This window comes from Rattus norvegicus, chromosome 4 (genome assembly GCF_036323735.1).
Source record: "Rattus norvegicus strain BN/NHsdMcwi chromosome 4, GRCr8, whole genome shotgun sequence".
Lineage (NCBI taxonomy): Eukaryota > Metazoa > Chordata > Mammalia > Rodentia > Muridae > Rattus > Rattus norvegicus.
Genome location: NC_086022.1, coordinates 165,680,484 through 165,824,662, shown reverse-complemented (window position 1 = coordinate 165,824,662; position 144,179 = coordinate 165,680,484). Strand labels below are relative to the sequence as shown.

The 144,179-nt window shown below is 36.9% G+C and overlaps 3 protein-coding genes and 1 pseudogene across 7 annotated transcripts in view; all 4 read left to right on the top strand.

The window, feature by feature from the left end:
- The window catches only part of Ly49s4 (Ly49 stimulatory receptor 4), a 22,863-nt pseudogene extending 5,495 nt beyond the window's left edge, over positions 1-17,368 (top strand). The window contains exons 5-7 of the transcript NR_172009.1: positions 1,317-1,459; positions 11,712-11,816; positions 16,772-17,368. The product of NR_172009.1 is annotated as a Ly49 stimulatory receptor 4, transcript variant 1, non-coding (transcript). The remainder of the gene's footprint in view (positions 1-1,316; positions 1,460-11,711; positions 11,817-16,771) is intronic.
- A 17,171-nt stretch (positions 17,369-34,539) lies between these two features.
- Ly49s6 (Ly49 stimulatory receptor 6) lies at positions 34,540-58,716 on the top strand. Of its 4 annotated transcripts, none has more exons than XM_017592745.3 (6): positions 34,540-34,670; positions 36,316-36,520; positions 38,150-38,230; positions 41,740-41,875; positions 48,719-48,823; positions 58,105-58,716. In XM_017592745.3, the coding sequence occupies exons 2-6, from the start codon at positions 36,409-36,411 to the stop codon at positions 58,277-58,279; spliced, it is 609 nt and encodes a 202-aa protein (XP_017448234.1). In that variant the 5' UTR covers positions 34,540-34,670; positions 36,316-36,408; the 3' UTR covers positions 58,280-58,716. The 4 variants fall into 4 exon arrangements, 3 of the variants coding, with proteins under 3 accessions (XP_017448234.1, XP_017448237.1, NP_001376158.1); NR_171199.1 differs by having other exon boundaries at positions 34,593-34,670; positions 36,354-36,520; positions 41,740-41,867; NM_001389229.1 differs by having other exon boundaries at positions 34,593-34,670; positions 36,354-36,520.
- A 22,921-nt stretch (positions 58,717-81,637) lies between these two features.
- Positions 81,638-103,061, top strand: Klra22 (killer cell lectin-like receptor subfamily A, member 22). The gene is made up of 8 exons (NM_173291.2): positions 81,638-81,746; positions 83,412-83,563; positions 85,481-85,561; positions 86,446-86,667; positions 88,422-88,564; positions 90,870-90,973; positions 102,635-102,790; positions 102,866-103,061. The coding sequence occupies exons 2-7, from the start codon at positions 83,452-83,454 to the stop codon at positions 102,768-102,770; spliced, it is 798 nt and encodes a 265-aa protein (NP_775413.2). The 5' UTR covers positions 81,638-81,746; positions 83,412-83,451; the 3' UTR covers positions 102,771-102,790; positions 102,866-103,061.
- Positions 103,062-130,010: 26,949 nt separating this feature from the next.
- The window catches only part of Ly49i5 (Ly49 inhibitory receptor 5), a 25,694-nt gene continuing 11,525 nt past the window's right edge, over positions 130,011-144,179 (top strand). Inside the window, exons 1-6 of the mRNA NM_001009501.3 lie at positions 130,011-130,077; positions 131,689-131,887; positions 133,263-133,352; positions 134,225-134,434; positions 135,461-135,603; positions 141,953-142,056. Coding sequence (NP_001009501.1) covers positions 131,776-131,887; positions 133,263-133,352; positions 134,225-134,434; positions 135,461-135,603; positions 141,953-142,056 — 659 coding nt within the window. The 5' untranslated portion in view covers positions 130,011-130,077; positions 131,689-131,775. The remainder of the gene's footprint in view (positions 130,078-131,688; positions 131,888-133,262; positions 133,353-134,224; positions 134,435-135,460; positions 135,604-141,952; positions 142,057-144,179) is intronic.

Below are 144,179 nucleotides of genomic sequence, written 5' to 3'. Positions count from 1 at the left end.
GTCTGAGAGGCCCACTTTGTTGCTGATATAACACAGAATTTCTTTTTTTCCCTTTACCAGCTTCACAAACATAAGTCCTCTGCCCATTCCCCTCCCCATCTACTTCTGCTTCCTTCAGCCTGAGATTCCCCTACACTGGTGATCCAGCCTTGGCACAACAAAGGGCATCTCCTCCCATTGGTGCTTAACAAGACTGTCCTGTGTTATACATGCAGCTGCATACTTGGGTCAGTCCACATATAGTCTTTGGGTGGTGGTTTAGTCCCTTAGAACTCTGGTTGGTTGGCATTGTTGTTCTTATGGGGTTGCAAGCCCCTTAAGTTCCTTCAATGCTTTCTCTAATTCCTCCAATGGAGATCCATTTCTCAATTCAATGGGTTGCTGCTATCATTTGGTTCCTCATTTGACACGTTCACAGAAGTTTTTAATAGAGTACATTTATCAAGTATTCATTCTAAAATACTTAAAGATTTACATGGTCGCAGTTATAAAAATAATTGTGTGTGTGTGTGTGTGTGTGTGTGTGTGTGTGTGTGTGTGTTTCATCTGACTTGTCTTTTGAAAGTTGGCCTGTTTATAAGAAAGGGATCCTCCCTGCAGTAGACAGGGGCATTTAACCATGGTGTGCAGATATTGCACCAGGGTCATTGATGTATCAATGAAACTGGAAAGATAAAATTTTAAGTGTCACAAGAAAACTTTCTTAACCTTCATTGCTTCTGGTCATTCTTAACTGATACTGTTTGTCAATCATCATTAAATATTTTTTTCAAGATTTAGAGTTTATAAAGAGTACTTGTTTTTTATGTCATCATGCTGAAAGAGTAGGATGTGATGGTTCTCATTATGTAAAAACTAAGTATATCTAAAACTGGTATATTATAAAAATTGAGAGAGGAAAAAAAAACAGCTCTAGATCGTCTTTGAAGTATTTCAAACCCATGAATAATAACAGCCTCAAATTGGTAGTATTCTTCCTGTCTCTGTCTTTGAAGTCCTCAGGTTATAGACTTAATCATCATGCCCAGCTGTTTCATTCTTTTTAAAGGATAAGGAGGATTCTTTTGTATATACAGGCAACATTTTTTCTATTGACTCATCCATGATTGACACATAAAATGTCTCTTTATTTCTAATGGTTTAACAATGTTATATAGATCATGAGTGTGCATGGTTCTCTGGGCATTATGAAATCCCTGTTTCGAAGAACTGTGACATTTTACTTTTTTTTTTTTTTTACACAGCCTTCATAAATACATTGTTCTGATAACACAATCCAAGTAAACAATGTTTAACTATGTTCATTCTTTCTGTAGGCGGGTGTGATGAAATGCACTGGTTCTGCTATGGTATAAAATGTTATTATTTCACCATGGATATAAGGATATGGCGTGAATGTAAACAGACCTGTCAGAACTACAGCTTGTCCTTTCTGAAGATAGATGTTAAGGATGAACTGGTACTGTAGATAATTACTTGCCCCTTATTCTCTTATACTCTATTTCTTCCCCTGAATAATGAGATACTGAATCTTGAATTTTTAAAAAGTATACGGTTTTCCTGTAATTTGAATAAAACTGTGGGACTCAGGTATGTTAAGAGGAGACTTGTTACTACAAAGAAACTAGTGTCTTTCAATCTCCTCCTTTTCTTAGGAGTTTACAAGAGAGTGCCTCAAACAGCATGCCTTCCCCTCATGAATTTTAACCCTTTGGTATAGCACATCCTCTTGCTGTATGTCATTTTTCTCCTTGGTGTTCCAAATAAGCCACTGATGTTTATTGTTTTCTCTTCAGGACCTGGAAATGCATATGCCTGAGATGAGTAATCAGATAACAACAGGGACAGTAGTTGAGCTCTGGGTCTTTTTTCAAAATGAGATGCTATGAAAAAGAGGGAAATAATTGGTTGACTAGTTAGCCCCATGGTGATTTTCTTTACTGTGTAGTATTCTTACATTTTGTAAAATGGAGATCTAAGTTTAGAAATCATATTTTCCTAGATTCTGACTTTTTTAAATAATTGCTAATGAAATCCTTTCCAGTATGAAGAATATATTTTTCTAGAGAAATTATTGAAGCATCATCTTGAATCCTTTGTTATTAACAACACAGTATATTTATACAGGAATTTAATACATATTTAAATAACATCATAAAAGAATTTTTAATGAGAGACAATAGTGCATTTGACACACTTAACGTAACCAATTTTTAAATTATTATTATTATTATTATTATTAGTAGTAGTAGTAGTAGTAGTAGTAGTAGTTGTTGTTGTTGTTGTTGCTTTACTTTACTTATCCATATTATATCTTGTGCACTGAAAACCTCCTGGGCATCATCTACCACACTCCATTCTGCATCCCCATCCCCTTCTCCTCTGAGAGGGAGGTGGATTCCTAGTTATTACTCCATCCTGTCATACCAGGTCTCCCAGAAGCTAAGTGCATCCTCTTCCACTCAGTCCAGATAAGGAAGCCCAGGTAGAAGAACATTGCATATATATATATATATATATATATATATATATATATATATATATATATATATATATATATATATCTGCTTTTGGGATATCTCCCATCCAGTTCTTTGGGACCCAAATGATGACCAAAGTGCTCATATTCAGGGAAATCTAGTTACTCTGTGTATGCTCTTTGTTTGTTGGACCCCTAGGTTCCGGTTTAGTTACTCCTGTTGGTCTTCCTGTCAAGATTCTATAACCTTTTGGGGCCTACATTCTTCCATAATATTTCTGAAATTCCATCCATTGTTTGGCTATGGGCGTCTGCGTGTGTAGGTGTCAGCTACTGGGTGGAGCCCCCAAATTCTTGTCTGCAAGCATAAACAAGTACCACACATAGGGCTAGGGGGTTGCTGTTTTTACAATGGGGTGGGTCTCAAGTTGAGCCAATTATCAATTGGCTGTTCCCATCTGGGAAGTCTTTGCTCCATCCCCAATCTCTGCATGTCTTGTAGACAATATCAGTTTGGGGATGAAAATTTTGTGGACGGTTGGTGTCCGTTTTTATTCCCCAGGGTTACTACTTAGCCGAAGGAAGCAACCACATCCGGCTCCATATCCCCATAACAGTGAGTCACAGTTAAGGACACCCTTATTGATTCTTGTGCACCTTCCATATCAAAATTCTGCAGCATATTCTAGAAATGCCCCTAACCTTCTCATCAGTATTAATTGGCCACTAATTCTCATTGTAATCATGTCATCCCTACTACACATTATGAAACCAAATCCTGAATTTCCCATTCCCCTTCTTCCCCCCCCCATTTTTATTAACTTTGGTATTTCTTGTATACATTTTGATTGTTATTCCCTTTCCAGGTTTATGGGCCAACATCCCCCTAGCCCCCTTCCCCTTCTATATGGGTGATCCACTCCCCATCCTCCCCGCATTACTGCCATCACCCCAACAATCACGTTCACTCCAGGTTCGGTCTTAGCAGGACCAAGGGCTTCCCCTTCCACTGGTGCTCTTACTAGGCTTTTCATTGCTACCTATGAGGTTGGAGCCCAGGGTCAGTCCATGTATAGTCTTTGGGTAGTGGCTTAGTCCCTGGAAGCTCTGGTTGCTTGGCATTGTTGTTCATATGGGGTCTCGAGCCCCTTCAAGCTCTTCCACACCTTTTTCTGATTCCTTCAACGGGGGTCCCGTTCTCAGTTCAGTGGTTTGCTGCTGGCATTCACGAATGTATTTGCTGTATTCTGGCTGTGTTTCTCAGGAGATCTTACATCCAGTTCCTGTCAGCCTGCACTTCATTTCTTCCTCCCTCTTATCTAGTTTGGTGGCTGTATATGTATGGGTCACATGTGGGCCAGGCACTTAATGGGTGTTCCTTCAGCCTCTGTTCTAAATTTTGCCTCTCTATTTCCTTCCCAAGGATATTCTTGTTCCCCTTTTAAAGAGGGAGTGGATCATTCGCATTTTGGTCATCCTTCTTGAGTTTCATGTGTTCTGTGCATCTTGGGTAATTTGAGCATTTGGTCTAATATCCAATAATCGATGAGTGCATTCCATGGGTGTTTCTCTGTGATTGGTTTACCTCACTCAGGATGATATTTTCTAGTTCCATCCATTTGCCTATGAATTTCATAAAGTCATTTTTTGATAGCTGAGTAGTATTCCGTTGTGTAGATGTACCATATTTTCTTTATCCATTCCTCTGTTGAAGGGCATCTGGGTTCTTTCCAGTTTCTGACTATTATAAATAAGGCTGCTATGAACATACTGGAGCATGTGTCTTTGTTATATATTGGGTCATCTTTTCAGTATATGCCAAGAGAGGTATAGCTGTGTCCTCAGGTATTTCAATGTCCAATTTTCTAAGGAACATCAAAACTGACTTCCAGAATGATTGTTCTAGTCTGCAATCCCACCAACAATAGAGGAGTGTTCCTCTTTCTTCACATCTTCGCCAACATCTGCTGTCACCGGAGTTTTTGATTTTAGCCATTCCAATTGGTGTGACATAGAATCTCAGGGTTGTTTTGTTTTGCATTTCCCTTATGAGTAAAGATGTTGAACATTTCTTTAGGTGCTTCTCAGCCATTCGGCATTCCTCAGCTGTGAATTCTTTGTTTAGCTCTGAATCCCATTTGGAAATAGGGTTATTTGTCTCCCTGAGATCTAACTTCCTGAGTTCTTTGTATATTTTGGATATAAGCCATCTATCGGTTGTAGGATCGATAAAGAACTTTCCCCAATCTGTTGGTTGCCATTTTGTCCTAACAACAGTGTCGTTTGCCTTACAGAAGCCTTGTAGTTTAATGAGATCCCATTTTTCAATTCTTGATCTTAAAACATAAGCCATTGGTGTTTGGTTCAGGAGATTTTCTCCAGTTCCTATGTGTTCGAGATTCTTCCACACTTTTTCTTCTATTAGTTTGAGTGTATCTGCTTTGATGTGGAGGGTGATAAGAATGGATTGATCTGCATTCTTCTACATGCTGACTTCCAGTTGAACCAGCACCATTTGCTGAAAATGCTAACTTTTTTCCATTGGATGGTTTTGGCTCCTTTGTCAAAAATCAAGTGACCATAGGTGTGTGGATTCATTTCTGGGTATTCAATTCTATTCCACTCTCTATCTGTCTGTCTCTGTACCAATACCATTTGGTTTTTATTACTATTGCTCTGAAATACTGCTTGATTTCAGTGATAGTGATTCCCCCAGAAATCCTTGTATTGTTGAAGATAGTTTTAGCTATCCTGGGTTTTTTGTTATTCTAGATGAATTACAATTGTTCTGTCTAACTGTATGAAGAATTAGGTTGGAATTTTGATGGAGATTGAATTGAATCCATAGATCGCTTTTGGTAAAATGGTCCTTTTTACTATATTAATTCTGACAATCCATGAGCATGGAGATCTTTCCATCTTCTGAGATCTTCAGAAGCTTGAAGTTCTTATCATACAGATCTTTTTACTTGCTTGGTTAAAGTCACCTCGAGGTATCTTATATTATTTGGGACTTTTATGAAGGGTGTTGTTTCCATGAATTCTTTCTCGGCTTGTTTCCCTTTTGTGTAGAGTAAGGCTACTGATTTATTTGAATTAATTTTATACCCAGGCACTTTGCTGAAGGTGTTTATCATGTTTAGTACTTCTCTGGTTGAACTTTGGGGTCCCTTAAGTATACAATCATATCCTCTGCATACAGTGTATTTTGACTTCTTCCTTTCCAAACTGTGTCCCCTTGGTCTCCTTTTGTTGTCTGATTGCTCTGGCTAGCAATCTGAGAACTATATTGAATTAGTAGGGAGAAAGTTGGCAGCTGTGTCTAGTCCCTGATTTTAGTTGGATTACTCTCCAAGTTTCTTTTCATTTAGTTTAACATTAGCTACTGGTTTGCTGTATATGGCTTTTACTATGTTTAGGTATGGGTCTGGAATTCCTGTTCTTTCCAGGACTTTTATCATGAAAGGGTCTTGAATTTTGTCAAATGCTTTCTCAGCATCTAATGAAATGATCATGTTGTTTTTACCTTTCAGTATGTTTATACAGTGGATTTTGGTGATGGTTATCCATATATTAAACCATCCCTGCATCCCTGGAATGAAGCCTAATTGATCACGATGGATGATTGTTTTGATGTGATCTTGGATTAGGTTAGCAAGAATTTTATTGAATATCTTTGTGTCAATATTCCTAAGGGAAATTGGATTGAAGTTCTCTTTCTGTGTTTGGTCTTTGTGTGGTTTTGGTATAAGAGTAATTGTGGCTTTATTGAAGGAATTCAGTAGAGCTTCATCTGTTTCAATTTTGTGGAATAGTTTGGATTGTATTGGTCTGAGGTCTTCTATGAAGGTCTGATAGAATTCAGCACTGAACCCTGGGCTCTTTTTGCTTGGTAGATTTTAATGAGTGCTTCTATTTCTTTAGGAGTCATGGGGTGGTTTGAATGATTCATTCGTTCCTGATTTAACTTGGGTAACTTTTACCTGTCTAGGAAATTGTCCATTTCCTGAAGATTTTCAAGTTTTGTTGAATATAGGTTTTGGAGTAGGATCTGGTGATTTTTTGAATTTGCTCTGGGTCTGTTGTTATGTCTCCCATTTTATTTCTGATTCTGTTAATTTGGACACACTCCCTGTGTCCTCTGTTTAGTCTGGCTAAGGGTTTATCTACCTTGTTGATTTTCTCAAAGAACCAGCTTTTGGTTCTGTTGATACTTTGTATAGTCCTTTTTTGTTTCTACTTGGTTGATTTCAGCTCTGAGTTTGATTATTTCCTGCCTTCAACTCCTCCTGGGTGTGTTTGCTTCTTTTTGTTCCAGAGATTTTGGGTGTGATGTCAAGCTGATGATGTATGCTCTGTCCTGTTTCTTTCTGCAGGCACTCAGAGATATGAGTTTTCCTCTTAGCACAGCTTTCATTGTGTCCCATAAGTTTGGGTATGTTGTACTTTCATTTTCATTTAATTCTAAGAAGTCTTTAATTTCTTTATTTGTTTCTTCCTTGACCAGTTTATCATTGAGTAGAACATTGTTCAACTTCCATGTAATTTTGTGCATTCTTTCCTTATTTTTATTGAAGACGAGCTTTAGCCTAAAGTGGTCTGATAGGACACACAGGATTATTTCTACCTTTCTGTATCTGTTGAGGCCTGTTTTATGGCTGATTATATGGTCAAATTAGGAGAAAGTACCATGAGATGGTGGGAAGGTGTTTCCTTTTGCTTTAGGATATAATGTTCTATAAATATCTGTTAAACCCACTGCCCTTCTTATACCATTTCCCACCATGTTCCAATTCTCCATTTGTTTTCCATATCCATCCATTTCGTCTTCCAAGTGGCACTGAAGCATCCTTGCTTGTTCTGCTCTTTCTTTCCATCCTACTAAGGCCTGTGTAGTATAGCATGGGCACCTTGTATTTTATGGCTAATAACTACGTAGAAGTGAATTCATACCATGCCTGTCCTTTTGGGGGCTGGGTAAAATTATTCAGGATTATATTCTAAAGTTCCATCCATTTTCCTGAAAAAGTCATGATGTCTTTGATTTCATAGCTAAACTGTATTCAATAATACAGATGTACCATATTATTTATACATTCTTCAGTACATCTCAGCACTCTCCACCATCTGGCTCTTATGAATTCATTTCTATGAACATAGTGGAGCAACTGTCTTTTTGGAATGGTGCAGCATATTTTGGATATACGCCCAAGAGTGGTATAGCTGGGTATTATGATAGAACTATTGCCAGTTTTCTGAGAAAACACTAAATTGATTTCCAATGTGGTTGTACAAATATGCACCCTCACCAGCAATGAAGGAGTTTTCACCATGCTACACATCTTTGCCAACATATGCTATCACTTGAATTTTTTTGATATCAGTCATTCTGCTTGGGGTAAGATGGGATCTCAGAGTTGTTTTGATTTGTTCTTCCCCAATGGATAAGGGATTTCAACATTTATATAAGTGCTTCTTGGCTATTTGAGATTCATTTTTTGAGAATTCTCTGTTTACCTCAGACATAGAAAATACAATAGAAAAATTAATACTTCAAATAAAATGTTAAATCTAAAAAATTCCTTACACAAAAAAATCCGTGAAATCTGTGATACCATGAAGAGTTCTAAGCTCAGAATAATAGAAACAAAAGTCAAAGGGTCCCACCTCCAAGTCAGAATACTTCAGGAAAGTTAAAAATAAAACTTTTCCAAACTAAAGAAACAGTCACCTATATAAAGAGAAGCCTATAAACATAGAAGATGCTTTTATAACAGACATTAGACTGAGATTGAAAAGAAAACACTCTCACAGCATATTGATCAAAACAAAAATACTACAGAAATTTAAACAATATTAAATGCTCCAAGAGAAAATAGGCAGGTAACGGTCGAAAGCAGAATAATTAGAATTACACATGACTTCAGATATGATATGTGGAAATTTCTAAAACATCACAGATACCAATCTAGAAAACAATACCCAATAAAATTCTGAATCACCATAGATGGAGAAAACAAGATATTTCAAGACAAATCCAAGAAAATACTAAAAGAAAAATTCTAATCCTAGAGGGTATCTACATTCAAGAAATCACAGGAAATAATTAAACCCTTACCAGCAAAATCAAGGAAAGCACATAGAATACGCAAACACACACAGACACTCACACACACACACACACCAAACACACACACACATACACACACACACACACACAAACACATGCACCCAAACACACACACATTCACTAACTCCATCAACATAACTACATTTAAAACAACCCATATTTTAGAAATAAAATCAGTTCCTTAATTAAATATTATGCCACTCCAATGTCACATGTATGACACCCTAAATGATACCAAGTAACTCTCCTTCAACAGTTCTGTCACTTCTGCATCTGAAGTATGGAAAGTTGCTTTGTGTAGCATGGAGCTTCATGCACATTATTTCACACAGCACTTTTTATCTTTATGAAATTTCTTTGAAGACAGGCTATTACTTTCCATACAAACACCTGCAATATCCTTCTCTACAATTCAGGAATGGAATTTGAATAATGTTATAGGTCATCAGAAATTATTCAAAGATCTATGATTTTATTGAAGGGGAGGGTTATAGAAGGTGAGGCATGCAACTTCTAAATGGAAATCAGAAAAAACTCACAGGTCGTATCCTGTTTCAGAGTAATGTCAATGATTTCCCTCTAAGGTGAAAAACAAGATAGACTACTCATTCTAGTCATATATATTCAGTGTTGTACTAGAGAGTTTAGCTATAACAAGTAGGCAAGAAAAAGATATAATTATAACTATATTGGAAAATAATAGTTAATGTATTTCTATTTACAGTTGACATTTAATAGATTGAAAATCCAATGGAAGCTTCATTAAATTATTAAGCTAACACATGAGTTTAGTTGAGCATTTAGAAAAGAAGATCAATATAATGAGCATGTTATAATATATATGGACAATCAGACAATGAAATTAGGAAATTATTAAGAAAACAAGTTTATTTATAATATCCTCAAAAACCAAAACACATCAATGAATTTAACAAAAGACATGCAAGATTTATACAAAAATGTACATATGTAGATAATTGGAAGAAAATTTCTATGCCTACATTGTATGTTTTTTATATTGGTAATAGGTGATACTCATTAAAGAAATAGATTATTAATATAATCCATAAGTATATTTTTTGCACAAATTGACAAAAACTGAACAGCTTATGTCATGTGTTAGGTCCTTGCATCTTCTGTGTTCTGTTTTTGAACGGTTAGGGAAAAGAGTAGAACTTTGAGCATGACAATTTCATTATAGTGGCCTAGAGCTAACTCACTGTATTTTCAGTCACATTCCTTTGGCCAGAATACAGTCGTTCAGCCTCATCTAGCTAGCTTCACGGTAGAAAAAGAAAGCAAGTTTGCTGAACTGGTGGCCAGTCTCTGTTACCCAAGGTAATCAAGATTAAGGAGGAGAATTGGAGACTACAAGTACAGATTAAGGGAGCATGTAATTTGTGGTCAGTCTGAGAGATGACTTGGTTCTTTTCTTCCATTGTTAATGTTAAAACGTTGCCAGATTGGATGCACTGAAAGAAGCACATACCTGCTAGTGAATGAGCTGAGTCTCCATCAGTAATTCCTGGGGGATAGAAATAAAGGTGAGGATAGAGTGTAGCACATTAACTTCTTCCTTGTAGAAATGCAGGCCTCCTGCCCATATTGACATTCACAGGGTTTGGGACAAAAATGTGAGGAATACACTGCTATTTTTCCACTATTCTTTTTCCTTTTGGTTACCTTTATTTACTTATTTTTTTATAGTCCATTAATCATTATACACTCGGGGTTGTCCCTCCCATAGTTTTTCACCCCAATCCTCCTCCCTCTCTCTCCAAAAAGAGTCTGCCACCATTCTCCTGCCAGGCCAGGCCTACTCCTTGGGTTTGAAGTCTCATGGACTTTTGGTGCATCTTCCCCAAATGAGGCCAGACCAGTGAATCCTCTGATGTATATTAGTCTGGGGCTTTTTTACAAATTGGTGTATGCTGTGAGGTTGGTAGATTCGTTTCTGGGAGATCTAAGGGGTTCTGATTAATTGAGATTCCTGGTCAGCTATGGGGTTTCTCTCCTCCTCAGCTTCTTCCAGACATTCCCTAATTCAACGACAGGGTTCCTAGACTTCAATTAAATGGTTGGTGTAAGTGTCTCTGCCGGGCGATGGTTCAGGTCTCTTTGAGGCCAGCCATGCTAGACAATTGTCTGTATGCATACTATAGCATCAGTAATAATGTTAGGTCTTGGAGATCAAAATTTGGTCCTGTCACTGCACTGCCTTTCTCTCAGTCTCTTCTCCATTTTTGTTTCTAAAGTTCATTTAGAGAGGAATAATTCTGAGTCAGAATTTTTTTTTACTGAAGGATGGCAACCCCACCCCTCTATTGATGTTCTCCTCTATTTCTACCGGATGTGGACTCTATGACTTCCCTTTCCCCACTACTGGGCATTTCATCTAAGGTCTATCCCTCTGAGGCCTCAGAGCCTCCAACCTCTCATGTCTATAGCACTTTCTAGAGGGCTCCCCCACATTCCTACCCCAGAGGTTGCACACTTTCATTCATTATGCTACCCATAAATGTTTCTTGCCCATTCCCCCATACCTGACCATATTCTGTATTTTCTCCTCTTATGTAGTCTGACCAAGGTAACCTCCTACTTCTGCCTGCAGAGAATACGTTCTTACTCCTCCCAAGTGGAAATGAACCAGCCTTACTTGGGCCCCTCTATTTTTCAACCTTCTTGAGGACTGTGGATTGTATCTTGGTTATTCTGTACTTTTTTATCAAATATGCACTTATTGTTGAATACAGAGCATGTGATTTTTGTTTTTAATGGGCCTTAGGCAGGAAGATTGTGAGTTCAAGTGCAGGCTTGTATTCATAGTGAGACTTGGTCTATGAATCACAGTCACAAATCATGTCATAAGCAAAGTATCACAAGACAGCTGAAGTTTCTATTTGGAATACATATTGAAATGACATAGTTTTGATATGAATGCACTACTAGTAGGAAGTCCATTTAGAAAACGAACATGATGGGACTAAGCAGTGGAAGGACGGGACAGCAGAGGATGACAAAGGAGTGCTGGGAAATTGTGCTTGCTCTTCTCTCATCAAACAGAGAGGAATTTCATCCTGAGGTGTGTTGTTTCCTTAACAGAAGTTCCTTCAGGACCACATTATTCGTGACAATTACTGGATTGGATAATCATATAATAACAAAAAAAAAGGAATGGTCATGGATTGACAACAGCCCATTTAATCTGTGAGTTTCTGAACCGTTCATACTCTAACAGTGGTATGGCAATTGGGAGATTGCAAACGCTTTTCTCTCATTTCACATGACTTTCCTCATTTTCTATGGAGTTCATGGGGAAAGGCAAGTTGCATAAGGAAGTGTCTGAGTCAGTGTTTGACAGATAAGTTTTGTGTTCAAGGTACTGACCAAAAGATGCTTAATACATCTCAGGATTTTATCTTCCAAGATGCCCAAGGCAATAGCAAGTCAATAACTTGAGATTCTGTGAAGTGACTGAATGATCATGAGAGATACATTGAATGTGATTCTCTCACACATTTATTTGACATTTTTACTATTGTTTGCTTATATAATTTTGGTTACTTATAAATAAAAGAACATGTTCATATATGCTCACATATGGATGCCTACCTCGCATTTGAAGGTGTTGCGTTGAACAAATTTCACATTTTTAAATGTGTAATCTGGTAGAAAACAATTTACTGTTTAATTTATTAATTATATATATTTTTTCTTGAGTATTTTATATACAACGAATAATATATCAACATATCAACCTCTGCTCAAACTAAAAGCTCTGACTTGTGTCTCACTACCTCATGTCTTCATTATTAACTGTCCATAGGTGCATGATTGTAGCTGAACTACTAAAAAAAGGAAAGCCATCTGGGCTTCACGCTCAATAAAGAATTGATTCTCCTTCCCCAGAAACTGTTATCTAAGAATAGTGATTTAATAAGAAGATATAATAATCTTTGAAGAAATTTAATCTTGTCCAGAAGGCTGCATTTAAGAGAGCTTTTTCACTTCTCTGGTTATTTCCTTTTTATGTTCCTTTCCTTGCTATTTCCTGATTCTCGGTTGTTGTGTGGAGGTGAAGAAGTTGATGTAGATGTCTCTTTAAGGGGTGAGCACATAAGAACTTCTCCTAAGAACTTTGACAAATTTTGCCTCCGTGCATGCATTATGGGACAGACAGTCAGGTAATACAATTGAAAACCCATCAGTGAACACACATATATGGTCACTTGATCTTTAACACAGGACATAAAACCATTCATCATTTGTATCAAATGGTGCTGGTTCAATGGGAGGTTAGCATGTAGAAGAATGCAAATCCATCCATTCTTACCTCATTGTACAAAGCTCAAGTAGAAGTTGATCAAGAACTTCCACATGAAACCAGACACAGTAAAACTAAAAGATGAGTAAATGGTGAAGAGCTTCCAACACATGAGCACAGGGGAAATTTTCCTTAACAGAACACAAATGTCTCTCAAAGATCAACAATCAACAAATAGGACCTCATAAAACTGAGAAGGTTCTGCAAAGCAAAGGACACCGCAAAGAGTACAAAATAGCCACCAACAGATTGGGAAAAATCTTTAGCAGTCCTACAGCTGATACAGGCAAACATCCTATATATACAAAGAACTCAGGGAGATAGACATCACAGAATGGAAAGCCCTAAAAGGTGTTCAAAATCCTTAGTTATCAGGAAAATACAAATCAAAACAACACTGGGATTCACCTACACCAGTCAGAATGACTAAGATCAAGAACTCAAGTTACAGCATTTGCTGGTGAAGATGTGGAGAAAGAGGAACACTTCTCCATGATGTTGGGATTGCAAGCCTGTACAATCACTATGGAAACCATTCTGGTGGTACCTCAGAAAACTGGACATAGAACTGAGGACTCAGCCAATACAAATCCTGTACATATACCCAAAAGATTCTCCAATATATAACAAGGACACATGCTCTACTATGTTCATAGCAGCCTTATTTATAATAGTCAAAAGCTGGGAAGGACCCAGATGTCTCCTAACAGGGAAATTGACACAAAATGTGGTATATCTACACAAAGGATTACTAATCATCTTTAGCCCGTGGTGTTCTTATAGGTTGCATGGGATCATTTCTGTCTTTCTGTATCAGTTGAGGCCTGTTTTATGACCAATTACATGATCAATTTTGGAGAAAGTACCATGCAGTGGTGAGAAGAAAGTATATCCTTTTGTTTTAGGATAGAATGTTCTAAAAATATCTGTTAAATCCATTTGGTTCATGGTTTCTCTTAGTCTGTCTATGTCTCTGTTTAATTTCTGTTTTCATGGTCTGTCCATTGATGAGAATGGGGTGCTGAAATTTTCTACTATTATTGTGTGAGGTGCAATGTATGCCATGAGCTTTAGTAAAATTTCTTTTATGTATGTAAGTGCCCTAATATTTGGAGCATAGATATTTATATTGAGAGTTTATCTTGGTGGATTTTTTCCTTTAATGAATATGAAGCGTCCTTCCTTATCTTTTTTGAAGACTTTTTATTGAAAATCGATTTTATTCGATATTAGAATGGCTACTCCAGCTTGCTTCTTCAGACCATTTGCGTGGAAAGTTGTTTTCCAGTATTTCATTCTGAGGTAGTGTCTGTTCTTGTTTCTGAGGTGTGTTTCCTGTAGGCAGCAAAATTTTGGGTCCTCATTACGTATCCAGTGCCTTAATCTGTGTCTTTTTATTGGGGAATTGAGTCCATTGATGTTGAGAGATATTAAGGAATAGTGATTGTTGCTTCCTGTTATATTCATGTTTTGATGTGAGACTATGTTTGTGTCTTTGTCTTCTCTTTGTTTTGTTGCAAAACGATTAGTTTCTTGCTTTTTCTAGGGTGTAGCTTGCCACCTTGTGTTGGGATTTATCATTTATTATCCTTTGTAGGGCTGGATTTGTAGAAAGATATTGTGTAAATATGGTTTTGGCATGGAGTGCCTTGGCTTCTCCATCTATGTTAATTGAGAGTTTTGCTGGATACAGTAACCTGGGCTGGCATTTGTATTCTCTTAGGGTCTGTATGGCATTGGTCCAGGATCTTTGGCCTTTCATAATCTCTGGTGAGAAGTCTGGTGTAATTCTGATAGGTCTGCCTTTATACGTTACTTGACCTTTTCCCCTTACTGCTATTTATATTCTTTCTTTCTTTTGTGCATCTTGTGTTTTGACTATTATGTGACAGGAGGAGTTTATTTTCTGGTCCAATCTCTTTAAAGTTCTGTAGGCTTCTTGTATGTTTTCAGGCATCTCTTTCTTTAGTTTGGGAAGTTCTCTTCTATGATTTTTGTTGAAAATATTTACTAGTCCTTTGAGTTGGGAGTATTCACTCTTTTCTCTACCTATTATCCTTAGGCTTAATCTTCTCATTTTATCCTGGATTTCCTGTAAGTTTTTGGCCAGCACCTTTTCCTGTTTTACATTATGTTTGACAGTTGTGTCGATGGAATTTTCTGCTCCTAGATTCTCTCTTCTATGTCTTGCACTCTGTTGGTGATGATTGTATCTATGGCTCCTTGTCTCTTCCTTTGGTTTTCTATATCCAGGTTCGTCTCCCTTTGTGCTTTCTTTATTGCTTCTATTTCCATTTTTATTTCGTTCACCTGTTTGATAGTGTTTTCCTTTAATTCTTTCATGGATTTTTGCATTTCCTCTCTGTAGGCTTCTGGTTGTTTATTTGTGTTTTCGTGCATTTCTTTAAGAGAGTTCTTTATGTTTTTCTTGAAGTCCTGCAACATCAAGGTCAAATGTGATTTTAAATCTAGAACTTGGTTTTCTAGTGTGTTTAGATATTCAGTGTTTGCTTTGGTGGGAGAATTGGGCTCTGATAATGCCATATAGTCTTGGTTTTTCTTGCTTGGGTTCCTGCGCTTGCCTCTTGCCATCATGTTGTCTCTGGTTTTACCTTGTTCTGATAATTCTGACAGTGGTTATAACATCATATATGCCTGTGTGTCAGGAGTGCTGTAGACCTGCTTTCCTGTTTTCATTCCTCCAGTTATGGGAACAGAGTGTTCGGCTTTCAGTCCTGTAGTCATTCCTGTCTACTGGTCTTCAGCTGTTCTTGGGGCCATGTGTCCTGAGTCAACTTGGAGCAGAAAGTTGGTCTTACCTCTGGTCTTGGGCCTGGAGCCACTTCTCAGAGCTGGGTTTCAGCTCTCCATGAGGGAAGCAAGCAGAAGGGTCTGCCCCACCTTTGCTCAGGATCCTGTGCTCAGGGGGCCCAAATGGTGCTAGGCATTTTCCTCTAGAGTCAGAAATGTGGGCAGAGAATAGTTTCCTCTTGCTCCCAGACCTCTCTGCCCCTCTGAAGGTCTAGTTCTCCCTCTCAAGATATTTAGGTGCAGGGAGCTGTTTGACTGGGTCCCTTCAGATCCAGGCTGTGTTTGGAACACAGCATTGAGTGCCACTATCTTCCTGTTCCCAGAGGCACTATACAGTTTCTTATTGGTCCAGGGATGTGTGCAAGGGTGGGCAATAGTGGAGGTCTCTCGGGCGCTGCAGTCTAAGGAGTGCCCACCTGTCTGGGTGGTGAGTTCTCTCTCCCATGGTGTTTGGGAGCAGGGAGCTGTGGGCATGAAAAAGCAAGGTTTGTGCCCCAGCTAGAAAACGCATATTTCTTTTCACTCTGTCATCATGACACAAAATATCATGAAAAATAAACTCAGTTTAAAATTATTCCTTATTATTTCTGCAATGCTGAAAAATAATCTTCCTTGCGGCCCAAAATTTGTGGTATGGAAAGGGTAATGCATTGAGTCATGGTCAGAGACAGTTTCAATGTTAATTTTAATGTTTATGTCTTTTTTGTGTGGATTTATGTGCATGTGCATGCACACATCACAACACCTGAGTAATTCATTGACAGCAGAAAGGACTTAGGTCTCTTCTTTATTGTGCAGCATCTGAGGGATAAAAACCGATGGCCAGGTTTGGTGTCAACAGTCCCTATCAATTCAAGTCACTGGCCCAAGACCATCTTTTAGGGAAACTAAAAATATTTTAGTCATACACATGTAATTCCTTCCTTATTCTCTCCATTTTTGTCAATAAAATTTGTTGCAAAAATCATGCCATTCAACAATATCAACTTCAAATTTTAATAACTGACAACTTTTTTTTATTTTATAGTGATTTTGTGGCAAGGAATTCGCTACGAAAAACAGGATACTGTATGTATTTCAGTATGGCAGGTCTACATGATGATGACTGTGGTAAAAGATATCTCTGTATCTGTGAAAAGGGAATGGACAAAATCCCTGCCCCATTGTGCAGTGTGAAGGAAAGGTCACATTCTGCTGTGTGAATAGAGAGATGAGCTGCAAAGGGAAGAAGTCTTCTTAAATTTGGCATAAGAGCAGACACAGTATTCCCTCTTGGCACATGGAGTAGCTTGCATGTGGAGAATGGACTTCCTTTTTTCCAAGACCCAAACGATTCCCTCACATTGTCTCCTGAATGACACACAGAACCACATGGAGAACTCAATACATAATGCACACATCACATCTTCTTTAGGATATTTCTATAGCCCTTGGCTGATAGCACAATTAATGACTAATCTGCTGTTGTGGGTTTTCATATATTGGTTAGTTGCTATTTGGTTTTTTTTTTGATGTACAAAAAGTTAGCATTTTAAAATCCTTTTGAGACGAGGATCTGTGGAAGGGAGGGCTGGAGGGGGCGATGACCGGACTGTTAATAAATAAAATAATTTTGAAAACCTTATGATTGCTGTAAAATATAATTTCAGACTTCATAACTAGATGCCATGACTAGTTCAAGACACTCAGAGAAACTTATGTAGTCCACATTTGTTCTTAATTTCTCATTTTCTCCTTCTGGTCCATTTGTTGGGAAGTTGTAACCTCACAGATACAGTAAAATTTATTGAGGTCAGTTAGGTATGGTAGCTCAGACCTATAAACATTCTGTATACCTGAATGTGACAGCAGCCTAGGCTACATGTAAATTGGAACATCATTTGCTCTAGAATGAGACTTTGTCTCATGAAGCCCCATGATGACAGTAATAATGATATGGATGGTTTATAAATATTTTTCTAGGGATAAGCATTTTCCACGGTTTAGTACTATAATGATAATATCTATTATTGATCTATTAGTATGTTCTAATCCATGCTTTACATTCATATCTGTCCATTTTGTGGATGATGTTAGTATGTCCAAAGGGTCAGTGTCAGGCTATGCAATTGTTTGTAATGTCCTCAATATCTTCAGTTTCAAAATGCTTAATGATTTGCAATTTCTTTGTGATTTTAATCATGACATTTAAAAATATCAGGTCTTGAATTGGAGTATTTGCAGTAAGTCATTAGAAATAGTAGTTGTATCAAATAAGCAAATCTCTTCAACCACAGTTGTGCTAACTAGTTTTTTGTCCATTTGACACAAAATAGAAACATATAATAGGAGGGAACTCAGTTCTGAAGTGACTTAATAAGATCTGACTGTGGGCAAGCATGTAGTTATATTCTTAAATAGTTGTATGAAGGCCAGTCAAATCATGGGTGCCACCAATGTGTTTGTGGTCTAGGAGATTCTAATAAATAAGGCTGAGTAATGGGAAGTCAATGATCAGCACCTTTCTTGACCCTCACATCAGCTTCTCCCTATTGGTCCTTTTCCAGTTTGAGTTTCTGTCCTGATTTCATTCAGTGACAGACTATAATGTGGAAATGTAAAAAAAGTAATCCTTCTCCCCTCCAAATTACATTCACCATGGTGTTACTTCACAAGAGAAATTCAGACTAAGAGAGCCATTAATTCCTACAAGAGAAACTTTATTTCCATCTGTTCTTTTTGACACAATGACCTGCCTGCCAGTCCTCAGGCAAGTAGGCATATGCTGTCTTGTAATACAAATTAGTATGGCCTAGTACATAGTGTAATATACTCTGCACAGATTAGTATTTGACACTATTTTCTCTGTATATTTTTTAATGATTTTCATTTAACTTGTACTTTGTTTTTACAAAGAAGTTGTTCAATCTTTTCGTTAATCAGCATTTTACTCTTACACATAGAACAATGCTATTCCTAAATTCCCATGTGAGCATTCAATGTGTTTATAAGTTTTAATAATTTGGATTTAAGTTACCATGTCAATGTGTTTTACTGTGTGAAATACTTTTCATACTTTTATTTCTATCTATCTAGCAATCATTTATCTATCTATATCTATTTTGGTAAACATTTAGAGCTATGATATTTTTCCAATGTTAAGTGAAGTTTTGTTTCATAAGGAGCTTATATCACATTGCCCTTCATTTTCACCAATATTTCATGATATCAATGCTTTGATTGAATTGACACGTTATTATTTCTCTGAAATCTAATGATACCAACCAAATTTCCATGAACTTATTGGTCACTCAAGTAGGTGGTTTATTTTCTCAAATGTCTGTTCATATTAGCTCATTTCCTATTAGAGTTTTCTGTCTTCAAAGTTTAAGAAAATATACATATAAATATACATACATACATACATACATACATACATCATATACATACATACATACACACGGAGGGACACACTCAAATAATTTGGATTGAAAACCACTGAGAATATGCCAGAAAAAGTTTCTGATGTCTCATTCAGCATTTTCTAGAATATATCACTTAATTACAAATAATTTAACATTCCGCTGAACATTGACTTACCAGTTTTTTGTGCTTTCCCCATGTCTTTGAGTACATTCAGCTACAGAGGTTTCATCTGTTAATTTTCCCAGAAAATATGTAGTTTCAATATACACCTTTATATTAGATAATATTTTCTTGTAATTTTTTATTCATAAATTTTGTGATGTTTTTTGGTCCTATGCATTGTGTGTATGAGTACCAGCAGAAGCCAGAATAGGACACTGCATCACCTGAAACTGTAGTTTTATGAGGTTGTGTACACATTGAGTGCTGGGAAATAAACTCATTTCTGATGTAAGTGCAGCATATGTCTTCTTCTCTTGTAAATATTATAGCAGAAATTTATTTAACAGATTCTGTGTGTTTCTCAATGTGCAGGACACTTAAAATTGACTTTCTTTTCAAAGAAATTTTATTTTACTTTATATATATTTTATTGAAACTAAGTTTTGTAATAGTATGCATTCATATTATGTTTTTCCATCCACACATCTCAGTTCTTTCCCACTTTTCTTACTCCCTCAAAGTAAAATCTTTCCTTTCTTTCTATTTTGGATACAAATTCTTATACCCAATTATAACAATCATATAAAATTACATAACATAAAAATCCAGTTTGGACAAAGCAAAGAAACAGAAGAAAAAACAAAACATAGAAAAAGCTTAAGAAACACAAATAGACACAGAGATATACACATTTGTACACACAGAAACCCCGTATCCACAAAAATTAGAAACATTAACACATAACCAAAGGGCCAATAAGGAAGAAAGAGAAAAAGATTAATGCAGGACATTTAAGACATTGTGAGACAAAGATCTTCTAAAAGTGACAGTGAATTCATTTTGTGTTGGTGTTTTACTGTAGGGCATGGGATCTGTCCTAAATGTGGTTTGTATACAAGTGAGACTCTATAGGAAAACACTAATTAATCCTTTACATACAGTTCTAGATGAGCTTTGTGTAAGGTGACATGTATGAATCAATTTTCATTTTTCTACATACCAGCTGCCAATTACACCAGCACCATTTATTGAAGATGCTTTCCTTTTTCCATCGTATGTTTTTGGCTTCCTGATCAAAGATGAAGTGTCCCTAGTTTGTGGTTTTATTTGTGAGTCTTCAATTATATTCTATTGACCAACTTGTTTATCTCTATATCATTACCATGCAGTTCTATCACACTTTCTGCACTGGAGTATAGTTTGAGGTCAGGGATGGTGATTCCCCTAAAAATTCTTTTATGCTTAAGAATTATTTTCTGGATTGATGGGGAGGGGAACACCCATATAGTAGGAGAGGTAGAGGGGTTAGGGGGATGTTGGCCTGGAAACCAGGAAAGGGAATAACAATCAAAATGTAAATAAGAAATACTCAAGTTAATAAAGATTAAAGAGGAGAAGAAAAAAACAGAAATTTTTCCTATTCTTTTTCATTTTATTTGTTTTTCAATGAATTTTCAATGAATTTGTGAATTGCTCTTTCCATGTCTTTAAATAACTCTGTTAGAATTAGGTGGGAATTGAATTGAACCTGAAGGTTGCTTTTTATAGGATATATACTTAATTACATTAATTTTGCCAATTTTTTATACATCACTTTTTTCTCTTTGTTTAACTTCTTCCATGAGCTCGACTATTTCCTGCAGTCTACTCTGCAAGTGGATCAAGGACCTCAACATAAAGCAATATTCACTGAATATAGGATAAGAGACAGTGGGAAAAACTCTCAAACTCAGTGGCATGCATGTGTGTGAGTGCGTGCGTGTGTGTGCGTGTGTGTGTGTGTGTGTGTGCGTGTGTCTGTGAAATGTGTGTGTGCGTTCATAAACAAATATTCAATGGCTAAAGCTGTAAGATCAAGAATTTTAATAAATAGAACCTCATGGACCTAGCAAGATTCTTTAAAGCAAAGGACGTAGTCAATAGAACAAATCAGCCACCTACAGATTGGTAAAAAATTTCCACTAACCCGATATCAGATAGAGGGCTAATATTCAAAATATGTGAAGAACTTCAGAAGCTAACCACAAAAAAGAAGAACAAACCCAATCAGAAAATAGGATAAACACCTAAAGAGAGAATTCCTAACGGAGTTATATGGAACAACTGAAAAATATTTTAGAAATGTTCAAAGTTCTTAGTGATCAGGAAAATGAAAATCAAAGCAACCCTGGAAATCCAACTAACTCCAATCAGAACGGCTAAGATCAAAAACTCAAGTAATAGCACATGTCAATATGAGGATCAGCAGAAAGAGGAACACTTCTCCAAGCCTGGTGGGATTGCAAACTGGTACAATCACTCTGGACATCAATCTGGAAGTTCCTCAGAAAACTAGAAATAGATCTACCTGAAGACACACCTATACCACTCTTGGGCTTATACACAAAAGGTGTCCTACCACACCACAAGGGCACGTGATCCACTATGTTCATAGAAGCTTTATTTGTGATAGCCCGAAGCTGGAAACAACCCATATGTTCCACAACAGAGGAAAAGTTGCAAGAATTTTGGTTCATTTACAAAATAAAATATTACTCAACTATTCAGCAGAAATTTTACAGTCAAATATTTGGAACTAGAAAATGTCATACTGATTAAGGTAACTCACACTCAAAAGGACATGTGTGGCACATACTCACTAATAAGAGAATGTCATAAAAAATACAAAATAGCCAGGATACAATCCACAGAACTCAAGAAGCTTAAGAAGCTGAAGGTCTCAAATGAGGATGACTCAATCCCACTTGGGAGGGTGAAGAAGGTAATCATGGGAATCTGGGGGGGGTAGCGGAAGGGGGCAGGACCTGGGTGGGAGACAGGAAAGAGGGGAAATGGAAATATGATCATATGATCATGTATTGGGAGATCAGGACTGAAGCCCAAAGGGCCAGCAGGAAGAATGGAAATGGGAGTGTGTGTGCAGGGGGGTGAGGTTGTCATTCAACAGCAAATAACACTGACCCAGAATTTTCTTTTCTAAAAGAACTGCAGGAACAAAAATGGAAAAGAGCACAAGGAAAGGATGTCCAGAGACAGTCCCAAATTGAGATCAATCTCAAGTGGAACATCCAAGACATGACACTATTACTGATGCTATTTTAATCTTACAAACAGGAGCTCAGCCATGCCTGCCCTCTGATAGGCTCAACAAGTAGCTGAAAGAATCAGATGCAGATTCCAATGGAAAGCAGTCAGGGACTACTCTGGCTTAATTAGGGAAAAGCTGGAAGCAGCTGAGAACAAGAGCTTGCCCAAAGGAAGACACAGCAGTCTGAAATATATTGAACTCAAAAGATCTCCCAGATAATGTGCCACTAACCAGGCATGATACAAGAGCTGATATGAGGTCCCTGACACAGATACAGCCCAAGACTGCCTGGACTTACCTCAATGAGAGAAGATGCACCTATTGCTCAAGAGAATTGAGGGTACAGGTAGTGGGAAGGTCTAGTGGTGTGGAGGAGGCTGAGTTGTTACATCTGCTTGGAGACCAGGAATGGGGGAGGTTTGGGATTAGGAACATCAAGAGGGCCAAGAAGAGGATAAAGACTGAAGAAAAAAAGATAATCTAATAATAATAATAATAATAATAATAATAATAATCCCACATTCTTCCTGTTTCAGATACACCAGACCATCTGATTGCACTAGCTTTTTTGTACGTATCCATGTGTCTCGCTTCATTTGCTCACTGCCCCAGTTAGGTTAACCGTGCATCCATGCAGATCATAGGTAGAGAATTATTATCAATTGAGTATGCAGTGGTTTCTGGTAGGGACACAAATGAAAACAATTATGAGCTGCATTTTTCAATGCCAATAGTTTCCAAGCAGGTGCTAACGACCCATGAAACTTTTCCCTATAGAAGACTAAGTATTGACATTGTGAAACTTGTTCAGTTTAAGTACTGACAGTTATAGGTGAATAGCGGAAACTTTTTGATGGTTGATAATGACTGTTCAAGAAGCAAAAAGCCATAAAAAATACCACAGCCAGATGTTGGTCATAAAGATCCCAGAAGTCACCAAAGCCACATGGGATATTGTTTCGATTTTAGTTTCTCACTAGATATATTGCTTTTGCTTTTAGTTTCTCACCAGATCCATATTACAAGACTCTATTGCTCAACACTTGGCTACTGCATATATAGAAATCAATTTGGTCAATTTGGAAGATACCCAGAAGATTTCATGCTGCTGGCTTTTTAACGGAGTTAATGAAAGTGACCTATATGATAAGAAGGAAAAAAAAATCTACCAACACTCTTATGCAGCTATGAGCCATGATAGTCACCAGCCTCCCAGACAGGACTTATTTTGGGAAAAGTATAAATATTTCTATCTTTTAATTTGGTTAAATTTGTCCTTTAATGTTGGGAGTGATTCCCTTGAAACCCTCCATTATTGATGTTATTATTATGTTTAGCATTAAGTATGACTGCGTTCATGAAACATCCCCAGCCAGCGTTCATGAAACATCCCCAGCCAGCTGCAGTGGAGTAATACAAATCTGGTTGTCAGGATGAATAATGATATGATAAAACTCTGACCATGCTGAAAAATACATCTGACACAATGTGATGACCTGTAACCTTTCTGAAAAGCCAACATCCTGCTGACCAATAGATAAGACAAACCTGTGACCTTTCTAACATCCTGTCAACATCAGCCAATTACCTGACCACATGAATATTGTGTCCTTGGCCCACGTTAATGTTTCATACTTCCCCCCCTCCCTCTGTTAACTATGCTATGGTATAAATTCAGCCTTGGGAAAAAATAAAATTGACGCCATGATCAGACTCTTGTCTTGGCTTCCTTCTTCATATTTCTTGTGCCCCATTCTCTTCCAGGTACCCTCAGGACCCTCATTGACACTTTAGTATATTGTGACTTTTCTTACATTGTTAGATTTCTGCTATATTTTAAATATGTATTAGTTTCTTATGGTTATTCTAATGAAGAGCATGTACTTTTTCTATGAAAGAAAAACAGTGCTTATTTGCTTATTGTATGGGTTTTACATTTGCTTTGTTTGTTTGGTTTTTCTTTTGTGAGATCAGGATTCCTTAGGCCAACCCAGTTTCAAACTTACTCTATAGTAGGAGATGGATTTAACTGGCTAATACATCTTCAATGATTTTCTGAGCACCAGGATTGCAAATGTGCATCCTTAGTTCCCCTGGAAATCAGATGTGTACCTGTCAGTTATGATTTTATTTGATCATTGACATTACTTGAACCAGTGAAACTGTGCTCACCAACAGAAGATTCTTATGACATGTTTCTCAATTACTTTCTTTGAGGAAAGAGAGTAGGAGTGGTCAAGAACACTCATAGGAATACTGGGCCTTGAAGAAACCTTTTGTAGACTAAAATGCAATAATCAGTAACATCAGGGTATAAGGAAAATATTTGCACAATATTTATCTATACCTTGCCAGTGGGTCCGCATTTTCTTGACTGGACTGGAAATAATTTTTCTAGGTCATGCATTTTCCTTCGTCAATTAAGAAGATGTGTAACATACCTTTAATCAAATGGCAGCCACAAATACGAACTTTGAATTTCTAAAGTCTAAAGAGTAATTCTCAACTTCATATGAACAAAAAAAATCCATAAAGTACAGGACAGCTAAAATTATCCTGTATAATAAAATAATATCTGTAGATATCACCTACCAGAATTCAACCTTCAATATAGGGCTATAGAAATAAAAATTGCATAGTATTGATATAGAAACACATAGGCTGATCAATGGAATCGTATAAAAGACACAAAAGTAATCCCATAAATTTACAGACCCTTGATTTTTTTCAAATATTTTTGCTAAATAATACAAGGAAAATTGTAGAGCATGTTCAACAAATTTTGCTGATTTAGGTGGACATCTGCATATAGAAGAGAGGAAATAGAACCAGCTTTAATATCCTGCACAAAACTCACGTCTCAGTGGATCAGTATAAATCCAGACACACACATTTTAAAAGAAAGGAAGTTGGGAATAGCCTTAAGTTAATTACTGTAATAGACAATATGATGAAGAGAACACCCATAGCTCAGGCACTCAGATCAACAATTAATAAGAAGGACATAATGAAACTATATTCTCTTGAAGGAAAACGTAGGACAAAACATACATTACCAACTTCACAGCTCACCCAAAAGCACTAGAAGAAAAAGAAGCAAACACACTTAAGAGGAGTAGACTTCAGGAAATAATCAAACTCATGCCTGAAATCAAGCAAGTAGAAACAAAAAGAACTATACAAAGGACCAATGAAACCAGGAGCAGATTCTTTGAGAAAATCAGCGAGATAGATAAACCTTAGCTAGACTAATGAGAGGGTACAGAGAGTATATTCAAATGAACAAAATCAGAAAAAAAGGGAGAGATAAAAACAGAATCTGAGGAAATTCAAAAGTCATCAGATCCCACCACAAAAGTCTATTTCAACAAAAGTAGAAAATCTCAAGGAAATGAAAAATTTTCAAGACAGACACCAGGTACTAAAGTTAAAAAAAATCACATAAACCATCTAAACATTTCCATAACTCCTAAAGAAATATGTGCAATTATTAAGAATATCCCAGTATAAAAAAGCACAGGACAAGATGAGAATAGTGAAGAATTCTATCAGAACTTAATAGAAGATCTCATGCCATAACTGTCCAAACTATTCCAAAAAAATAGAAACAGAAGGAGTGCTACATAATTCCTTCAATGAAGCCACAATTATGCTCATACTTAAACCACACAAGGACCCCACAGAAAAAGAAAACATCAGGCCAATTTCCTTATGAATATCAACACAAAATTACTCAATAAAATTCTTGCAAACAGGATCCAACAACCCATCAAAGCAATCATACAACATGATCAAGGAGGATCTTTCCAGGGATGCAGGCATTGTTCAATATATGGAAATCCATCAACATAATCCACCATGTAAACAAATTCAAAGGAAAAAATACACATGATCATCTCATTAGATGCTGAGAAAATATTTGGCAAAATCCAACACCCCTTCATGTGCAAAATCTTGGAAACATCAGGAATTCAAGGCCCATACCTGAACATAATAAAAGCAATATATAGCAAATGGTAGGGAGCATTAAAATAAATGAAGAGAAATTTGAAGCAATCCCACTAAAATCAGGGACTAGACAAGGCTGCCCACTCTCTTCCTACTTTTTCAATGCAGTACTCGAAATCCTAGGCAGAGCAATCAGACATCAAAGGAGGCCAATGTGATCAAAATTGGAAGGAAAGAAATCAAAATATCACTATTTGCAGATAATAAGATAGTATACTTATGTGACCCCTAAATATCCACGAGAAATTAACTCTGCTTGACAAACAACTTCAGTGACGTAGCTGGGTATGAAATAAACTCAAATACATCAGTAGACTTCTTCTACTTAAGGACATTCAGGCTGAGAAAAAATAAGGGAAATGAAACCCTTCATAATAGCAACAAATAATAGAAAATACTTTGGTCTGTCTGTAACCAAGCAAGGGAAATATCTGTATGAAACAAATTTAAAGTTTCTGATGAAAAGCCTGAAATGTTAATGGATTGGCTGGATTAATAGTATAAAAATGTCCATTTGACCAAAATGCAATCTATATATTCAATGTGATCCCCATCAAAATTCCAACTCATTTCTTCCTATAATTTGAAAGAGCAATTTGCAATATGATTTGGAATAGCATAAAATCCAGGATTGCAAAATCTGTATTCAAGAATAAAAGAACGTCTGGGTAATAGTGATAAAAACTGTATCGTACTAGTACAGAGAGAGGCAAGTCTATCAACAGAATAGAAACAAAGACCCAGAAATGAACCCAAACATCTTTGGTCACTTGATTTTGACAGATGTGCTAAAACCATCCAGTGGTAAAAAGATATCATTTTCAGCAAATGGTGCTGGTTCAACTGGAGGTCAGATAATGCAAATATACCCATTTTTATTGCTCCATCAAAAGCTTAAGTCCAAGTGGATCAAGGATCTCCTTGCAAACCAGATACATTCAACGTAATAGGAGAAAAAGTGGGGAAGACCCTCAAACACATGTTCATTTAGGAAAATTTCCTGAACAAAACATCAACGTGTTATGCTCAAAATCAAGAATCAACAATTGGTACCTAGAAAACTACAAAGCTGTAGTAAACAAACGAAACTGTCATTAGGACATAATTGCAACCAACAAATTGGGAAAACATCTTCATCAATTCTACATCTGATAGAGGGTTAGTATCTAAAATATACAAAGAAATCAAGAAGGAGGACTCCAGAGAGCCAAACAATCCAATTAAAAAGTGGGGTACAGAGCTAAACCAAGAATGCTCAGCTGAGAAATATCAAATAGCACAAAAGTTCCTAAAGAAATGTTCATCATCCTTAGTAAATCAGGGAAAGGCAAATCAAAACAAACTTGAGATTCCACCTCACAGCAGTCACAATGGCTAAGATCAAAACTCAGGTGACAACTGATGTTGGCATGGCTGTGGAGAAAAAGGAACACTTCTCCATTGTTGGCGAGTTTGCAAGATGTTATACACACTTTGGAAAACAGTCTGGAAGTTCCCTAGAGAATTACACATCTGAGGACCAAGCTACCCAATTTCTGGGCATATACCCAAAAGATGCTCCAACACAAAACAAAGAAACATGTCCCACTATGTTTATAACAGCCATATTTATAATAGTCAGAAGCTTGAAAGAACCTAGTTACCCTTCAACCGAGGAGTGGATACAGAAACTGTGGTACATCTACACATTGGATTACTACTCAGCTATCAAATATATATATATATATATATATATATATATATATCCATATATATATATATGGATAATAGCTATAGATAGATAGATGTAGATTAGATAGATAGACAGACAGACAGATAGATAGATAGGGATATGGATATAGATATAGACATAGATATAGATATAGATACAGAGAGAGAGCAAATGAAATTAGACAATATTTAATAAGCCAAAATACATGCTGACAAGAGCCTGATATAGATGTCACCTGAGAGGTTTAGCCAGAATTTGACAGAGGAATAGACAAATGCTAGCAACAAACCACTGATCTGAGAATGGGGTCCCATTGGAGGAATGAGAGAAAGTAGTAAGGAGCTGAAGGGGCTTGCAGCACCATAAGAACAGCAGTACCCACCAACCAGACCTCCCAGGGACTAAACCACAACTGAAAGAGTACACGTGGACAAATTCAGGACTCTAGATACATATGTAGCAGAGGATGGTCTTGTCGGGCAAAAATGAAAGTCTTATCCCTTAGTCCTTCCAAGACTGGACCCTCCAATGGAGTAGAATATCAGGGAGGGGAGGTAGGAAGGGGGTGTTTGGGAGGGTGAACACCCATTCAGAAGAAGGGGTAGGGAATAGGAAAGGGGGTTTATGGACTGGAAACCAGGAAAAGGAATAATATATGTAATGTAAATAAAAATACCCAGTTAAAAAAATGTTCAATATTTAGAATAAAACAGTAATAACATGAAGAAAAAAATTAAAAACCACAGACATTATGAAATTTGCAGTAAATTAATGGAACTAGAACTTATCATCCCAAGTGAGGAAACTTAGATCTAGAAAGACACACATGCTATGTACACAGTTATAACTGGATATTATCCGTAAAGTACAGGAGATACATTCTACATTCCACAGACTTAAAGAAACTAAGTTACAATGAGGAATCAAGTGAAGATACCTGTATTTCACTCAGAAGGGGAAATAAAATATATATCAGAGGTGGATGAATGGAGGATACTTGATGGGAGAGTGGTTAAGTAGGCTAATGGGGATAAGATTTAGTGTGGCGAGGAAAAGTAGAAAAGGATTGTGAGAGAAAGGGGAACTCAGTTAGTAGGCATTTCTGGGAATCCTCTGAGACCTGGGTTAAGGGAAGCACCTGAATCCTTATGGAGATGACACTAGTTGAGACAACTACTAGCTGGGGATATGGAAACTAAGTGGCAACATCTAGCACAAAGAAGGGACTTCCGGTGGAAAGAAATGGACACCAACATACCCCCAAATGCTTTGACTGAACATTTGTCCAGTCTATGAAAACACTTGAATAAAGATGGCGCAGACATTGTGGGAATGGCCAACCAATGACTGCACCAACTTAGGATCCATTTCTTAGGAAAAGACCCAAACCCTGACATGATTAATGATATTTTCCAATGCTTGATATTGGTGCCTAGCATAACTGTCTCCTGAGAGTCTTCATCCATCATTGGGTGGAAAGAGTTGTAGTGTCTCCACAGTCAAATATTAGGCAAAGCTCAGGTAGTATTGTGAAAGAGTGAGGGATAAGATAGGATAGAGGGAGTCTGAAGGTCAATGATATCACAAGAAGATGTACATAGTCAATTAACCTGGACCGATGTGGCCTCACAGAGAATGAACAACCAACGAAATCCCATGCTTGAGCTGGAACTAGGACCCCTATATATTTTTATCCTATGTGTGACTTACTTTTCATATGGTTCTCCTAAACATTGGTGTGGAGGCTGCTGCAATTCTCTTGCTTAACTTTGGAACGAATTCCACAACAGGGACTGTCTTTTCTAGTCTTAAAGGCAGAAAATATGACTACTGTAATTGGAGGTAGGAGGGTCGGTTCTTAGCCATGGAGTGTTTCATATTCTTTGAGGAAATGTGGAAGCGATAATGGGGTAGGGGCATGTGAGTGTGGGTACATGAGTAGTGGAGAGAGTGGTGAGTAAGTGTACCATTGTATAAAAGAAAGGAATCAGAGCAGGAAAGGATAGATCTAGGAATAAAGTGGAATTGGTGGATTGAGAGGAGAGGAGACCATGATCTGGTATTTGGTGGGGGAAAGAGGTGAAACCATGAGGGCTAGCAGAAAGAATGGAAACAGGCAAACTCGGGAGTTAGGAGTTTTAGAGGATCTTCCATAATTTATCAGCGACCTTGGAAGCAAGAGAGTCTTAAGACTCAAAGGAAGAGACTTTAGATGAAATGCCCTACAATTGGGAGAGGGAAATATGAGAACTCACCTCCAGCAGGAAGACAGGGCATCAAGTGAGGGATGGGGTTGCCATCCCACGTTCAAAACTCTGACCCATAAATGTTCTTGTCTGAAAGATATGTTGTAATGGAAATGGAGAAGAGACTGAGGCAAAGGATGTCCAGTGACAGGACAAAAGTGGGATGCAGCTCAAGAGGAATCCCCAATTCCTGACAGTATTACTGAAGCTATGGAGCACTCACAAAACGGACCTGTCATGACTGTCCTCCGAAAGAATCCATCAAAGACCTGAAAAAGCAGATGTAGATATTTGCACCCACCAACTGACAGAAGCTGCTAACCCCTGTAATTGAATTAAGGGAAAGCTGGGATAAGCTGGGGAAGAAAGTGACTCTGTAGGACGACCAACACTCTATATTAATCTGGACCCTGAATAAGTCTCAGACATTGGACCACCAACAAGGCAGCAAACACCATCTCATATGAGACCGCCGCCCCCAACACATATACAGCAGAGAAATGCTGGTCTCTTTTCAGACACTGAAGATGCACCTCACCTTTAATAGATTGGAAGCCCCAGGGAGTTTCACGTTGTGCTGGGGTAGAGGGTTTTTGGGGTAGGATAATCATCTTGGAGAAAGGAGGATCAGGAGGAGGTATGGGATGGGAACATTCAGAGGGTGGAATCGGGGAGGAATAAAATCTGGGATGTAAAAAAAAATAGAAATTTAACATTCAAAAATCAAAAAAGTGGAGAAAAGAAAGAAAAGAATGAAAAAAAAAAGGTAAAGTGAGCCATGCAGCAAGTCTGAAAGAATGTAATTTCTGCTTTGAACCGTGAAGTATATGCTTTTTTCCATATTCCTTTAACATCTACCAGTAACATGTGCAATGAATTAAACCATTCCCTTCAATGTTTGTTGGGTTCAGTGTCCAGGATGAGACAGAGACTGGGGTTAAGAGAGGGGCACCCAAGAATCAATGGGTGTGAATGTAGGCATACCTAAATAAGTGTATGAGTGCCATTTTTATTCAAAATAGTGTATTTGATGGTTTTACGTATCATCTTGAGACAAGCTGGAGTTATCACAGAGAAGGAGCCTCAGTTGAGGAAATACCTCCCTGAGATCCAGCTCTAAGGCATTGTCTCAATTAATGAGCAAGGGGGGAAGGCCCAGCCCAATGTGGGTGGTGCCATCCCTTTGCTGGTGGTGTTGGGTACTGTTAGAAAGCAAGCCTAGCAAGCCAGGGGAAGCCAGCAAGTAAGTAACATCCCTCTATGCCCTCTGCATCAGCTTCTCCTTCCTGACCTGTTTGACTTCCAGCCCTGACTTCCTTTTTTTGATGAATAGCAACGTGGAATAAACCAAAAAGTCTAATAAACTCTTTCTCCCCAACTTGCTTTTTTTTTCATGATCTTTGGCCAGGAATAGAAAGCATGAGTAAGAGACATTGTAGTCCTAAGCTAATATATGTAATGAATTATTAGTTCTGCACTTGCTATAAAATTAACAACATCTGAATCACAATGGAGAATGGTTATTGCACTTAATAGGTTGATCCTCCTGGTAGTTATTTTGACACTTGTAGCAGTTGCACAATATTTGCCTCTGAGTGGAGAGCTGACAACCAAGTGGGTGTTTAATACACAAAGCTGCTTTGCTTAGTCCCTATTTGGGCCCCATTTTTCATTAGTACATTCCTGAATCATCATCGTCATTTCCTCTCATTGCTTCAATCCATCTAGGACTATGTGGGTAGGCAGGGAATGCAGAGTGTTAAAATAACTGTCGTTATAAATACACAGGGTGGGCACAAGCACAGGAAATCTCAAAATACAGTTGTTTGTGGTTTCCTTAAGACCTGTGAATTATAACATATTTCATGGTAGTAAAGGTTCCACCTTGAAAGACAGCACCATGTGGTGAGACACTAACCATGATAAGCCAGTTCTTCCAGTGAAGCAAGTGATCAAACCATAATTTCCTGTGTACTGGTGGCTACTTCAGGTGTCCATCACCACAGCCAGGGACAGGAAGAACAGCTCACAGCTGTGTAATGGTGGCACTGTGGTCTGAGGTTCTGACTGGAAGATTTGAATGTAGGATTCTGATTGTTTCTTTCTCAACATAAAGGAGTTGGCAGTTGTGATTTAACAAATAAAGGTTTCTGAAAGAAAACAGCCATGAATATGAATATGTGTGTGTTGAGTGTGGTGTGTTTGTGTGTGTGCATGTATGCGTGATGTGTATGTATGTATATTGTTATTGTTTTCCACAATATAATTTACAATAGAAAACTAAAGAAAACAATACTGTCTTTATATTTTTCACTTCTTTGTTTTATTACTTGGTCATGTGAAGTACAGGACTTGCTGTTTTATGGTGAACCTTGGTCAAAGAAACAAAACGGGAGTGTCAGTTAGTTCCAATCCTTCCAAAGTCACTCTATCTTGAAAGCTAATTATGCTCCTTTATAGTTTACCGTCTTCTATAATTTCAGAGCTTAGCTCTACAGAGCTTAGAGGAAACTGCTGCTCCTTGGCTTTACAGTTACGGACATCCACTTGTCTCTGACATACAAAAAACAGAGAAAAACCAAAATCTACGCACTGTCTGTCCATTTTCTATTAACTGCCCTCTTCCCTCATTAAGTGCACTTGTAGGTACTCTATGTCCTGTCCATACTGTGGTCCCAGTAATGACCAAACATCTCTTGCATTTTTCCCCACACATGTTGCATGATGTTAGAGGAGCCTCCATGGTAATGATGACAACCTCTCAGCAGAGATAATAATGCAGTAAAGTCTCAACACATTTAACTGTCTGTGGATAGTAAGATGTTAACCTCCCAGATTCCAGAGTGATAGATGTTTTCTAGAACAGCTATGGTTCAGTGCTGTTGATTTGAAACACTCTCACTTTTGCTCATATACCCTCCTTTTCTTGACCTTCTAAACACATGCACTCTTGGAAATGATCAGGTAGAGAATCTAGAACTTTTTGTGACATAGACTAGACACACACCATTTCACAGTTTCCTCTTCCCTGTTGTTTAAATCACTCTTTACTAATAGAGCTTCTTCCCAGAACTTGTCAACACAAAAACATGAGCAAATCTCATAGAATAACAATTCACCTTTTCTTTAAAATCAATTGTAAATTTGTTCATGGCAGTTGATATAATATAAATTAACTAGATGTCAGGTGATGATAGATATTAGCGTTTCTCATATGCTAATCTGCTAAAATTCCAGGACTATATGCATAAAATGACTTTTTCAGTATTTTCTAAAGTATATCCTATGTAGTTCTTGAAAAAACAAGAAGAAAATTCTAATAAACATCTAAGATATTCAGCATTAGAGGATTATCTATTTAATTTATGCCACATATAATTGATTAATTTTTACAAACGGCTTTAAAAATCTTGAGATCCATATTTATAAAATGCAGAGCTTCTTTTTATTTGTTAGAAAATATCTACCACAAACATGGGGCAAATTGGTGTAGTGGTATACAGCTATACTTCTAAGACAAAAAATAGCACAGAGTTCTGCAAATGTGGAGTCAGCCTGTGCTACATAGTATAAGATAAAACAGTTACATTAAAAAAGTATCAACAAACAAACCAAAACCAAAACACCAGAATACATTATAACTCAGGGAATGAGTATATACTGAGCATGGTTATTTTCTTAGATTTGATATCCCAGCACCTTGAACAAACCAGCATTATTGTCACTTCATGTGAAATGACAATGTTCACATTGAATATCTATGTTTAAAAAGCTAGAAGAGTGTAAAGAAAGTCCTTCCCAGTGGAAGAATGAGATCTTTAATGGCATTCCTAATCCATACATTGACCTGCACTTTGCATAAATCAAAATCAAGAAGTAACTTTAAAATTAGTGACATAAGACAAAATTTCTGACAGCCCATTTGAAGTCTAGGCACAGAACAACTCCATTCCCCGTTTTTCCTATTGTTTTTCCTATTGTTTTGCTAAGGACACTGGTTTTGCTCTCTCCACATTTTACATCTTCTCAGTCTTCCAATGTTAATTATTGACATGTATTTTGCAGCAGCACAGTATGTTGCTTCTTTGCTTTACCCTCAGAGTCAGCTTTCATTAAACAATTTCCTCTTTTCGCTTTGGTCAAGAGGAGGAGCAGAAAGTTATGAGGTTGAGTATCACTCAGAGGAAAGTTAGTTTTGTCATTCATGTGGAAGCCTCTTTGTGGATACAGACCAGGAAAGGTCAAGGCTATCTCTAATTGGGAGACGAGTACCTTCCAACAGAATCACTTTGGGATAGAGACACAGGTAACAATACCTGCTTTTATTGATTTCCTATCAGTGATCAAGTGAATTTCATATGGCCTGACATGAAAATAGGATTGATGAAGAAACCCTGCAGGTTGTGTTAGATCAAGTTAACTCTGGCAGCATGTGAAAACTGTTATTCTGCACTGATTATCTTCTTTCACACTAAACTGTGAATTTTTTTGTGTGTGTGCTAAGAAGTTAAGATAGAGGTATCTATGGAGTTCTTTACTCTTTAACTGTGTCAAATGTTCATATTTCATTCAAATGAAAATTATCTCAGTTGGACCCATGTTAGATGGATCAGTTTGTAAATGTATTTGATAAATATCCTTGATCTAATACCTGCATTTGATCCCTGGAACTAACATGATTGTGGAGTGAGAGAATGCACTTTTTAAAGTTGTCTTCTGGACCGATTATAAGTGGCTCAGCCAGCTCCACCCTAGGGACAATAATAAAAAAATAACAATTTGGAAAGAGATTTGCTTAATGGAAGGGTTCCTTTTTGGTCAAAAAAATAAAGGAAGAGGTAAATCACCTCAGAAAACTTTATATATTAAAATAAGGGAAGAATGATTTAATATATGCCATTTGTTACCTTTATTACGTACTGGATCACATCTTGGTGATTAAAGTAAGGGTAAGGTCAGTTACCAATACTTACTATTTACTAATACATTGATATGTATTATCAGATTGTATTTTTCATGGGCATTAGTTCATATATTCTGCATAGTGATGGAATTTATTTTTCTACATGCTCTTCTTGCCACATCATGTGCGAGTGTGTTATATGTGAAATGGTTGTGTAAATGGAATGCTTTGAGATTAAAACTTCATATTGTATCCACTATGATTCTCTCTGCTGCTCACACATCCATCCAGCTATGTCCCCTTTTTACTTTTCTTATTGCTGCAGTAACTAGGGGCAACATAGGATTTCTGAAGACTTTGAGCCAGGAGCCTCAGATGAGAGACAATATTTAGTTTTGTCTTTCTGGGTTTGGATTATGCCACTCAGTAGGATCTTTTCTGGTTGAATCCATTCACCAGGTTTAAGCATAGAGAGGAATATGTACATTGTGGCTAGATGGAGAAATCGTACATATCAGCTGATTGTAGCTTCCATGAAGATTTAGTTACATGACTTAGATCACCTGAAATAATAATTTTCTAGTATTCCTTGGAAAGTAGTGTCTGGGAAACTCTGTGAGCCATGTATAAAAAAATACTGAAAGAATATTTAATATTTATGTGTTTGCAACAATGTGTAAATAATTTTAAAGCAACATTTTTATTACTTGCTAATGCTTTTACTCATTTTTGTTTTGATAGTTTGTTTAAAAGGTTTGTTTTATTATAATGATTTTCAGTAGTACCACTTTTACCTAAGATTGTATGTGCTGAATATTTAGAACAAAGTGTCTGCGTCAATATTAATATGACTTAATAAATTTTTAATTCTGTACATATTTCTTAACCAAAATTGCTGTGAACATTAGAAATATAAACAAATTTAACAGAAATATGCAAAGATTCTCACCTGTAGTGGAAATTGGGGCAATTCCAGGTCAGGGTGTTTGGATACTTAAGTAAATTATTCATCCTACCATTTCTCAACCCTATTTATCATCAAATCCAGGTACCATAACAAAAATGGTCATTTCAACTTGTTTTTAGAAAAAACTCAAGGCCCGATTTTAACTGAAAACAGACTTCATACATCACTCCCAAAATGAGTAAGCAGGATGTTCCTTGCTCAACTGTGAGATTTAAAAAGTCTTCAGGGTTGCTTTACCAAGTGAGGCCTGAGGAGACTCAAAGGCCCAGGGAAGCTGGCTGCAGAGGTAAGTGCTTTAAGTGTCTAAAATCTCTTGCTTTTTAGGCATTTTAAACTTACAACAATTGAAAATAACTTACTGCCTTCTATCAAAAGCTATCATGTTCCATTTCATCTGGCCTTGGTTATGCACAAGTGAAGAATGAACTTTTAATGTTAGTTGGAGGGTAATCAAATAAAAAAGTACTTAACACTAAATTAAAAAAAAATAAAGCAATGAAGTTTTAAAAACCGAAAAGGAGAGAATTATAAATTATTGGTATTCTTCGGTTTTTAGTCAGTTACATATAGAGGGACACATGGCTTCAGCTGCATATGTAGCAGAGAATGGCATTGTCTGACCTCAATAGGAGGAGAAGCCCTTGGTACTGTGAAGGCACATTTCTCCAGAGTAGTTGAATGCCAGGTTGTAGAGCTAGGCATGGGTGACTGAGAGGGAGAGCATCCTCACAGAATGGGGAGGGGTAATGGGAGAGGGTGGAAGCTGTGAATGGAATAACATTTGAAATTAAAATACATAAAATAGCCAATAAATTAAGAATAGGAAAAGTTGTGAGAAACCATAAGGAGATTTTTTTAATTCAGTCTAGTCAAGAAAATTTTGAAAACTTTGAAACTAACCAACAAACTAGCGTCTGAAAAAAGACTGAGTTTTCTAGAGAAAGAAAATCCTAGAGAAATGAGGCTTATGCATTAGAAACAATATTTTTGTTCTCAAGGAAAGTGTTTTAATTGTCATATATATCACCAACATTTAATATAACAGGGACCAACAGTTGTCATCAGAAGATGAATACTCTAAATGGTAATAATGTTGCAGATGAAGGAACAGGGAATGGGAGGTTAGAGGTTGTGGGAATGACTAAACCTTATTGTGAGTTCCTGAAATGTCAAAGAATAGTTTAATTTATTAGTGAAAAAGCAAAAGTATCACTTTATTTTCTTTACAATTTTTCAGTTGTTCGATATGCACTGTCATGACTCTGTTCCATGCTGAGATAATTTTCTTCATTGATGTTGTGGTAATCAGAAGCATGAGTTTCAGATACTAAGTATCATAGATGCAAAAAATATTTAGTATTATATAGAGCAAAATCAAATTACATGAAAAAGAAATAGTTGAGCTATAGGACCTTTCAAAGATGGGGATTTATACAGATCAGGTCCAGACCAGCTGTGACTCCCTACCAGTTCTCAAGAACATCCATCTTTCTTTCATTACTCTGTATCCTCAATTTTCTTTCCTGGTGGACTCTATACTCCAGTTGGTATTCTTGGATTGCATTGCAACTATTCTTCAAATGCCTTCTCTAGAATGCATATTTGTTCCTATAGAACTGGGTGAAGACACAGGTCTGTCACCCAACTACTTCTAGTCTGATTCCAGAGGATTCACAATACAACCAGAAATAAGTTCAGGATTTTGTGAAACTTCACACATGTAGGATTTCATCAGCGGGTGCATTTTAGGGAGAAATCTACAATTCTGAGGGCACATTTTCATTCAGTTTGTATCATCAACTTATGCATAATTTCCCCTTTTTCTCTGCTAAACAGAATTTTAATTAGTATTGAGATGTGCGCTTTTAATGGTGTTGATTTTCTTGCTATGTTTTGTTGACTTAAGTGTGTTCAGTCCCCTGGCAGCTCACTGTGATTGCTATTGGAATCCTCCTTTCCCTTCGGCTGGTTGCTGTTGCAATGCTGGTGACAAACAGTAAGTAACTGAGATACATCTTAATTGAACTTCTGCCTAAAAATAGCTTTGGACAGGGATGATGCAGTTATACACTCTGTTGTCCTGCCTATAATCAAAGATGAGTGAGAATCAAGGACTTTTATAACTTATCCTGACACTCTTCATTGCTCTGTTCTCTTTCATAACTAATCTGCTATTTCTGGGGCGGTTAGCAGCTGCCCTGCTCTTTCTTACTCTTGGACATGCTCACTCTGAGGACTTGGTGCTAGTCTACATTTCTGAGCTAAAATGACTGTTAACTTTACGCAAACATTTTGTGAGTTATAGCTGTGCAAATAATTGATGACCTTCTTTTCCTTTTTCTTCAATGTATTGAGGTCATGGTTAAGTAAAAAGACTTCATCTGTTCTGAGACATTAAAAGTTAAACTTTATTAGATTCCTTCATATTTACAGAGTATCACTTCAAGGCTATGCTAAAACAAAGCTATGGAGGAGGATAGTTTACACACTTTATGTTTCAATAATCATCATCCCCTTTCTTAACTATTTCTTAGTTCAATTTCCATGACATGTTAAGTATTCACGAAATATTTTACTTAGGTTTTTATTTGTCTAATCATGCTGTAAAGTATTAAGTAATTGGAAGTTTCCTCCACCATAATTTCCTTCAGCTGTATTATTTATTTTACAGTCAGCTTAACTACAGAGAAAAAATTATGTATCTGTTTCAATAGTGAGTTAATAGAAGTGTTAATTTATAAATGTTAAGTACCAATGAAAATAATAATGAGTTGTCTGTCAACATGAATTTTTTCTTGAATCTTAAATTTTAATATATATACTTTATGAACATTTATGCTGCTATACCTGTGACTACTTTAGTTTTTCAGTATAATCATGAAACACATGAACTGCAAAAAACTCGAAACTGTCACCATAACTGCAGCACCATGGAAAAGGACATCAATTTAAAGGAAGAAATGCTGAGAAATATGTCTGTAGAGAGTGTTCACTACAATGCTCTTCTGGACTTAATAAGCAGAGAAGAGAACAGATGGTACAACAAAACTAAGACTGTTTTAGCTTCCCCTCAGCACATACGTATGTAGCAGGGGAGGACCATGAATTCAGAATTGCATTATCATCTATTGTTGGATGATCTTTTATGGAAGCATTGAAGGCCATACTTCAGCTTAAGATTCTGGTGATCTCTGGGTTAATCATTTGAGGGTTCCTTATTTATGTAAGGTCTTGGAAACACAGAAATCCCTGTCTGGGTTAGGAGAATATTATAGTTTCTGTATTTGGGACACTTCTAGCTACCTGAGGGTGGACTCACAAATCAGTAATTGTGATAATTTTTTGGTCCAAGGGAAAGTCTGAGAGTCCCTCTTTGTTGCTGACATTACACCCAAGTTCTTTTTTCCCTTTTCCGGTTTCACAGACATAAGTCCCCTCTCCCATTCCCTTCCCCATTCAGTCCCCCTTCCTGCACCCTGACATTCCCCCACACTAGTGATCCAGCCTTGCCAGGACCAATGGCTTCTCCTCCCATTGGTGCTTAACAAGGCCATCCTATGTTATATATGCAGATGGAGCTATGGGTCAGTCCATATATTGTCTTTGGGAGGTGATTTAGTCCCTGGGAGCTCTGGTTTGTTGGCATTGTTTTTCTTATGGGGTTGCAAGCCCCTTAAGATCCTTCAATCCTTTTTCTAATTACTCCAATTGAGTTCCTGTTCTCAGTTCAGTGGGTTGCTGCTATCATTCGCCGCTGTATTTGACACTCTCACAGAAGTTTTTAATAGAGTATATTTTTCAAGTATTCATTCTAAAATAGACTTAAAGATTCATATGGGTGCAGTTATAAAAATAATGGTGTGTGTGTATGTGTGTGTGTTTTTGTGTGCATTCACACTTGTGTGTGTGTGTGTGTGTGTGTGTGTGTGTGTGTGTGTGTGTGTGTGTGTATGTATGTATGTGTCATCTGACTCGTCTTCAGAAAGTTGGCCTGTTGGTAATAAAGGGATCCTCCCTGGAGTGTACAGGAGCGCTTAACCATGGTTTGCAGACATTGCACCTATGTCAGTGACACATGAATGAGACTGAAAAGATGAAAATATCAAGTGTCACAGGAAACCTTTCGTATTCTTCATTGTTACTGGTCATTCTCAACTGATAACGTTTATCAATCATCATTAAATATTTTTTCAAGAATTAGAGTTTATGAAGAGTTCTTATTTATTATCTCATCATGCTGAGACAGTAGGATGTGATGATTCTCATTATGTGAAGACTAAATATATCTAAAACTGCTATATTATAAAGATTGTGACTGGATGAAAAGAGCTCTAGATCATTGTTGAAGTATTTCACACCCATGAAAAATACTTTGTGTCATTAGTTTAAAATAACTTCATTATCTGTAAAGGGTAGCACAATGATGTAATCCCTAAGATTAGGATACTGAAGAACAAAGATTATAACTCTCAGGACAATGTGGAAAGAACAGCAGATTCCAGACAAACCTATGCTACATGAATATCGTGCTTCACAGAAAAATAGAGGTAGGACATTAAGTTTGTAAACAAAGCATGGATATTCCCAGGACCTCAGTAAATAAAATATTCATATTCAGGTGATCTTGCTACACAAGTTGTACATATTTTAATGTATTTAACTTGAAACCTTGGGCATGTGGGGACATCATATAAGGGTTCAACATAATCAAGACTACAGAGTGTCAACATCAAAACTTCTCCTGTATCTTTCTTTTAATCTTAAAGTATAGCATGTAACACAGACATTGTCATGGTGCTAATTACCCAGTATTGTATGCACCAATGTGGCAATGCATTACTGCAGATCTAGAATTCTGTTATCAATTTAATTGCCTCTGAGTAGCAAGTGCTCATTTCATTCCCTCCAGCCCCTGTTATCTCCAAAGTGTCTGTTTCATAGAACTGGGATGATTTAGATAACTGATTTGTATGGAATTGTAATGTGTGATTTTAGGCCCGGTGTGTTCCACTTTACTCACCATCCTCAAGTTCATCCATGCTTGTCATGTAGGTCATCATCTCTCTTTTGGGTTTTGTGTGAGAAATGATATCATTCTGTAGCCAATGGACAGTTGGATAGCATGAAATTCATCACTTAGCCTATGGTGGCCTCAAATTGGTAGTGTACTTCCTGTCTCTGTCTTTGGAATTCTCAGGTTATAGGCATAAGTCATCATGCATAGCTGTTTCATTTTTCTTTAAAGGATAAGGGAAATTCTTTTTATACACAGGCTACATCTTCTCTACTCATTCACCCATGTTTGACACATAAAATTTCTCTTTATCTCCAGTGTTATTTACAGTGTTATATAGATCAGGAGTGTGCAGAGTTCTCTGGGCATTATAAAATCCCTATTTCTGAGAATTGTGAGGTTTTATTTTTTTTACACAGCCTTAATAAATACATTGTTATTCTAACACAATCCAAGAAAATAATGTTTAACTATTTCATTCTTTTCTGTAGGTGGTTGTGTTGAAATGCATTGGTTATGCTATGGTATAAAATGTTATTATTTCATCATGGACAAAAGAACATGGCGTAAATGTATACAGACCTGCCAGAATTACAGCTTATCCTTTCTGAAGATACATGTAAGGATGTAAGATACTGAATTTTGGATTTTTAAAAAGTATATGGTTTTCCTGTAATTTAAAAAAAAAAAACTGTGGGACTCAGGTATGTCAAGACGAGACTTGTTACTATAAAGACACTTGTGTCTTTCAGTCTCCTCCTTTGCTCAGGAGTCTACCACAGAGTACCTCAAAAAGTATGCCTTCCCCTCTTGAAGTTTAACCCCTTGGTATAGCACATCCTCTTGGTGAAAGTCATTTTTCTCCTTGGAGTTCCAAATAAGCCCCTCCTGCCTAGTGTTTTTTCTTTGGAACCTTGAAATGCAGATGCCTGAGATGAGTAATCAGATGATAACAGGAAATGTAGCTGAGCTCTGGGCCTATTTGCAAAATGAGATGCTATGAAAAATGGGGAATTAAATGGTTGACTAGTTAGCCCCATGGTGATCTTCACTGAAACTGTCCCTATCTTTACTGTGTAGTATTCTTACGTTTTGTAAAAAAAAATCATGTTTAGAAATCATTATTTTAAAGAAAACAACTTTTCCAAGTTTCTGACATTATTTTTAAATAATTACAAATGAAATCCTTTCTAATATGAAGACTATATTTTTCTAGAGAAATGATTGCAGCATCATGTTGAATCACATATTGAATACAACACAGTATGATATTTATACACAAATACATGTTTAAACAACAGCACAAAAGAATTCTTAGTGAAAGAAAATAGTGCAATTTTTCCATTTGATACAGTAAACATAACCAAATTTATATTTTTTATTATTATTATTATTATTATTATTATTATTATTATTATTTGTATTTTACTTATCCATATTACATCTTGTGGACTAACCTCTTCCTGGGCATCACTCCCCACAGTCCATCCTGTATTCAAATCCCCTTCGCCTCTGAGAGTGTGGTGGATCCTTAGTTATTACTCCATCCTGTCACATCAGGTCTCCCTGAGGCTAGGCGCACCCTCTTCAACTCAGTCCAGATGAGGAAGTCCAGGTAGAAGAACATTGCCTATATATATGTAACTGCTTTTGGGATATCTCCCATTCCAGTTTTTTGGGACTCACATGATGACCAAAGTGCCCATATGCAGGAAAATCTAGTTCCAGCCCTGTGTATGCTCTTTTATTGTTGGACCACTAGGGTCCAGGTTATTTCCTTCTGTTAGTCTTCCTGTCAAGTTTCTATCCCCTTTTGGGGCCTACATTCTTCCATAATATTCTTGAAATTCCATCCACTGTTTGGCTAAGGGTGTCTGTGTCCTTATGTGTCAGCTACAGGGTGGAGTCTCTAAACTCTTGTCTGAGCACCACTAGTAGGATCAGTGATTGTGTCAGCTACTGAGTAGAAACTGTAAATTCTTGTCTGCAAAGATAATCAACTATTACTCATAGCGTTAGGGGTTGTTGCTTTTTCCATGGGGTAGGTATCATGTTCAGCCAATTATCAGTTGGCTGTTCCCAACTGGGGAGTCTGTGCTCCATCTCCAATCTCTGTATGGCTTGTAGAAAAGTAAGTTTTGGGATGAAAATTTTGTGGGTGGCTTGATGTCCGTTTTGATTCCCCAGGGTTCCTCCTTGGCCGAAGGAGGCAACCATCTCAGGCTCCATATCCCCAATACTTTGAGTCACACCTAAGGACACCTTTTTTGATTCATGTGCACCTTCCATATTCCAATTCTCCAGCATATTCTGGGAATGCCCGTACCCTTCCCATCAGTCGTAGATGTCCACAAATTCTCATTGTAATCACTCCATAGTGATTAAGCATTTGCAAACCAAACACTGAATTTCCCACTCCCTTTCTTATACCCTTTCTAACCCAGTTCCAATTCTCCATTTGCTTTCCATGACCATCCATTTCCCACTCCAAGTGGGACTAAAGCATCCTTGCCTGTTGCCCTCTTTCTGTCCATCCTACTAAGGCCTGTGTAGTATAGCATGGGCACCCTGTATTTTATGGCTAAAAACTATGTAGAAGTGAATTCATACCATGCCTGTCCTTTTTGGGACTGGGTTACCTTAGTCAGGATTGTATTCTAAAGTTCCATCGATTTGCCTGAGAAAGCCATGATGTTTTTGTTTTTCATAGCTAAATTGTATTCTATTACAGACATATACCATATTATTTATACATACTTCAGTTGAAAGACATCTAAGCTCTCTCCACTTTCTGGCTCTTAAGAATAAGTTTCTGTGAACATAGTTGTGTGAGTGTCTTTTTGGTATGGTGCAGTTTATTTTGGGTATTTCCCAGTCGTGGTATAGCTGGATCTTATGATTGAATTATTGCCAGTTTGATGAGGAAACATCAAATTGATTACGAAAGTGATTGTACAAATGTGCACCCCCACCAGCAATGGAGAAGTTTTCACCATGCTCCATATCTTTGCCAACATGTGCTATCACTTGAATTTTTTGATATTAGACATTCTGCTTGGGGTAAGATGGGATCTCAGAGTTGTTTTGATTTGTGATTTCCCAATGGTTAAGGACTTTCAACATTTATATAAGTGCTTCTTGTCTATTTGAGATTCATTTGTTGAGAATTCTCTGTTTTCCTCAGACATAGGAAAAAAGCAGAAGAAATTAATACAACAGTCAAATAAAATGTTAAATCTTAAAAAAAATTCCTCACACAACACATCCAGGAAATGTGTGATACCATGAAGAGTCCTAACCTTAGAATAATAGAAATGAAAGTCAAAGAGTCCCACCTCCAAATCCAGAATATTTCAGGAAAGTCAAAAAATAAAACTGTTCCAATCTAAAGAAACAGTCGCCTATATAAAGAGAAGCCTATAAACATAGAAGATGCTTTTAGAACAGAAATTAGACCAAGATTGAAAAGAAAACACTTCCTCAGCATATTGGTCAAAACACAAAATCTAAAGAGAAAGAAAGAGTACTATCTGCTCCAAGCTAAAATAGGCAGGTAACAGTCAAAGGCAGAATAATAAGAATTGCTCCTGACTTCAGATATGATATGTTAAAATCTCTAAAACACCACAGTTGTCAACCTAGAATGCAAGAAATAGCGAGTGAAATTCTGAATCACCATAGAATGGAGGAAAAAGGATATTTCAAGACAAAACTAAGAAAATACTAAAAGGAAGCTTCCAACCCTAGAGGAAATATACATTCAAGAAAACATCGGAAATAATTAGATCAATACCCGCAAAATCAAGGAAAGGAACAGAACCCACAGATATGCACACACACAGAGAGACACACACACACACCTTGTTGTAATACTATAAACATAATACAGAGTAATGTTGTCTTTTACCCCGCTTGGTCAGCACCACGGTGCCCCAAGATATCTGCTAGATATCTTGGCGGACACACATCTCAGCCGCATACTTTCCTACACTCAAACCCTCACATGAAAGAACACACAACACAATAATATTAGATCCAATTTGTAAGATATAATTGCCCACTTAAACATACAAAGCCCGGTACCATCCATCCCTTAGGAACATTGAAAACAACCTGTAAATACACAGAGAAGAATCTTAACATCACCTGCCATGGCTTCTCCCCTCTTTCCCTCTCTCCTTCTCTTCCTCTCTCCCTTAGTCTCCTCCTCTTCCTTCAAACTTCTCTCCTGCCCATCCTTTCTTCTCCTCCAATGACAGGCCTCCTTCTATCCTGTACCTGCCTCACCTGTGACATCATCCTACACACACACACACACACACACACACACACACACACACACACACTCAATCAATCAACATAAGTATGTTTAAACCTACTCATATATTAAAAAATAAAATCAGCTTCTTAATTAAATATTATGCCATTCCAATGTCACATATATACACCCTAAATGATGCCAAGTATCTCCCATAATCAGTCCTGTGTCTTCTGCATTGGGAATATGGAAAGGTCCTTTGTGTTGCATGGAGCTTCATGCACATTGTTTCACATAGCACTATTTTTCTTACTGATCTTTCCTTGAAGACAGATCATTACTTTCCATAAGAACACCTCCAATATGCTTCTCTACTATTCAAAAATGGAATTTGAATAGTGGCATAGGTCATCAGAAATCAATTAATGATATATGGGTTTTGGGGGGAGGGTTATAGAAGGTGATGCATCCAAAATCTAAATGGACATGATTAAAAATCTCACAGGTGGTATCTTACTTCAGAGACAAAGTGAATGGTTTCCCTCTAAGGTGAAAAACAAGATAGATTGCTCATTCTGGTCATTTATATTCAGTGGTGTACTAAAGACTTTAGCTATAGCAATTAGGCAAGAAAAAGAAATAATTTTGTCTACATTGGAAAATAGAAGTTAATATATTTCTATTTACCCTTGACATTTCTTAGATTGAAAATCGAAAGGAAACCTCAATTAAATTAGATAACACATTAATTTAGTTGAGCATTTAGAAAAGAAGAGCAGTATAAAGAGCATGTTATAATCTATATGGAAAATCAGGCAATGAAATTAGGAAATTATTAAGAAAACAAGTCTATTTATAATATCCTCAACAATCAGAAAGCACCGATAAATTCAACAAAAGACATGAAAGATTTATACAAAAATGTACAGATGTAGATAATTGGAAGAAAATTCCTATGCCTACATTGTAAGTCTTTATAATAGTAATACATGATACTCACTAAATTAATACAGAGAATTTATATAATCCATAACTATATGTTTTGCATAAATTGACAAAAATTGAACAATTGATGTCATGTGTTTGCTCCTTGCATCTTCTGTGTTCTGTTTTTGAATGGTTAAGGAAAAGAGTGGAAGTTTGAGCATGTCAATTTTATTAGAGTGGCCTAGAGATAACTCACTCTATTTTCAGTCACATTCCTTTGTCCAGAATACAGTCGTTCAGCCTCATCCAACTGGCTTCAAGGTAGAAGAAGAAAACAAGTTTGCTGAACAAGTAGCCAGTCTCTATTATGCAGGACGAGCATAAGGAGAAGAGTTGGAGACTACAAGCACAGATTAAGGGAGCATGTAATTTGCGGTCAGTCTGAGAGAGGACTTCGTTCTTTTCTTCCATTGTTCATGGTAAAGCATTACCAGACTGGATGCACTGCAAGCAGCACATTCCTGCTGGTGAATGAGCTGAGTCTCCATCAGTAATTCCTGGGGGATAGAAAAAAGATGAGGGTAAAGTGTAACACATTAGCTTCTTCCCTATAGAAATGCAGCCCTCCTGCCCATACTGCCATTCAAAGGGTTTGGGACATGCATGTGGGAAAGAAACTGCTATTTTTCCACTGTTCTTTTTCCTTTTAGTTACATTTATTTATTTATTTATTTATTTATTTATTTATTTATTTATTTATTTATTTACAGTCCATTAGTCATTTCACACTCGGGGTCCTCCCTCCCACAGTTTCTCACCCCATTCATCCTCACCTTGTCTCCAAAAAAAGTACACCACCCTTCTCCTGCCAGGCCAGCCCTACTCCTTGGGGGCTCAAGACTCTTGATGGTTTGGTGCATCTTTCCCAACTGAGGCTTAACCAGGCAGTCCTCTGCTGTATAGGTGTCTGGGGCTTGTATGAAGTCCTGTATACTGTGAGGTTGGTGGATCTGTATGTGGCAGATCTCAGGGATCCTGGTTAATTGAGACCCTGAACTGCTATGGGGTTTCTTTTCTCCTCAGCTTGTTCCAAACATTCCCTAATTCAACCACAGAGGTCCCAAAATTCTATTAAATTTTTGGGGTTAGTGTCTGCATCTGTCTCTGCCCCGCTTATATGTGGGCCTTTTTGAGGACAGCCATGCTAGACAATTGTCTGTATGCAAACTATAGTATCAGTGATAGTGTCAGGCCTTGGAGCCTCTACAAGAGGTGGATCCATATTTGTGCCTATCACTGCATTGCCTTTCTCTCAGTCTTTTCTCCATTTTTGTTTCTAAAGTTCATTTAGAGAGAAAAAATTCTGGGTCAGAGTTTATGATTTTGGATGTCAACCCCATCCCTCTATTGATGTCCACTTGTATTTCTACTGGACATGGACTCTATGAGTTCCCTTTCCCCACTGTTGGTCATTTTATCTAAGGTCCATCCCTTTGAGGCCTCAGAGTCTCCAACATTTCAGGTCTATAGTGCTTTAAAGAGGCATCTCCCTAGAGTTTGTACACTCCAATTCATTCTGCTACCCCTCAGGGTTTTTTTTTTCTTTTTTCTTTTTTTCAGAGCTGGGGACCGAACCCAGTGCCTTGTGCTTGCTAGGCAAGCGCTCTACCACTGAGCTAAATCCCCAACCTCTCCCTGAGGGTTTTTTGCTCATTCCCGCCATACCTTACCATATTTCTGTATCCTCTCCCCCTTCCTAGTCTGACAGAGGTCACTTCCTACTTCTGCCTGCAGAGATTACTTTCCTAACCCTCCCAAGTGGAACTGAACCAACTTCATTTGGGCCTCTATGTTTGTCAACCTAATGGAAGACTGTGGATTGTATCTTGTGTGTTCTGTACTTTTTTAATCAAATATGCACTTATTATTGAGTACATACCATGTGATCTATGTTTTTAACGGGTATTAGGCAGGAAGTTTGTGAGTTCAAGCAGAGACTTGTATACATAGTGAGACTTGGTCTACGAATCACAGTCACAAATCATGTCATGAACAGGTATCCCAGAACAACTGAATTTTCTATTTAGAATAACATATTGAAATGATATAGTTTTGATATGAATGCACTACTAGTTGGAAGTACGTTTAGGAAATGAACATGGTGGGTCTAAGCAGTGGGAAGAAAGAACAGCAGAGGATGACAAAGAAATGCTGGGAAATTTTGCTTGCTCTTCTCTCATCAAACAGACAGAAAATCATCATGAGGTGTGTTGTTTCCTTTACAGAAGTTCCTTCAGGACCACATTATTTGAGACAGTTACTGGATTGGATTGTCATATAATAATAAAAAAAAAGGAATGGTCATGGATTGACAACACCCCATTGAATTGGTGAGTTTCTGAACCCTTCAGACTCTAAAAGTGGTATGAGAATTGGGAGATTGTGTATAAACACTTTTCTCTCATTTCACTTTACTTTCCTCATTTTCTATGGAGCTCATGGGGAAAGACAAGGTGCATAAGGAAGTCTATGAGTCAGTGTTTGACAGGTAAGTTTTGTGTTCAAGATACTGACCAATGATGCTTAATATATCTCAGGATTGTGTCTTCTAAGATGCACAAGGCAATAGCAAGTCAATAACTTGAGATGCTATGAAGTGACTGAATGATCATGAGAGACACATTGAATGTGAGTCTCTCATATATTTTTTGACATTTTTACTGTTTGCTTATATAATTTTTTTTTCCTTATAAATATAAGAACATGTTCATATATGCTTACATATGGATTCCTACTTCCCATTTGAAGTTGTTGTTTCACATTTTTAATGTATAATCTGGTAGAAAACAGTTACTGCTTAATTTATTAATATTATATATTTTTTGAGTATTTTACATACAACAAATAATATATCAACATATCAACCTCTATTCAATCTAAAAACTCTAACATGTCTCTCACTATCTCATGCCTTTATTATTAACTGTACATAGGTGCATGATTGTAGCTCAGCTACTAAAACCTTGAAAGTCATCAGGGATACAAACTTAATAAATAATTGAATCTCCTTTTCTGAAACTGTCAACTAAGAATACTAATTTAATAAGAAGAAATAATCTTTGTAGAAATTTTATTTTGTCCAGAAGGCTGCATTTCGGAGAGCTTTTTTCCTCTCTGGTTCTTACTTTCTTTCTATGTCTCCTTCTCTGCTATTCCCTGATTCTTGGTGGTGGTGTGGAGGGGAAGAAGTTGATGTAGATGTCTCTTTAAGGAATGATAACTTATTCCAAGAACTTTGACCAATTCTGCCTCTCTGCATGCATTATGGCATGTAAATCAATGAGCATTGAATACTCAGCAATGAACACACATATATGGTGACTTCAACCTTAACAAAGGAATTAAAATCATCCAGCATTTACATCAAATGGTTCTGGCACAATGGGAGGTCAGCATGTAGAAGAATGAAAGCAATTCTTTCTTAACACCTTGTACAGAGCTCAAGTAGAAGTCAAATGAGGACTTCCACATAAAACCAGACCCAGTAACACACAAAGAAGAGTAAATGGAAAGGAGATTCAAACACATGGGCACAGTGGAGATTTTTGTTGTTGGGATTACAAGCTGGTACAATCACTATGGAGATTAGTCTGGTGGTTCCTCAGTAAATTGGACATAGAAATGAGGACCCAGACTATATAAATCCTATACATATACCCAAAAGATTCTCCAACATAAAACTAGGACACATGCTCCACTTTGTTCATAGAAACCTTATTTAAAATATCCAGAAGCTGGTTAGAACCCAGAAGTCTCATAAAAGAGAAATTGACACAAAAAATGTAGTATATCTACACAATGCAGTACTAATTAGCTATTAAAAACAATGACTTCATTAAATTGTTCTGCAAATGGATGAAATTTGAAAATATCATCCTGAGGAAGATAACTCTGTCACAGAAGAAAAAATGTTATTGTAGGCAATCACTGATATGTTGAATATTAGGATAAAAGCTCAGAATACCCAAGGTACATATTCACAGACCATATGAAGCTCAAGAAGTAGGAAGAGCAAAATGTAGATTCTTCAGTCCTATTTAGAGAGAAGGAAATACTCATAGAAAGTAAAGGGTGGGAGGGCTTTGGAGGAAGAGCGGAAGGGCATGGGGAAATGGACACTGGACCAGTTATGGGATGCGACAGGACCAAGAATTTAAACATCGGTTTATAGTAATGGAGGATGGGACACTGGGGGTAGCCACCAGCAAGTACTAGATGTCGGTAAAGCAAGAAGCTCCCAGGACCTAAGTGGGATGAACTTAGCTAAAAGCCTCCAAAATTGGAGGGAGAACCTGCAGTTTCCATACATATCAAGATGTTAGGCAAGGCCCCAAGTATGAGGACACCTACTCAACTTCAAAATTTTCAACCGAGAATGACTCCTGTCAAAAGGAAATACAGGTACAAAATATGGAGCAGAAACTGAAGGAAAGGCCATCCAGACACTGATCCACCTGGGGATCCATCCCACATACAGACATCAAGCCAGAAACTCTTATTGTGGAAGCAAAGAAATGCTTTCAGATAGGAGCCTATATGGATGTGTCCTGAGAGGCTCTGCCAGAGCCCTTATGAACAGATGAGGACACTTGAAGCAAACCATCTTATTGTGTATAGGGATTCCACTGGAGAAGTTATACAAATATGAATGAGAAAAAGGGTATTGCAACTCCAGAGGAAGAAAAAGATTATCGAACAACCAGAACCCCCAAGCTCCTAAGGTCTAAATCACCAAACAAGGAGTATACATGGAGGGACCCATGGTTCCAACAGTATATGTAGCAAAGGAGGGCATTGTCCTGTATCAATGGGAAGAGAGGCCCTTGGTCTTGTGAATATTAGATTCCCCAGTATAGGGGATTTCCTGGATGGTGAGGTGGAGGAGGGGTGTAAGGGACAGGGGATTTCTGAGGTTTAAAGAGAAAATGGGACAATATTTAAAATGTGACTACATAAAATATCCAAAAAAAGTTATCATGGATGTTGAGAGCAGGACAGGCCTATGCTATAACTATAAATACTTTTATGTATGATTGAAACTTATTTCTTTAATATATGTGTAAAATATACAAATATACATATACATAAACATTTTGTATTTATCTATATATCATAATATTAAGTATATATCCTTAAATTTTTAAAATTATTTTATATATTTTCATTACACTCATTGTCTCCTTCAGTACCCCCTCCCATAGTTCTCTATCCCTTCCTTCCTATTGCCTATGAGAGGGTGCTCCTCCCTCACCAGGTCTCCTCATTCACTGGGGCCTCAAGGCTCTAAAGTAATAAGTGCACCTTTCCTGCTGAGGTCAGATAAGGCAGACTTATGTTAAATAGCTGCCAGGGCCTCAGATCAGCCTGTGTATGCTCCTCTTTAGTGGGTCAGTCTCTGGAAGCCCCCTGGAGTGTGAGTTAGTTGAGATTGCTGGTCTTCTCATGTGATCCTTCTCCCTTTCAGTTTCTTGAATCCTTTCCCTATTACAACCACAGGAGTTCCTAACTTCAGTCCAATGTTTGGGAATTACTATCTGCTTCTGTCTCAGTCAGCTGCTGGTTGGTATTCTCAGAGGACAGAGAAGCCTGACTCCTGTCTGTAACCACATCATAGCATACTAGAGTCAGACCTTTCTTTCGTCCTATGGGATGGATCACAAGTTGGCCCGGACATTCGACTACCTTTCTTTCAGTATTGTCTCCATTTTTGTCTTAAATTTCTTTTAGACAGGAACAATTCTTGGGTTAAGAATGTTGTCTTTGCACCATCACTCTTGTCCCTGTACATGAGACCCTGTTGACCTACTGGAGATAGACTTCAATTCTCTTTCCCAAATGTTGGACATTTTAGATAAGGAAACCCCCAATGAGTCATGAGACTGTCTCACCTCCCAGTTCTCTGTAATTTCCAGAGGGTCCCTCCTCCTCCCACTATTTGAGACTGCCCATTCCCGTTCATTAATTTGGCCCTCTGAATATATCTCCTATCCCTTCCCACCATATCTTGTCCTATTCATATTTTTCCCTCACTGTCCCCTCTCCTATCCAGGTTTCTCCCTCTATCTACCTCCTGTGATAATTTCCTTTCCCCTTCTGAGTGGGATTCAAGCATCCTCACTTGAGTCTTCCTGCTTGTTAAACTTCTTAAGCTCTCTGGGTTGTATCATAGTCATTCTATACTTTTTGGCTAATTCCTACTTATCAGTGAGAATATACCATGCATGCCATTTTAGGTTGGAGCTACCTCATATAGAATGATAATTTCTATGTCCATTTAGTTGCAAAATTCACGATGTTCTCATTTTTAATTGCTGAATAGTATTCCATGTTGTAAAAATGCACCACATTCTCTGTATCCATTCCTTGACTGAGGGACATCTAGGTTGTTTCCAGCTTCTGGATATAACAAATAAGGCTTCTATGAAGAAGTAGAACATATGTCCTTGTGGTATAGTCTGGCATCATTTTTTTATATGCCAAAGAGTGGTATAACTGATATAGATGTGTCTTCAGATAGAATTGTTTCCAGTTTTCTGAGGAACTGCCAAATTGATTTCCAGAGTGGTTTTAGCAATTTGCAATCCCACTGCCAATGGAGGAGTGTTCCTCTTTCTACACACGTCCCAAGCATGTGTTGTCACATGACTTTTGATCTTGGACATTCTGATTGTTGTGACATAGAATGTCAGTATCTTTTTAAACTTCATTTCTCTGATGACTTTGAGTATTTCTTTCTTTTTATTGGATATTTTATTTACATTTCAAATGTTAGCCAATTTCCCAGAATTCTCTCCAGAAACCCTTTATTCTATCATCCTGCCCCCTGCTTCAGTGAGGGTGCTTTCTCACCCACCCACACACTCCCTTCTATCTCCGTGGCCTGGCATTGCCCTTTACGGTGACATTGAGCCTTCACAAGAACAATGGCTTCTCCTCACTGATTCCTGAAGATGCCATCTTCTGCTACATATGCAGCTGGAGCCATGTGTGGCTACATTTATACACTTTGGTTGTTGGTTTAGTCCCTGGGAGCTCTGGGGGATCTATCTGGCAACTGACCATTTGTCAGGACAGTTGTAGCAACCTCCAATATAGAATCTATGACTTCTCTAAACTTGGACTCTTGATTTACCTTACAACACCAAACATTATTTTTTCATATAGTAAAAGCCTTAGTTCTAATAAGAAAGGGTCTTTTTATGCCTAACATAAATTGCCTAATAGATTAATATTGTAGCATGCAGGTTCAAATGCAAGTTAGGACTATTCATATCTTTTCTCCCATTAAAACTGCAAAAACAATTGTTAAACTTTTGAAAACCAGCCCAGGGGAAGATATTTCCATATTGATTTGACATTGACTTCTCCCTGTGTTGATTTCTTTTTATTATTTCTTGCCTTCTATTCCTCTTTGTTGTGTTTGCTTCTTTTTTCCCCAAACCTTCCAGGTGTACTTATAAATACATAGTATGCAAAATTTAGTTTCTTTATGGAGGGACTTAGTGCTATGAACTTTCTCTAACAAATTTTTTCCAGATTTTGAAAAGGTGTGGAAAGCTTAGAGTCAGACTCGGTGGTACAAGTTTTTAATCCCAGGAGATAAAGGCAAGCAGATTTTGGAGTTCAAGGCCAGACTGGGACAGAGGAATTTCTAGGTATAGAAAAGCTTAAATCCAGGCATGGGTTTACATATCTTTAATCCAAGCATTTAGAAGGAAGAGTCATGCAGACCTCTGAATTCTTGTCAATCTACAGAACATGTTTCAGGAGAACCAATATTATGCAGTGATTGAGTTAGGAAACAGAAAGCTGAGAAGTATAGTGGTGGGACATCCTCCAGCCTTATCACGTAGTAGAACTTGGCAGTTTCAGCCATAGGAACCTTGCTCTATAGTAAAAATAAAAGGAATATTGAGTCAATTAATGCTTTTTAGCTCATCTTCAGAAATTAGGGATGGTTAAGAAAAGATCAGCATTATTTTGGTGAAAAGTTCTGAGTAGTGTTTTCTGAGAACACAAAGAGGTAAGAAGAGATAAAGCTGTACCTCCTGCAGCCGATGGCCTTTATAAGGTTTAAGAATCACAAAAGTCATAGTGGTTTTGAAGATATGTAGGGGTCAAGGAAAAACAAAGAGGCTCAGCCCTGTGAGAGGCAAGGGAAGATCATTGATAAAGGGGAAGCTGTGATGTCTGAGTACAAAGGGAGTCATACAAATAAATTGAGGATTGGCACCATAAAGAGTGCCTATGAGAGGCTCCTTTTGTGACCTAGTTGCAGCAGAGACCCCAGGATATTGGATATTTCAGTATCATAGGATGACCACTAAAAACAGAGGGAGCAGTGTAGTGGAGTCAATTACATTCTAGAATGCTACATAGGGCAGAGCTGGAGAAGTAATCGAAACCCATTGGAGGAACTCAGAAGATCATGAGTGTATACCAGATATTGGAACAAGGAGCTGTGAGCTGAAGAAAGGCATTAACAGGGAGAAAGGAGTTTGTTGTTGAGGTCCGAATTGAATCTTTTCCAGGACCTCTTGAATGAGACACATGGAGATAGTGATTGAATCAATAGCAAGTGGAGTTTAATTTTGGTCTTTCCTGGTCCTCGTTTTTAAAGGGAGATGACACAGAGCAGACTGTCAGGGAGCTTTATAACTTGCAATCAATTAGGGCAGAATTCAAACAACTTTTAATGAGGCAGGGTATTAATGATAGGGCAAAGTAACCTCCAAGCTGACTTGTGATCAGTGGACCATTCTGAAATTTCCACGGGGGACAGCTGGGAGTCTGGGGGAGGTCTGTTGGGAGTCACAGGGAGCCTTGTTTAACAGTTTGGTTTGAAGATGCTCTGGGAACTAACTACTCCTTGGAAGGTAAAGGTCTTTATGCTTGGAGGTTTGTGATGGACCTTTCCCAATGGCTTTAGATTAACACCCAACTCAGGCTCTTTCATTCAGAGTCAACAAAGATGGAAAAAGAGTCAGATATCTGAAGAGTTCTTTGATATCAGACATGTAGTTGTAGAGTGTTGAGTTGCCTAGCTGATTTCCTGTCTTGGTTTAGTCTATTATTTCCTCCATATGGCATTTTGAATTGTTACTATATATCCTGGGATGTCGGATTTGTTTCTTCAGCCATTTGTTTTTGATTTTATAGGAAAATACATTTAAATAATTGAATCTCAGAAAAGACTTTGAACTTTGGACATTTAACATTGTTGAGATTGCTATATACAGTAGGGACTATTGACGTTTTAATAATGCATTTTGCATTATGTTTAGGTTTGTCATAGTTTTGTATAATCCTATTGAAGTTGTAGAATGAAATATGTTGGTTTGACTATGCTTGTCCCAGTTAGTGGTAGTGTAAGAAATTATTGCTGTGTTGATGTCTTAGTGCCTGTCCTGGAGAAAGCATGTCCCTGTGGGCAGATGTTGAGACGCTTCACCTAGTTATGTGGAAGCCAATCTTCTCCTGTCTATCTAGGGATATAGATGTAAAATCTCATCTCCTTCTCTAATCCTCCATCTGTGTTATGCTCCTGCCTTAGTAATTGACTGAACCCCTGAAACTTAAACATGTCCCAATTAAATATCACTTATAAGAGGTTCCTTGATCATGGTGTATCCTACCACCAATGAAACCCCAATTATGACACCCAGCTCTAGACAATAAGTAATAACATAATTTTGTCACATGACTGTATATCTGAAGTATTTTAGAAGATTATGGCATTGGACCCATGTTCTTTGAAATCATGGGCTTTTGATTTGATTAGAATTTAAAACATGGCATTCCTCAAGTAAATGTTTTAAATCTAGTAAAAAAGCAGTTAGTTATCCACTAACAATGATACCACTGGGCATATCTTGCTTAGTATGTATGTAGCTTGTTGTGGTATGAGTAAAGCCATTGATATCTTTTATCCTCCAATCAGACTGCAATGCACATTTGACCCTTTGATATGTAGCCAAAGGGAAATTATTCTTGATTGATTTGACATTAAATCTATATGTCTCTGTGTCACAGTGTGTTATATCTTCAGCAATAAGGTGTTACCATGTAGTTGTGGTTAAAGAAACAAGTGTAGAGGTAATAGCCGGTGTGTTGGAGATCTCTTGGTCTTCATGACCAATAATTTCCAGGATGTATCCCTGATTTGCACTTCATTATTCATTTAGTATCTTATAATTCTGTTGTTTAATTCTTCATACATATTAGGGTTTTGAATATAGAATTTCTCTGTATAGTTCAGACTCTGCTGGACCTTTCTCAGTATAAAAGGCTAACCTCACATTCATAGATTTACCAGGCTTTGCCAACAAATGCTAGGGTTAAAGATGTGCATCACCACCACACACAGCTCAACCTTGATCATTAAGTTACATTGTTTCATAGAATATTTTTGTTCAGGTCCTCCAACTCCACAATTAAGAGATCCTCACCAACTTTTTTTATTAGATATTTTAATTATTTACTTTTGAAATGTTAACCCTTTTCCTGGATTCTTCTCTTGAAATCCCCTAATCCATCCTCCCTTTCCCTGCTTGATTTACAGCCACACTCGCTAATCTTTTGGAAATCTCACATTTACTGAACTCTAGCCTATGTAGAAATCTGCATCATTATCTGTCACAAATATATTCATTAAACTTTAAATTATTAGTTAATATTTGATCAGGTTCTTGTTCCAAAGCCAATTTTGACCTGGTTTGTAATCCTAGTCATTCAGAGGTCCAAAATCTTTTCACCTGTTATTTTACTCCCACATGCTGAGATTCTATGTATGTATCACCTCTTCTTTGTTCTATTATCTATTAAACTTTTAAAATTGTTTTACAGTAAGATAGCTGTGGTATAAAGTATACAAAACAGCAGAGATTTCTGTTGAGTTGAATGCAAGGAAGTTCCTCAGTCACCACGTTTCAAATAAGACCTGTTAGTTCTGATTTGGGAAAGTCAAAAAAAAAAACCCAACAAAATTGTACTCACAAACCATTGTTTGTAATTGAATTAAACACCCCCTTTTTCTCTTTAAAAACAAGGAAAATAAGATTGCACTAGATGCCCCATACACATATTTCTTCTCTTCAATCTGTCATCATAGCACAAAATAATCATAGAAAAATAACTTCAATATTAAATTAGCCCTTATTATTTCTGAAATGCTGAAAAATAATCTTCCTTGCTCCACAAAATTAGTGGTATGAAAAGGATAGTTCATTGGTCATGTTCAGAGACTGTATCTATGTTTACTTTTACTCTTTATGTCTTTTTGTGTGGATTTATGTGCATGTTCATGCACAGATCACAACACCTGAGTAATTTATTGACAGTTGAAAGGACCTAGGTCTCTTCTTTATTGTGCAGCATCTGAGGGCTAAAAACAGATGGTCCGATTTGGTGTCAACAGTCTAACACATTCAAGTCACTGGCCCAAGACCATATTTTAGGAGTTTAGGGAAAACAAAAACATTTTAGTCTTACACATGTGATTCATTCCATATTCTGTATATTTTCGTTAATAAAACGTGTTACAAAAGTCATGGCCTTCAACAATATAAACTTGAAATTTTAATAACTGACAACTATTTTCTTTGTTTTATAGTGATTTGGTGGCAATGATATCACTACAAAAAACAGGAAATTGTAAATATTTCAGTATGACAGGTCTAAATGATGATGACTGTGGTAAAAGACATCTTTGTATCTGTGAAAAGGGAATCGAAAAATATCCTGCCCCGTTGTGCAGTGTTAACGAAAGGTCACAGTCTGCTCTGTGAATAAAGAGATGAGTTGCAAAGCGAAGACGTCTTCTGAAATTTGTCTTAAGAGCAGACACAGTATTCCCTTCTGGCACATGGAGCAGCTTGCATGTGGAGAATGGACATCCTTTGTTCCAAGACCCAAACGATTTTCCTCACATTGTCTCCTGAATGACACACAGAACCACATGGAGAACTCAATAAGTAATGCACACATCACATATTCTTTAGGATATTTCTACAGCGCATGGCTTGTTACCACAATTAATAACAAATCTGCAGTTGTGTGTTTTCATGTATTGGTTAGTTACTATTTGGTTTTTTTTTGTTTTTTTTTGTTTTTTTTGGGGGGGTGTAGAAAAAGTTAGCATTTTTAAAACGAGGAACTGTGGATGGGAGGACTGGTTGGGGTAGTGTCTTGACTGTTAATAAATAAAATAATTTTGAAAACCTTATGTTTGCTGTAAAATATAATTTCAGACTTCATGACTAGTTGCCATGACTAGTTCAAGACACTCAGAGAACCTTCTGAAGTTCACACGTGTTCTTAATTTCTCTTTCTCCTTCTGCTCCATTTGTTGGGAAAGTGTAATCCCATAGAAACAGTAAAATTTATTGAAGCCAGTTAGGTATGGTAGCTCAGACTTATAAACATACTATACACATGAATGTGAGGGCAGCCTAGGCGACATGTAAATTCTAATATCATTTGCTCTTGAATGAGACTTTGTCTCATGAAGCCCAAGGATGACATTAATAATAATATAAATTGTTTACAGTCATTTTTTTAGGGATAAGCATTTTCCACAGTATAGAACTATAAATATGATAACATATCTGTTATTGATCTATTAGTATGTTTCAATCGATGATTTACATTCATGTCTGTCCATTTTCTGGATGATGTTAGTATGTCCTAAGGGTCAGTATCATGCTATACATTTACTTGTAATTTGCCCATGACCTTCAGTTTCAAAATGGTTATTGTTTTGCAATTTCTTTGTGGTTTTTATCATGACACTTAAAAATATCAGGTCTTGATCTTGGAGTATCTACATTAAGTCATTAGAAATAGTAGTTGTGTCAAATAATCACATATCTTCAATCACAGTTGTACTAAGTAGTTTTTTGTCCATTTGACACAAAATAGAATCATATCCCAGGAGGGAACCTCAATTCTGAAGTGATTAATAAGATTTGGCTGTGGGTAGGCCTTCATGTATTTTCTTAATTATCTATTTGTGTCTAAAGGCCAGTCAGATTGTGGGTGCCACCTATGTGTTTGTGGTCTAGGAGATTCTAATAAATATGACTGAGCAATGGGGAGTCAATGATCAGCACCTTTCTTGATCCCACATCAGCTTCTGCTTAATGCGTCCTGTCAGGTTTGATTTTCTGTACAGATTTCCTTCAATGGCAGACTATAATGTGGAAATGTGAACAAAATAATCCATCTCCCCTCCAAATTACATTCACCATGGTGTTACTTCAAAAGAGAAAACAGACTAAGAGAGCCATCATTTTCTACAACAGAAACTTTATTTTCCAAAGTCTATTTGATCCAATGACCTCCCTGCCTGTCCCCAGACAGGTAGGCATATGCTGTCTTGTAATATAAATTAGTATGGCCTAGTTCAGAGTGTAATGTGCGCTGCACAGATTTGTATTTGACAATATTTTCCCTGTAGACTTTATTATTAATTATTTTCAGTTAACATATATTTTTCAAAAAGCAGTGGTTCAATCTTTTTAATAATCAGCATTTTATGTTACACAAAGAACCATGCTATTCCTACACTCACATGTGAACATATCATATGTTTCTAAGTTTTAACACATTTGAATAAAGTTGTCAAATTAATTTATGTGTTTCCCTGTGTCAAATACATTTTTTACTTTTATTTTTATCTTTCAATAATCTATCCATCTATATCTATTTTCTTAAACATTCAAAGCTATGATGTTTGTTTTCCAGTGTTAAGTGAAGATTTGTTTCATAAGGAACTTATATCATATTACTGCTCATTTTCACCAATATTTGATGATATCAATGCTTTGTATTTATACCATCTGGATAAATTGACAAGTTATTACTTCTCTGAGATCTAATGATATTAACCATCTTTTCTTGTACTTATAGGTCACTCAGGTAGGTGGTTTCTTTTCTCAAATATATGTTCATATAAGCTAATTTCTTATTAGATTTTTCTGTATTCAAACTGTATGAAAAAATATATAAAGGTACATAGATACATAATTAATACACACACACATACATACATACATACATACACACACAAACTGAGAGACACACACTCAAATAATTTGAATTAAAAAACTATATATAATATGCCAGAACAAGTTCCTGATTTCTCGTTCAGCATTTTCTGGAATACATCACGTAAGAACAGATATTTTAACATTTCATTGAACATTGACTTGGCAGGTTTTGTTTTCAACATGTGTTTGATTACATTCAAGTGCAGAGGATTTATCTGATAATTTTTCCAGAAATTATATAGTTTTAACATACACATTTAAATCAGATAATATTTTATTCTAATTTTTTATTTATAAATTTGTTGATGTTTGTCTGATCAATACACTGTGTGTATGAGTACCAGCAGAGGCCAAAATAGGTCACTGGATCAAGGAAAATTGCAGTTTTATGAGGTTATGAACAAACTGAATGCTGGGAAATAAACTCATTTCCTCTGTAAGAGCAGCATAGATCTTCTTTCCTTCTAAATATTACAGAAGAAATTTATTCAACAGGTGCTGTGTGTTGCTCAATGTGCAGGGCACTAAAACTGACTTTACATTTCAAAGAAATTTTATTTTAAATATATGTGTATAGAAATCAAATTTTGTAATAGTATACATCCATATTATGTTTTTCCATCCACACTTCTCAGTTCCTTCTTACTTTTCTCACTCTCTCAAAGTAATATGTTTCCTCTCTCTCTCTTTCATATACAGATTATTATACCCAACTCTAACAATAATATATAATTACTTAAAATAAAAATTTCCAAGTTGTAAAAAACAAAAAAAATGGAAAAAAACATAGAAAAATCTTAAGAAACACAAATAGACACAGATATATACACAATTGTAAACACAGAAAACTGTCGACACAAAACTAGAAACCTTAACACATAAAAAAGGGCCTATAAGGAAGAAAGTGTAAAGATTAATGCTGGATATTAGAGACATTGTGAGAAAAGATCTTTCAAAAGTGCACTTGAATTCATTTTGTGTTGTACTTCTACTGTAGGGCAAGGGATCTGGCTTTAAATGTGGTTTGTATACCCAGTGAGACTCTATAGGAAAACACTCAATTTTTCCTTTTTATGGTTCTTGATGAACTTTGGGTAAGGTGACATGTATGGATCAATTTTCATTTTTCTATATACCAACTGCCAGTTACACCAACACCAATTTGAAGATGTTTTCTTTCTTCCAGCCTATACTTTTGGCTTCCTGGTCAGAGATTAATTATCTATTGTTTGTGGTTTTATTTCTGTGTCTTCAATTATAATCTATTGATGAACTTGTTTGTCTCTATACCATTACAATGCAGTTTTGATCACTATTTCACTGTAGTATAATTTGGACCAGGGATGATGATTCCCCTAAAACTTCCTTTCTTGTTAATAATTGTTTTCCTATTCTGCTTTTTTTTTGTATTTCAAGATGAATTTGAGAATTGCTCTTTCCATGTCTTCAAAGAATGTTGTTAGAATTTAGGTGGGGATTGAGTTGAATATGAAGATTGCTTTTTATAGGATGGATATTTTATTATATTAAATATAACAATCCATGAGCATGGGAGATCTTTCCATTTTCTGAGGTCTTCGTAAGTTTCTTTCTTGAGAAACTTGAAATTCTTGTCATATAGATCTTTCACTCATTTGATTAGAGTCACCACAAGAAATTGTATATTATTTGAGAGTATTGTGAAGGATATTGTTTCTCTAGTTTCTTTATAAACCCTTTTAGCAATTTTACAAATGAAGGCTACTGATTCATTTGAGTTAATTTTATATCCAGACACTTTGCTGCAGTTATCAATCCTAGAGGTTCTCTGGTAGAATTTCTTGATATGTTTATGTATACTATCATACCATCTGCAAATAGCGATACCTTGACTTCTTCTTTGACAATTCATATTCCCTTGATCTCCTTTTGTTGACTTATTGCTCTAGCTTGAACCAGTAATGAAGTACTATATAGAATAGATATGGAGAGAATGGACATCCTTGTATGTTCTCTAATTTTAGTGGGATTACATCAAGTTTTCTACATTTAATTTGAAATTGGCTGTTGGTTTGTTGTATATTGCTTTTATTAGGTTTAGGTATGTTTCTTGAATTTCTGTTCTCTCCAATACTTTCAACCTGAAAGAGTGTTATCTTTTGTCAAAGAATTTTTGAGGATTTATTGAGATCATCATGTAATTTTTTCTTTTGAGTATCCTTATATAGTGGATAGCATTAATGGATTTTCATATATTGTACTAACCTTGGATTCCTGGGAGGAATCCAATTTGATCATGCTGAATAGTGGTTTTGATGTGGTCTTGGATTTCTTTTGAGAATTTTATTTAGTATTTTTGCAGATATTTATAAGTGAAATTGTTGTGAAGTTCTATTTCTTTGTTGGGTCTTTGCATGTTTTAGGTATCAGAGTAATTGTGGCTTCATAGAAAGAATTAAGTTCTTTTCCTTTCATTATTTTTTGGAATTGTTTGAGGAGTGTTTTTTTTTTCATTAGTTGTTCTTGGAAGGTCGCTTAGAATTCTACACTAAACCCATCTGACCCATGGTTTTTTTTGGGGGGGGGGCTTTGGTAGTGTTTTAATAATGTCTTTAATTACCTAAGGGGATATTGAGCTGTTCAGATATATTACCTGCACTTCATTTAACTATGGTATGTGGTAATATTTTAGAATTTCATTCAATGCACCTAGATTTTCCAGTTTTGTTCATGATAGGCATTTTAGTAGGATCTGATGATGTTTATTGAATTTCTTCCATTTCAGTAGTTATTATATCTCCCTTTACATTTCTGAAGTGTTTTGTCTATTTTCTGCTTATTTTCCATGCAAAACATCCTGAGCATTAGTATTTTATCTATCTTATTCCTGCATGGAAACTGACATTTTTATATAATAAAAAACGTAAGCCACCTTTGTAACAAATAACTTACAGTACTTCCTAACTAAATGAACATTTTTCTCCATGTTCTTGTTCTCATTTTTCTTTTTTGTTAATCATTCTATGTGTTTAATTCTCAAAAGAAATTCCCTTTCTCAGTTATCCCCCCATAACCACTCCCCTTACCATATTCACCCTCCCCTTCCTCCTTTTTGTCTCAACGAGGGAACTTTCCTGCTCACCCAACATCTTCTGCACCACTGCTCCAGCATCCCTCTACACTGGAGTATCAAACCTCCACAGAACTTAGGACCTGCCCTCCCATTGTTGTCAGGTAAGGTCATCCTCTGCTACATATGTATCCAGAGTCCTGGATCCCTCCCTCCCTCCATGGTTGGTGGTCTAGTCTCTGGGAGTAATGAGTGGTGCTGCCAACTGATGTTGTTGATGTTTTCCCTATGTGATTGCAGTTTCCCTCTGCTCCTTCAGTCCTTCTATCAGGTCTTCCACCAGGGTCCCTTAGCTAAGTCTGATGGTTAACTCCACACATACACACCTTCCTTGGTCATTTGCTAGTCAGACCTCCCAGGAAGCAGCCACAATAGGTTCCTGTCATTAAGTGCCTCATGACCACACCAACAGTGTAAGGGTTGGTGTCTGCAGACAGGATGGATCCCTAGATGGGGCAGTCCCTGGATGGCCCTTCCATCAAGCTCTGCTCCATTTTTGTCCCTGTTCTTCCTTCTGACATGTATATTTCAGGGTTAAAAATTTTGAGAGGGCTGTGTTGGCCCATCCCTCAACAAGGGACTGGGCTTCTCTGTTGGAGGAGGTCTCTGTAGGTTCTATCTTCTGTGCCTCTTGGAATTTTGGCTATAGTTATTTGAGTGTGATCCTGGGAGCCTATTGTTTGCCTGTTGTCTGGGAATCATACAATGGCTATCCTTAGTTCCTCGTCTCCCCCCATAGCCTAGCAACATATTTTTATTTGATTTCTTGACCGTGGATCAATTTAAATTCTTCTACATGCTGATTGCCAGTTGTACCAGCACCATTGGTTGAAAATACTGTTTTTCCCCCACTGGATGATTTAGGCTTCTTTATCAAAGATGAAGTGACCATAGGGTTGTGGTTTCATTTGTTGGACATCAATTCTATTCCACTGATATATCTTCCTATTTTTGTAATAAAACCACGTGGTTTGTATCTGTACTGCTCTATGATATAACTTGAGGTCAGTGATGGTCATTCCCACCAAAGTGCTTTTATTGTTAAGAATTATTTTCCTATCCTGGACCTTTTTTGTTATTCCTTATGAATTTGAGAATTGCTGTTTCTAACTCTGTGAAAAACTGGGATTGTATTTTGATGGGGATTTCATTGAACCTATACATTGCTTTTGGTAAGATGGCCATTTTTACTACATCAATTCTGCCAATCCATGAGTGTGGGAGATCTTTCCAACTTCTGAGGTCTTCTTCAATTTCTTTCTTCAGTGATTTGAAGATCTTTTCATGCATATCACTCACTTGCTTGGCTAGAGTCATACCAAGATATATTATTTGTCACTATTGTGAGAGTGTTGTTTTCCTAGTTTTTTTTTACTTTGCCAATTCATACTTAAGTTATATTAAGGCTACTGATTTTGAAAAGTTCAATAACTCCAGCCACTTTGCTGAAGTTGTTTGTCAAGTATAGGAGCTCTCTGGTAGAATTTGGGGGTTGGTAATGTATATTGTCATATCATCTGTAAATAGTGATATCTGGACTTTCTTCTTCCCAATATTAATCCCCTTGATATCCTACTGTTTCCTAATTGTTCTGGACAACACTAAGGGTACTATATTGAATAGGCAGGGGACAGGTGGGCAAACTCATCTTCTTCCTGACTTTAATGGGACTGCTTAATTTGGATACTATTTCTGTACCCTTTACTTATTTTGTTTATGGGCTTATCTATTTTGTTGATTTTCTCGAAGTACCAGCTTTTGATTTTGTACAATCTATTATAGTTCACATTATTTCTCTTTGTTTAATTTCAGTCATGGATTTTGCTATTTCCTACAGTCTACTCTTCAAGGGGATCAAGAATCTCCACATAAACCCATATAGACTGAATATAAAATACAAGAAACTGGGAAAGAGCCTTGAATTCATTGGCACGTCGGTGTTTGTGTATGTGAGTGTGAGTGTGTGTGTGTGTGTGTGTGTGTTTGTGTGTGTCTGTGTGTTTGTGTGTGTCTGTGTGTTTGTGTGTGTGTGTGTGTGTGTGAGTGTGTCTTTCTAAACAAATCTTCAATGGCTTAGTCCTAAGATCAACATTAATTAATTAATGGAACCTCATGAAACTATAAAGATTCTTTAAGGCAAAGGCTATATAGTCAATAGGACTGATCAGCAACCTACAGATTGTTAAAAAATTTCCACTAACCCCACATCAGATAGAGGGTTAATATTCAAAATATATGAAGAACTTTAGAAGCTAACCACAAAAAAAAGAACAAGCAACCCAAACGAAAAAATAGGATATAGACATAAAAAGAGAATTCATAACAGATATACCTGTAATGGCAGAGAAGCCCTTGGAGAGATGTTAGAAATTCTTAGTAATCAAGGAAATGCAAATTAAAACAAGCCTGAAACTCCACCTTATACCAATCAGAATGGCTAAGACCAAAAACTCAAGTGATAGCACATGTCAGTATGAGGATGTGGAGAAAGAGGAACACTTCTCCATTGCTGGTCAGATTGCAAACTGGTACAATCACTCTGGAAATCAATTTGGAGGTCCCTCAGATAATTGGAAATAGATCTACCTGAAGCCCAAGCTATACCACTCTCAGGCATATACCCAAAAGATGTCCCACCACACCACAATGGCACATGATCCACTATGTTCACAGAAGTCTTATTTGTAATAGCCAGAAGCTGGAAACAACCCAGATGTTCCACAACATAGTAAAAAATGTTGAAAAATGTGGTTCATTTCCTCAGTGGAATATTACTAATTTATTAAGGAATTTTCCAGTCATATAGTTAGATCTAGAAAATACCATCCTGAATAAGGTAATTCAGACTCAAAGGACATACATTGCATGTACTCACTAATCAGGGTATATGAGCAAATAAAGAGTACAGAATCCCCAGTATACAATCCATAGAACTCACAAACCTTAAGAAGCTGAAGGTCTCAAAGGAAGATGACTCAATCAATCTTGGGAGGGTGAAGAAAGCAATCATGGCTGTTGTGGTGCAAAAGGAGGGTTGACCTGGTTAGGAGAGAGGAAAGGGAGTGGAAATGGGAATATGAAAAGGTATTGGGGAGTATAGGATTGAAGCCCAAATGGCCAAAGGAAGAATGGAAATGAGCAACCTTGAGAATTAGAGGTGGGGTATGGCCTGTAGAATGTATGAGACCTGGGAGGTAAGAGACTCTCTGGACTCAAGGGAGTGACCTTAGATGAAACATCCAACAGGGTGTAGGGGGAACTTGTAGGTTCCACTTTCAATAGAAAGACAGGGCATCAAGTGAAGGGGGTGAAGTTGTCATCCCACAGTCAATAACACTGACTCGGATTTTTTTCTTCTCTAAAAGAACTGCTGAAAGAAAAATGGAAAAGAGCTCAAGGGAAAGACTATCCAGTTACAGGCCCAAATTGAGATCAATCTCATGTGGAACACCCTAAGCCTGACACTATTATTGATGCTATGGTATGCTTAAAAACAGGAGCCCAGGCATGGCTGGTCCCTGAGAGGGTCAAGAAGCAGCTGAAAATGTCAGATGCAGATACCAATGTAAAGCAGTCAGGGACCACTGTGGCTGAATTAGGAAGAAGGTGGAAGAAGTTGAGAAGTAGGGCTACCCTATATGAAGACTCAGCAGTGTGAAATATATTGGACTCCCAAGATCTCTCAGACAATGAACCATCAACCAGGCAGTATACAAGAGCTGATATAAGGTCCCTGAAACAGATACAGCATAAGATTGCCTGGGATTACCTCAGTGAGAGAAGATGCACCTAATGCTCAATAGAATTTAGACCCCAAGGAGTAGGGAGGTTTAGTGGTGTGGAGGGTGGTGGGTGGGGACATCTGCTTGAAGAACGGGGGTGGAGGAGGTATAGGAATGGGACCATCTAGAGGGCTAGGAGGGGTATAAAGACTGAAGAAAAAAGATTAGGGAATAATAATAATAATCATAATCATAATCATAATTCCAAATGGTTCCTGTTTCAGTAAGGCAAAGGACACTGTTGTTAGGACAAAATGGCAACCAACAGATTGGGAAAAGATCTTTACAAATCCTACAACTGATAGAGGGCTTATCTCCAAAATATACAAAGAACTCAAGAAGTTAGACTGCAGGGAGACACATAACCCTATTACAAAATGGGCTTCAGGCTAAACAATGAATTCACAGTTGAGTAATGCCAAATGGCTGAGAAACACCTAAAGAAATATTCAACATCTTTAGTGATATGGTAAATGGAAATCAAAGCAACCATGAGATTCCACCTCACACCAGTCAGAATGGATACAATCAATAACTCAGGTGACAGCAGATGCTGGCAAGGATTTGGAGAAAGAGGAACACTTCCCCATTGTTGGTGGGATTGCAGACTGGTACAACCATTCTGGAAATCATTCTGGAGGTTCTTCAGAAAATTGGACATTGAATTTCGTAAGAACCCAGCTCTACCTCTCTTGGGCATATACCCAAATGATGCCCCAACTTAAAACAAAGACACATGCTCCACTATGTTCATAGCAGCCTTATTTATAATAGCCAGAAGGTGGAAAGAACCCAGATGCCCTTCAACAGTGGAATGGATAGAGAAAATATGGTACCTCTACCAATGGAATATAAGTCAGCTATCAAAAAAAGACAGTATAAAATTCATAGGCAAATGGATGGAACTGGAAAATATCATCTTGAGTGAGGTAACCCAATCACAGAAATACACACATGGTATGGACTCATTGATAAGTGGTTATTAGCCCAAATGCTTGAATTACCCTAGATGCACATAACACATGAAACTCAAGAAGGATGACCAAAATGTGAATGCTTCACTCCTTCTTTAAAAGGGGAACAAAAATACCCTTGGCAGGGAATACGGAGACAAAGTTTAAAACAGAGGCAGAAGGAACACCCATTCAGAGCCTGCCCCACATGTGGCCCATACATATACAGCCACCAAATTAGATATGATGAATGAAGGACTGACAGGACCCAGATGTAGATCTCTGCTGAGAGACACACCCAGAATACAGCAAATTATAGGTGAATGACAGCAGCAAACCACTGAACTGAGAACGGGAGCCCCGTTGAAGGAATCAGAGAAAGGACTGGAATAGCTTGAAGGGGCTTGAGACCCCATATGTACAACAATGCCAAGCAACCAGAGCTTCCAGGGACTAAGCCACTACCCAAAGGCTATACATGGACTGACCCTGGGCTCCAACCTCATAGGTAGCATGAATAGCCTAGTAAGAGCACCAGTGGAAAGGGAAACTCTTTGTCCTCCCATCACTGAACCCCCAGCGAACGTGATTGTTAGGGGGAGATTGGTCATGGGGGGAAGATGTAGAGGGGAACCCCATATAGAAGGGGAGAGTGAGGGGTTAGGGGGATGTTGGCCCAGATACAGGGAAGGGGAATAACAGTCGAAATGTAAATAAAAAATACTCAATTTAATAAAGATAAAAAAAGAGAAATCAATAAACCTAATACATTGTATCAACAAACTCAAAGAAAAAAAAATAAGATCATCTCATTAATGCTGAGAAAGCATGAAATCCAACATGGTAAATGTCCTGGAAAGATCAGGAATTCAAAGCCCATAAATAAACATAGTAAAAGCACAATACAGCAAACCAGTAGCCAACAGCAATCTAAATTTAGAGAAAATTTAAGTATTCCCAATAAATCAGGGTCTAGACAAGGCTGCCCAATCTCTCCCTACTTATTCAATATAATAATCGATGTCCTAGCCAGAGCAATCAGACAACCAAAGAATGTCAAAGGGATACAATTTGTAAAGGAAACATTCAATACATAACTATTTGCAAATGGTATGATAGTATAGTTAAGTGCCCCCAAAAGTTCCACAAGAGAACTATTAAGCCTGATTAAGAACTTCAGTAAATTAACTGCACATAAAATTAATTCAAACAAATCAGTAACCTTCCTCTACTAAAAGGATAAACAGCATGACATAGAAATTACAGAAATGACACCCTCCACAATAGTCACAATTAATATAAAAGACTGTAACCAAGCAAGTGAAAGATCTGTATGACAAGAACTTCATACAGATGAAGAATTTCTGAAGAAAGAAATTGAAGATCTCACCAGGTGGAAAGACCACCAATACTCAAGGATTGGCTGGATTAATATAGTAAAAATGGCCATTTTGTGAAAGCAATCTACAGATTCAATGCAGTACCTATCACAGTTCCAAATCAATTTTTCATAGTTAGAAAGGGCAATTTGCAAATTCATTTGGGGGTAATAGAAAAAAAATTCCAGGATAGAGAAAACTGTCTCTCAACACGAAAGAACTACTGGGGAATCATTTTTTCCAGCCTCAAGCTGTATTAAAGAGCAATTGTGATTAAAAACTGTATGGTATTGGTACAGAAAAGGAAAGATAGATCAATGGAATACGATTGAAAACCCAGAAATGAACCCATACACCTAAGGTCACTTGGTCTTTGACAAAGGAGCTAAAATCATCCAATGGACAAAAGATATAATTTTTCAACAAATGGTGCTGGTTCAACTGGAGGTCAGCTTTTAGAAGAATACAAATCAATCTATTTCTATTGATCTGAAAAAAGCTCAAGTCCAAGTAGATCAAGGACCTCCATATAAAACAAGATGCACTCATACTAATAGAAAACATAATGGGGAAGATTCTTGAACACACAGCCACTGTGGAAAATTTCCTGAACAGAGCACCAATGGTTTATGCTCTAAGATCAAGAATTGACAAAAGGGACCTCATAAAGTTACAAAGGTTCTGTAAGGCAAAGTATAATGTCATTAGGACAAAATGGCAAACAACAAATTAGGATTTTTGTTTTTTTTTTAAGTGTGTACTAGCTTCTTAGGGGTTTTCTAATGAAGACCATGCACTTTGTGGATTAAAGTAAAACAATGATTATTTGCCTAAGTGAGGAGAGTATATGTGTTTGTTTGTTTTTGTTTTCTTGTGAGATCAGGATTCCATAAGGCAGCCTAGTTTCAATTTCATTCTATAGAAAACGATTTATTTTACTTGCTGATCCCCACTGAATGACTTTCTGAGTGGCAAGACTGGAGATGTACATCCAAGTTCCACTTTGAAGTCAGATGTGTAGCTGTAAATTCTATTTTGGACATAACATTGGCATTACATGAACCACAGATCCTGTAACCACCCAGAGAAGACTCCCATTACATCTTTTATACAAGATTTTCATGAGGAGAAATAGTAAGATTGCTCAAGAACACTCAGGAATATGGACCCTGAATAAGCTGTTGTAGGCCCCTCTACATAATATGTACTGTCAACCATTGGGGAAACCTCTTGAGTAATACTTATCTATACATTGCCAATGGTACAGATTATTCTGGATTTCTCATTCAGCTTAAATGAACTTATTTTTCAGCTTTTTAAACTTTGTTTTGGAGACACCGTGTCATTGTTTAGCACTGTTTAGCTAATTATTCACTGTGCAGAGAAGTGGGAGTACATGGGTCCTTTTAGTCCAGAAGCTCATAGATGAGAATAAGACGTCAGAAACTACTACTGAACATGCATTGAAATAAAAGCCTTTGAGTTTTACTTAGAAATAATTTTTCTAGGTCATGTATTTTCTGTCCTCAATTAAGAAGGTTTGTAACATACATTTCATCAAACAGTAGCCACAATCAAAAATGCTGAATTTCTAAAATCCACTTGGAATTTTAAAATATTGAAAGTATTTTTAAATATTTTTAACTTTTAAAAGTTGTAATGGGTGCTACATGTAGATAGATAGGATTAACATAGTGAAAATAGATATCTTGCCAAAATCAATCCACAAACTTAAACCAATTCCCATGAAAATTCCAACGCATGTTTTTACAGACCCTGAAAGTGTAATTATCAACTTCATATGAAAAGAAAAAATTTATGAAGTACAGGGTAGCTAAAATAATCCTGCACAGTAAAAGAAATTCTGGAAGTATCATCTGACTTACGTAAAGCTTCACTACTGTGCAATAGAAATGAAATATGCATGGTATTGGTATAAAAACAGATAGGCTAATTAATGGAATCAAATCAAAGACAGAAGTAAAACCACACACCGACAGACACTTAATTTTTAACAAAAAGGCAAATCCATACAATGAAAATGGGAGAGATTATCTTCAACAACTGATTCTGGTTTAACTGGATGCTTAAATGTAGAAGAAAGCCAATAGATTCTTGTTTATCATACAGCACAAAAGTCAAGTTAAAGAGGATCTACATAAAACCATAAATACAAAATTTAAAAGGAAAGAAAAATTGGTATAATCTTGAACTCATTGGTACAAAACACAACTCTCTGAAGAGAACACTTACAGCTCAGACACTAAGATCAACAGTAAATGGGACTTTATGAAACTGAAAAGTTATGTAAGGCAAAGGACACTTTCTTTAGGATAAAATAAGAGCCTACAGATTGGAAAATGTCTTCCTCAGCTCTACTTCTGATAGAGGGCTAATATCCAAAATATATAAAAACAATTGTGAAGTTATACACATAATCCAAAAAAAAACCAATTAAAATTGGAGTACAGATATAAACAGAGAATTCTAAACAAAGGAATATGGAAGGGCTGTGAAACATTTTAAAAATGAGGGTTAATTGATGGCAAACTGGGAAGGAGGATAATATGTGAAATGTAAATAAAAACATCCAATAAAAAATTAAAAAAAAAAAAAACTTAAGGGTTAGCATATGCTGACAAGGATGTGGAGCATTAGAAATACTCCTCTAGTAGTGGCAGGAACTCATATTTGTTAACCACCCTGGAAATCAATTTGTCAATTTCTCAGGAAATGGCAAAAAGTTCTACTACAAGATTCTGCTATAACATGCATGGCCCTATACTTAAAAAAATGCTCCACCACATCACAGTAACATATGCTCAACTATGTACATATCATATTTATTAATAATAGCCAGGAATGTGAAACAACTTAGATGTTCCTCTGCTGAAGAATGTATAAGGAACATGTGGTACATCTACACAATGAATGGGTTGGTGCCCATTTCCCTCTCCTGCCACTCAGTTTGTTTCAATGCTATTCAGCTGTTAAAACAAAAATGTCATGAAATTTGCTGTAAATTAATGTAACTAGAAAATCTCATCCTGAGTGAGGCAACTAAGATACAGAAATACACACATAATATGTACTCAATTACAGGCAGACATTAGCCATAAATTACAGCATACCCATGCTACGATCCACAGATTCATAGAAACTAATTTACAAAGAGGATTCAAGTGGGATGTGCTTGTTTTTCTCTCAGAAGGGGTAATAAAATATACACCAGCGGTGGATAAATGGAGGAAACTACATGTGAGAATGTTTGAGAAGAATAATGGAGATGGAGATCAGGTGTGGTAAGGGAGTGTATAAAAGTGCTGAAACAGAGAAAGGAAATCAGTTGGGGGGCATCTCTGTGAATGGCTTGAGACCTTTCATGGAAGAAGTATCTGGGTGTTTGTGGCGATGAACCGAGTTGAGACTCCTAGCAGATGGAAATATGAAGACCACCATATAATGGCTACCTCTAGCAAACTGATAGTACCAGTGGAGGGAAATACGCTCCAACCTACCCACAACACCTTTGACTCAAAGTGTGTTCAACCTACAAGATACACGTGAGTAAAAATGGAGCAGACATGGTAGGAATGGCCAGCCAATGACTGCCCCAATTTGAAACCCATACTTTGGAAAAAAGCCAAAACCTCACGTGATTAAAGATATTCTACTATGCTTGCATAATAACTGTCTCTTGAAGTCTCCATCCAGCAGATGATGGAAAGAGATGTTGTGTTCCCACAGTCAAATATTAGGCAAGGCTCAGGAAGTCTTGTGGAAGATGAGAGGGTAGGATTGAGAGCGGATCCTGATGTTCAAGGATTCTACAAGAATTCCTACAGCGACAACTGACCTGGGTCCATGGGGCCTTACAGAGATTGAAGCACCAACCGCAAAGCATGCAAGGGCTGGACCTAGGACTCCAAAATATTTTTAACATATGTATGTCTTAGTTTTCATATAGGTCTCCTAAGAATTAGAGTGGAGTCTGCTGCTATTCTGTTGCTTAACTTAGGATCACTTTCTCCAATAAGGACTGCCTTATCTAACCTTTGAGGGAGAGGATGTGCCTGCTGTAGTTGGAGGTACAAGATCAAATTCTTACCCTTAGAAGATTTCCCCTTCTCTGAGGAAAAGGGGAAGGATTAATGGGGGAGAAGCTTGTGAGAATAGTAGTGGGAGGAGTGAAGAGTGGTCAAATAAATAAATTAATGAATGAATGAATGCATAATAAATAAATAAATTGAAAAAAGAAAGAGAAGAAAGAAAAATATCTAGCCTGAGCCAGAGAGTTTCTCTGCAATTTCTGCTTTCAGCCTTCATATATATGCTTGTTGCATATTCCTTTAACATCCAGTAGTAACATGTCAAATGAATAGACCATCACTTTCAAAGTTTGTTTGTTTCAGTGTCCAGGATGACAGAGACTGGGGATAAGACAGTGGCACCTAAGAATCAATGAGTGTGACCTTAGCTATGACTCACTAAATTGGGGATACCTAAATAAGCCTGTAAGTGCCATTTGTAGTCCTATAAGTAACCCTAAAATAACATATATAAGGACTTATTAACTCTGCAAATGCTATAGGGTTAACAACAGCTGATTCAATATTCAGAGTGGAATTCCCACTTATGTGCTTTGTCCTCCTGGCTGATGTTTTAACATTTTGTGTAGTTCCACAGTGTTTCTCTCTCAGGGAGCTGACAATGCAGTGGTTGTTCAGTCAAGAAGACTGGGGACCTTTTAGTTTTTTTTTAGTTCCACTGTGGCATGGAAAACCTTTATGATTCTGGAAACCAACTATTTATTAGCCCATGATTGAAGCCTGGAAATGCTGGCTCTAAACTCAGCTGATTCTAATTTGTAGTGAGTTAAAATGAAAACCAACCATAAATAAATGTCCATAAACTATAAAACAATCACTTAGATGTTATATGTGGATTCTGGGAATCAAAACTGGATTCCATGGAATACTAGCCATTTTCAATATGGCTGCTCGACATTGTTGAGAGGACTATGAATGATAGCTGAGATTACTTGAAAATTGTGCAATTAAATTTCTAAGTATAAGTTGAACCACAAATAGGATTTCCTGTTGTAATAGCAGAATTCCTAGTCTTATTGGATAATACAATAGCATAAAACTTCTCATCAAAATAAGAAAAATAAGCACACCACCACAGGTAAAATAATGAATGATAAGAAGGCTAGAAATTGTAGATCCCCCTGTAATTCCAGAACTCACAAATTAGAAGGTGTTTCATGGCTGTCTCAGCTACATAGTAATTCTGGGCCATCCTGAACTATATGAGACCACACATTACGAAAGTGAAATAAAACTTTAAAAAATGAGTGATTTAAGGAGGAGGAGCTGAACTTGCAGAGTCCAAAGAGGATGCAGTGGAAGTGGACTAAACTCTCTGCTCTGAAGTATGACACAGTGAGAAAAGAGAGAATGAAGAGCACAGGTCTTATGGATTGTCATATGTCTTCTCCAAGAGTGAATTTTATCCCTGGGTACTGAAGAGAACAGATATCCACAATAAACCCCATTTGGGCCCCCTTTATCATTCTTAGTATATTCTGAATCAACTTCCTTATTTTCTCTCAGTGCTTGAGCGAGTCTAAGACTATATGTGTAGGCAGGGAAGGCAGAGTGTTAAAATAACTGTCATTATAAATGCACAGGGTGAATACAAGCACAGGAAATCTCAAAATAGAGCTGTTTTTTTTTTAAGACCTGTGAAGTTTACTGTATATCATGGTGGTAAAAGTTCCACCGTAAAAGATAAGACCAAGGCCAGTGTCCTAGTGAAGCAAGTGATGAGCCCTTTCCTGTGGGCTGGTGACTATTCCAGGTGTCCCTCACCTCAGCCTGGGACAGGAAGAGCCATTTGCAGCTCTGCAATGATGTCACTGAGGTTTGAGGGTTTGACTGAAGGTTTGAACATTGGATTTTGTTTGTGATTTTCTCACCATAAAGGAGGATGGACAGTTGTGGTTTCAGAAATAAAGGCTTTAACAACAAAGCCAAGAAATTGAGACTGTATGTTGTTGTAGATATAGACATATATGATGTATGTGTATGTGTACATATACATATATGTTTGTGTGTTTTGTGTGTTAAGTATGTTTTTTTTAACAAACATGAATTTAGAGACAAAAACTCAAGAAAACTAAATATCTTTAAGTTTTTCTTGTATTACCTTGCCATGTCAGCTCAGGACTTTCTGTTTTATGATGAACTTTGTTCAAAGAAAATAATGTGTCATCGATTAATTCCATTTCTTCTGCAGTCATTACAGTTTGCATTTTTCTATTTATTCAGAGTTCAGGTGTACAAAGCCTAGAGGAAATCGCTGCTCTTTGGCTTTACAGTTAATGAGCATCCTCCTATCTTTGGCCATAAAAACAATCCAGCACTCAATCTGTGTTCAGTTTCTGTTGACTATCAACTGTTTTTCAAGTGCACTGGTGGCCCCTTTCCTCCCACTAATGATATGGTTACAATAATGAACAAATAACTTTGAAGTTTTTGTTCACACACTTGTTTTCTTGATGTTAGAGGAGGCAAACAATATGCAGAAAGCACAAGGAAGTGTACCCTCTGCATGTGGTTAGCTTCTGTGGTAAAGATAATAACTCTCTCAACAGAGATAAGGATGCAAAAAGGTCTCAGCACCTTTAATATTTCTGAGGGGACTGTGATACAAACCTCCCAGATGAGGGAAAAATGTGGGTTTTCTAGAGCAGCAATAGCTCAGATCAGTAGATGTGCCATTTTCTAGGTTTTGCTCAAGTACCCTCCCTATCCTGTGCTTCCAACACCTGCACTCTTAGAAAATTTATCCAGTTTGTGTCTTAGAGAAGCTTTTGGAGGCTCTTAAAAATCTACCAGCTTCTCTTCATATCCCTGATAACAGTTACTCTGAACCTAGGAAGGAGGTGACATACTCTTAGTGATCACACGAAAACACGTGCTTGAAGTTTAAGTGTTTTGTTCAGAGTTATATGCTAAGAAAAGATTAGAGTGTTGCCCCATGAATAATAATGTTTAGTGCTGAATGCAACTTACTATCCATTTGCCAATTCATGATTAAAAGCTTTTTCTTTTGGAAATGAGTGTGATGATTTATACCTTAATCCCAGCACTTGGCAATCTATTATTCTGAGGCTAACCAAGTCTATGTGTGAGTTCCAGAACCCACAGTGTTAATAGTGAAATACTGTCTCAGAAACAAAAACAAAACAAAACAAAAAGCTATTTGTGTATTTTATTAAACCTTCACATGAACCTTGTAAAGAAATTGCTCTTCTGATTTTTGTGCTCAAAGAATTTATGAATGATAAGATTTACGTAAAGTTAAATGAGTCTGAGATAGTATTTCCACTCATGTCTCCCCACCTCCCAGATTCATTCTTTGTGAGAAGCTAAAATCCAGACCCTTCTAAGTGCCATTGTATGCATTTTCTATGCATGCATTGATGATGTCTGTGGAGCATAAGTTCAGAGTTAGTTATACAGGGTCCTTAAGTAAGTCAGCTGACTACTTCAGCATCGGTTTTAACAGAAAACTGAGATATCACAAGCATCTGCCTGCACTGGGACACTGGGACCACCTAATCAACTCTGCTGTTGTTACATCCTACTTGTCTTCTCATGTCCTCCAAAATTGTGTGCTGGAAATACAGGAATTCTTCCCAGATGAGGGTGCTGAGACAAAACAGAGTAGCTGGAGTGATTACTGAGTCAACCACATTCTACCCATGTAACTTTTCTTTTACTGTTGAGATGACTTAACATCTATCATCTGTTTCATCGAACATGAGGTGCATGATAATGGCAGACTTGAGTGGTGACTCATAGGTACTTATGTTACAGTATCCAAAATTGGATTTTGAAGTGTCTCAGTGGGTAAAAGCATATGCCACACAAGCCTGATGTCATCCCCAAATTTGTTTCATAGGATCATTGGTCGAAGAAATAAATCCCCAAAGTTGTCCTCTGAAAACAATGTACACCACAAGGCATCTATGTACTCAAACTATGTACTTACACACACACACACACACACACACACACACACACACACACACACCAATAATTATCAATATAAAATTTATCTTCTTTTCACATGATCATTTCCTTAGATCTATTAGATCTAGAAAAGGTATTTGACAAAACACAACACACCTTTATGTTAAAATTATTGAAGACATCAAGAATTAAAGGCCAAATTCTAAACATAATAAAAGCAATTTACTACAAACCAGCAATCAAAATCAAGTTAAATGGAGAGAAACTTGATGCAATCCTTCTAAAATTGGGGAAAGACAAGTATGCCAACTCTCCCCATATCTATTTAATATAGTACTCAAAGTAATAGCTAGAGCAATAAGAGAAGAAAAAGAGATCAGGAGATAACAATTGGAAAAGAAGAAATAAAGTTATCACTATTTGCAGATGTTGCGATAGTATACATAAGCAACCCCAAAAATTCTACACAAGAACTTTTCCAGTTGATAAACACAATAACCAAAGTGGCTGGATAAAAAATTAAGTTAAATAAATCAGTAGCCTTTCTTTATACAAATGATAAACAGTCTGAACAAGAAACAAGTGAAACAACTTAATTCACAATAGTCACAAATAACATAAAATATTTTGAGGTAACTCTAACAAAAGAAGTGAGAGATCTCAATGATAGTAACCTCAAGTCTGTCAAGAAAGAAATTGAAGAAGTTCTCAGAAAATGGAGAGATCTCCCATGCTCATGCACTGGAAAAATTAACGTAATACAAATGGACATCCCACTAAAGCAAACTACAGATGCAATGTATTCCCCATCTAAATCCCAGGACAATCCTTCAAAGACATGGAAAAAGTAATTATCTAATTCACCTGGAAAGGCAAAAAAAAAAAAAAACAGAATATTGAAAACAATTCTTAGCAAAAAATGTCTGAGAGAATCACCATTGCTAATCTCAAGCTTACTACAGAGCAATAGTGATCAAAAAATGCATGGTATTGGTACAGAGGCAGACAGGTTGATCAACGGAATAGAAATGAAGACCGGAAAATGAAACCACACATTTATGCACATTTGATCTTTGAAAGAAGCCAAAAATATACAATGGAGAAAAGAAATCCTCTTCAGTAAATGGTGCTGGTCTAACTGTCTGTATGTAGAGAAATGAAAATCGACCCATATTTGTCACCTTGCACAAAGCTCAAGTCCAAGTGGATTAAGGACCTTAACATAAAACCAGATACACTCAATCTAATAGAAGAGAAAGTAGGAAAGATCCTTGAACACATTGTCACAGGGGGAAATTTCCTTAACAGAACCCTAGTGCCTCATGCTCTAAGGTCAAGATTTGATAAATGGAACCTTATGAAACTGGAAAACTTCTCTAAGTCAACGGACATAGCCAATATGACAAGTCAACAACCTACAAATTTGAAAAACAATCTTCACACACCCCATATCTTACAGAGAGTTAATATCCAAAATATATAAAGAAGACAAGAAGCTAACCAGCAAAAAACCAAACAACCCAATCTTTAAATCCGTAAAAGACACAATTTAAGAAGAAAGACTCTGATCATATAATAAAGAGGCAGAACAGTCTATTGGTAAGCACATGAGTAGATTATGAAGTGGGAGTAAACATTGGAGGTGGAGTGAAAAAAATTGAAGAAACCCCTGAGCAGTTATGATTCAAGCCTGGCTAGAAGTTAACAGTGGAGAAGAGAAGCAGGTGTTCCCTTCTGACTTAATCTTTTAGGCAAAAGCCTTGAGAGTGAATCTTCATTTCTTCTTGTAGTCTCAAGACATCCACCAATTCCTAGTGCTTCATTAAGCACTATCTCTTGATTTAAGAATAATTTAAATTGTTTTCATCAACACAAACCAGCAAGTTGGAAAAGCTACAGTCTAATGAAAGTACAGTTTAGTGAGAGACTTGAACATATTCTGAAAAGGGTTGGCTCAAGTCAACAGACTATTGAAGACAAATAGTCTTCTACCTCCTCTCTTTCTTCTACTATTATTATCATTGTTTTAGTTATTATCCTTGTCACTTGTATTATTATCGTTATTATTATGATTATTTTGTTGAATGCGTCAAGCCTTTGTACATACCTCCTGTGAACTGTACCCTGTAACACAGTGAAGTATCTAAAGTATTCAGCATGTGAAACTTCACTAGAATTTGCAAACTCCTGAGCAATTTGTGCATAGCAGTAACTTTCAGTGCAGGTTTATTGATGCAAAAACCAGATATCACCTTAAGAGAAATAAAATACAGTATATTTTGGAAACATTTTGAGTGACGAAGTTTCCATGTTCCAATGTGAAAGCAGTTTCATAAAGATTTGATGTTTCAAAGAACCTGAAAGTCATGAGTCAAGGCAATTTCAGCATACATTACTGGGTACATCAGAGAAGTTAATTACATGGAGAGGGCAGAATCTTTTCTCTGGGTCATCAGAAGACATTCTAAGCCTTCAGGCTAGTGGAGTTTAGTGGTCAGCTATTTTAATAGATTTCATGAAGTTTTTAATCCATTAGTCACAAGATGTTAGTTCTGATATAGGTTAATTTAGAGGGCTAGAGTTAACCTCTGCTAATATGATTAGTTCCTAGAACCCACACTATTATAACTTCCCCATGCACCTGTAGTTTAAATCAGTCTATGATAAAACATAGGAATTTTTATCACAATCTCATGTGCAAAACTCATAGAAGAAAACCACCTCTTCTTATCTCTGGAAAAGCAATTGTGAATATTTTCATTCTAACTCATAGACTGTAAATGATCTAGATGTCATGTAATGATGTATATCAGAATTCCTCCAATGTAAATCTCCTTTAATCCATGACTCCATGCATAAAATGTCTTTCTTAGTATGTTCTAAAGTATATCCCATGTAGTTTTAAAACAGAAAAACGGAACACTGTAAAACAGCTAAATCATTCAATATTGGAGCATTTTCTACTTAATTTTTGCTGAATAGAAGTGATTAATAATTACATATAGGTTTAAACATCTTGTGATCTATATATATATATATATATATATATATGGATATATATAATGAAGCATTGCTTATTAGTTTCCAGACAATTTACTATCAGAAGCATGTAGTAAGTTGTTATAGTTGTGTATAGCTGCAATACTTATATAGACAAGAGTGAGCCCAGATAACTGTGAGTGGGAGAGCAGAGAGCAACAATGAAATCAAACAAACAAACCAACATGCAAAAAGCAAAACTAAACACCAGAAGAAAACCAAACAAAGGCATGAGTCTATAGCTCAGGGACAGAGTATTTGCTGAGTAAGCTCATTGTCTTAGATTTCATATCTCAGCACTATAAAAACATCAGCAGCTCACCACTCCATATGGAATGGCATCAATGTTGACAGTAAATATTATCTGTGATTACGAAGCTAGCAGTGGGTAGAGGATGACTTTAAAAGTGGAAATGTGAGTTCTCTAGAGGTATTTCTAATACACACTTAGCTGCAATTAGCATAATTCAAAATCAAGAAGTGTAGAAATAGTAACCATAAGAGAAAATATCCAATAGTCTATTACAAAAGTGTAAGCAGAGGAGTTTCAGTCCCTCTTTTTTCCTAATAGTTTTGCTAAAGACACTAGTTTTCTCTATCTGCAGGAGTTTTTATCTTATTAGACTTTAAATATGATTTATGGGCACTACTTTTGCAGCATCTGGCATAATATGCTGCTACTTTCCTTTGCTCTCATATGCAGCTTTCAAAAGCAATTTCCTCTTTTCGCTTTGTTCAAGAGGAGGGGCAGAAAATCATGAGGTTGAGTATCATTCAGAAGAAATTTAGTTTTACCTTTATTTTTGGAGTCTCTTAGAGGAGACAAATCAGGGAAGACCAGCTGTCCCTCAATTGGGGGATCAATTCCTTCTACCAGAATCACTTCTGTGTAGAGACACAGGTAACAATTGCAGCTTTTATTGTTTTTCAATCAAATGATCAAATATAATTTAGAGAATTTCACATGGTGTGACATGAAATAGGTATGATTGGGGAAGTTCATTTGTTGTGTTAGATCAGGTTAACTGTGGCAGAATTTGCAAACTGTTATTCCACACCTGTGATTCTATTTTGCAGTATGCTGTGATTTGTGTGCTTAGAAATTAATGTAGAGGAATTATGGAATTCATTACTCTTTATCTGTGTAAGGTGTTTATATATAAACCATCTGAAAGATGTTATGATATGATCTAGGTAAAATGTGTGTAAGTGTACTTGCTACAGAAGCCTGACAGAATACTTGAGCTTGATATCTGGAACTAACTCAAAGGAAGTTGGAGTGTCAGAACCAGCTTGGTAAAATTGTCTTCTGGACACATGTACCTTGGCTTGAGGCCCCCATCACAAGAACAATAATAATAAATAACAATTGTGAAAAAGAATTCTGTAATTGAAGGGTTCTGTTTTTGTCAAGAAATAAGGAAAACGATGAATTACTCCAGAAAATTTCATAAATTAAAAAACTAGGAGAGAATGCATGTGCAGCTTGTCTTTATTTTCTGCTGGCTCTCATCTCAGTTATTAATGTGAGGGTAAGGCCAGTTACAAAGGCTTACTGTTTACTAATGCATTGATATCTATTATCAGATTGTTTCCTTTGTGAGCATTACCTCACATATTCTAAAATGTAACAAAATGTATTTTCATTTAGCCCACTCTTGCAACATCATGCATGAGTATGTTATATGTGACATGACTCTGTACATGGAATAATTTATGATTACAACTTCATATTGCATCCTCCAGGCCTCTCTCTGCTGTTCACACACCCGACTTGGCAATGTGCCTTTTCTATTTTCCTGGTTCTTGGCAGTTATTAAATATTACAAATTATTTTGAAGACTTTGAGCCAGGAGTCTCAGATGAGAGAGAATATTCATTGTTGTTTGTCTGGGCCTGAATTATCCCACTCAGTAGGATCTTTTCTATTTAAATCCATTTACCAGGTACCAGCATGAGTGGGATCTATAGACTGTGGCTTGCATGGAGAAGTTGGCCATCTTAGGTGTTTGGGTCTTCAACACAGGAACTCAAGTGATATTTTGTGTATTGGATCACCTGTAGTAATGTCTGTGAAGGTCTGAGCATAATGTATAAATAAAGACAGAAAAAGAATTTAATTTTCTTGTGTTTATCAAAATGTGTAATAATAACTTTAAAACAACATTTTTATTTATTACTTAAACTTTGACTCTTTGCTATTTGCATAGATTGTTTAAAATTTTTTCAATGATTTTCAGTGGTACTGATTTTACCTAAAATTTTTGGGTGCAGAAATCTTGAACAAACAGGCCATGTCAATATTATACTAATTTAGTATTACATTTTTAATTCTTATCATATTTCCTAGAACTTGATGTTAGCATGAGAAAAGTAAGCAACTTTAACACAAATCTGCAAAGTTTTCTCACCTGTAATTGAATTCAGGGTTAGTCCATATCAGGGTGTTTGGATCACTAAGTGAATTAGTCAGGCCTCACCCTTTCCCAACCCTCTGTACCATCAGATCCAGGTACTTTCCTAAAGGCAAACATTTACCTTTTTCTGTTTTTAAAAATCACTCAAGGGCATATTTTAACACAGAAGATACTCCAAATAATCCCAAGATGAATGAGCAGAGGTTCACTTTCTCAACTGCAAGATTTCATAAATCTTCAGTGCTGCAGAACCAGGAGAGGACTGAGGAGACTCAGAGGCCTAGAAAAGCTGGAAACAGAGGTAAGTGATTTTATCATTTAAAAAAATGTATTTTAAAGTTTTAGGAATTTAAATCTATCCTACTGGCTTTTATTGAAAAGTATAATGTTCTATTACATCTGGGCTTGGTTATGCACACTAGTGAGTGGGAAGCAGAGAGTATTAGTTGGAGGGTAATCATGTACAAAAATTGTTGAAAGCTACGTTTAAAAAATAAGGCAAACAAGTTTAAGGAAAAATAAAACAAAAAGAAAAATATAACACTATTTCTACTGCTTAGATATTTGTTGGTAAGGGAATAAATCAGATGGGCTGATTTGAACACTGGAACTTTGTAAAAGAAATTCTTGGGAATGAAGAAGTGAGGTTTTTTTGTTATTTAGTTTAGTGAAAAAAAATTTTTTTTACATTTGTTTATTGGATTTTTTCATTTATTTATATTTCATTATCTCACCTCCTTTCCCGGTTTCCTGGCCATAAACTCCTTTCCTTGTCCCATCCCCCTTATTCCATGAGATGTTCGTTCACCCATAAAACCACCCCTTCCCCCTCCCTGCCCTGACATTCCCCTACACTGTGGGTTTGGTCCAGCCTTTTCATGCCCAAGGGCTTCTCGTCGCCTTGGCATCCAACAAAGCCATCTTCAGTCACTTATGCAGCTGGAGCCATGGGTCTGTCCATTTGTAGTTTTTGAATGGTGGTTTAGTTCCTGGGAACTCTGGTTGGTTGGTATTTTTGTTCTTATGTAGTTCCAAACCTCTTCAATTCCTTTAGTCCTTTCTCTAACTCCTCCAATGGGGATCTTGTTCTCAGTTCAATAGTTGTGAGCATCCACCTCTGTATTTTTCATGCTCTGGAAGAGCCACTCAGCAGATAAGTATAGCAGGCTAAACCTTTAAAACTAACAGAAAAGCTAGTGCCTAAAATAATATGAAGTGTTCTAGAGAAATGAACTCCTAAGGAAATGAAGCTTTTGCTTTCATTTGTTAGGAGTGAAATATTTCACTCTTGAAAAATGTGTTTTATTTGCCATAAATACCCAAACTTCTAATGCAGCTAGGCAACAACAGATGTCCATCAGAAGAATTAGTGTCCTCCTGAGAATAAATGTACAGATGAAGGGAGAGCAAATGAGAGGATTAGTGTGTGTGGGGATGAGTAAACCCCAATGTTAGCTCCCAAAATTACCAAAGAATAATTTTGTTTATTAATGAAGCCAAGGAAATCTTACTTTTTATTCTCTTTGTATTTACTCTGTAAACACTCCACTTGAGGTGCTCCAATCCGAGATTTGTTCTTTTTCTTTTCTTTTCTTTTTTTCTGATACAGTGGTAATCAGAGGCATGAGTTTCAGATTTCAATTACCTTAGATATACCAAAATGTTTAATATTATATTGAGGAATTTTGAACTTACAGGGCAATAGAGATTGTTGACATATATTCCCTTTCATGCATGGGATTGTATACAGATCAAATCCAGAGCAACTCAGGTTCTCTATCAGTTCTCAACAGCATTCATACCTCTTCCCTTCCTCTTCATCTTCATTTATGCTCTCTGGCTTGTTGGTTGCATGCTCCAACTTGATATCTTGTACATGGATTATAACTGTGCCTCCAGTGTCTTCTGTAGAATGCACTACAGTTCCTATGGAACTGTGTGAAGGGACATGCCTGTCATCTACCTCCTTCTAGGCTGAGTCAGAGGATTCACAATTCAAGGCCATGGCCTTCTTCAAAATTTTATGAGACTTTACCCCTGTAGTATTCCTAGAGCAGGTACATTTTAGATAGACATCTAGAGCTTTGAGAGCACATGTTCAGTCAGTTCATATCATAGACTTGTGTAAAAAAATTTCTGGGTTTCCATGCTACACAGACTGTAATTTGTATGAGATGTATTCTTTTCATGGGGATTTTCCTTTTTTATGATTGTTCAGTCTGCTGGCAGATCACTGTGACAGCTCTTGGAATCCTGTGTTTCTTTCGGCTAGTATCGGTTGCAGTGATGGTGATAAACAGTGAGTATTTCAGATACATCTCTTTTGATCTTCTGCATAAAGCATAGTTTTAGTCATGAACTGCTATGCAGTTACACACTTTCCATTTTTCTACCTATAATGAGGGGATGAGCCAGAATCTCTGTACATTCATATTTTTTATCCTGAAACGCTGCAGTCTCCTTTCCCCTTACATACCTAAGCTATGAACTCTGGGGCTGTTGCAAACTCCCCCTTTTGTCTCAATTTTGGCCATGTTCCTTCTCAATACTTGGTGATAATACTACTTGGATCTTACTACTTGGATCTTACTACATGGATCTCAAGTACTGAGAATCTTACATAAACATTTTGTGAGAAACAGCTTTGTAAAGAATAACAAGGACCTTCTTTTCCTTTCTCTTCAACATATATTGAGATCATGCTTAAGTAAACAGACTTCATCTGCACAGCTAAATTAAAAGTTAAACTTTATGGGATTCCTTCACAATTAAAAGGAAATCACTTTCAGGATGTGTTTTAATATTGTTATACGTGTGGATATGTAGATTTCCATAAGCTCCAATAAGAATTTCATCATTTCCTAACGATGTTTATGTCAAAATTTTATGGTGTGTTAACGTATTTATTTGTAAATTTGTGCTTTAAAAATGAAGTAATTGGACATTACTTCCAAAATAATTTTTATACAGCCGTATTTATTTTATATTTAACTGTCCTCTAAGGAAGACTTGATGTATATATTTCTATAGTGAGTTAATTGAAGTGCCAATTTACAAATGGAAAAGTACCAACAAAATTAATGATATGTTTTAGCTGTAAACATGAATCTTTTCTTCTAATCTTAAATTTTAATATGTAACCCTTATGACCATTTTTGATGTTTTATATGTTACTAATTTTAGTTTTTCAGTACAGTCAAGAAAAACATGAACTTCAGGAAACACTATCCAACCTCCACCATAACTACAGCACCATGCAAAATGACATCAACTTAAAGGAAGAAATGCTGAGAGATATGTCTACAGAGTATAGTGCTGTTAATCATTTTCTGGACTTCCTCAACAGAGAAAAGAACAGATGTTACAACAAAACCAAGACTGTTTTAGATTCTTCACAGCACTCAGGTACTGAGCATGGAAGGACCACAAGTGTGCAGAACTGCATTACCCTATTATTTCTTATTTGGAAGATTTGAAGTACAACAAGCAACTTAAAATGCTGGTGGTCTCTGGGTTAATTGCTTTGGGGTTCCTTATTAGGGCCTGGAAACCCAGAAAACCCTGTTTGGATTAGGAGAATATTATAGTTTCTAGAGGGGAGTGTCTGTTTGGCACTCCTACTGATCCTAGGGGATGGAATTAGACATTAGTATATCTGAGAATTTTGATTGTTTTGGTCTATGGGAAAATCTGAGTCTCTGACTTCATTCCTGACAGAACATGAAACTTTTTAATAAGAGCATAATATAAAATATTTATGCTAAAATGTACTTAGAGCATTTACATGAATGCAGTTATAAAAATAACTGTGTGTGTGTGTGTGTGTGTGTGTGTGTGTGTGTGTGTGTGTGCGGGTGTGTGTGTTTTCCATCTGAGTTGTTTTGAGAGAGTTGACCAATAGTAGGTTGTGATGATTCTCTTTATGCGAGGACTGATTTTTTTTAAATCTGCTACAGTATAAAATATGTGTCAGGGGAAAAATGATCCAAAATATGTAATTGAAGTATTTCAGACCTATGAAATAGGTTTTGGGTCATTATTTTAAAATAACTTCATTATCTGTAAATGGTAGCATACTGATGTATTAGTCCCTATAGTTTTGAGACTGAGAAAGGAGGATTATAATTGTAAGGACAATGTAGACATTCCAGTAAATTCTAGGCCAGTCTGACCTGCACAATGATATCATGTCACAGAAAAATGAAGATGGAAGATAAACTTTAACAGAGCATAGACATTCTCAGCACCTCACTAGTCAAAAAATTCATATTGGGTGATCCTCCTATACAAACTGCACACATCATAATGCATTCATCTTGAAACATTTGGGCTTATGGGCACACCAATGAAGGCCTTGACATAACAATGAGAACAGCATGAGTAGCAAAATCTCCTTCATATGTCTCTTAATTTTCTTAATATAATAGCATTTCACTCAGATCAATGTGTGGGGACTAGTTTGGGCACAATGGTTTACTGAAGAACTAGATTTCAGTCATCAGTTTAACCCCCTTTGAGCAGAAAGTGCTCATTGCCTTCCCTTCTGCCCCTAGTATCTCACAAGTGTCTGCTTCAGAGAACTGGGCTGTTTTAGAAATCTAATCTGAAAGCATTCATACAATGTTGTCTTAGGCCTGAAGTGTTTCACTTTTCACACCATCCTTAAAGTCAATGATGCTCATCACATAGGTCAGCATCCTGTTTTTGTGTTTGGTTTGAAACAAGATGCCATTCTGTAGCCTAAGATGACTTGGAACTTACTGAATAGCCAAGGCTGGTATGGATGTCAACACTTAGTCTAGGCTGGCATCAAACTGGCAGTGTTCCTCCTGTTTCTCTCTTTGGAGTGCTCTGATTACAGGCATAAGTCATCATGACAGGCTGATTCATTTCACTTTAAAGAATAAATAGTATTCTTTTGTGTATTTTTGCTACATTTTGTCTAGTGATTCATCTATGATTGACACGAGAAATGTTTCTATAGCTCTATGTTATTAACAATAGATCCTGGATGTGCAGGGGTCTCTGGTCATCATACAATCTCAATTTTTGAGCCATGTGAAAGTTTACCTTTTTTTACACAGGTTGAATAAATACAATGTTCTGATAACAGAATACCAGAGAATAATAAGTTTAACCATTTACCATCTCTGTTGTAGGTAGAGGTGTTGAAATGCACTGGTTCTGTTATGGTATAAAATGTTATTATTTCATCATGGACAGAAAAACATGGAGTGGATGTACCCAGACCTGTCAGAATTTCAGTTTGCCCCTTCTGACGATAGATGATGAGGATGAACTGGTGAGATACTGAATCCAGGTTTTTTGTTTTGTTTTGTTCTGTGTTTTTACTATTTGTATATGGTTTTCCTGTAATGGGAACAAAACTGTAGACCATAGTACTTCTAAAGGGAGACTTGTTTTTATAGAGACACTTCTGTCTTTCTCTCTCCTCCCTTTCTCAGGAATCTATAAGAGAATACTTCAGAAACCATATCTTTCCCAGATGAAGTTTGATCCTTTGGTAAAACATATCCTGTGGCAGCCCGTTGTTTATTAAATCCCTTCTGCCTAGAGTTTGCTCTTTGGAATTAGGAGTGTGGCTCCCTGAAATGAGTAATCAGATGACAACAGGGAAAATGGTTGAATGCTGGGCCTTGATGCATAATGAGATAATATGAGAAATGTAGAATTAAATGGTTTGAACAGTTAGTCCCATTGCGTTTTTCGTGGAAAATCTCCTTAATCATTACCATGTAGTATTCGTATGTTCTGTGAAAAAAAATCTATCTTTAGAAATGACAATTAAAAAAAACAAATTTAAAAAATTCTGGCATTTCCTGTTTATGTTGGGCATAGGTCAAGGATAAGCTGGGTCTTGAGGTAGAACTATTACCAGTTTTATGAGAAACCACCAAATTGATTTCCAAATTGCTTGTAAAAGTTTGCACTCCTATTAGAATTGGAGATGCCTTCCCCTTTCTCCACATCCTTTCTATCATGTGCCATCAATTTAGTTTTTTTATCCTATTAATACTGATATTTATAAGATGGCATCTCAGATTTCTTCTGATTTTCATTTCTTGGATGGCTAAGGTCTTTGAAGTTTATTTATGTGCTTCTCAGCCATTTGACAATCCTATGCTGGGAATTTTCTGTATAGCTGAAGCTTAGAAGGTACAAAAGAAGAAATTGATACATCAGTTAAACAAAATGCTAAATTAAAACAAATTCTGATGCAAATCACCCAGGATATCTGATATACCATAAAAAGGCCTAACCTAAGAATAATAGGAATAGAAGAATTTGACAAGTCCCAGCTCTAAGCCCAAAATTATTTTCAGCACAATGATAGAAAAAATCTTTAGCAAGTTAAAGAAAGATGAGACTATAAGCATTTAGAAAAAGCTTTTAGAAAACTAATTGAATTGGGCCAGAAAAGGAAATCCTCCCACCACATAATAATCAAAAGACAAAATCTACAGAGCATAGAAAAAATATTCAAAGAAGCAAGAAAAATGGCAGGTAACATATAAAGGGAGAACTATCAAAATTACACCCAAATTCGTAGCAGAGACTCAAAAGCTAAAAAGGCCTGGGCAGAAATCTTGTAACCTCTGACAAACCAGAGATGACAACATAGACTACTATACCCAGTAAAACTTTCAATCACTTTAGATGGAGATAAGAAGATATCACAAAACAAATCCAATTTCAAGCAATATCTATTCATAATTCCAGACTTACACAAAATACTTGAAGGAAAAATCCAACATAAAGGGGTAACTAGATAACTACATCCAGGCAAACACAAAACATAAGTAAATCCTTACAAGCAAAAGCATGTAAGCACACACACACACACACACACACACACACACACACACACACACGCATAGACACACACTCCCACCACCACCACCGCCACCACCAATATTATTAAATTTAAACCCACTCATATTTTAAAATATAATTACTCTATTAGACATCATACCACTCAGGTATCTCATGTAAGATACACCAAATACTAGCAAATATCTCCCCATCTACTTCTCAGTTCTGGCACTTCTGGATTTTACCTAGGGAAAGTTCCTCTCTGGAGTATGGAGCTTCATGCACAGAATTTCATAGAACAATTTTTGCCTTTATAAATTTTCTTTGAAAATAGGGCAGTACTTCCCATACAAGCACTTCCTATATGCTTATGAAGTATTCCAGTGTGAAGTGCACATTTGAACAATTTCATAGAGTATCAGAAACTGTTTAATGATCTGTTTGCTTTTATGGGTCTTAAGCAAGAAGATTGTTAATTCAAGGACTGGCTTTGTACATAGTAAGCCTCGGTCTAACAAGCACTGTCACAAATTGTGTCATGAACCCAATATCTCAGGACACCTGAAGTTTTTATTATCAATAACTCATTGAACTGACATAGTTTTGATTTAAATGTGATACTAGTAGGAATTTATTTAGAAAGTTTACATGGTGAGATTGAGAGTTGAGATATGAAAGCAGAGAATGACACAGGCATGCTGGGTACTTTTGCTGAATGTTCTCTCATTCAACAGAAAGAAATTTCATCATAAGGTGTGTTATTTCCTTTACAGATGTTCCTTCATCTCCTTGTTACTCCAGACAGTTACTGGATTGGATTGTCTTATGATAATAAAAAAAGTGATTGGACATGGATTGACAACAACCCATCTAAACTGTGAGTTTCTGAACCCTTCAGACTGTAACACTGGTGTGGGGATTGGGAGAATTGTGTGCAAAGCCTTTTCTCTCATTTTACATGACTTTCCTCATTTTCTATGCACTGCACGCATAAGGAGAAGTTACATAAGGCCATGTCTGTGTACTTGTTTCAGAGGGAAGATGTATGTTTGAGAAACTGACCAAAAGTGACTTAATATGAATACACCTCATGACTGTTTGTTCTAAGTTGTGAAGGGCACTAGAAAGTCAAAATCTTGAGAGAGTGTGGAGTGACTGAATAATCATGACAGATACAATGAGTCTCTCAGATATTCCTGTGACTTTTTTTGTTATTATTAGCTTACATAATTATTGGTTACTTAAAAATATAAGAACATGTTTATGAATACATACATATATATGCCTACTTTCTATTTCAATGTGTTGTGTAGACTCCAAGTTTTATATTTATTTATAATCTAGTAGAAAATTCTCCACTTACTATCTTTATTAATAATATTCATTTTCTTGATAAATTTCATTTATCTCATTATATAAAATAAATTATGATCATGTCATCCCCACTCCACACAAAAAGCTTCTTCTGCACCAGCTCTACCATGTGCCCTGCTAACGCATATCTTCGTAATCATGGTGCATGGTTATAGGCCACAAACTTGCATAAAGAAACACATCAGTGTCCACACTATCAAAAAAAGAATGAATAACTCCTTTCCAGCACCTGTAACCCAAAAAAAGTGATTCCCTAAGATATAAAAAGTTTTGCCAGTCTTTGCCATACGTCTTGTCCATAGCCTGCATATTAGAGAGCTCTTTCCCATCTCTGATTCTTACATTCTTGTTCTGTCCTCTTCCATGCTGTTCCCCAAGTCTAGGTGGTGGTATCGAGGGGAGGAAGTTGATGTAGATGTCTCCTTTATGGCTGAGCACAAAATGCTTCTCCTAAGCATTTGACCAATCTCTGCCTCTCTGCACGGACTTCTACCCACTGTAAAAGAAGCTTCTCTGATGGAGGTTGAGAGAAACTCAGGTTTAGGTCATTACTATAAATGATAAGAATACTATTTAATTCCTGAACAATTAGCAGAATGATAGTAGCAAGTTCTCACCTAGGGCTAGAGACCTCCCCAATTCTGGATTTTGATTTCCATATCAAGCATGTTTTTCTTGGGGTAAAGGCCACAGTTCCACTAAGAAGGTATCTCTATTACAATTGTAATGTGAGGCATATCTGTGTGCTTTGTATCAGTCAGCATTGCAGGATAGAGTGTCTAGTGCAGGACAGGATTATTCATAAATTTTCTCCCCTGTAACCTGCAAAGCACCTGCTAACCCTTAGAAAGCTAGCACAGAAAAAGATATTTCCATATTTGTTTGATGTTAATGTCTCTGTCTTGATGGGAAAGTCCTCAGCAATAGGGCCTTACTTTATACTCATAATGGATTACTAAGGACAGTAGCAATAGCTGTTCTATGTGGGAGACAGGTTTTGTCTCCCTGACCAGTAATTCCTCTGGAGTAATCCTATGCCTTGCACTTTGGTTTTCTTATAAAAATACATATCTTCTAAATTATAACTCTTCATTAACATTAAATTTCAATCAATTAATTTATTTTTATTCTTTAAATGTTTTTTTACAGTCCAATCTTTAGCCCCCTCTTGGTCCACCTTCTGTTCTTCATTCTAAACCTCCTTGCTCAGTCTTCAGTAGGATGTCCCCACCTCCCCCACCACCTCCCCACCAGTCCTCTCCACTGCCTAGGGCCTCATGACTCTCCAGGGTTAAGTGCATCTTCTCTCACTGAGGTCAGATCAGGCAGTCTTCTGCTGTATGTGTGTAAGGGACCTCATGAAAGCTGATGTATATTGCCTAGTTGGTGGCTCAATGTCAGAGAACCCAGGGGTCCAAGTTAGATGAGACTTCTGGTCTTTCTATGGGGTAACCTTCCTCAGCTTCTCACAGTTTTCCCTAATTCAACTACAGGGGCCTCTGCCTTCTGTCTATAGTTTTGGTATAAGTATCTGCATTTGATTCTTTCAGATTCTTGAAAATTTCTATTTTTCAATTAGATGTTTTCATAGAATATATTTTGATCAGGTTCTGTCTCCACTAAATACTCCTTATTCCTTCCCAAATTCCCACCCATTCATCTTCATGCTACTTGTTTCTCCAAAACAACAACAAAAACCCAAAGGGCAACATAAAATCAAGCAAGCAAGCAAACAAAAACCCAATAAGAAAAAAATTGTCCCCAAATAAACACTGAAACACACCACATATATAAACAAAGCAAAAGCAAACCAAACACAACAAAAACTCCAAACCACCAAGAAAACCTGGAGAGTATTTTGTTTTGGTCAACTATAAACTTACTAACTCCTGGGTTTGATGTGACCTTCTATACATCCTTGGTTTTGGTTGACCCATCTTTATTTTTCTCTCCTGTCTTTTGTTTCATCATCCCTTGTCCTTGAATCTTCAGATTAGCCCTTGTGCCTTCCTACCATATTTTAGTATTTTTTGCTTATTGTTGACTTTTTTTAGAAATATGAATTTTAAGAAATCACCTCATAATTCTGTTTTTCCTTTCATGACTTTTCTAGGTAATTGTAGTTTAAGTCGCTTTTTATGTAGTTTAAAAATAACTTTACTTTTTATTATTTCATGTTATTTTGAGTTAGAGATTCATCAAACCCAGGCTGTCCTTCAACACCTGATTGTCATGCCTCCATTTCTCTGGCATTGGGACTATAGTTAGACATGTCTACCTTATAATTCAAATGATGCCCAACATACTGATTTTACATGTGCTAGATAGTAATCCTATTGTCTGTACTTTGTGTATTTAATTAATTATTCCTGTTGCCTTTTGTTCATGATGCCATTTTCTTTGTGGCATTCACCGAGTTTCTTCTTAACCTGTTACAGAAAGCATCTGAGGCATCTTACTCACAGTTATAGCTTTATCAGGAATATTTCTTTCAGTGCCTTGAAACATGGCCTTTCATTTTCTGGTTCAATTTTAATGTAAGTGTGGTGTTTTCAGTGTGGACGGCTAGGTTCCAAACCATCCAGAAAAATTCTTCCTCTTGTTCCTTGTAGGACACTGTTAAGCAGGCTATCACTGAGGTAGACAGAGGACATACAGCCTTCTAAGATTTATTAATAAGGTTTAATCACAGAGATTATTAGTTTGTTATTAATGTTTTTTACATACATTATCATTTCAAACAAACTAGCCTTAATAGTCATAGCTCTTTCTCCCAAGCACCTGGATTACTTGTATTTGCCTCTGAGACTGACTACAGAGTTAATAAATTTGTTTACAGCCTGTAGAAGCATTCACAGTCAGAGATGAACAAGTAGTAACAAATGGAATAAGAAGAAGAAGAGAAGATGCCTGTATCCAAGTTAAGAGAACTTTGTGGACCTTGTCTATGCTACAGAACTATTGCCTGATGACAGTGTTGTTACTAGGGCCAGACCTGAGGTTTGAGTAAGGGAGTCCAGTGGTCAGAGGTTTCCTGTGGCCACCACGACCATTCTCTAAAGTGAGTAGGTACAGAAGCTGGCTCATCTGTTAAATGCCATCTTCTAATCAACTCAGTGAGAAATGTGCTCCTAACTTGTGTTTCTGTACAGGCCTAGGTTACTATGAAAGTAACCAAAAGAGTTCATGATACAGCATATGTACTTTATTTCTATCTGTGAATAGTTAGTAACTGTTGGAGCCTTTTCTTCTTTTGTCATGTTCAATACATATTCTTTATTGATTGTACCCAAATGAAATCTTATGGCTGGCTAACTAACACATATACTTATTACTACTGTATCTTACCTCTGCTCCCTGTTATTCATGCCACCTTGGCTTCATTTATCTTCACACTGTGTTCCTAAAGTAAATCTAAATACTGTTTCTTCACGGTTTACATCCAGGGTTAAAGAAAGGTGATCATTTTTAAAGTTTTATCCCTTTGCTTTTTGGATATCATTCTCTGTATGGTATTCTTTGACATAACATTCTCATTAGGCTAGCCTGGTTCAAACTCACCGTCTTGACCAAATATGCCTTGAACTCCTGGTCTTCACAGATTCAGTATTTAGTATTTAAATGACAGTCATGTCAGGCTTTGCTGATCCTCTGAAGTGTCAGCTCTGCTGAAGCCTAAGGCTGTTTAGGAGTCTGCTTACTAATTGTTCAGAGTGCATTGATTGAGGTATTAATTATTAGTTAAATTTTAATTAGGACCTGACTCTATAGCCTAGTCTAACCTGGTTATGATCCTCCTAATTCAGCCTCCCAGTGCTGATGTCACAGACCTGCTTCAGCTTTCCCAGTTATTACATATTTTTGTCAACATTTTAAAGTATGTTTTCTGAAGAACACATTCATAGCACTTAATACACCATCCTGCAGAGGTTACAGTTGTATTGCATGCAGAAAGGATAGTCAATCACCATGTTTCATCAAAGTCCCATGAGTTCTGAGAGAGAGAGAGAGAGAGAGAGAGAGAGAGAGAGAGAGAGAGAGAGAGAGAGAGAGAGAGAGGAAAGAGGACATAAACCACAATAGTGGTCACAAAACCTCTTCTGTGACTCTATTCCAAAACTCTTTCCTCCTATAAAAGAGGTATATAAGACTTTGTCCTGTTTGCCAAGTAACATATTCCTTCTATTCATCTGTTGCTTTTGTAAAGAGTATCAGAAGAAATCAACTTTAATATAAAATTATCCCTTAGAAATATGGAAATCTATGTTAACTGGCTAATGAAAAGTTAACAGTGCAGACTGTATTAGGATCTCAGTTTTGTTCAAAAGACCATCATTTTCTTTTTTAATTCTTTCATCATTTTTTATAGTCCAGAATTTATCTTCCATCCCTGTCTACCCTGACACCATCTCCCCACCCTAGTCTCCAAGAAGATGTTTCCCCCCCCATCACATACCCCACCAAACCTCCCTACTCCCTGGACTTCCAAGTCTTTCAAGGGTTAGGTGCATCTTCTCTTATTGAGACCAGACTTGGCAGTACTCTGCTGTATATGTGTTGGGGTCCTCATATCAGCAGTTGTATTCTGCCTGGTTTGTGGCTCAGTGTATAAGAGATTACTGGAGTCCAAGTTAGTTAAGACTGCTAGTCTTCCTATGGATTTGCCCTCCTTCTCAGCTTCTTTCAGCTTTTCCATAATTAAACCACAGGGGTCATCAACTTCTGTCCATTGATTGGATGCAAATATAGACATCTGTCTCTTTCAGCTGCTTATTGGGCCTTTCCCTGGGCAGTCATTATAGGCCTCTGTTTGTAAGCAGACAGAGTAACACTGTCGGGCCTTGGGGCCTTCCCCTGAGCTGGATCTCAATTTTGGACTGTCATTGAACCTTCTTTTTCTCAAGGTCTTCTCCCTTTTTGTTCCAGTAGTTCTTTCAGACAATACATGGCCAGAAATTTTGACTGTGTAATAGCAACACCATCCCTCACTTGATGCCCTGTCTTTCTGCTGGAGGTTGGCTGTACCTCTCCCCACTGTAGGGCATTTCATCTAGTCATGAATGTCTCTCACCTCCCAAGTCTCTGGTATATTCTAGAGGGTCCTCTCCCTTCAACATCTATCTCCGAAGGTAGCCTATTTCCATTATTCCTGCTGGCCCTCAAGGCTTCAGTCCATTCCCCTACACACACAATACCTGATCTTGTTACACCTTTCCCCTTCCTGGCCCTTCCAACCCAGCACCCTTCCCCATAGTGATTATTTTTTTTTCATCCCAAGTGTGATTGAGATATCCTCATTTGGTCCTTTAGGCTTGTTAACCTTCTTGAGTTCTTTGGATTGTTTCCTGGATATTCTATACATTTTTGGCTAATATCCACTTATTGGTGAGTACATACCATCATGTCCTTTTCAGTCTGAGCTAACTGTATCACCTTTTTTATGCATTTAGAGAAAAGTAAATTTATTTACTTATATACTTATAATTAAGTCCATAATCAGTATTTTTTAAAAAAACATTGTTTTAAATACCTTCACATAAATATATATAACCTTCAAACTTAAATAACTGCTCACTATATGTTTTATAGTGATTTCACAGTAACAATATCACTATGTAAGACGGAGACCGTACATTTTTCGGTTTCACAGATAGATACAATGATGACTGTGGTAAATTCTGCTCCTGTGTTTGTAAAAAACAAGGTAGATACACTTTGTGATTCAGTGTAATGAGTGAAGGAAATATAATAGTAGAATATTTTGTCATCCTTGTTGGTTTCCTGTGATGATTTGTGATTACTTAGTGACTGAATGATTTAACCACAGGACTCAGGCCACTGCGGAAATAAGGTAATGAGCTGGGAAGGAAAGAAATGCTCTTTGAATATCTGTCTTAACACTGCAAACGCCTTTTTTTTTCTGCGTGGTACTCAGGGCACCTATGTTTATAGAATGGATGTCTTTTGCCCAAGCCCTGAGGAATTACTCTGTCCTTCCCAAATAACACAGAAGCAAATACACAATACTGATAAATAGCACACACTGCATCATCACCAGGATTTCAATATTCTAGTGCTCTGGCAGCACAATTAAGAACTGGGATGTAGTTGTGTGTTTCTATTTGTTTGTCGGTTGATTACTATCTGTTACTTTTTGTACATAGAAGAATTGATACTTTTAGAGTGTATTTATTCTCTGTAAACTACATGTTTAGAATTGAAGAGCATTTGCCTGACTAGTTCAATAAAATCATACAAACTTCCACAATCTACCTATGTCCTCATTCACTCTATCTCTCTTGGATCCATTTGATTAAAGTTGATATCTCACAGATATAGTAATATTCACTGCATCCAGCTGCATGTGATAACTCAACACTTACAATCTTATACTTTCCTGAGTTAAGGGGGAGCTTATTCTTCACAGTGTGTTTGAAGTCACTGTATGCTACACAGTGAGACTACTTTTTAATAAAGCCTAGTAATAATGATAATTATATTACTTAGCTCTCTATCAATACTTTCAAGAGAGAAGCAATTTCTTTTATAGATTCACTCAGAACCTCATAAATTCAATATAGACCTAGAAATATGTTTTAATCTATAGCCCATATTCATAACTGTGAGTTTCCTGAATAATGTCACTGTCGATAATTCTTCATATTCAAGATCATGCAGTACTTCCACATGTAACATCCTTTAATTCTGAGACAGCTTGGCTCACTGTTTGAAAATTCCATTTAAAAATTCAATACTGGAACTTGGAGTTTGCATGTAAATGTACCCACTGTAAGTTCCAGGTTGATGTAAAGGAGGTAACTGATTGGACAGTAGAGAGTGGGGTGGGGACAAAGTTTTTGTAATGCAGGAGAGAGGAGCAAGGAGGGCAATCAAGATGGAGTTTATGGAGGAGGTTGGTTCAGATTTAGGTGAACTAGATCGATTTTATCTTGTTTAGGTAAGCCGTTTATATCATTATCAATTGGCAGTGAAATAATTGTGTGCAAGAATTGTGGATTGATAATTTAACATGAAAATCTAATTGCTAAATTACAAGTAGCTGGGACTTCCTTCTTACTGGGCTAAAGAGGACAGTGTGTGAAAGAAATGACTGAGAGGCACTTGAAGTGTGTGGACCAGGTTCTGTTTCTCACAGAGTGTGAGAACATGCAGGGGCCCACAGAATGAGGTGTGTGTGTGTGTGTGTGTGTGTGTGTGTGTGTGTGTGTGTGTGTGTGTGCGTGTGGTGTGGTAAGTACCACCTATTAGACCTCGTGGAGAGGGTGACTAAAAGGGAGACAGCTGGGAGTGGGCATGGCAGGGTAGCAACCAGAGCCACCAGATCCAGCTTATGGGGACTGATAGAAAATGTTCCTTTTTAATTTTTACCACAACAGTAAGTCCTGGGATATCGAGTTTTAACAAATATGTACATCTTTTCAATCATCGTTCTGCAAATTAATTTTATATCAACTCAACAGAAGTCACCAGAGAAAAGGGGATCTCAATTGGGAATGTGCCTTAATAAGATATGGCTGTAAAGTCTGTAGGGCATTTTATTATTTAATGCCTGTACTGGACCTCCTTAAATGGCCTCTTTAGTTCTATATTGGACCTCCTGGAAAGATATTCATGATCCATGCTGCTTCTTGAGGCCACTCTGGTATCCCTGATTTGCTGCTTCAAGTCATTTGAAAGGCCATATATCATGTGGATATTCCTGGTCATATAGTAATCTGGAGTTGTGTTAATGTCTTGGCCTGAATTGACACTGAAGGGCCCAGTGATATCAATAAATTGTGTTGATTTGAGAGAACGTTTGGATGATCTTAGTCTGTAATATGTCCAGAAATCATGTGAAAGTACCTATCAACATTTTGCTATTGATAAATGGCAAAGGAACCATTTTTGACATTGTATAAATGACTGCAATACCAGAATTCAGAGAGAGATACATAGAAGGTATCTTGGCAATCACTAACACCTGTCCAAAGTAATAATCTAGACAGAAAGCAACCAAGAGAACCTAAAAAATGTGATATGAATTCTTTAGTGTAGCTCTCCACAAAGGATCGCTTCTCACAGGGCTGCAGGTGGGGAAGAATTCATTTATCTATAATGGGCTGGCCACAGAGGGTTTGGCAATTCTCTAATGACTATGTGGACAAAACATATTGGTCTTATTTAGATTGTTGTTTGCATTTTGTTTGTTTATTTGAGTTTGTCCTTTCCAGCACCTTTCTTCTCTTTTGGGGGCATAGTCACAAGAATAGGTACATACCTGGGAGGAGTGGGAAGTAGGTGTGCAGTTTATTTGACAACATTATATGAAAAAAGAACTAGGATAAAGTTGTGGATTTTTGTTCCTTTATTACTTGTTTCTATTTGGTTGACTAGTATTTGTTACTTTTTGCGCATAGGAAGAATAAAGTCTAGAATTTGTTTTAAAATTATTTTAGAGTTTATTAATAATTCTTGAACCAGTTAAGGAAGGCAAATGATCTTCCATAATCTATACATGTCTTGATTCACTCACTATCTCTCTTTGATTATTTGATGATAAGTTGAAACCCCATAGACATGATGATATTCATCAAGGCCAGCTGCATATGACAGCTTCATCATATGGTTGAGGTCATTCTGTGCTATAGAGTGATAGTTTTGTCTCATGGCACCTAATATTAATAATAATGATAATATGTTAATACTATGTTGTCAGTAAATATTTTCTTGTGTCAAGCAATTTCTTTTGTGTCATCACCTTAAAATGTAAAGCTCAAAATCTTCCTTATGGATCTAGCAATATGTTTTAATCCATAACTCATATTTACAATTGTCAGTTTTCTGGATCATGCCACTGTTGATATTTATTCATGTTAGGATCATACAGTGCAATCCATGTACGGTCCTTTAATTCTGAAATGATTCAGTCCATTGTTTGTTTTATTTACTCACCTGACACTTACATTTTTTAAAGTCAAATCTTATAATCGGAGTCTGCAAGTATAACATGTAACACTGTACATTATGAGATAAATGGATTTTAACAAATACATACATCTTTTCAAGCACCATAGTACAAACTACTTTTGTGTCAACCGAGAGAAGGGACAGTCATCTGAGTGGAGGAAATCTTAATTGATAAAGCGTCTCAATAACACAGCTGTAAGCAAACCTATTGACAATTTTCTTAATTAGTTCCTGATGAGGGAGATCCCAGACTATTTTGGGTTTCACCCCTGGGACAGTGGTGTTGGGTATGCTAAGAAAGTACACTGAGCCAGTTTTGGGAATCAAGACAGTAAGCTGTAATTCTTCCTAACATCCAAATCAGATGATGCTTTCCATCTCCTGCCAAGAATGACTCTTGCCCTGACTTCCTTCAATTATGGATGCTGATGTGGAAGTTTAAGTAAAATAAATTCTGTCCTCTCCAAGTTGCTTTGACCATGGTGGTTTATCAAGCAATAGAAACCATCTAACTAAAACAGAGCAACTTTGTTAAGATTTAAGTTCTTTTCTGTACCTTGCCCACACGTGGCCTCAGACAAGCAGACGTGCTTTCTTGTACTATAAATGAGTGTAGCCTAGTACAGAGTGTTAGGTACTATGTACAGATTTGTGTTGGGCTTCATATTTCTCTGACTCTTTTACAGTTGCCATTGTCACTATATTGTTTTGGCTAACTCAAGCTTTTTATTAGATCAGTGTTTAATTGTCCTACTTACAAAGCCCATTTATATTGGACCGTTATTTCACAATATTTCTCAATTCACATGTGAACATACTTTTTTCCAAATTTTGACATTATCTTTTGTCATTTTTAAAAGTTGTCATGACAATTAATGTGCAAGTCATCGTGTGAACATATATTATATTTATATTTTAATAATTATCTTTTGTGAACTGCTCTCTTCCGGGTTCTTTCTTCCATTTGCCTCTATTCCACATTCACACATGATTTCTTGACCGTACCTACTAGAATTTCTTATGGATGTATAATATGCATATCCATTCCTAAGGTTTTTTGCCTGTTCTGTATATGATCCAGAAAACACTTGGTTTAATTTACCTTTGTTCCTTTTTCATATGTAAATATGTTAAGTATGAATATTCCATTTCTCCTCATCTTAAACCCAGAGTTCAAAGACAGTGACATATTTCACTAAGACTGATGCCTTTGAAATCTCATTCCCGTGTAGAGTGGATTCCTTTCTCTTCCTCTCTCTCTCTCTCTCTCTCTCTCTCTCTCTCTCTCTCTCTCTCTCTCTCTCGACAGATTGTCATTGACTCAGTCTAGCCTCAAACTCCTTTCGTGGGGAAGAGTGTCAATTCCCAAATCCTGGAACTAGAATTGAGTCCCACTTGGCATCAATGAATCTAATATTGAGGATCTCCATTTTGAGTGTGTTCTTCAGTCATTAGCAAAAAACTGGCTGAGGTACTTTTTTGCCTGAGTAGAACTCTTATTTATGCTGGTTTATACAAGAAGATATTAATTATTAAATAATTACTTTTTGACTTATGCTTATGCTATATAGACCAGGGTCCCCAGAACACATGTTCCTTGTATTTCATCCTACATGCTAATTTATTCTGTGGTCTGATTTTATATTTTTCTGCTTTGCAACATGTAACTTCTTTATAAAAGGAAATAATTCATATGCTGTAATATACTCTCTTGCAGATTATCATGTTTCTGTGAAGCCCCATTAGCTAGTATGTGGGGAAGGAAAATGGAAAGAAAAGTCCAAAATTTTAGTTCCCAACCTTCATCTGTGATTATATTTCAAATCCTCCCTTTCTCCTTACAACACAAGCATATAAGACAATATTTTCTGTGTCACACATCTGATTTTTCTTTTATCTTAGCACTTTCATTCACATGATATAAGTAAAGAGAACAGGTTCGCCATAAAGTAATATCTTAGAAATATTGTCACTCAGTTTTCCCAGCTGACCACAAATTGCAGGTGTGAAAAGAGATAAGGATTTTGTTGTTACCATGTCTTTTTAATGACCTTACAAAAAGATGACATTTTAGTGAATAACTTATGATTAATAGTGTTATATTCTGTTTCATTTGGCAAATAGAACTTGTAAAACCATGATTTAATTCAGAGAATGTCCAAAATTAAACAATGGTCCATTTTTTGTTCCCCAGTGCCTTGAACACAAGGAAATACAATATTAAGGATGGAGGATGTGTATTCTTATCTAAAACAAGACTAGACAATATTAACTGTGATAATTTATTCAGTTGTATTTGTGGGAAGAGACTGGATAAATTCCCTGACTGACAATCCAGTGAATGTTAAAGGTAAAAAGATGAAATCTGTTACTCACTTGTTTCCTGTAGTAATTCATAACTTTTATAAAATTGTTTTGATCTTAGTCTGCAGGGCAAACAGAGAGACAATCTGGAAGATTTTGGGAATGTTCTTTGGAATCTTACTTGACAGAGCAGAGGACATCTTCCTTCCATCTGGAGACAAGAAAGATCCTCTGCTGCATGCCACAAAGCCTGGAGGAATTTGTCATATTTGTTTGCATAAACTCCCACAGAACTAAATAAAGAACCATAACAAACAGTTTGCATATTTCTTTATATGTAGAATATCTCATCTTAATTGAAAGAACAATTAAGAGCTAGACTTTCTTTCATCCACCTAATTCCCTTCTGGCTAGGACTTCTGGAGCAAGCTGAGCTGCTCTGGGAAGCCTGCTATACCAGGGAGACCTATGTTTTCCACCCACTAGTCTGCCTGCTTTCATCAGATCTGTCACTGCTGAGCAGATCTGCAGATTGTTATCCACAAAGACCTGTAGATTCAGAATCGTACAACACAAGGATACTTATCAGAGGCCTGCCACACCAGTAGAATTTTCTCTCAGTATATCAGAAGCAATAAAGAGAGATAGAAATAGATGTAATAAATAAAACACAAACGTAGAGAATCCTGGAGTTGAAAAATCTAGGGAAGAGAACAGGAAGAACAGATACAAGCATCACACCCAGAGTACAGGAGACGGATGAGGGAATTTGTGGTGTAGAACTACAAAAAAGATGTTGTTACATCAACCAAAGAAAAAGTTAACTCTAAACATTTCCTTACACAAAACATCCAGGAAATCTGGAATACCATACAAAGTACTAACTTGAGGATAATATGAATAGAAGGAAGTTGAATGTCCTAGCTCCGAGTCCTGGAAAATATTTTCAATGAATCATAGAAAAAAACACTAACCTTAAAAGATGTCTGTAAATATACAAATGCCTATAGAATACCTGTTTAATGGGACAAGAAATGGGTCTCCCTTTTCATTTCTGATTTTCTTTTTTTTTTTTATTAACTTGAGTATTTCTTATATACATTTCGAGTGTTATTCCCTTTCCTGGTTTCCGGGCAAACATCCCCCTCCCCCCTCCCCTTCCTTATGGGTGTTCCCCTCCCAACCCTCCCCCCATTGCCGCCCTCCCCCCATAGACTAGTTCACTGGGGGTTCAGTCTTAGCAGGACCCAGGGCTTCCCCTTCCACTGGTGCTCTTACTAGGATATTCATTGCTACCTATGGGGTCAGAGTCCAGGGTCAGTCCATGTATAGTCTTTAGGTAGTGGCTTAGTCCCTGGAAGCTCTGGTTGCTTGGCATTGTTGTACTTTTGGGGTCTCGAGCCCCGTCAAGCTCTTCCCGTTCTTTCTCTGATTCCTTCAATAGGGGACCTATTCTCAGTTCAGTGGTTTGCTGCTGGCATTCGCCTCTGTATTTGCTGTATTCTGGCTGTGTCTCTCAGGAGCGATCTACATTCGGCTCCTGTCGGTCTGCACTTCTTTGCTTCATCCATCTTGTCTAATTGGGTGGCTGTATATGTATGGGCCACATGTGGGGCAGGCTCTAAATGGGTGTTCCTTAAGTCTCTGTTTTAATCTTTGCCTCTCCCTTCCCTGCCAAGGGTATTCTTTTTCCTCATTTAAAGAAGGAGTGAAGCATTCACATTTTGATCATCCGTCTTGAGTTTCGTTTGTTCTAGGGATCTAGGGTAATTCAAGCATTTGGGCTAATAGCCACTTATCAATGAGTGCATACCATGTATGTCTTTCTGTGATTGGGTTAGCTCACTCAGGATGATATTTTCCAGTTCCAACCATTTGCCTACGAATTTCATAAAGTCGTTGTTTTTGATAGCTGAGTAATATTCCATTGTGTAGATGTACCACATTTTCTGTATCCATTCCTCTGTTGAAGGGCATCTGGGTTCTTTCCATTTTCTGGCTATTATAAATAAGGCTGCGATGAACATAGTGGAGCACATGTCTCTTTTATATGTTGAGGCATCTTTTGGGTATATGCCCAAGAGAGGTATGGCTGGATCCTCAGGCAGTTCAATGTCCAATTTTCTGAGGAACCTCCAGACTGATTTCCAGAATGGTTTTACCAGTCTGCAATCCCACCAACAATGGAGGAGTGTTCCTCTTTCTCCACATCCTCGCCAGCATCTGCTGTCACCTGAGTTTTTGATCTTAGCCAATCGCACTGGTGTGAGGTGAAATCTCAGGGTTGTTTTGATTTGCATTTCCCTTATGACTAAAGATGTTGAACATTTCTTTAGGTGTTTCTCAGCCATTCGGCATTCCTCAGCTGTGAATTCTTTGTTTAGCTCTGAACCCCATTTTTCAATAGGGTTATTTGTTTCCCTGCGGTCTAACTTCTTGAGTTCTTTGTATATTTTGGATATAAGGCCTCTATCTGTTGTAGGATTGGTAAAGATCTTTTCCCAATCTGTTGGTTGCCGTTTTGTCCTAACCACAGTGTCCTTTGCCTGACAGAAGCTTTGCAGTTTTATGAGATCCCATTTGTCGATTCTTGATCTTAGAGCATAAGCCATTGGTGTTTTGTTCAGGAAATTTTTTCCAGTGCCCATGTGTTCTAGATGTTTCCCTAGTTTTTCTTCTATTAGTTTGAGTGTGTCTGGTTTGATGTGGAGGTCCTTGATCCACTTGGACTTAAGCTTTGTACAGGGTGATAAGCATGGATCGATCTGCATTCTTCTACATGTTGCCCTCCAGTTGAACCAGCACCATTTGCTGAAAATGCTATCTTTTTTCCATTGGATGGTTTTGGTTCCTTTGTCAAAAATCAAGTGACCATAGGTGTGTGGGTTCATTTCTGGGTCTTCAATTCTATTCCATTGGTCTATCTGTCTGTCCCTGTACCAATACCATGCAGTTTTTATCACTATTGCTCTGTAATACTGCTTGAGTTCAGGGATAGTGATTCCCCCTGAAGTCCTTTTATTGTTGAGGATAGCTTTAGCTATCCTGGTTTTTTTGTTATTCCAAATGAATTTAGAAAGAGAACTTCAGACCAATTTCCCTTATGAATATCGACGCAAAAATACTCAATAAAATTCTGGCAAACCGAATTCAAGAGCACATCAAAACAATCATCCACCATGATCAAGTAGGCTTCATCCCAGGCATGCAGGGATGGTTTAATATATGGAAAACCATCAACGTGATCCATTATATAAACAAACTGAAAGAACAGAACCACATGATCATTTCATTAGATGCTGAGAAAGCATTTGACAAAATTCAACACCCCTTCATGATAAAAGTCCTGGAAAGAATAGGAATTCAAGGCCCATACCTAAACATAGTAAAAGCCATATACAGCAAACCAGTTGCTAACATTAAACTAAATGGAGAGAAACTTGAAGCAATCCCACTAAAATCAGGGACTAGACAAGGCTGCCCACTCTCTCCCTACTTATTCAATATAGTTCTTGAAGTTCTAGCCAGAGCAATCAGACAACAAAAGGAGATCAAAGGGATACAGATCGGAAAAGAAGAGGTCAAAATATCACTATTTGCAGATGACATGATAGTATATTTAAGTGATCCCAAAAGTTCCACCAGAGAACTACTAAAGCTGATAAACAACTTCAGCAAAGTGGCTGGGTATAAAATTAACTCAAATAAATCAGTTGCCTTCCTCTATACAAAAGAGAAACAAGTCGAGAAAGAAATTAGGGAAACGACACCCTTCATAATAGACCCAAATAATATAAAGTACCTCGGTGTGACTTTAACCAAGCAAGTAAATGATCTGTACAATAAGAACTTCAAGACACTGAGGAAAGAAATTGAAGAAGACCTCAGAAGATGGAAAGATCTCCCATGCTCACGGATTGGCAGGATTAATATAGTAAAAATGGCCATTTTACCAAAAGCAATCTACAGATTCAATGCAATCCCCATCAAAATACCAATCCAATTCTTCAAAGAGTTAGACAGAACAATTTGCATTTCTGATTTTCTTAATTTGGACAGTCTCTCTGTGCCCTCTGGTTAGTCTGGCTAAGGGTTTATCTATCTTGTTGATTTTCTCAAAGAGCCAGCTCCTGGTTTTCTTTCACCTTTGTATAGTTCATTTTATTTCTGCTTGGTTGGTTTGAGCCCTGATTTTCATAATTTCCTGCTTTTTATTCCTCTCTGTTGTATTTGTTTCTCTTTGTTCTAGAGCTTTTAGGTGTGTTATCAAGCTGCTAACGTATGCTCTCTCCAGTTTCTTTTTCGAGGCACTCAGAGTTATGACTTTTCCTCTTAGCACTGCTCTCATTGTGTCCCATATATTTGGGCATGCTTTCATTATTTTCATTAAAATCTAAAAAGTCTTTAATTTCTTTCTCGACTTTCTTTTCACCAATTTTCAATATAGAGGAATGTTCAGCTTCCATGTATATGTGGGCTTTTTGTGTTTTTGTTGTTATTGAAGACCAGCCTTAGTCTGTGGTGATCTGATATGATGCATGGGATCATTTTACTCTTCCAAGTCCGAGGCAAATTCTAGGTCTAGAAAAGCTTAAGTCCAGACATGGTGATACATACCTTTCATCTCAGCATTTAGGGTTCAAATCCATGCAGACGTCTAAGTTCAAGAATAAACTAAATATTAACTTTCAGAACTCCCAATATTAGGTAGAGTGGGAGTTAGAAATCAGAAAGCTGGTAATAGAATAAGGAGGAGGAGTATGTTCCAGCCACAGCAAGTAGTAAAATTGGCCTTTTATGCCATAAGGAAGTGGTTTTAGAGTAAAACATAAAAGGAACTACTGGGACATTTGATTCCATTTAGTTGGATCTAAGAAATTAGCAACATAAAGAGAGCCAATAAGAGGCTTTTGTTGAAGACCAATTTCTGCAGAAGTCCTCAGTGTATTAGAAATGCCAGTATCATGGGATGACCAGCAAGAACAGTAGCAGCAGCAGAGTAGAGTCAACCACAACTTAGAATGCAACGATAGCTACAGCTGGAGAGGTGATGCATGCCCTTTGGTGGACCACATAGGTTCATGAGTCTATCTCAGATAGTGGAACAAAGAGCTGTGAACTGAGGAAAGCTGCCAGAAGGGTGTGGGAAATAGCACATGTGAAAGACATTTGTTGCTTTCAACAAAGATGAAAAAGGAGTCAGAGGTATAAAGACTACTTTGATATCAGACATAGAGATGCAGAGTTTGGAGATGACTAGCTGGTTGCCTGTCTTTCTTTAGTCTAGCCTTTCTTCATATGGAATTTTGGAATGCTATTGCAGGTATGTGATCTGCTGTTAGATTGTGATATTATAGAGGATTATATTTACATGATTGAATCTCAGAAAATTTTGAATTTTGGACTTTTAACATTGTTGAGATGGCTTTAGACTTTGGGGATTTTAAAATTGGACTCAATGCATTTTGTATTATGCTATGCTTAGGTATGTCCTCCATAGACTCATGTCTTTGAACAAGCCTATGGAGGCTAGGGTCTAGAATATAGTGGTTTGTATATCCTTGGAATAGGGAGTGACACTGTTAGGAATTATGGCCATGTTGGAGCATGTGTGGCCTTGTTGAAGAAAGTGTGTCAATGTGTGTGTGTGTGTGTGGACTTTGACACCCTTCTTTTAGCCTTGGGGAAGCTAATCTTCTCTTGTTTGCCTATTGCACAAGATGTAGAACTTTTGTCTCCCCCTTCAGTCACCCATCTGCCTGGGTGTTTCCATCCTCTTGCATTGATAATGACTGAACTTCTGAACCTGTATGCCAATACAAATAAATGTAGTCCCTTATAGGAGGTACTTGATCATGGTGTCTTCACAGCACTGAAACCCTAATTAGGTGATGGCAATAAGCATAAATTATTAATAATTCAATTTTCCCCATGGCCATGTAACAGAATGAGTATAGAATATTCCTCCCTAAGGTGCATGATCTCTCCAGTCATGGGTCTTTAATTAAAATATAATTTAAAACATGATATCTTTTATGTGGTAAATGTTTAAATCCAGTAATATAGCAATTATTTATCCTCTAGCAATCGTAACACTGGGCATATCTTGCTGAGCATGTGTACAAAATGTAGTTAGGCATGGTAGGAGTAAAGTCCTTGACATCTTTTATCCTCCTAGCATAGTCTAATGTACCTTCTGACCTTTTGAAAGGGCAATTGTTTTCTGATGGATTTTAGATTAAATCTCTATATCTTGGTGTCTTCAGCAATAGGGTGTTTCCATGTAGTTATGGTGAATCAGCAAGTGTAGCAACAGTAGTCTGTGTTGTGTCAAAGACCTCTGTCAGCCCTGCCTTGCACTTTCATTTTCATTTAATAACACATATTTCTGTAGTTTAATTCTTCTTAGAGTCATATTTATGATTTTTAAATATGTTTTAATATAGATACTGTGTCATCCTGAGTGTGCTGGAACTTACTCTGTAGACAAGGTTGAGGTCAATCTCAGAGATCTGCCTGCCTCTAGTCCTGAGTGCTAGACAAAAGGCATGTACTCCCACACAACCAGGTCTGTTTTGATATTCCAGTTACATTTTTTTCACAAAATATATTGTGATCAGGTTTTCCATCCCCACATCCACCCAGATCCTCCCCAATATTCCTACCCACTGAGTTTCATGTGCATTCTCTTCTTGATGAACACAAACAACACAAAATGTGAAAATCAACATAAATTCTGTGGGGAAGAGAGCTGAACACCCAGAAGTGCAGACCATCCTGAGATTACAAGACAGACAGCCATTCTGCCCATCTCTGCCCACATCCCTGGACCAAGAGGAAATTGTATATTGCCTCTGGACACAGGAATATAGGACAGTCAGTTGCTGATACTTGCAGTTCTGGTCTGCGCCCAGAAATAAACTCATTTGAACCAATCAAACAGCTTCCTGCACCCAAATCCTCTGTTTGAGAGTGCTGGACCCTCAGAGGTGCAGACACTCCTGAGAAACTAGAGGAGATTACTGTCTGATTGATTTCACACTCCCAACCCAAGAGGGAATCACCTAGTGCCACCTGTGCCCCTGAGTGTAAGGACTTCAGAGCAGTCAGGGGCAGGACCCCTCTTATTCCTGCCTGCATTGAGAGCTGAAAGACAGTCACCAGCTGTGCCTACACACCTGAGAGCAGAGCACCTATTCCCATAAGCTGATGAAAGAAGACAGGAAAACAGTTCTACCAGAGTGTTGACACAGAGTCCTAGAGGAGGGTCAAGTCACTGTCAGAAAGCACAAAACAAAGTAACAGCAGAGACAACATGATGGCAAAAGGCAAGCACAAGAACCCAAGGAACAGAAACCAAGACTACTTGGCATCATCAGAGCCAAGTTCTTCCATCAAAGAAAATACTGGATATCCAAACACAACGAAAAGCAAGATTTAGACTTGCTTTAAAATCAGTTTATGATAATGATGAAGGACTGTAAGAAGGACACAAATAACTCATTTAAAGAAATACAGGACAACACAAGTAAACAAGTAGAAGTCCTTAGAAAGGAAACATAAAAATCCCTGAATGAATTCCAGGAAGAAACAACTAAACAGGTGAATGCATTGAAAAAGGAAATAGAAACAATAAAGAAAGCACAATGGGAGACAACACTCCCAAACCAAAGGAAAGGACAAGGAGCTATGGATACAAGCATCACCAACAGAGGACAAGAGATAGAATTGAGAACAGAAGATAGCATAGAAATCATCGACACAACTGTAAAAGGTAATGTAAAATGCAAAAAGCTCCTAGCACCAAACATACAGGAAATCCAGGACACAATGAGAAGATCAAACTTAAGGATAATAAGTATAGAAGAAAGTGAAGACTCCCAACCTAAAGGTTCAGTAAATATATTCAACAAAATTATAAAAGACAACTTCCCTAACCTAAAGAAAGTGATTCCCATAAACATAAAACAAGCCTACAGAACTCCAAATAGATTGGACAAGAAGAGAAATTTCTCCTGTCACATAATAGTCAAATGAACAAAACAAATAAAGAATATTAAAGCAGTAAGGGAAAAAGTTCAAGTGACATATAAAGACAGAACTATAAGAATTACATCAGACTTTTCACCAGAGACTATGAAAGCCAGATGATGCTGGACAGATGTCATATAGACCCTATGAAACACAAATGCTACCCCAGGCTACCATATCCAGCAAAACTCTCAATTAACATAGAAGGAGAAACCAAGGTATTCCATGAGAAAACGAAATTTACACAATATCTTTCTACAAATCCACACCTAAAAAGGATAATTGAAGGAAAACTCCAACACAAGGAGAGAAACTATGCCACACAGAAAGCAAGAATGTAATCTTCTCACGATGAAACCAAAAGAGAGACACACAAACATAATTCAACCTCTAACAATGAAAATAACAGGAAGTGACAATCATTATTCCTTAATAACATTCAACATCAATGGGACTCCATTACCAAATAAAAAGATATAGGCTAACAGACTACATACATAAGGAGGACCCACCATTTGGCTGCATACAGGAAACACATGTCATAGACAAAGACAGACACTACCTCAGAGTAAAAGGCTGGAAAACAATTTTCCAAGGAAGTAGTTGGAAGAAACAAACTGGAGTTGCCATTTTAATATTGAATAAAATTCACTTTCAAACAAAAGCCATCAAAAAATATAAGGGAGGACCCTTCATATTCATCAAAGGAAAAGTCCATCAAGATTAACTCTAAATCTTATATATCTATGCTCCAAATGCAAGGGCACCTATATTCATAAAAGTAATCTTAATACAACGCAATTCACACATTGCACTTACCACTATAATAGTAAGAGATTTCAACATCCTACTCTTATCAATGGAAAGATCATGGAAATAGAAATTAAACACAGTCATAGAGAAACTAACAGAAGTTATGAACCAAGTGGATTTAACAGAAATGTATATAGAACATTACATCCTACAACAAAAGGATACACCTTCTTCTCAACACTTCATGGAACCTTCTCCAAAACTGACAACTTAAGCAGTCACAAAGCAGGCCTCAAGAGATACAGGAAGATAGAAATAATCCCATGCTTCCTATCAGATCACCTTAGATTAAGGCTGGTTTTCAATAACAACAATAATGACAGAAAACCCACATATACATGAAAGATGACAACGCTCTACTCAATGACAACTATGTCCAGGAAGAAATAAAAAAAAAGAATATAAAGACTTATTAGACTTTCATAAAAATGAAGATACAACATACCCAAACTTATGGGACACAATGAAAATAACGCTAAGAGGGAAACTCACAGCTCTGAGTGCCTGCAAAAAGAAACAGGAGAGAGCATACATCAGCAGCACACCTAAGAGCACTACAGCAAAAAGACATGAATACACTCAAGAGGAGTAGATGACAGGAAATAATCAAACTCATGGCTGAAATCAACTAAGCAGAAACAAAAAGGACTATACAGAGAATCAAAAAAAAAAAAAAAAAAAACAGGAGCTGGTTTCTTGAGAAAATAAGCAAGATAAATAAACCCTTAGCCAGACTAACCAGCAGTAACAGATAGAGTATTCGAATTGACAAGGTTATCGATGAAAAGGGAAACATAACAACAACATCTGAAGAAATTAAACTGTCATCAGATTCTACTACAAATGCCTATATTCAACAAAACTGGAAAATCTGAAAGAAATTGACAATTTTCTAGGCAGATACCAAGTACAAAAGTTAAACCAGGAACAGATAAACCATCTAAATAACCCCATAACTCTTAAAGAAATAGAAGCAGTTATTAAAAGTCTCCGAAATCAAAGAGACCAGAACCAGATGGGTTTAGTGTGGAATTCTACCAGACCTTTAGAAGACCTCATACCAATACTGTCCAAATTATTCCTCAAAATAGAAACAGATGGAGTACTACGAAATTCCTTCTGTGAAGCCATAATTCTTCCTATAACTAATCCACACAAAGACTGAACACAGAAAGAGAACTTAAGACCAATTTCCCTTATGAATATGGATGCAAAAATACTCAATAAATTTCTTGCAAACCGAATCCAAGAACACATCAAAACAATCATCCCTCGTGATCATGTAGGCTTCATCCCAGTACTGCAGGGATGGTTTAATATATGGAAAACCATCAACGTAATATACTGTATAAACAAACTCAAATATAAAATCCATATGTTTCTTTCATTAGATGCTGAAAAAAAGCATTTGAGAAAATTCAACACCCCTTCATGATAAAAGTCCTGGAAAGATCAGAAATTCAAGGCCCATACTGAAAGATAATAAAAGCAATATGTGGCCAACCAATAGCAAACATCAAATTAAATGGAGAGAAACTTGAAGCAATCCCACTAAAATCAGGACTAGAAAAGGCTGCCCACTCTCTCCCTACGTATTCAATATCGTATTCAATATCCTAGTCAGAGCAATAACAAAACTAAAGGAGGTCTAAAAGATACAAAGTGGAAGGGAAGACGTAAAAACATCACTATTGGTAGATGGTATGGTAGTATACTAAGGAGGGGAACACACATATAAAAGGACAGGGAGAGGGGTTAGGGGGATGTTGGCCTGGAAACCAGGAAAGGGAGTAACATTTGAAATGTAAATAAGAAATGTATCTTTAATAAAGATGGAAAAAAGAATCAATAAATGGGACATAAGAAAACTGCAGAGCTTCTGTAAGAAAAAAGGCAGTGTCATTCAGACAAAATGGCATCAGATAGGAATCCTACATCTGATAGAGAACTAATATCCAAAATATATAAAGAACTCAAGAAGTTAGACTCTGGAAAGCCAAATAACCCTTTAAAAAAAAGGGTACAGTGCTAAACAAAAAATCCTCATCTGAGGAACATGTAATGGCCGAGAAACATCTAAAGAAATGTTCACATCCTTAGTCATCAGGAATATACAAATTAAAACAAACCTGAGAATCCGCCTCAGACCAGTCAGAATGGCTAAGATAAAAACTCAGTTTACAGTAGATGCTAGCAAAGGTATAGAGAAAGAGGAACACTCTTCCATTGTTTTTGGGACTGCAAACTCATACAAGTCATCTGGAAATCATCTGGAGGTTCTTTAGAAAATTGGACATACCACACTAACTGAGGACCCAGCTATACCCCTCCTGGGTATATACCCAAAAGATGGCCAACGTCCAATAAAGGCACATGCTCCTCTATGTTCGTAGTAACATTATTTATAATAGCCAGAAGCTAGAAAGAATCCAATTGCCCTTCAACAGACAAACAGATTCAATATATGTGGTAAATCTACACAAAGGTGTACTACCCAGCAATCCAAAACAATGACACCATGAAATGGAAGGAATTAGAAGATATGTTCCAGAGTGAGGTAACCCAATCACAGAAAAACTCCCATAGTGTGCACTCACTGAAAAGTGGTTATTAGCCTAAAAGCTCGAATTACCTAAGATGCAATCCACAGACCTCAAGAAGAATAAGAAGAGGTAAGACCAAAGTGTGGATGCTTCCACTCCTTCTTATTAGAAGAACAAAAATATCCATAGGAGGGTAATGGAAGCAAAGTTTAGATCAATGACTGAAGGAACAGCCATTCAGAGCCTGCCCCACATGTGGCATATATATATATATATATACACAACCACACCAAAACTAGATAAGATTGATGAAGCTAAAAAGTACATGCCGAAAGGACTGAATATTGATCTCTCCCGAGACACATCCAGAGCATGTCCAATAGAGAGGTCAATGCTAGCAGCAAACTACTGAACTGAGAATAGGACCCCCTTTGGGGAATTACAGAAAGGATTGAAAGAGCTGAAGGGGCTTGCAACCCCCTTTGGGAACAATATTTGGGAACCCCCTATTGGCAACAATAATGCCAACCAAACACAGCTTCCAGGACAAAACCTCTACCAAAAGACTACACATCGACTAACCTAGGCTCCAACTGCATATGCAGAATAGAATAGCCTTTTGGGGGCATCAGTAGAGGGGAAGCCCTTGGGCATGCAGGGTTGGACCCCCAGTGCAGGGCAATATTGTGGGGGGGGCGTAAGGGGAAGGGTATGGGGGTGGAACATTCTTATGGAGTAGGGGAGGGTATAGGTAACTTATGAATAGGAATCCGGGAAAAGGAATAACATTTGAAATGTATATAAAGAAATATATCCAATAAAATAATAAATAAAAGTGTGAATATGAAAGAAGTAAATAAACAAATAAACAAAACCAAACAATAAGTAGAGCAACACATACAGTAAACAAACACAAAAGCAATCTACCAAAGAAACATAGAGTCTGTTTCATGATGTCAACTTCGGACTTACTAACTAGTATATTTCTATCAGACTTTTTCATAGACCTTTCTTTTTGGTTAATCCATCTTTTATTCTCTCCTGTATCTTATTTTTTATTTCTTATTTCATTTTGATTATTTAATACTCACAATCAATCCCTCAGCTTCCATGTAACACACTTATCCCTCCTCTGGTATATTGGTGGTTTTAGAAACACTATATATTAATTCCCCTCAATAAGTCTGTACTTTTATTAACATAGTGTCTATAGTTAGCAATTTGCTGTCTTGTCCTCTATATCTTTTAATATATTTTAAACTCTCATTCTTTCTTTGTATTGTTATTGGTATTCATGTCAGCCAGGCTATCATTGAATTCCAGATTATCATGTTTCCATCTCTCAACTGATGTCACAACAGACATCTGAGCCTCTCCAATAATAATAATAATAATAATAATAATAATAATAATAATAATAAAGTTTATATAATTTTTTCTACAGAGAAGTGATTACATTCACAGAATAATACTACAATGACAAAACTCAATAAATTTATTAATGATCTATTAGTAAGTTCTATAGCATGATTCACATTCATAAATTCTCATTTTCTAGATGATATCACTATGTCATCATGGTCAGTATCATGCTGGACAGTCACTTATAATGTCCTCGTGAACTTTGTTTTGAAATGCTTACTGACTTGTAATTTCTTTTGTCTTTTATCTTGACATTTAAAAAAATTAGACTTAAAGTTGGAGTGTATAGTAACAATATGTATCTTCAGTAAGTCATAAGAAATAAGAGTTGTATCAATATACCCACCTCTTCAACCACTATTGTGTTGAGTGGTTTTATCTCTATTAAAATAGAATTATAAATAGAATCATATCAGAGAAAGGAAGCTCAGTTCTGAATGCACCTTAATAAGATCTTGCTGTAGGTAAGCCTGGTGATATTTTCTTAACTAGCAAGTAATGTGTGTGGGCCAGTCAGATTGTGGGTGCCACCTTTGGCTTAGTGATCCTAGGTTCTGTAATAAAGAAGGAACAAGCCATGGAGAATAAACCAATGATCAACACCCATCCTTGACCTGTGCATCAGCTTCTTCCTCTTGGTTCCTGCCAAGTTTGAGTTTCTCTCCTGATTTCCTTCAGTGATGGATCATAATATAAAAATGTAAACAAAATAATTGCTTGCTCTCCAGGTTACTTTCATCATGGTGTTTCATCATACAAATAAAAAGCTAGACTAACAGAGCCATCAGTAGCTAACAGGGTAACAGTTTTAGTTCCTAAAGACTGTTCTACTCGATGCTCTTCCTGCCTGACTCCAGACAAGTAGACATATGTTGTCTTGCAATGTAAATTAGTATGTCCTAGTTCAGAGTGAGACTTTTGACTCCATTTTCTCTGTATAATTTTTATTTCTATTACTGAATTTCAGCCAATTCAAACTTTTTTCACAAATCAGTAGTTAATTCCTTTTATTAATCAGCACTGTTCTGGCTTCACAAATGACAATGATATTCCTCCATTCACATGTGAACATATGTATTTCTAAGCTTTATCAATTGTGAATAAAACTTTCATGTAAAGTTTTGGCCAGAGCCTTACTTATAGAGATGAGGATGCTTGTAGTCATCCATCAAACTCAGTGCATGGATCCCACTGGGGCAGTTACAGAAAGGACTGATGGAGCTGAAGGAGTTTGCAACACCATAGGAAAAACAACAATATCAATCAGTTTCACCCCCAGAGCTCTCAGGGACTAAATCAAGAATCAAAGAGTACATGTGGAGGAACCCATGGCTTGAGCCACATATGTATCAGAGGAAGGCATTGTCTGGCATGAACAGAGAAGCCCTTGGTCCTGTGAAGACATTTTCCCCAGTGTAAGGAAGTGGCAGTGTGCTGTGGTGGGAGTGGGTGACTGTGAAGGGGAGCATTGTCATAGGAGGATGGGTAATATTTGAAATGTAAATGCATAAACTATTCAGTAAAAATTTTTATGTAATTCACTGTGAGAAATGCATCTTATATATTTATCAGTTTATCTATCTATCTATCTATCTATCTATCTATCTATCTACCTATCTATCTATCTACCTATCTATCTATCTAATCTATCTATGTCTATTTTGGTAAGCATACAGAGCTATATTTTTTTTCCTGTGAAGATTTTTTCATAAGAAACTTTTAAAAGTTACCCCTTATTTTTACGATTTGATAATATCAATGCATTGAATTTTTATCATCTGGATGAATTGAGGTTGTCTTAGTTCTCTGAAATCTAATGATACAAACCATATTTTCATGTACCTTTTGGCCACTCAGATGTTTTCCTTTCTCAAAAATCCATTCACATGTGCTCATTGCTTACAAGATTTTTCAGTCTTTGAATTGTAAGAAAATATCCATATATACATACATATATACACACTTAGAGACATACACATGTAATTTGTATTCATAACCTTTGACTACATGCTGTAACAAGTTCCCAATGTCTAGATCTTTATTTTCTGAAATAAATCATTTAATAACAGATAATTTAGCACTCTCTTGAACATTGACTTAACAGTTTTCCATCCTTTCAGAATATCTTTGACTGTATCAAACTGGAGAGATTTTATCTGTTAATTTTTCAAGAAAATATCTATTGTTTTTGTAGGTGGAGAAATATTCTTTTTTTCTTTTTTAAATTATTTTTCTGATAGCTACTTATGTGACTTCTTTTTCCCCTGTTTTTGTTGGATATTTTTTATTTACCTTTCAAATGTTATTCCCTTTCCCTGTTTCCTTTCTGTAAGGCTCCTATACAATTCCCCTCCCCATCTTCTATACAGGTGTTCCCCTTCCCAAACCCACCCTCCTTACTGCTTCCCTGTCCAGACATTCCCCAAACTGATCTAAGTAGCTTTTCTGTAGCCATCCATATGTATGTCTTTTCTTCATTTACTTACTGCCCCACTTCGGCCAATCCCTGCATCTATGCAGAGCAGAGGTGGAGAAATTTTGTCCATTTAGGCTGCTATGGTTACTTGAAGGAACTCGAATGAAGACAATAATGACCTTTCCAACTTTCATTTTTCAATTGCCAATAGTTTCAAAGTAGGGGCTAATGTCCTGTTAACTTTATGCCTATACAAGACTGAGTGTTGGCAGAATGAAACTTGTGCAGTCTCAGTACTGACAGCCATAGGTGAATAGAGGTACCTTTTCATGGTGAATAATGATTATTCCAGAAGCTGGAAGCCATCAAAGAAAAGTCCCCAGGCCAGATTTTGGACAGAAAGTTCCTGGAGGTACCCAAAGCAACATAGGGTAATGCTTTTGCTGTTGATTTGTCACCACAACAATATTATAATACTCTATTGCTGAACACTTTGGTTACAGCATATAGAGAAATCAATTTGGAACACACACCGATGCTTTCTTGCTGCTGGACTGTGTACGGAGTGACAGAAGGTGACATATAGGAAAAGGAGGGAAAAGTCTATCAAACTTCATATGCAGCTATGAACCATGAGGGCTAGAATACCAACCTCCCAGCCAAGATGTTCACCATTGTGAAATAATATCATGACATTTGTGGAAGTAAGCAAAAAATGATTTCTGATGGTCGTGAGGCCCACTGTAGAGAAGAGTTTTCATGTCTGTTACTGGGAATTTGGTCAAAACCCATGGATTGACAGATTGTGTCCTCAAATGGGGAACTGGATACTTTGTTCAGGTGAATTGAATCCATCAACCTACCTTTTGAATGTTTATGGTTCTATCCATAAATGAATGCATTCGCCGTTGTTTGACTGTTACACTTCTAAATTTAGAGAAATCATATTTGTTCTTTGTTCTATTTATTATCCAATTTATATAGCCTTGTCTGCTAAGAGCATGTGTTCATTTGAAAATAATTTTGTGTTTAACATAAAATAAATAAATAAATAAATAAATAAACAGTTTTCACTTTTTATTGGATTTTTTTATTTACATTTCAAATGTAAGCCCCAAATTCCATCCCTCTTCCCTTCTTCTATAAGGGTGTTCCCCTTCACAACCACCCTCTTTCTGCCCTGTAACACTCCCCTACACTCCTACACTAGGGAGGGGGGTCCAGCCTTGGGAGAGCCAAGTGTTTTCCTTCCATTGGTGCCCAATTTTGTTTTGAAACAGAGTCTTGCATTTGTCCTTTACCTGACCTGGAATTAATGTATAGCCTGTGCTGCCCATTTACAATTTTACATGTTATTATTATGGATGTAATCTATAAAATTCTCTTTAAAACTTTATTTATTTGTGTGCTTATTTTTTTTTCTTGAGACAAGGAATTTGTCTGTAAGCTTGGCTAGCACTGAATTCACTATGTTAACCTGACTGATATTAAGCTCACAAAATTTTCTTGCCTCTGCCTCCTAGGTGCTTTCATTAACAGTATGTGCTGTTATAACCAACCCTTTTATGTTTATGACATGGAGAAAACACTGGTATTTGCTTACTTGGAATTTTTACAAGTCATTCTTGTATTTTTGAAAGTTTAGATTTTGGAAGAATTTCTATTTATTTTCTTAAATTTTAGTTACCAATTAACGATTGGGCTTGAAGATGGCTTTGGGGGAAGATATTTATTGATTAGGTGTGTATTTAATAGACTTAATGCAACATAAATATTTCTTTTTTAATTTGGGTCAGTTTGTCTTTTAATATATTTGTGCCTATTGCTAATTTCTTGAATTTCTGTGATTTTTGTTATTGTATTAGTTTCTTAGGCATATTCTAATTAAAAGCATATATTATGGGCATAAAAGAAAAAAAAAACATTGTTTATCTGCTTACCATGTGCAGTTTACATTTGGTTTGTTTGGATGTTTGTTTGTTTGTTTGTTTTTGCTTTTGTAGAGTCAGGATTCAAGGGCCAACCTAGATTCAAACTCAGTCTATAGAAGAAGATGAATTTGACTTGCTGATCCACCTACAATGACTTTCTGACTACATTTATGCATCCAAGTTCCACCTGGAAGACAGATGGCTAGATTTTGTTTCTGGTTCAGACTTGACCACTGTCATCATTTGAAAAAGCGAAGCTGTGATCACCTACAGATGACATGACACTCAGGAGACCTTGTACACTCATTTTCCTTGTGGAGAGAGAGTGAGGCTGAAGAGCACTCATAGGAATGACGGGCCTTGAAGAAACTTTTCATAGACCCCGTCTATACAAAGTAACATCAGGCTTTGGAGAGGATTCTTGAGTAATATGGATCTTTATGTTGCCAGTTGTACAGCTTTTTCTGGAGTGCACATGCAGCTTAAATGTACTTATCCTTCCCAATATGTTTGTTGTGCTTTTGGAGAAGAGTCTCACTGTGTAGCAATGTTTGCCTGATCACTTGCTATACAGAGAAGGATGAGTTCACATTTCCTTCAGGTCCAGAAGTTCATGGGTGACTTTCAGAATGCAGACATTATTACACAACATGGATTGACATAATTGGATTTGGGTTTTACTTAGTAATATTTTTTCTGGGTCATTCCTCTGATAAATTATGTATCATAGATTTTATCAAACAACAGTCAATACCAAGAACTTCTAATTTCTAAACACTGCTTAGAATTTTAAATTATTGAAAATAATTTTAAAAGATTTTTAACTTTTAAAAATTTTAATGCTTACTGCCCAAGGATGGGTAGGGTTAACATAGTGAAAGTGGCCATCTTGCCAAGATAACTCTACAAATTCAATGCAGTTCTCATAGAAATTCTAACACAATTCTTTAGACTTTGAAAGAATAATTCTCAACTTCATATGAAAAAACAATAATCCCATAAAGTACAGAATAGATAAAATAATTCTGTACTATAACAAAACTTCTGGAGTTATCACCTGCTTGACTTCAATAGAAAAAATGACATAGTATTAGTGTAGAAACAGATAGGCAGATCAATTTACTTGAATCAAAGAAACATAATTAGACCTAGATACCTACAGGCACTTATTTTTGACAAAGAAGTTAAAACCATACAATAAAATCTGGAGAGCCACTTCACCACATGATGCTGGTATAACTGGATATCTGCATGTAGAAGAAAGCAAATGCATCAATGTTTATCATCCTGAAAAAACTCATGTTCAAGTGGCCCAACAGAAAACCAGTTACACAAAATTTAAAAGAATAGAAAGGTTGGAATAGCCTTTAACTCATTTGTACAATAGGCAACTTCCTGAAGAGAACACAATTAGCTAAGGCACTAAGATCAACAATGAATAAATGGGACCTCATGAAACTGAAATGTCTGCAGGGCAAAGAGCACTGTTCATAGGATAAAGCAAGAGTCTGCAGATGGGAAAATATCTTCACCAACCCTATAGTTGACAGAAGGCTGATATCCAAAATATATAAAGAAATCAAAAAGTTAGACCCAGAATACAAATAACAAAATTAAAATTTAAGTACAGAGATAAAAAGAGAATTCTAGACAGAGGGGTCTTGATGGGCTCAGAATTTTAAAGAAATGTTCAACATCTTTAGCCATTAGGGAAATTCAAATCTCTACTCTGAGTAGTGATTCCTTACACCCATCAGAAGACTAAGATCAAATCTTAAGTAACGGCACATGCTGGCAAGGATGTGGAGCATGACAAAATCTCCAGTGTTGGCTGGATAAAAAAATTTATAACTACTCTGGAAATCAGTTTGGCAATTTTTCAGGAAATTGGCAAAAGTTCTACTACAAGATTCAGCTACACAACTCACTGGCCTATACTTAAAAGGCACTCCACTCTTCATAAGATGTTCTGCTCAACTATGTTTATAGCAGCTTTATTAGTAATAGCCAGAAATTTGAAACAACTTAGATGCCCATTAGCTGAAAAATGAAAAAAAAATGTGTTACATCTGCACAAGTAATAATATTTAGCTATAAAAAAGCATGAAAATTTCAGTAAATTAATGGAACTAGAAGATACCATCTCAAGTGAGGTTAGTCAGATCCCGAAAGACACACATGGCATGTATTCACTTACAGGTGGATATTAGTCATGGAAAGAAATAGACACCAAACAACCCATATCACCTTTGTCCAAAAGTTTGTGCAGCCTACAATCTGGGAAGGAATAAAGATGGAGCAGAGATGGAGAGAATGGACAGCCAGTAGCTGCCACAACCTGAGACCCAGCCAATGGGAAAGAGTCAAATCATGACACTATTAATGATACTGTTAAGCTTGCAGACTGGAGCAAAAAATAACTGTCTCCTGAGAGTCTTCATCCATCAACTGTTGGAAACATATGTACTGTCCCCACAGTCAATTGTTAGACTAGTCTTGGGGAGTCTTGTGGAAGAATGTGGAATTAGAAAATCGATCCTGAGGTTCAAGGGTACCACAAGGGTAGCTACAATGTCAACTGACCTGGACGTGGTGCCTAAAAGAGACTGAAACACCAACCACAAAATGTGCAATGTTTAAACCTAGGACCCCCTACACCTTTTTAACTGATATGCAGCATGGTTGTCTTATGGGTACCCTAAGAATTGGAGACAAGGCTGCTGCTATACTGTGGCTTACCTTCCCCAAGGCATTCTTGTCCAGCTTAGAAGCAGATGATATTCCTGTTGCAATTGGAAGTGCCAGGGAAGGTTCTTACCAACAGAGGTTTCCCCCTTTTCTGGGGAAATGGAGACAGGATAATGGGGGTAGGGTTTGTGTAGGCAGGAGTGGGAGGAGTGGAGAAAGTGATGAATTATTAAATAAATTATTGAAAATATAGAAAGAGGAGGAAAGAAATTGATAAACATGAACAAAGGAGCAAGCAAGAAAGATGGTTTCTGTGTGGTTTTTGCTTTGAGACCACCTAAATTCTTGTTATTCCTTTAACACTAGGAGTAATATGTGAAGTGAAATAAACCATTCCTTCCAAAGTTTGTTTGGTTCACTGTCTAGGACAAGACAGAGACCTGGGATAAGAAAGAAGCACCCAAGGTTCAATGGCTGTGACCTTAGGGGTGAAATTAGGGATATGGAACCTGTACAGGTCTATGAGAGCTGTTTGTATTTAAAGTAGTGACCTTAAGACAATGAGTAGTTCCACAGGCTTAGTCTCTCACTGGTAGAGCTAATAGCTCAGTGTTTTTTTTTTTTTTTTTTTTTTTTTGTTGTTGTTGTTGGTTTTTTTTTTTTTTGTTTTGTTTTGTTTTGTTTTTTCAGTCCACAAGACTGGGTCCCTCAGTAGTTCCAATGTGGCATGGAAAACCTTTAGGATTCCTGGAATGAAGCTGTTTCTTAGCCCATGATTGCAGTATGGAAATGCAACTCTAACATCAGCTGATTACAATGTGTGATGAGTTGATATGAAAACTGCTCATAAAAAAATGTGCTGAGACTAAAATATCATCAAGATTTTCAACGTGGATTCTGGGATCCAAAACTTGGTACTGTGGTAAATTAGTCATTAGCAATGTAGCTACTCCATTTTATTCTCAGGACTATGAATTACAGTTGAGCTTATTTGAAAATTAGGCTATTAGACTCCAATATCTTTCTTAAAATGAGTGAGAGTTGTTTGCTCTAAAGAGCTAAGGTCTAAGTTGAACCAGATATAAGTTTGCCAGTTTTAATAGCAGGATCCCTAGTCTTACTGGATAACGAACTAGAATAAAACTTCCCATGAAAATAATAAAAATAAATACGTAATCAACAGTTAAGGATAGGAGGACTGAGCATTGTAGATCATGCTGTAATTAGACAACTCATTGTTACATGAAACAACATCAAGTGTTTCATGACTGTCTCAGCTATACAATCACTCTGGGAATCATGAACTCTATCGAATCGTGCAACAGGAATAAGAAAAAAGCTCAAAAGATTAAGCTTAAAAGTGGTTTAAAGAGGATAGGTGGAGCCAGCAGACTCCCTAACGGATGCTGCATTAGTGTCTCTGCTCTGAAGTATGACACAATGAGAAGCAGGGACTGAGGAAGCAAACTTCTTAAGGATTTTTACCTGTCTTCTCCAAGAGGGAATTTGGAGAGCCCAGATATACACACAAAATTCTTTTCTTGGCCCCTTTTATCATGCTCACTACATTCCTATATCTTCTTTATTTCCTTGCTCTCAGTGCTTTAGCACATCAAAGGCTATGTGTGTAGGCAGATTAGTCAGAATGTTAAAGTAGGTGTGATTACAAATACCCAGGGTAGATACAAGCACAGGAAATCTCAAAATAGAGCTGTTTGGGGTTTTCTTAAGACCTGTGAAGTTTACCATATTTCATGGTCATGAAAGTTCCACCTTAAAAGACAGTACCTAGAAGTGAGATACTCCCAGTGAAGCAAATGATCAGTCCTTCCTATGGACTCATAGCTACTCCAGGTGTCCCTCTTCTCAGCCTGGGACAGGAAGAGTAGCATGCAGTTGTGCAATGATGGCACTGAAGTCTGAGGGTCTGACTGCAAGGTTTGAATGTGTGATTAGGACTATGTCGGCCTCAACATAAAGCAGTTGTCACAACTAAAGGCTTTTGCAGAAAAGCAGCCAGGAAAAAACCAGTATCTGTAACTATATCTATATCTATATCTATATCTATATCTATATCTATATCTATATCTATATCTATATCTATATCTATATCTATATCTATATCTATATCTATATCTATATCTATATCATCTATCTATCTATCTATCTATCTATACACATCTGTGTGTGTTTATGTATATTTTTGTTTCTTTGTTGTTTGTTTTTTCATAGAAATTACAAAAATTAATTTAGAAGACAAAATTGAACAAATATTTCTTTACATTTTCACTTCACTGTTTTATTACCTTGTCTTGTGAGTTCTGTACTTCCTGTTTCTGCTGCACTTTGGTCGAAACTACAAAACTGGAGTATCAGTCACTTCCATCTGCAGTTACTATATCTTCCAACACTAATTGTGTTGCTTACCAGTTTACAGTCTTCTATAAACTCAGAGCTCAATTGTAAGCACATAAAGGAAGCTGCTGCTCTTTGGCTGTCGTTTATGGGCCTTCTCCAACATCTCTTCAAAGAAACAAACACCAACTCAGTGTTCAGTTTTAGTTAACCATCTTCTTCCTTCATCAAGTCCAATGATAGGACCCTCTTCTCCTGCAAATACTATGGTAACAGTAACAACCAAACAGCTCTGGGCTTTTTTGCTCAGAGTCTTTGCATGATGTTGGGGGAGGCAAACAATATGTAGAAACCAAATGTGCCCTGTGCTTGTGCTTTTTAGCCTCTGTGTTAAGAATGACACCCTCTCAGCAAAGATAAGGGTGAAAGAAAGTCTCAGCACATATTTCTGTGGGCAATGTGACATAAACCTCCCAGATTTGAGGGTAGAATGTGGGTTTTCTAAAGCAGCAATGGCTTAGGTATGTAGATGTGTCAGATTCTCACTTTTGCTCATGGACCCTCCTTCTATTGTACTTCCAAACACCTGGAAATGATCAGATAGAAAATCTAGCCTGGTTTGTATCTTAGAGAAGCTTCTGGAGCCTAAAGACTTCAAAAATTTCCTTGAAATTTATGAGCTTCTGTCTATATTCCTGATGGCAGTTAGTTCAAAGACTTTGAAGTAGGTGACACATTCTTGATGACCTCCTGAATGCACAGGCTTGGAGATTCAGTGTTTTGGTGAAATATGTATGCTAAGAAAAGAAATGAGTATTTCTCTGGAAATAGTAATGTTTAATGTTGAATGAATCTTACAATTTACTTTCCAGATTATGATAAAAAACTTCATTTGAAGCTGGGTGCGGTAATTCACACCTTTAATCCCAGCATTTGGGAAACACACTCAGCTATTCTATGATTTTGAGGTCAACCAGGTCTATATGGTTTGTCCCATAGGTCAGCTATGGCTAAACAGTGAATCCCTGTCTCAGAAACAATAAAACAAAACCTGGTTGTGTATCTTATTAAATCTTCATATCAATCTTGTAAAGAAATGGCTTTTTTGAATTTTGTGAAGGAATTTGTGAATGATGGGACTTACATGGGTAACAAGAGCCTGAGATGGTATGACACTCATGTTTTCACAGCTCCCAGATTCCTGCTTTAGAAAGCTAAAACCCATGTTCATCTAAGTCATCATTTTATTCATATTCTGTGCATGCATTGATGATTTACTAGGAGCAAAGGTCAAGTGTTAGTTATACAGATTCCTTAAGTTAGTCAGACTGATTCCTCAGAGACTTTATGTGGAAAACTGAAATAGCTCAAGTATCTGCCTTCACAGGGAAATTTTGCCTATATTCTTCAATACTGCTGCTCCTTCATCCCCACTTCCCATGCCCTCCAAAAGTTAGAGATAGAGACAGAGAGACAGAGAGACAGAGAGACAGACAGACAGACACAGAGAGAGAGAGAGAGAGAGAGAGAGAGAGAGAGAGAGAGAGAGAATGTTTGAAGGCTAGAAATATAGGGATCCCCCAGGACAGAGAGGTAGGTACAAAAGAGGCTTCCTGCAGGTATTATGGAAGCACCTACCCTGTACCCTTTGAACTTTTTTTCACAATGTTGAGATGATTTAATGTCTGTCAAATATTTTGGGGGACTTCAGGTGAACAATAATGGCAGATTATTTGGGTTAAAGAACCAAAAACTGTACCTTTGAAATATCTCAGAATGTAAATCCCTGGGCACACAAAGTCTTATGACTTCCCCATACTTGATCCATGGAATCCTTCATAGAAGAAAAGAACCACCTCCCCCAAATTTTCCTCTGACCACCATATACACCACATGGCATGTATGCACTCAAACTCATTCACTCTCTCTTTCTCTCTCTCTCTCTCTGTCTCTTTAACACACATGCACATATACATAAACATGAAACAATAATGATCAATATAAAAGTTGTGTTTACTTTAAGTCTAAATAATTAAAAATGTATGGAGACAGAGTCTGGTTATTTAAGATAAAAATGTCACAGGCTATTGGTAAGGTCATGAGTGGATTAAGAAGTAGTAGAAAAAAAAGAAGAAGTAGTAGAAAACCTTGGAGGGGGATTGAAAAAACCTAAGGAAGTCTCTGAGTTGCCTAGAAGTTACTAATGGAGGGGAAACGTGTCCTTTCAGTTTCTCTTCTAGTCTCCACCATTGTGCAATGCTTGGATAACCACTGTCACTTAATTTAAAGAACAATTGAAATTGTTTTCATCATACACAAGCCAGCAGATGGAAAAACTACAATCAAATCAGAGTACAGTTAACTGAGAATCTTAAACATATTTATCATGGCAAAAGACTATTGAACTCAAATAGTCTGTTAACTCATCTCTTTATTTTATTATTATTATGGTTGATTTTTTTACTAACATTGTCATTTATATTATTATTGTTATTATTATTATTATTATTATTATTATTACTATTGTGTTGTCCAATGTCAAGCATTTGCATATTTCCTGCTATGAACTGTAACCTCAATCCCAGTGAAGTGTCTAAAGTCTTCAACAGGAGCAACATTACTAGTAATATACACAACAAGAGCTTTGAATGAAGGCCTACTGATGCAAAAACTATCTTTATCCTTGGAAGAAATAAGCAACAGTATATTCTGGAAGCATTCTGAGTGACCATGGCTCCTTCTTCCAATGTGGCAGCATTTCCATTAAGATTTGCAGTTTTAAGGAACCTAGAAAGCAATAAATGAAGGCAATTTCATCATACATTGGTTGCTACATGTGAGAGCTGATTGCAGCAAAATGGAAAAAGCTATCCTATAGGTCATCAGAAGGCACTGTTAGCCTTCAGGTTCGTGGAAATTAATGGTTTGCAATGTTCATAGACTTCATGAAATTTTGTATCTATTAGTCAAAGGATGTTATCTCTGACATACGTTACTTTAGACTAGAGCTAGCCTCTGACAAGAATATCAATCCCTAGAGCCACAGCATCACAATGTCCCCACTTCTCTGTAGTTTAAATCAGTGTGAGCTGAAACAGTTTCTTTCCAGGAATTCTCATCAAAAACCCAAGGGCAAAACTCAGAAGAAAAACCACCTCATCTCATCTCTATAAAATCAATTGTAAATATTTTCATGCCAACTGGTAGACTGTAAATTACCTAGCTGCCATGTGGCAATCTATGTCAGAGTTTCTTAAATGTATATCTCCTTGAATCTTATGACTACATGCATAAAATATCTTTCTCAGTATGTTCTAAAGTATATGCCATGTGGTTTTTAAACCAATAACAACAAACTACTATTAAACAACTAGAATGTTCAGAAGTCGGTTAACTAATTAATATATACTGCATATAAGTGCTTAAAAGTACATATGGCTTTGAAATCAAGAGATCAATATTTATAAAATGAAGAAATACTTATTGTTTATCAGAAAAATATCATCAGGAAACTAGTGCATATTGGTATAGAGGCACACAGCTGTAATTCTAAGACAGAAAACAGTGAGACCAAAGGACTGTGACTATAAGGTCAGCCTATGCTACATAGCAAGGTACAAGTATCTCAAGCAAGAATAAGAACCAACATCAAACAAGTCAAAAACAAAACAACAGAACAAAAAAATATCCAGGCCTGAGTTTGTAGCTCAGAGGAAGAGTATTTACTGAGCATTGTCTTAGATTCAATTTCCCAGCACCATAAAAACATCAACAGTAAAACCACTCCATATATAATGACATTAACATTCAAAGAAAATATTATCTATCACGTAAAAGCAAGGAAAGTGTAATGGAGGCCCTTGTTCCTGTGGAGTCCTGATGCCTCAACATAGAAGAATGCTAGCATGGTGAGGTAAGAGTGGGTGATTGGGTGGGTAGGAGAGCTTCCTCATAGAAGCAGGGGGGAAAGGGGATGGATAGGAGTTAGGTTAGGAGAAACAGGGGAGGAGGATAACATTTGATATGCAAATTAATAAAATAATCAATAAAATATAAGTTAACAAAAAAGGTCTAAGACTTTAAAGAAAGACATTGCTACTGGTAATCTGAGAGCTTTAAAGACTTTCCTCGTACACACTTAGCTATAATTCACATAATTCAAATCAAGGATTAGCTTTTAAAAAATTGGAGAATAAAGGAAATTTCGAACAGTGTATTAAAAATCTAGGGGGAGTTTCAGTCTGTGGGTTGCTGCCTATATGAAGGTGAGGGCATGTATGAGATAAGGCACAATCCTGAGATTAAGCATTGGAAAAGGAAGGCAGACTGAGAAATTTAGAAAAGGGTCAGAGAGATGGAGAGTCTCAGAAAGGGAGGAAGATGAAGGAAGAGAAAACAGATCCAGATTCTGTTTTGTTTTAAATAGCCACAAGTAGTTATGAGTATCTAATAAGGGATGCAGAATTGCAGGACAGTTTGTCTTATCTAGGTGGACAGTTAACATCAATATCAATTGGGACGTTTTGTGGAATGAGAATTTACTGATATAAGTGTGATTGATTAATTACAAAACTCTAGAGTTTTGATTTCATAGGGTCCTAAGGATTTATGACTGCTAGCCACAGTGGGCAGATGTCTGGGAACGTGGGCAGAATCCACACAAGAGAACAGCAAGAGGGGCTGTCACTCCATGGGGATAGCAATGGAAGTGGAGCGACCACTGAGGCCAGAAAATAGCAGGCCTTAGTATGGATTGGTGCATTTTTTAGTATTTTCCACAATGTCAGTCCATCTTTTTCCTTGTGGTTTTGCTAAGGACACTGGCTTTACTCTCACCGCAGAATATTACATCTTCTCAGTCTTCAAATATCAATCATGGACATTTGTTTTGCAGCATCTGGAACAATATGTTGCTTCTTTCCTTTGCTCTCATAGCTTTCATTAAGCAATTTCCTCTTTTTGGTTAGGTCAAGAGGAGGGGCAGAAAATCATGAGGTTGAGTACCACTCAGAAGAAATTTAGTTTTATCTTTTTCTCTGAGCCTCTTAGGGTATACAGACAAGTAAAGGTCAATTTCTCCACCAATTGGGTGACCAATTTCCTCCACGAGAATCGCATCGGGATAGAGACACAGGTAACAATCGCTGCTTTTATTCTTTTTCTATCAAATGATCAAGTATAATTTAGAGAATTTCAGATGGAGTGACATGAGATCCAGATAGATGGGGAAGCCCTGTTGGTTGTATTAGATCAGATTAACTCTGGCAGCATGTGAAAATATTATTCTGTACTAGTATTTTCTTTCAGCGTATGCTGTGACTTGTGTTGTGTTCTAAGAAATTAAGGTTGAATGATGTATGGAGATCATAACTTTTTAAATGGATCAAGTGTTTATATTTTATCCATTTGAATGATGTCAAATTATCAACCAGGTTATATGGTAGAGTTTGTAAATGAACTTGCTACAAAAGCCTGACTGAATACTTGAGTTTGATCCCTGGAACTCACATGAATTTGGAGAGCAAAATTTGTAGAATTGTCTTCCAGACACATGAATCTCGGCTTGAGCAATAATAAGAAACAACAATTTTGAAAAATTATTCTGTAGTTGAAGGCTGCTTTTTATGTCAAGAAATAAAGCAAAAAATAAATCACTTCAGAAATCTTCACAAATTAAGAAACTAGATAAGAATGTGCAGCTTGCCCATATTATCTGCTGGTACACATCTCAGTTATTAAGGTGAGGGTAATGTCACTTAAAAATATTTTACATTTACAAATGCATTGATATCTATTTTCAGATTGTGTCCTTCATGGACGTTAGCTCATGTATACTACATAAGCGTAGTGACAAAATTTATTTTCATATGACCTCTTCCTGAAACATCATGTATGAGTATATTATATGTAACATTATTATGAACATGGAATGGTTTGAGATTAAAACTTCATATTGTATCTACTATGCCTCTCTCTGTTGCTCCCATGACCCATTCACAAATATTCCCTTTCTACTTTCCTGGTTCTGCAGTTACTAAAAGTTTCAACTCATTTCCGAAGAATTTGAACCGGGGAACTCAGATAATATAGAATATTTGGCATTTGATTTTCTGGGTCTGCTTTATCCCACTCAGTAGAATATTTTCTAGTTGAATCCACTTACCCGGTCCCAGAGTAGAGAGGAATGGGTAGGCTGTGGCTAGGTGGAGAGGTTGGGCATCTCAAATGTTTGGGACTTCAAACCTAAAGTTATTTCTCTGTCTTGGAACTCCTGCCGTATGAACCTTCAAATATTCTCTTGAAGATTGTTTCTGGAAAACTCTGAGAGTCATGAATAAATAAAAAGACTGAAATGACATTTTTATATTCATGTGTTTATCAAACTGTGTAAATAATTTTAAAACATTTTTTATTCCTAAAGCTTTGACGTTTACTAATCAAATAGATTGTCTAAAAGTATTTCTATGTTTTCAGTGATACCAATTTAAATCCTAACATGTTTATGTGTTGAACATTTTGAACAAAGGGGCTTTGCCACTATTATAATGACTTATTAGTAAATATGTAATTTTTCCCATATTTCTTAACAATAATTGCTGGGACCCTTAGAAATATAAATGGCTATATCACAAATGTACAATGAGTTCTCATCTGCAATGTAAATGGGGAGAAGTTCATGTCAGGGTGTTTGGGTATTAAGGGATTTTGCCAGACCCCACCCTTTCCCAACCGTCTTTATCATCAGATCTAGGTACCTTCCTATAGGTGAACATTTAAAATTTGAAAAAAAAACAATTCTCAAGGCTCCAGTATACTTCATATATTCCAGAAGATGACTGAGCAAGAGGTTACTTACACAACTGTGAGATTTCATAAGTCGTCAGTGTTCCAGAACGAAGTGAGGTCTGAGGAGACTCAAAGTGCTAAAGAAATTGGCCACAGAGGTAAGTGTTTTATTTATATAAAATTTCATGTTTTAAGTCTTTTAAAATTTTAGAAATATCCTCCTAGCTTCTATAAAAAACAATACTTTTCCATTTCATCTGAACTTGGTTATGCAGAAGGATCTTGGCAAAAAAAAGTATTAGTTGGAGTACAATCAAGTACAGTATTGTTCAAAACTAATTTTAAAAATACAGCAATCACATTTTAAATAAAAAGAAAAAAGAATTATAACCTTACTTCTATTCTTTAGTATTTAGGTAGTTGTAAAATAAATCAGAGGGGGAGAGTAGAACAATAGAAATCTATAAAAAATTACTTGAGAAGCAAGAAATGAGAAATTATTAGGTTTTTATTATTATTCTTTCGTCTAGTCAAAAAAAATTCTGGAACTTTAAAATGAAGACAAATGTGTCTGTGAAAACGGATTATCTTGAGAAACAAATTCTATGGAAATGAAGCTTATGCATTAGAAACAATGCTTTCATTCTCAGGAAAGTGTTTTAATGTCATAAATATCCCCAACATCTAATGCAACAGGCAACAAAAGATGTCTGTCAGAAGGAGCAGTCTCCTACTGGAAATAAAGTACAGATGAAGGGAGAAGTGATGAGAGGAATAGTGGGTAAGGGAATGAGTAAAGTCCAGTGTAAATTTCTGAAAACCTCAAAGAATAATTTGGTATATTAATGAAAAAGCAGAAGCATTACTTTTTATTTTCTTTTAATTTTATTTGTTCTACACACACAGTCACCGTTGTGCTCCAAACTGATAACCATTTCTTCTTTGACCTAGTTAAACAGAGGCATGAGTTTCAGATTTCAAATGCCTCAGATACACCCAATTACTTAGTTTTATATAGAGCAATATCAAAATTGCAGTGTAAAGAGAGAGTGGACTTATCGACTTTCAAAGATGGAGATTTATAGAGATTAGGTCGAGAATATCTCTGGAACATCCATCCTTCCTTTTACCTATCCAATCTTTCTTTGTGGACTGCATGCTATAGTTTGTTATCTTGTACTTGGATTGGATCTATGCCTCCAGTGCTTTGTGTAGAATGCCTTTTTCTTCTTTTAGTAATGGGTAAGGGCACATGCCTGATAACCAGCCCCTTCTAGGCTAAGTCAGGAGGATTCACAATACAAGGCCAAGCCTACAGTAAGTTCAAAGTTTTTGAAACTTCACTCATGTAGAATTTCTACAGTGAGTGTATTTTAAGTAGAAATTTACAATTTTGATAGCACATATTCAGTTTGTTTTTATCATTAACTTGTGGATAATTTTCCTTGTTCCTATGCTACACAAAATTGTAATTAATATTGAGACCTACTCTTTTAATGGTGTTGATTCCTTGCTTTGTTTTGTTGATCTAAGAGAGTTCAGTCCCCTGGAAGCTCATTGTGATAGCTCTTGGAATCCTCTGTTTACTTCTGCTGGTTACTGTTGCAGTATTGGTAACAAACAGTGAGTAATTAAGATACATCTTATTTGACCTTCTGCCTAAAGAAGAGCTTCAGACATGAACCATGGAGTTGTACACTCTGTCCATTTTCCTGCCTATAATCATGGAATGAGCCAGAATCTCTGGACTTTAGTAACTTGTCCTGACACTCTGCAGTGCTCTGTTTGCTTTCATACTTAATCTGTTAGCTCTGGGGTGGTTAGCAGCTCCCCTGCTCTTTCTCACTCTTGGCCATGTTCCTTCTGAGGACTTGGTGGTAGTCTACATTTCTGAGCTAAGGTGATTGTTTATTTTATGCAAATATTTTGTGAGAAACAACTGTGCAAATAATTGATGACCCTTTCCTTTTTCTTCTGTGTTTTGAGGTAATGGTTAAGTAAAAAAAAACTTCATCTGTTGTGAGACATTAAAAGATAACTTTATCAGATTCCTTCATATTTACAGAGTATCACTTCTAGGCTATGCTAAAACATAGCTATGGAGGTGCATAGTTTACATACTTTATGTTTCAATAATTATCATCCCCTTTCTTAACTATTTTTAGTTCAAATTTCCATGATGTGTTAAATATTCACTGAATAATTTACTTAGGTTTTTATTTTTCTAATCATGCTGTAAAGTATTAAGTAACTGGAACTTACCTCCACCACAATTTCCTTCAGCTGTGTTATTTAATTTACAGTCATCTTAACTATAGAGAAAAATATGTGTATCTGTTTCAATAGTGAGTTAATAGAAGTGTTAATTTATAAATGTTAAGTACCAATGAAAATAATGATGTGTTGTCTGTCAACATGAAGTTTTCTCTCAAATCTTAAATTTTAATATATATTCTTTATCAACATTTTTGCTATTATACATGTGAATACATTAGTTTTTCAGTATAGACATGAACTTCAGAAAACCCGAAACCGTCACCATAACTGCAGCACCATGGAAAATGATATCAACTTAAAGGAAGAAACGTTGAGAAATATGTCTGTACAGTGTATTCCCAGCAATACTCTTCTGAACTTATTCAACAGAGAACAAAACAGATGGTACAAAAAAACTAAGACTGTTTTAGCTTCCCCTCAGCACACAGGTATGTATCAGGGGAGGACCAAGAATACAGAATTGCGTTATCATCTATTGTTTATTTTATAGAAGCTTTAAGGGGCAAACTTCAGCTTAAGATTCTGGTGATCTCTAGGTTAATCATTTGAGGGTTCCGTATTTCATGTAAGGTCTTGGAAACCCAGAAATACCTGTCTGGGTTAGATGAATATTATAGTTTCTATGTTTGGTATACTTCTAGTTCCCTGAGGTTGGAATCACAAATCACTAATCCTGATAATTATTTTTTTTGGTCCAGGGGAAGGTCTGAGTGTCCCACTTTGTTGCTGATATAACATAGAAGTTCTTTTATCCCTTTTTCAGTTTCACAGGCATAAGTCCCCTGTGCCATTTACCTCCCCATCCACTCCCCCTTCCTGCACCCTGACATTCCCAGCCTTGGCAGTACCAAGGGCTTCCCTTCCCATTGGTGCTTAACAAGGCCATCCTATGTTATATATGCAGATGGAGCATGAGTCAGTCCATATATAATCTTTGGGTGCTGGTTTAGTCCCTGGGTGATCTGGTTGGTGGGCATTGTTGCTCTTACAGGGTTGCCAGCCCCTTAAGCTCCTTCAGTCCTTTCTTCAATTCCTCCAGTGGAGATCCTGTTCTCAGTTGTATGGTTTCCTGCTATCATTTGCCTCTATATTGGAAATGCTCACAGAAGTTTTTAATAGAGTATATTCAACAAGTATTCACTCTAAAATAGACTTAAAGTTTTACATGGATGCATTTATAAAAAAATTAATTTTATGGGTGTGTTTGTGTGTCTGTGTGTCTGTCTGCTGCCTCTCTCCTCTCTCTCTCTCTCTCTCTCTCTCTCTCTCTCTCTCTCTCTCTCTCTCTTTCTCTGTGTGTGTGAGTATGTGTGTGCGTGTGTGTGTGTGAGTGTGTGTGTGTGTGTGTGTGTGTGTGTGTGTGAGTATTTGGGACATGGAGCCTTAATAAATACATTGTTCTGATAACACAATCCAAGTAAATAATGTTTAACTATTTTCACTCTTTTCTGTAGCCAGGTGTGTTGAAATGCACTGGTTCTGCCATGGTATAAAATGTTATTATTTCATCATGGACATAAGAACATGGCATGAATGTAAACAGACCTGCCAGAACTACAACTTATCCTTTCTGAAGATTGATGATAAGGATGAACTGGTACTGTAGATATTTACTTGTCCCTTATTCTCTTATATTCTATTTCTACCCTTGAATAATGAGATACTGAATCTCGGATTTTTTAAAAAGTATATGGTTTTCCTGTAATTTGAACAAAACTGTGGGACTCAAGTATGTTAAGAGGAGACTTGTTATACAAAGACACTTGTGACTTTCAATCCCCTCCTTTTCTCAGGAGTCTACAAGAGAGTGCCTAAAAAAGCATGCCTTCCCTCATGAAGTTTACCCCTTTGTATAGCACATCCTCTGGCTGAAAGTCATTTTTCTCCTTGGAGTTCCAAATAAGCCCCTGATGCCTAGTGTTTGCTCTTTGGACCCGGAAAATGCTGATGCCTGAGATAAGTGATCAGATGACAACAGGGAAAATAGTTGAGCTCTGGGCCTTTTTTTCAAAATGACATGCTATGAAAATGGGGAAATAAATGGTTGACTAGTTAGGCCCATGGTGATTTTCTCTGAAACTGTCCCTAGCTTTACTGTGCAGTATTCTTACATTTTGTAAAAATGATACCCATGTTTTCATCCCAAAACTTATTTTGTCTGCAAGACATGCAGAGATTGGGGATGGAGCAAAAACTTCCCAGTTGGGAACAGTCAACTGATAATTTTTTCAACTTGAGACCTATCCCATGGAAAAAAGCAACAACCATTTGATAGAAAACAAATTTTCCAAGATTCTGACATTCTTGTTTAAACAATTACTAATAAAATCCTTTCAATTATGAATACTATATTTTTCTAGAGAAATGATTGAAGCATCATCTTGAATCCTTTGTTATTTATAACACAGCATGATATTTATACATGAATTTAATACATGTTTAAACAACAGCATAAAACGATTTTAATGACAGAAAATAGTGCAATTTTTCCATTTGATACAGTAATCATAACCAATTTTTAAATTATTTATTATTAGTATTATTTGTTGTTGTTGTTGTTGTATTTTTCTTATCCATCTTACATATTGTGCACTGACCCCCTCTTGCACATCAACTTCCACAGTCCATCCTGCATTCCGGTTCCCTTCTCCTCTGAGAGGGTGGTCGATCCTTAGTTATTACTTCATCCTGGCACATCAGGTTTCCCTGAAGCTAGGTGCATCCTCTTCCACTCAGTCCAGATAAGGAAGCTCAGGTAGAAGATGATTGCATATATACATATATATATATATATATATATATATATATATATATATATATATATATATATATATATTATCTCCCATTCCAGTTTCTTGGGACCTACATCATGACCAAAATGCTCATATGCAGGGAAATCTGGATCTAGCTCTGTGTATGCTCTTTGTTTGTTGGACACCTATGGTCCAGGTTAGTTGCTTCTGTTGGTCTATCTGTCAAGGTTCTAACCCCCTTTGGGGCCTACATTCTTCCAAAATATTCCTGAAACTCCATCCACTCTATGGCTCTGTGTCTCTGTGTCTGTATATGTCTGTATGGGTGAAGCAACTAAACTCTTGTCTGAGCACCACTAGTACGGTCAGTGATTGTGTCAGCTACTGGGTAGAAAATCTAAACTCTTGTCTGCAAGGATAGTCAACTATTACTAATAGGGTTAGAGGTTGTTGCTTTTTTCCATGGGGTAGGTCTCAAGTTGAACCAATTATCAGTTGACTGTTCGAACTGGGAAGTCTTTGCTCCATCCACAATTTCTGCATGTATAGTAGACAAAATACATTTTTGGATGAAAATTTTGTGGGTGGGTTGCTGTCTGTTTTGATTCCCCAGAGTTTCTACTTGGCCAAAGGAGGCAGCCATCTCAGGCTCCATATTACCAATATGAGTCACAGGTGAGGACACCTTTATTGACTCATGTGTACCTTCCATATCCCAATTCTCCAGCATATTCTGGGAATGTCCCTACCCTTCCCATCAGTCGAACATGGCCACTAATTTTCATTGTAATCACGCCATCCCTACTACCCATTCCCACATGGAACCCTGAATTTCCCACTCCCCTTCTTATACCCTTTCCCAACCAATTCCAGTTCTCCATTTGTTGTCCATGCCCATCCATTTCCCCTTCCAAGTGGGACTGAAGCATACTTGCTTGTTCCCCTCTTTCTGTCTGTCCTACTAGGGCCTGTGTAGTATAGCATGGGCACTCTGTATTTTGTAGCTAATAACTATGTAGAGGTGAATTCATACCATGCCTGTCATTTTTGGAACTGGGTTACCTTAGTCAGGATTATATTCTAAAGCTCCATCCATTTGTCTGAAATAGTCATGATGTCTTTTATTTTCATAGCTATATTGCATTCCACTATGCAGATGTACCATATTATTTATACATTATTCATTTAAAGGACATCTAAGCTCTCACCACTTTCGGCTCTTATAAATAAGTTTCTATGATAATAGTTGAGCAAGATTTTTTTGGGATGGTGCAGCACATTTTGGATATATGCCCAGGAGTGGTATATCTGGGTCTTAGTATAGAACTATTGCCAGTTTTCTGAGAAACCATTAAATTGTTTTCCAAAGTGGTTGTAAAAATGTGCACCCCCACCAACAATGGAGGAGTTTTCACCATGCTCCATATCTTTGCCAGCATGTGCTACCACTTGAATTTTTGATATTAGCCATTTTGCTTGGGGTAAGATTGGATCTCAGAGTTGTTTTGGTTTGTGTTTCCCCAATAGATAAGGGATTTAAACATTTATATAAGTGCTTCTTGGCTATTTGAGATTCATTTTTTTGAGAATTCTCTGTTTTCATCAGACATAGAAAATACGAGAGAAGAAATTAATACATCAGTCAAATGAAATGTTAAATCTAAAAAATTCTTTACACAACCCATCCATGAAATCTGTTATTCCATGAAGAGTCCTAAGCTCAGAATAACAGAAACGAAACCCAAAGTTTCCCACATCCAAGTCCAGAATATTTCAGGAAAGTCAAAATATGAAATTTTTCCAACCTAAAGAAACATTCACCTCTATAAAGAGAAGCCTATAAACATAGAAGATGTTTTTAGAACAGAAATTAGACCGAGATAGAAAAGAAAACACTCTCACAGTATATTGATCAAACACAAATACTACAGAGAAAGAAAGACTATTAAATGCTCCACGTGAAATTAGGCAGGTAACAGTGGAAGGCAGAATAATTAGAATTACACATGACTTCAGATATGATATGTTGAACTCTCTAAAACACCACAGATGCCAACCTAGAAAACAATACCCAGTAAAATTCTGAATCACCATAGATGGAGAAAACAAGATATTTCAAGACAAATCCAAGAAAATATTAAAAGAAAAATTCGAATCCTAGAGGGTATCTACATTCAAGAAACCACAGGAAATAATTAAACACTTACCAGCAAAATCAAGGAAAGCACAAAGAATACACACACACACACACACACACACACACACACACAAACACACACACACAAATACACACACCCACAAATACACACACCCACAAATACACACACCCACAAATACACAAACACACACTAACTCCATCAACATAATTACATTTAAACCTACCCACAATTTAAAAAATAAAATCAGTTCCTTAATTAAATATTATGCCACTCCAATGTCACACGTAAGACACTCTAAATGATGAGAAGTATCTCTCCTTCATCAGTTATTCCACTTCTACATCTGAAGTATGGGAAGTTCATTTGTATAGCATGGAGATTCATGCACACTATTTCACACAGTACTATTTATCTTTATGAAATTTCTTTGAAGACAGGCTATTACTTTCCATACAAACACCTCCAATGTGTTTCTCTACTATTCAGGAATGGAGTTTGAATAATGTCATAGGTTATCTGAATTCATTCAATGATCAATGGGATTTTTGGGGGGAGGGTTATACAAGGTGATGCATCCAACTTCTAAATGGACAAGAGTAAAAAACTCACAGGTGTTATCCTATTTCAGAGTAAAAGTGAATGATTTCACTCTAAAGTTAAAAACAAGATAGACTGCTCATTCTGTTCATTTATATTCAGTGTTGTACTAGAGAGTTTAGCTATAACAAGTAGGCAAGAAAATGAAATAATTAAGACTATATTGGAAAATAGAAGTTAATGTATTTCTATTTCCAGTTGAAATTTCTTAGGTTGAAAATCCAACGGAAGCTTCATTAAATTATTAAGCTAACACATGAGTTAAGTTGAGCACTTAGAAAAGAAGATCAATAAAAAGAGCATGTTATAATATATATGGACAATCAGGCAATGAAATTAGGAAATTATTAAGAAAACAAGTCTATTTATTATATCCTCAAAAATCAGAAAACATTAATAAATTTAACAAAAGAATGCAAGATTTATACAAAATTGTATAAATGTACATAACTGGAAAAAATTCATATGCCTACATTGTAAGGTTTTATATTAGTAATAGGTGATACTCACTAAATTAATACAGAGAATTAATATAATCCATAAGTATGTGTTTTGAATAAATTGACAAAAATTGAACAACTGATGTCATGTGTTAGGTCCTTGCATCTTCTGTGTTCTGTTTTTGAATGGTTAGGGGAAAGAGTGGAAGTTTCAGCAAGGTAATTTTATTACACTGGCCTAGAGATAACTCACTGTATTTTCAGTCACATTCCTTTGGCTAGAACACAGTCATTCAGCCACATCCAGCTACCTTCAAGGTAGAAAAGAAAAAAGTTTGGTGAAAAATAGCCAGTCTCTGTTACCCAAGGTCACCAAGCATAAGGAGGAGAGTTGGAGATTACAAGCACAGATTAAGGGATCATGTAATTTGTGGTCAGTCTGAGAAAGGACTTGGTTCTTTTCTTCCGTTGATAATTGTCAAGCATTACCAGATTGAATGCACTGCAAGCAGCACATTCCTGCTGTTGAATGAGTTGAGTCTCCAACAGTAACTACTGTGGGATAGAAATAAAGATGATGGTAAAGTGTAACACATTAGCTTCTTCCTTGTAGAAATGCAGGCCTCCTGCCCATACTGACACTCAAAGGGTTTGGGACATGCATGTGGGAAATAAACTGCTATTTTTCCACAGTTCTTTTTCCTTTTGCTTACCTTTATTTAATTATTTTTTTTTACAGTCCATTAGTCATTATACACTCTTGGTCCTCCCTCCACAGTTTCTCATCTCATTTCTTCTCCCTTTGTTTCAAAAAGAGTCTGCCACCCCTCTCTTGCCAGACCAGCCCTACTTCTTGGGTCTCATGTCTCTTGGTGGCTTGGTACATCTTCTGGAACTGAGAAAGTCCTCTGATGTATATTTGTCTGGGGCCTTTTACGAGGTCCTATACGCTGTGAGGTTGGCAGATATTTATCTGGGAGATCTAAGGGGTTCTGTTTAAGTGAGATACCTTGTCAGCTATGGGGATATTCTCCTCTTCAGCTTCTTCCACACATTCCCTTATTCAACCACGATGGTCCTAGACTTCAACTAAATGATTGGTGTAAGTGTCTCTATCTGTCTCTGCCTGGTAATGATTCAAGCCTCTTTGAGGACAGCCATGCTAGACAAGTGTTTGTATGCAAACCATAGCATCAGTAATAATGTTAGGCCTTGGAGCCTTTCCAAGAGGTGGATCCAATTTTGGGCCTGTCACTGCACTGCCTTTCTCTCAGTCTCCTCTCCATTTTGTTTCTAAAGTTCATTTAGAGGGAATAATTCTGGGTCTAAGTGTTTAACTGTGGGATGGCAACCCCATCTAGAAATAGAGGGAACCCTTACCTTCCACCCCAGAGATTGCACACTTTCATTCATTCTGCTACCCCCATACCTGACCATATTCCTGTATCCTCTCCCCTTACCTAGTCTGACTGAGGTCACTTCCTACGTCTGCCTTCAGAGATTACTTTCCTAACTCTCCCAAGTGGAATTGAACCAGCCTCACTTGTGCCCTTCTTTTTGTCCACCTTCTTGAAGACTGTGGATTGTATCGTGGGTACTCTGTACTTTTTGTTTTAATCAAATATGCACTTATTTTTGAATACATGCTATGTGATTTTTGTTTTTTTCCTGGGCCTTAGGCAGGAAGATAGTGAGTTCAAGCACAGGCTTGTATTCATAGTGAGACTTGGTCTACAAATCACAGTCACAAATCATGTGATAAACCCAGTATCACAGAACAACTGAAGTTTCTATTTTGAATAGCAAATTGAACTGACATAGTTTTGATATGAATGCACTACTACTAGGAAGTCGGTTAAGAAAATGAACATGGTGGGACTAAGCACTGGGAAGACAGGACAGCAAAGGATGACAAAGAAATGCTGGGAAGTTTGACTTGCTCTTCTCTCATCAAACAGACAGAAATTTCATCATGAGGTGTGTTCTTTCCTTTACAGAAGTTCCTTCAGGAACACTTTATTCGAGAAAGTTACTGGATTGGATTGTCATATAATAATATAAAAAAGGAATGGTCATGGATTGACAACAGCCCGTTGAATTGGTGAGTTTCTGAACCCTTCAGACTCTAAAAGTGGTATGGGAATTGGGAGATTTTTTATAAACGCTTTTCACTCATTTACCTTGACTTTCCTCATTTTCTATGGAGCTCATGGGGAAAAGCAGGCTGCATAAGGAAGTGTATGAGTCAGTGTTTAACAGGTAAGTTTTGTGTTCAAGGTACTGACCAATGATGCTTAATATATCTCAGGATTGTGTCTTCTAAGATGCACAAGGCAATAGCAAGTCAGTAACTTGAGATGCTATGAAGTGACTGAATGATCATGAGAGATACATTGAATGTGAGTCTCTCACACATTTCTTGACATTTTTACTGTTGTTTGCTTATATAATTTTTGGTTCCTTATAAATATAAGAACATGTTCATATACGCTTACTTGTGGATGCCTACTTCCCATTTGAAGGTGTTGTTTCACATTTTTAATGTATAATCTGGTAGAAAATAGTTTACTGCTTAATTTATTAATATTATATATTTTTCTTGAGTATTTTACATACTACAAACAATATATCAATATATCAAAATCTATTCAAACTAAAAACTCTAACATGTGTCTGACTATCTCATGCCTTCATTATTAACTCTACATAGGTACATGATTGTCACTCAGCTACTAAAACTATGAAAGTCATCAGGGCTACAAGCTTAATAAATAATTGAATCTCCTTTTCTGAAACTGTCAACTAAGAATAAAAATTCAATAAGAAGAAATAATTTTTTCAGAAATTTTATTTTGTCCAGTAGGCGGCATTTAGGAGAGCTCTTTTCCTTCTCTGGTTCTTACTTTCTTTCTATGTCTCCTTCCCTGCTATTCCATGATTCTTGGTGGTGGTGTAGAGGGGAAGAAATTGATGTAGATGTCTCGTTAAGGGATGATCACTTAATAACTTCTTCCAAGAACTTTGACCAATTCTGTCTCTCTCCATGCATTATGGCCCAGACAGTCAGATAAATCAATGAGAATTGAAAACTCAGCAATGAACACACATATATGCTCACTTGATCCTTAACAAAGGAGTTAAAATCATCCAGCATTTGCATCAAATGTTTCTTGTTCAATGGGAGGTCAGCATGTAGAAGAATGCAAAGCAATTCTTTCTTACCTCCTTGTACAGAGCTCAAATAGAAGTCGAATGAGGTCTTACATATAAAACGATAAACAGTTCTCTGCACCCGAATCCCGTGGGAGGGAGAGCTAAACCTTTAGAGAGGCGGACACGCCTGGGAGACCAGAAGAGACTACACTTTGCACACATTACTGATTCCAGAGGAAAACACCAAACTCCATCTGGAAACCTGGTGCACGGAAGCTCCCAGAAAAGGCAGCACAGATCTTCCTGGTTGCTGAGGCCGCGGAGAGCTCATAAGCAACACCCCACGAGCAAACTTGAGCCTCGGGACCACAGGTAAGACCAACTTTTCTGCTGCAAGCAACCTGCCTGGTAAACTCAAGACACAGGCCCACAGGAACAGCTGAAGACCTGTAGATAGGAAGCGCAGAACACTCTGTCCCCATAACTGGCTGAAAGAAAACAGGAAAACAGGTCTACACCACTCTTGAAACACAGGCTTATAGGACAGTCTAGCCACTGTCAGAAATAGAAGAAAAAAGTAACACTAGAGATAATCTGATGGCGAGAGGCAAGCGCAGGAACCCAAGCAAAAGAAACAAAGACTACATGGCTCATTGGAGCCCAATTCTCCCATCAAAGCAAACACGGAATATCCGAACACACCAGAAAAGCAAGAACTAGTATCAAAATCATATTTGATCATGATGCTAGAGGACTTCAAGAAAGATGTGAAGAACTCCCTTAGAGAACAAGTAGAAGCCTACAGAGAGGAATCACAAAAATCCCTGAAAGAATTCCAGGAAAACACAATCAAACAGTTGAAGGAATTAAAAATGGAAATAGAAGCAATCAAGAAAGAACACATGGAAACAACCCTGGATATAGAAAACCAAAAGAAGAGACAAGGAGCTGTAGATATGAGCTTCACCACCAGAATACAAGAGATGGAAGAGAGAATCTCAGGAGCAGAAGATTCCATAGAAATCATCGACTCAACTGTCAAAGATAATGTAAAGTGGAAAAAGCTACTGG

What these genes read in the sequence shown, in the direction of transcription:
- Klra22 (NM_173291.2), top strand. Translation starts at nt 83,452, where the DNA reads ATGAATGAGCAGAGGTTCACTTTCTCAACTGCAAGATTTCATAAATCT. An exon ending in TAGATGATGAGGATGAACTG is followed by an intron (nt 88,565 to 90,869) that starts GTGAGATACTGA and finishes TTTCCTTTACAG; the next exon opens with ATGTTCCTTCATCTCCTTGT. An exon ending in GACAACAACCCATCTAAACT is followed by an intron (nt 90,974 to 102,634) that starts GTGAGTTTCTGA and finishes TTTGTTCCCCAG; the next exon opens with TGCCTTGAACACAAGGAAAT.
- Ly49s6 (XM_017592745.3), top strand. Translation starts at nt 36,409, where the DNA reads ATGAGTAAGCAGGATGTTCCTTGCTCAACTGTGAGATTTAAAAAGTCT. An exon ending in CAGGGAAGCTGGCTGCAGAG is followed by an intron (nt 36,521 to 38,149) that starts GTAAGTGCTTTA and finishes AAGTGTGTTCAG; the next exon opens with TCCCCTGGCAGCTCACTGTG. An exon ending in TGCAATGCTGGTGACAAACA is followed by an intron (nt 38,231 to 41,739) that starts GTAAGTAACTGA and finishes TCTTTTCTGTAG; the next exon opens with GTGGTTGTGTTGAAATGCAT.